This window comes from Coregonus lavaretus (assembly GCF_964263955.1).
Source record: "Coregonus lavaretus genome assembly, contig: SUPER_35_unloc_2, whole genome shotgun sequence".
Lineage (NCBI taxonomy): Eukaryota > Metazoa > Chordata > Actinopteri > Salmoniformes > Salmonidae > Coregonus > Coregonus lavaretus.
In genome coordinates, this window is record NW_028167180.1 from 5,086,364 (window position 1) to 5,230,542 (window position 144,179).

Here is a 144,179-nt window from a genome sequence, read left to right on the forward strand (position 1 = left end):
AGGGACTAACGAAGATCCTCATTAAATGGTTTTGGCTGCACTTCTCTTCTCAACACACTAACATAATAAATGTAATTCTACATTTTCAAAAGGGGGAGAAAACTAATCTAAGATTCGAACCCTTCGTCCCAATCTGCAATAATTTATGGCGCTAGGCAATCTACACAGAGAGCTATTTAACCAGTCAATCAAACACCCGTGATCTAGTTGCTTTGATTATCAGAACGTGCAGTTGGACAAGGACGCTTTCATGAAAAAGTGTTGGATCACGTTCAACTACATCAACAAGTAATAATTGGCTGATACGGAATTGGAACTGGATATACTCAAGGCCAGCTGTACATGTTAGCATAGGGCTAAGTCTGCCAGGTTATCTGATGGGAACAGCTAACATATATACCATTTGATCACGTGCAACTATGTCAATGATTTCAATTAGCTGATTCGCATTTTGAGACAGAAAAAGTTTAAACTTATTCTAATGTTCGCCATTTAGAATTATGATAAAATGTTTTTCATCTGGCACCAAATGACAGATCTGCAGGAAAATTGGAATGTGGGATCTATGGACCAATGTCTCTCAATGCAATATGTTTAAGATACTATGGAGATACTATGGCGATACTATGGACCAATAAACATTCACATGGGCGGGACTTGGCACAAATGCATATAAATCCAACACGGGTATTCGTATTGTAACAAAATGTAATACACATGTTCCAAATGTAACCGGTGTGAAATGGTTAGCTAGTTAGCGGTGCGCGCTAGTATCATTTCAATCGGTGACGTCACTCACTCTGAGACCTTGAAGTAGTTGTTTCCCTTGCTCTGCAAGAGCAGCGGCTTTTGTGGAGCGACGGGTAACGGTGCTTCGAGGGTGACTGTTGTCGATGTGTAGAGGGTCCCTGGTTCGAGCCCAGGTAGGGGCGAGGAGAGGGACGGAAGCAACGCTGTTACACAAACACTGTCAAGACTCAGCATATATGCGAGCACATTCAGATCAGACACAAGGTGGCACTATAACAGGTACATATTTATATCTCTATCTGTTTCATTTGGCACACATGCTCAGGGATGTGATTCTAGTTAACCTGTTGGATAGGAAAACACATTCATGCAAGCTCATTGGCTCATAGCGGCCATATTCTTTGATCTAGAGTCCTGGAAAACATAGACGTGGGTCCATAGATGCTATACCAAATTTGGTGCAAATCGATCGAGCGGTTCTGGAGAAGACATTTAAAGCAGTCAACATCATTTAAAATGGTCCAAAAATAAATGTAACGCATATTGAATGATCTGTTCAATGTTGAGTTCTGATATTTGGCAAGCATGGTAAGGAGTACAGAAGTAGCTCATCCTAGGGCAATGTTTCCAATATGTCCTGATGGTGGCGCTATGGGGCCAAAGCTTGAACCCCGGCATGGCTGCTTGCAGCTAAGTTACCATATTGTTATTGTATTGTTACCCCTGTTATGTATGTGGTGTGTTACCCTGAAACAATAATATAATTACACTAAAGAGTAACTGGGCAAAATAATGTATTCATGGTGAGAAACAGTAACTTGTTACTATACTATTACCATATTATTACCTTATAATTTTGTGTTGTAATGTAAAGTGCTACTGATATAGTTTTATAGCAATAGAGGGAACTGACAAATTCACATTTTCATTTGTGTAGCAGAAGATTTGTTTTTTGGAGCTCAATGGTTTGGCACCTCATATCTGAATTAATGCTTTCTTCCATTCCTGTGAGTCATTATGTCAAGCAGTTGATCTGCTTCTGGTTGCTTTAACTTTACCAGTAGTACAGTGTAAAACACCTTGTTATTGTGGAGAGAAATTCTAATCACAGCATTCTTTTCATTTATATACAGTTGCGGCCAAAAATATTGCCCCCCTTGCACTTTTCTTAAATAATTACCTATTTCTTCTTAAATAAGTTGAAATTGAAAATAACTTTTGGTATCCACACCTTGTTATTAGATTTTCAACATTGAATAACCATTTTTTGTTGTTGTGTGACAATTTTTTAGCTTATTTCTTTCCATATCAAAAGGAATTGCAAGCCGGCCATTTCTACTTTTCCTCCTGTAATATATTTCTGGAGTTTAACTGTAGCTGCACTAACAATAATGTATTTTCTCTTAGTACTTCCTGCTCCAGACCAGCTGACTGTTGACTCAGTGGACACCACATCAGCTACTGTTAGCTGGAGCCAGCCACCAGGATTGGACCAAACCCAACATCAATACCAGATCTCCTACCACTGTCCAGGGACAGAACCCCACAACACTACCACATCTTCACACAGCATCACTCTCTCTGACCTGCAGTGTGGTACTCGGTACTCTGTCACTGTCTGCACTGTGCTGGAAGATGGAAGGCAAAGTCAACTGGTGTCAACAACCCTCACAACAGGTATTGAAGTATTATGTCTGGTGTCAAACTTGGACTAGTTATCAAAAAGACTCATGTAAATTAACAAATCATAATGGATGTGTCAGTGTTACGTTCCCAAAAGACAAACACAATGTCATCGCTCACAGAAAAGGGAACTAACAAATAAAATCGCCTCGCTATTTATGTTTAATAAATGAGTCTGTTAATTTGAATTAACCAAGCTGATGAATCGTTCAGTTTACATCTTGCCTACATCTTGTCTAGGCTACTGTAGACTACCTGAAATGAGATGTAGGCCTACAAGGGGATATAGGCTACCTGCCTTTATCTAAGCAAACCATGACAAAATTAAATTACAATCATAAACCCAGATTTTAGTCTGTGGCCTATGCCTATTGAAATGACAAGTCAATCTCGTAAAATGGGCCATTTATAACGGTTTGTAGTCTTAACATCTGGCACATAATAACAGCACCCAGAAACCAACAAGTGTATCTTGTTCAGAGATTTCAAGATCTTCTGTCCAACTTTCATCACTCAAACTCTCCTGTCGGATTTATCTATAGTTAAACACATGCACAAAGGAGATTTATTTACAATTATGAACCTGGTTCCAGCCCTGAATGCTGATTGGTTGAAAGCTGTGGGATAATTAAGCAATAAGGCCCAAGCAGGTCTGGTATATTGCCAATATACCACGGCTAAGGGCTGTTCTTACACAAGACGCAACGCAGAACCACACAGTTTATAACTGACCATATACTACTGGTATGACAAAATATTACTTTATACTGTTCTAATTATGTTGGACACCAGTTTATAATAGCAATAAGGAACCTTGGGGGTTTGTGGTATATGGCCAATATACCACGGCTAACTGCTGTATCCAGGCACTCTGCGTTGTGTCATGCATAAAAACAGCCCTTAGCCTTGGTATATTGGCCAGATACTATACCCCCTTATGCCTTATTGCTTAATCATAGCAGTCAAACAAGTTAAATCGACATCCGTTGATGGAAAATGATCTGGCGAGTTTAATAAGGGCTAATTATCTTTTCTCTTGCCACATATTCAAATTATTTTATTATGTCATGTCATAGCTTGCAATAATTATTATTTTGAGGAAACCCGAATTGTAGTAATATATTTATTCTTAATTGTCTCTAGCGTTATGAGAAAAGGGTTTATTGTATAAATATGGAAACTCTTCCCTTGCTGTGAAAAAATAAATGGGGCTAGTTTTCAGGCCTTTGTGTGGGTTTTGAGTGGTCATTGGGCTGGAAATTTGAGCTTGACCTGCCAACCCTGTTTGTGCCTGTGATATTGAGTCTGATTAGTAGCAGCATAGTCTTCTCTTCCCTAGCAGTTGAAACTCAAACATTGAAAAACAACCTAGCTTGTGAACAAAATACACAAGGACAAAGTCTAACTTCAGTGGACTTTTGTTTAAAGTTAATTAGACCTGTTTTTATGCCTGGGCACAGAGCTTCTGGAAATGGATCTTTGACTCAGCTCCTCAGCTCTTAAATAATTCCCTATTTCTTCTGAAATAAGTTGAAATTGAAAACAACTGTTGGTATCCACACCTTGTTATTTGGATTTTCAACATTGCAGAACCATTTTTTGTTGTTGTGTGACTATTTTTTTTAGCTTATTTCTTTCCATATCAAAAGGAATTGTAAGCCGGCCATTTCTACTTTTCCTCCTGTAATATATTTCTGGAGTTAAACTAGCAGCTCTTAAAGGGCCAGCTGCTCTTAAAGGGCCAGCAACTCTTAAAGGGACAGTAGCTCTTAAAGGGCCAGCTGCTCTTAAAGGCCATACACAAAAATGTATGCACGCATGACTGTAAGTCACTTTGGATAAAAGCATCTGCTAAATGGCATATTATTATTATTATTATTATTAAAGGGCCAGCATAGCTGTAACACATCCTGACTAACGAGGTGACTCCAATCAGAGCTTCCAACCTAGTCAACCTCGAAATGGATCGAAAAACCGTAACAGAACCGAAACCCGTAAAAGTCAGCATGGGATGTAATGGTACAGTATCTTCCCTGATGAGAAATATATGATGGTAAATTCCCCAGATGTTGTAATGCAATTTGGTGCTGAAATCATTAAACGTTGTTTATAGTACAGTAACTGAATTCATGCTTTCTTCCCTTCCTGTGAGTCATTAAGTCAAGGAGTTGATCTGCCTCTGGTTGCTTTAACTTTATCAGTAGTACAGTGTTAAACACTTGTTATTGTGGAGAGGATTTATAATCACATTATTTTAATTTCTATTTATATATTTTTTGGAGTGGCGGCAACAATTTAGCAGCACAGCACCGTTGCTAAATGAATACAGCAGAAACCCTTTATTTTTGTTATTTTACGAATTCAACTTTTGTTGTGTGACTTCTGTTTTTACCTTATTTCTTCCCAAACCTAAAATAATTGAAGGCCTTTTCTACTTTGACTACTATTTTCCTTTTCTTAGTGCAGTTTATTTCTGGAGTTAAACTGTAACACTGACAATAATGTGTTTTCACTTAGTACTTCCTGCTCCAGACCAGCTGACTGTTGACTCCGTTGACACCACATCAGCTACTGTTAGCTGGAGCCAGCCACCAGGATTGGACCAAACCCAACATCATTACCAGATCTCCTTCTACCGTCCAGGCATAAAAAAACACAACACTACCACATCTTCACACAGCATCACCCTCTCTGACCTGCAAAGTGGCACTCAGTACTCTGTCACTGTCTATACTGTGCTGGTAGATGGAAAGCAAAGTCGACCTGTGTCAACAACCCTCACCACAGGTATTGAAGTATTATGTCTGGTGTCAAACTTTGACTAGTTATCAAAAAGACTAATGTAAATTAACAAATCATAATGGATGTGTCGGTTTTACGTTCCCAAAAGACAAACACAATGTCATTGCTCACAGAAAAGGGAACTAACAAAGATAATCACTTCAACAACCAAACCAAAAACAGAAAGGGTTTCAAAAGGGGTTCTGAAAGGCACCATAGGGGTGCCCACTGAAAGATGGCAAAGCCACTAGTAAGGGATTCTAAAAGACACCCACCATGGATGCCCACTAAGGTTTACCTCCAAAAAGACTAACTAAAAAACAAAACCACACCAACTCAGGACCTGGAGTGAAAAGGATATGGAGCTAAATAAACAGGAGTTTCTGGCTAAATGCCATGGCCACCCTAACATGAGGTGTAGCTCTCCCAACATCTCTCCAATTGATGCACTGGGCCAGCAGCTCTTAAAGGGCCAGCAGGTCTTAAAGTGCCAGCAGCTCTTAAAGGGCCAGCAGTTCTTAAAGGGCCAGCAGATCTTAAAGGGACAGCTGCTCTTAAAGGGCCAGCATAGCTGTAACGCATACTCACTAACGAGGTGACTCCAATCAGAGCGCCCAACCTAGTCAACCTCGAAATGGATAGAGAAACCGTAACAGAACCGAAACCCATAACAGTCAGCATGGGATGTAATGGTACTGTATCTTCCCTGATGAGAACTATATGATGGTAAATTCCCCAGATGATATAATGCAGTTTGGTGCTGAAATCATTAAACGTTGTTTATAGTACAGTAACTGAATTCATGCTTTCTTCCATTCCTGTGAGTCATTAAGTCAAGGAGTTGATCTGCCTCTGCTTGCTTTAACTTTATCAGTACTACAGTGTAAAACACTTGTTATTGTGGATAGGATTTATAATCACATTTTAATTTCTATTTATATATTTTTTGGAGTGGCAGCAACAATTTAGCAGCACAGCGCCATTGCTAAATGAATACAGCAGAAACCCTTTATTTTTGTTACTTTACGAATTCAACTTTTGTTGTGTGACTTCTGTTTTTTAGCTTATATCTTCCCAAACCTAAAATAATTGAAGGCCTTTTCTACTTTTACTACTATTTTACTCTTCTTAGTGCAGTTTATTTCTGGAGTTAAACTGTAACACTGACAATAATGTATTTTCACTTAGTACTTCCTGCTCCAGACCAGCTGACTGTTGACTCAGTGAACACCACATCAGCTGCTGTTAGCTGGAGCCAGCCACCAGGATTTGACCAAACCCAACATCATTACCAGATCTCCTACCACTGTCCAGGGACAGAACCACACATCACTACCACATCTTCACACAGCATCACTCTCTCTGACCTGCAAGGTGGTACTCAGTACTCTGTCACTGTCTGCTCTGTGCTGGAAAATGGAAAGCAAAGTAAACTGGTGTCAACAACCCTCACCACAGGTAAGGAAGTACCCTACTAAAGTATTATGTCTGGTGTCAAAGTTTATTTATTTTTAACTAGTTATCAAAATGACTGAACTAATCATAATGGATTTGTCAGCATGGGATGTAAAGGTACAGTATATTTTCTACTTTGACTAATATTCTACTTTTCCTCCTGTTAAAGATGATAGAAATCCTCATCATTAGAGCGTAATTATTTCTCTAGAGCCTTTACTTTCTCACTCTGAACACGAATGGGATGGGTGCGGCTTCTTGACAATGATCACAATGGCTCCAATGCACAGTGCCCCTAGAGCAATTCAGATTAAGTGTCTTGCTCAAGGGCACAGCAACATATTTTTCAGCTTGTCCGCTCCGGCATTCGAACCTGCAACCTTTCGGTTACAGGCCCAACACTGTAACCTCAAGGCTACCTTCCTCTACCTTACCCCTACCTAGTGTCCTCGACAGTGCAGCATTTCTTCTTATGGCTCTATACTAAAAAAGTTTGGATTTGAAATCATGACTGAGGTTAAAGTGCAGACAGTCAGCTTTAATTTGATGGTATTTTCATCCATATCGGGTGAACCATTTAGAAATAACATAATGTGTAATACAGTAGTTAAAAGTTTAGTATTTTCAGAATATCAGGCGCGGGCTGAAAATCGACATTTTCACATTGCATTTTTTTTAGGGGGCAGGAGAATTAACGAGGATACTTTGAGGTCTTTAATCATAATTTCTACATTGCAAACAGTAACAATTATTTTTCATGCTACGAAAGGTAGCGGATCCGGCCAAATAGGTTCTGTAACGCATCAGTCCAAAATGGAGAGGTGCAGGATCCTGTTCCCGCAGGATCCAGCTCAAATAAAGCACTGATGATACAAGTAAAACACATTAACACATTACCAAAGATCTTACTTTAATAATTTGTGATTCAGTACATTTTCAGTGGTGGAAGAGACCCTCCAGAGTTGCTGCAGTTTGTGTTCTACTGGCTGTGATCATAGGCCTGTGGGATTCCTGTAAGTTTGTTTAATTTTTTTAACTAAAACATTTGTAGTCAATGTTGTGACAGTTACACATTTTGATTGACTTTTCCCTTTTACAGATGCCACTGTAGAGCAAGACCAGCTACAGAATAGTCTAAATACCAGGACCACAGAGAGAGACCAGCTCCAGAATATTCTAAATACCAGGACCACAGAGAGAGACCAGCTACAAAATAGTCTGAACACTAGAACTATGGAGCGTGACCAGCTACAGAAGGAGATAGAAAGGCTGAACTGGAATATCAAAGGTAAGGACAGCCCTGTTTTAAATACAGAGAAATAAACACATACAGTTGAAGTCGGAAGTTTACATACACCTTAGACAAATGCATTTAAACTCAGTTTTTCACGATTCCTGACATTTAATCCTAGTAAAAATTCCCAGTCTTTTTATTTTAAGAAATAATAATAGTAGAGTGATTTATTTAAGCTTTTATTTCTTTCATCACATTCCCAGTGGGTCAGAAGTTTACATACACTCAATTAGTATTTGGTAGTATTGCCTTTAAATTGTATAACTTGGGTCAAATGTTTCGGGTAGCCTTCCACAAGCTTCCCACAATAAATTGGCTGAATTTTTGCCCATTCCTCCTGACAGAGCTGGTGTAACTGAGTCAGGTTTGTAGGCCTCCTTGCTCGCACACGCTTTTTCAGTTCTGCCCAGAGATTTTCTATAGGATTGAGGTCAGGGTTTTGTGTTGTCCTTAAGCCATTTTGCCACAACTTTGGAAGTATGCTTGGGGTTATTGTCCATTTGGAAGACCCATTTGCGACCAAGCTTTAACTTCCTGACTGATGTCTTGAGATGCTGCTATATCCACATAATGTTCCTTCCTCATGATGCCATCTATTTTGTGATGTGCACCAGTCCCTCCTGCAGCAAAGCACCCCCACAGCATGATGCTGCCACTCCTGTGCTTCACGGTTAGGATGGTGTTCTTCGACTTGCAAGCGACCCCCTTTTTCCTGCAAACATAACAATGGTCATTATGGCCAAACAGTTCTATTTTTGTTTCATCAGACCAGAGGACATTTCTCCAAAAAGTACGATCTTTGTCCCCATGTGCAGTTGCAAACCGTTGTCTGGCTTTTTTATGGCGGTTTTCGAGCAGTGGCTTCTTCCTTGTTGAGTGGCCTTTCAGGTTATGTCGATATAGGACTCGTTTTACTGTGGATATAGATACTTTTGTACCTGTTTCCTCCAGCATCTTCACAAGGTCCTTTGCTGTTGTTCTGGGATTGATTTGCACTTTTCGCATCAAAGTACGTTAATCTCTAGGAGACAGAATGCGTCTCCTTCCTGAGCGGTATGACGGCTGCGTGGTCCCATGGTATTTATACTTGCGTACTATTGTTTGTACAGATGAACATGGTACCTTCAGGTGTTTGGAAATTGCTCCCAAGGATGAACCAGACTTGTGGAGGTCTACAAAAAAAATTCTGAGGTCTTGGCTGATTTCTTTTGATTTTCCCATGATGACAAGCAAAGAGGCACTGAGTTTGAAGGTAGGCCTTGAAAAACATCCACAGGTACACCTCCAATTGACTCAAATGATGTCAATTAGCCTATCAGAAGCTTCTAAAGCCATGACATCATTTTCTGGAATTTTCCAAGCTGTTTAAAGGCACAGTCAACTTAGTGCATGTAAACTTCTGACCCACTGGAATTGTGATACTGTGAATTGTAAGTGAAATAATCTGTCTATAAACAATTGTTGAAAAAATTACTTGTATCATGCACAAAGTAGATGTCCTAACCGACTTGCCAAAACTATAGTTAGTTAACAAGAAATTTGTGGAGTGGTTGAAGAACGAGTTTTAATGACTCCAACCTAAGTGTATGTAAACTTCCGACTTCAACTGTACATTGCCTTCGGAAAGTATTCAGACCCCTTTTTCCACATTTTGTTACGTTACAGCCTTATTCTAAAATGGATTAAATAAAGAAAAAATCCTCAGCAATCTACACACAATACCCCTTGACAAAGCGAAAACAGGTTTTTAGAATTTTTTTGCCAATTTATTAAAAATTAAAAAACAGAAATACCATATTTACATAAGAATTCAGCCCCTTTGCTATGAGACTCGAAATGTATCCTTGACATGTTTCCACAACTTGATTGGAGTCCACCTGTGGTAAATTATACTCATTGGACATGATTTGGAAAGGCACACACCTGTCTATATAAGGTCCCACAGTTGACAGTACATGTCAGATCAAAAACCAAGCCATGAGGTCGAAGAAATTGTCTGCAGAGCTCCGAGACAGGATTGTGTCGATGCACAGATCTGGGGAAGGGTATCAAAAAATGTCTGCAGCATTGAAGGTCCCCAAGAACACAGTGGCCTCCATCATTCTTAAATGGAAGATGTTTGGAACCACCAAGACCCTTCCTAGATCTGGCCACCCGGCCAAACTGAGCAATCGGGAGAGAAGGGCCTTGGTCAGGGAAGTGACCAAGAACCTGATGGTCACTCTGACAGAGCTCTATAGGTCCTCTGTGGAGATGGGAGAACCTTCCAGAAGGACAACCATCTCTGAGGCACTCCACCAATCAGGCCTTTATAGTAGACGGAAGCCATTCCTCAGTAAAAGGCACATGAAGACAAGATTACCTGGTCTGATGAAACCAAGATTGATCTCTTTGGCCTGAATGCCAAGTGTCACATCTGGAGGAAACCTGGCACCATCCCTACGGTGAAGCATGGTGGTGGCAGCATCATGCTGTGGGGTTGTTTTTCAGCGGCAGGGACTGGGAGACTAGTCGGGATCAAGGCAAAGATGAACGGAGTAAAGTGCTTATATCCTTGATGAAAACCTGCTCCAGAGTGCTCACAACCTCAGACTGGGGCGAGGTTCACCTTCCAACAGGACGACGACCCAAGGCACACAGCCAAGACAATGCAGGAGTGGCTTCGGGACAAGTCTCTGAATGTCCTTGAGTGGCCCAGCCAGAGCCCGGACTTGAACCCGATCGAACCTCTCTGGAGAGACCTGAAAATAGATGTGCAGCGACGCTCCCCATCCAACTTGACAGAGCTTGAGAGGATCTGCAGAGAAGAATGGGAGAAACTACCCAAATACAGGTGTGCCAAGCTTGTAGCATCATACCAAGAAGACTCGAGGCTGTAATCGCTGCCAAAGGTGCTTCAACAAAATACTGAGTAAAGGGTGTAAATACTTATGTAAATGTGATATTTCTGTTTTTTATTTTAAATAAATTAGCAAAAATGTCTACAATTTTTTTTTTCCTTCCCTTTTGTCATTTATGGGGTATTGTGTGTAGATTGATGAGGAGAAAAAAAACAATTTAACACATTTTAGAATAAGGCTGTAACGTAACAAAATGTGGAGAAAGTGCGAAGGTATATGCACAACTACACAGACACAAGACATACAGTGCTGCTTGAAAGTATGTGAACCCTTTGTGCAATTACAGATTTTTCTGTTTTTACCATGAAATCTTAATTTAATCAGAACCAGTCTTTTTTTATCTGACATAACAGGTTTATATTTCCCAATACCATATGTTGGTGTAGAGGAAATCATGCCTGTAGTAGAAAAACACAATTTAAAAGGAATTAGTGCAGGTGCAAAAATAAGTGAACCCCAAGTTGCATTGATTAAATCAAGTAGGTAAGTAGAATCAGGTGGGTAAATAATTAGCAACCAAATGAACCAATCAAAGGAGAGATCATTAGGAAAGAGTTTGGGCGGGTTTCTGATAAATAGAAACCTGGTCAGTTTGGTGTTACTCATCCAGGTGAATGCAAAGCACTCCATGCCGAGAGGAAAGGAGATCTGAGGACATCAGGACGAGGGTAGTGAGAGCACATGAGTCTGGGGAAGGCTATAAAATCATCTCAAAAAGATTTGAGCTCCATCAGTCCACTGAGGCAAATCATTTACAAATGGAGAGCATTTAACATGACAGCAACTCGGCCTAGGAGTGGATGGACTTATCCCCAAGGTCCACAAGAACAATCATAAATCAGGTAAAAGCCAACCCAAACATCTTAGAGATTTGCATACCTCCCTTGCTGCTTCTCAGATAACTGTGCATGCGTCAACAATAAGATTACTGAATCGAAATGCCATTCATGGGAGGGTTGCTAGGAAGAAGCCTCTGCTGTCAACAAAGAACCAAACTGCCCATCTTTAACTTTGCCATGGACCACTTGGACAAACCTGAAGGTTTCTGGAAGTCCATTCTCTGGACCAACAAGTCCAGAATTGACCTTTTTGGTCACAATCAACACCCCGCGATGTTTGGTGAAAACCCAACACCTCCTACCACTAAAATAACCTTAACCCAACGGTCAAGCATGGTGGTGGGAAAGTCATGATATGGGGCTGCTTTTCCTCCTCTGGACCTGGACAACTCCACATCATTAAGGGAACCATGAATTCTGAGGTATACCAGGATATTCTTGAACAGATGGTCAGGCCATCAGTCAAGGATCTAAAGCTGGGCCGAAAATGGATCTTCCAACAAGACAACGACCCAAAGCATAAAAGCAAATCTACCAAACAATGGCTCAAGAGAAAGAAGATTTGTGTTTTGGATTGGCCAAGTCAAAGTCCTGACCTAAATGACTAAAATGTAAAATGTAAATCCAATCGAGATGCTGAGTAAGGAGGAGTGTGCAAAAATCCCTCAAATGAGATGTCAGAGACTAATTACTGGCTATAGGAGACGTTTAGTCCAAGTTATCGCTGCTAAAGGAGGTGCCACAAGCTATTGACTGAAGGGGTTCACATATTTTTGCACACAACAAATCTGAGTTTCTGTTACAGTGAGGGAAAAAAGTATTTGATCCCCTGCTGATTTTGTGTGTTTGCCCACTGACAAAGACATGATCAGTCTATAATTTTAATGGTAGGTTTAATTTTACAGTGAGAGACAGAATAACAACAACAAAATCCAGAAAAAAGTATGTCAAAAATGTTATTAATTGATTTGCATTTTAATGAGGGAAATAAGTATTTGACCCCTCTGCAAAACATGACTTAGTACTTGGTGGCAAAACCCTTGTTGGCAATCACAGAGGTCAGACGCTTCTTGTAGTTGGCCACCAGGTTTGCACACATCTCAGGAGGGATTTTGTCCCACTCCTCTTTGCAGATCTTCTCCAAGTCATTAAGGTTTCGAGGCTGACGTTTGGCAACTCGAACCTTCAGCTCCCTCCACAGATATTCTATGGGATTAAGATCTGGAGACTGGCTAGGCCACTCCAGGACCTTAATGTGCTTCTTCTTTTGCCACTCCTTTGTTGCCTTGGCCGTGTGTTTTGGGTCATTGTCATGCTGGAATACCCATCCACGACCCATTTTCAATGCCCTGGCTGAGGGAAGGAGGTTCTCACCCAAGATTTGACGGTACATGGCCCAGTCCATCGTCCCTTTGATGCGGTGAAGTTGTCCTGTCCCCTTAGCAGAAAAACACCCCCAAAGCATAATGTTTCCACCTCCATGTTTGACGGTGGAGATGGTGTTCTTGGGGTCATAGGCAGCATTCCTCCTCCTCCAAACACGGCGAGTTGAGTTGATGCCAAAGAGCTCCATTTTGGTCTCATCTGACCACAACACTTTCACCCAGTTCTCCTCTGAATCATTCAGATGTTCATTGGCAAACTTCAGACGGGCCTGTATATGTGCTTTCTTGAGCAGGGGGACCTTGCGGGCGCTGCAGGATTTCAGTCCTTCACGGCGTAGTGTGTTACCAATTGTTTTCTTGGTGACTATGGTCACGCTACAGAAACAGGAGCAGGAGCCTAGATCCTATGAGCTGTTCCGGACTCTCTCAAGCCAAGGCTTGTGCAAAGCTACTCACTTATTGAATGTGTGATTAAATAGTAGTTGCAAAAGTTACATTTAATGTGAAAATGTCACACATACACTGAAGAAAAAAATATATAAACGCAACATGTAAAGTGTTGGTCCCATGTTTCATGAGCTGAAATAAAAGATCCCAGAAATGTTCTGTATGTACAAATTTGTTTACATCACTGTTAGTGAGCATTTCTCTTTTGCCAAGATAATCCATCCACCTGACAGGTGTGGCATATCAAGATGCTGATTAAACAGCATGATAATTACACAGGTGCACCTTGTGTTGGGGACAATAAAAGGCCACTCTATAATGTGCAGTTTTGTCCACTACACATTGCCATAAATGTCACTTTACATTTACGTCATTTAGCAGACGCTCTTATCCAGAGCAACTTACAAATTGGTGCATTCACCTTATAGCCAGTGGGATAACCACTTTACTATATATATATATATTTTTTTTTTTTTTTTTTTATTGGGGGGTGGGGTAAGGGGGGTTAGAAGGATTACTTCATCCTATCCCAGTTATTCCTTAAAGAGGTGGGGTTTCAAGTGTCTCCGGAAGGTGGTGAGTGACTCCGCTGTCCTGGCATCGTGAGGGAGCTTGTTCCACCATTGGGGTGCCTAGAGCAGCGAACAGTTTTGACTGGGCTGAGCGGGAACTGTGCTTCCGCAGAGGTAGGGGGACCAGCAGGCCAGAGGTGGATGAACGCAATGCCCTCGTTTGGATGTAGGGACTGATCAGAGCCTGAAGGTACGGAGGTGCCGTTCCCCTCACAGCTCTGTAGGCAAGCACCATGGTCTTGTAGCAGATGCGAGCTTCAACTGGATCCAGTGGAGTGTGTGGAGGAGCGGGGTGACGTGAGAGAACTTGGGAAGGTTGAACACCAGACGGGCTGCGGCATTCTGGATGAGTTGTAGGGGTTTAATGGCACAGGCAGGGAGCCCAGCCAACAGCGAGTTGCAGTAATCCAGACGGGAGATGACAAGTGCCTTGATAAGGACCTGTGCCGCTTCCTGTGTAAGGCAGGGTCGTACTCTCCGAATGTTGTAGAGCATGAACCTACAGGATCGGGTCACCGCCTTGATTTTAGTGGAGAACGACAGGGTGTTGTCCAGGGTCAATCAATCAATCAATTTTATTTTATATAGCCCTTCTTACATCAGCTAATATCTCGAAGTGCTGTACAGAAACCCAGCCTAAAACCCCAAACAGCTAGTAATGCAGGTGTAGAAGCACGGTGGCTAGGAAAAACTCCCTAGAAAGGCGAAAACCTAGGAAGAAACCTAGAGAGGAACCAGGCTATGAGGGGTGGCCAGTCCTCTTCTGGCTGTGCCGGGTGGAGATTATAACAGAACCATGCCAAGATGTTCAAAAATGTTCATAAGTGACAAGCATGGTCAAATAATAATCAGGAATAAATCTCAGTTGGCTTTTCATAGCCGATCATTAAGAGTTGAAAACAGCAGGTCTGGGACAGGTCACGCCAAGGCTCTTTGCACTCTTTGCACTCTCGCTCTCTTGAAGACGGAAGGGACATAGCCAGTGGTCAAGGATGAGTTGATGAGCAAGGTGAGGTAAGGGAGAAGGTCACCGGAGATGGTCTGGAGAAGAGAGGAGGGGATAGGGTCAAGTGGGCAGGTTGTTGGGCGGCCAGCCTTCACAAGTCGCAAGATTTTATCTGGAGAGAGAGGGGAGAAAGAAGTCAAAGCATAGGGTAGGGCAGTGTGAGCAGGACCAGCAGTGTCATTTGACTTAACAAACGAGGTTCGGATGTCGTCAACCTTCTTTTCAAAATGGTTGACGAAGTCATCCACAGAGAGGGAGGGGGAGGAGGATTCAGCAGGGAGGAGAAGGTGGCAAAGAGCTTTCTAGGGTTAGAGGCAGATGCTTGGAATTTAGAGTGGTAGAAAGTGGTTTTAGCAGCAGAAACAGATGAAGAAAATGTAGAGAGGAGGGGGTGAAAAGATGCCAGGTCCGCAGGGAGTCTAGTTTTCCTCCATTTCCGCTCGGCTGCCCGGAGCCCTGTTCTGTGAGCTCGCAATGAGTCATCAAGCCAAGGAGCACGAGGCGAGGACCGAGCCGGCCGGGAGGATAGGGGACATAGAGAGTCAAAGGATGCAGAAAGGGAGGAGAGGAGGGTTGAGGAGGCAGAATCAGGAGATTGGAGGGAGAAGGATTTAGCAGAGGGAAGAGATGATAGGATGGAAGAGGAGAGAGTAGCGGGAGAAAGAGCGAAGGTTGCGACGGCGCATTACCATCTGAGTAGGGGCAGAGTGAGTAGTGTTGGAGGAGAGCGAGAGAGAAAAGGATACAAAGTAGTGGTCGAAGACATGGAGGGGAGTTGCAGTGAGATTAGTAGAAGAACAGCATCTAGTAAAGATGAGGTCAAGCGTATTGCCTGCCTTGTGAGTAGGGGGGGACGGTGAGAGGGTGAGGTCAAAAGAGTGGAAAGGAGGCAGAGAGAAATGAGTCAAAGGTAGACGTAGGGAGGTTGAAGTCACCCAGAACTGTGAGGGGTGAGCCTTCCTCAGGAAAGGAACTTATCAAGGCGTCAAGCTCATTGATGAACTCTCCAAGGGAACCTGGAGGGTGATAAATGACAAGGATGTTAAGCTTGAATGGGCTAGTGACTGTGACAGCATGGAATTCAAATGAGGAGATAGACAGATGGGTCAGGGGAAAAAGAGAGAATGTCCACTTGGGAGAGATGAGGATTCCTGTGCCACCACCCCGCTGACCAGATGCTCTCGGGGTATGCGAGAACACATGGTCAGACGAGGAGAGAGCAGTAGGAGTAGCAGTGTTTTCAGTGGTAATCCATGTTTCCGTCAGCGCCAAGAAGTCAAGGGACTGGAGGGTTAGCTAGAAAGCTAGAATAGTTAGCATACTAGCTAGCCATTGCTTTCAGACAAAAAAGAAACCCCTCCTCCCACGGCACGAACACACAGAGAGAGCCAAGCTAACGTTAACTAGTCACCCATGTCCTGAATTCCCTTGAACGACTCTGGCTACCAGTATGTAAAAACAAAACACAAATGTAGGTTATAACTTACCCCTAGCAGCTACTGTTAGCTAGCCAAGTGCAAAGCTAGCCACTGAATTGACTCAGCCAGTTCGCGTCTGTTCGCTAGGTCGTTCCAGCTATTGTTTAGTAGCTATCCAGGTAGCAACAAGCTAGCTAAATTTCAAGCACAGTAGCCACTTACTACCTAACGTTAACGCTTCAGAAGAATGAGGTTAGAAAAACAGCTGAATGGTAGGCATTATTGTATGTAATTATTGTAGGCAGCTAGCTGGCGTAATTACAGGTACTCTCAGGCGTGAAACAACTATCCACAGTTGCTAATACTTACCAGTAGCTACCCGCTAGCTAGTCCAGGTAGTGGGTTAGCTAGATTCGTGCTTCACCGGGCTCAGCCGAATACAATACTAACCTACAATAATTACATACAACAACCCACGATAACTACCAACAATACCTAACTACAATCTAAATACATAGTTTAAGCTTTACTCGACAAAGCCCAAACCATGTATATAAGCGATATAAGCCAAGCTTACCTCCCGCCAGAGAGAGACACAACCTCACCCGACGACGACGACTCTTCACATGTTTTGAGGGAGCATGCAGTTGGCATGGTGACTGCAAGAATGTCGACCAGAGCTGTTGCCAGATAATTGAATGTTCATTTATCTACCATAAGCCACCTCCAATGTCGTTTTAGTGAATTTGGCAGTACGTCCAAACGGCCTCACAATCGCAGACCACGTGTAACCATGCCAGGTCAGGACCTCCACATCTGGCTTCTTCACCTGCCACCCAGACAGCTGATGAAACTGTGGGTTTGCACAACCAAATAATTTCTGCGCAAACTGTCAGAAATTGTCTCAGGGAAGCTCATCTGCATGTAGCAAGGATCTGTACACAATTCCTGGAATCTGAAAATGTCCCAGTTCTTCCAAGGCCTGAATACTCACCAGACATGTCACCCATTGAGCATGTTTGTGATGCTCTGGATCGACGTGTGCAACAGCGTGTTCCAGTTCCCGCCAATAACCAGCAACTTTGCACAGCCATTGATGTGGAGTGGGGCAATATTGACTGATTGCCTTATAAACTGTAACTAAGTAGAATCTTTGAAATTGTTGCATGTTGTGTTTATATTTTTGTTCATTGTAAAAGCTATAGGCAAACAAACAATTCACACAAACAATTGCTCTTTGAAATCCCCAGAACATTTGAATTATTACCTAAAGCTGCAAGGTGACATCTCAATCAGCTCATTGGAAGAGTTTATTAGAATATTTTATTTAAATATTTTTACTTTTCTATGTCATGTCCTTTTTTTATTTTTCATACATTATTTTTTGTAACATTCGAGTGTCAAAGATAGTAAAAATGTCAAACTTCTAGGGTCCTGTCCTGAAGGATGGAGAAGGTTTGGCTGCAGATGTTACTATCTCTCTACTGAGAGGAAATCCTGGACTAAGAGTAGACAGGACTGTCTGGAGAGAGGAGCAGACCTGGTGATCATTAACAGTGAAGAGGAACAGGTGAGAGACAGAGACAGAGAGAACTACTGTATTTATTTGTCCATCATGTATTATTAACAATGTGTTTTCTGTGCCACCACAACAGGCATTCATCAATGGGTTTGAATCAGTCAGTTATGTCTGGATTGGTCTGACTGACTCTGTTACTGAGGGGACCTGGAAATGGGTGGACGGCACCCCACTGACCACCCCAAGGTAAGAGACTACTGCTCTATAATAACACTGACCACCCCAAGGTAAGAGACTACTGCTCTAATAACACTGACCACCCCAAGGTAAGAGACTACTGCTCTATAATAACACTGACCACCCCAAGGTAAGAGACTACTGCTCTATAATAACACTGACCACCCCAAGGTAAGAGACTACTGCTCTAATAACACTGACCACCCCAAGGTAAGAGACTACTGCTCTAATAACACTGACCACCCCAAGGTAAGAGACTACTGCTCTATAATAACACTGACCACCCCAAGGTAATAGACTACTGCTGTAATAACACTGACCACAGTGTAAGGAGTAGGACTGCCTCTCTGTGTTGTTCATACTCTAGGTTCTGAGAGAGAGGCCAGTCTAACTCTGTTGTTTCTACTGCAGCTATTGGGGGAGTGGAGAGCCTGATGGTGGTGGAGTGGAGAACTGTGGGGAAATCTCTTACCAGTCATCAGGCCAAGGAGTATGGAGGGATTTTGAGTGTTCATTTTCACAAAAATGGATCTGTGAGAAATATGCTTCTCATAGGTAATTTCTCTGCACTGCTTATTAATCTACTTTATGTTAATGATGGTCTGAAGACTGGTGTGATTTGGTAGAATGGTACTCTGAACTACAGGTAGGAGACAAACACACATTCAGACGCGCGCGCACACACACACACACACACACACACACACACACACACACACACACACACACACACACACACACACACACACACACTGATCTGAACCTGAGTCTCCAACGGGAGAAAACAACCTCTTAGTTAGAGGAAATTCCCTTTTGGGCCGAGACACTGATTTTGAAGTTGCAGGCGGGGCTACCTCATCACGTGACCATGAGCAACCAATCATGACCGACACATGTCCTCTACACAAGCTGACACACAATCATTTATTAATAAGTCAAACAATGAGTTGTATAATAGGGGTATATCATTCAATAGCCGCTGTCAATCAATTACTGTTGTTTTACAGTACTAAATACATTTGAAATGACTGTATATGTTTCAGATATACTGTATGTTTGCTTCTTGTGCTTTTATCATACTGAACATAAACAATGTCTACGTCCTGCTATTTTAATAAATCATTCAACCTAGATTAAAGACACTTCCTGTCTAGTACATTATTGTTCTGTACTCTGTTTTATCTAACATGATATCTAGAAGGACAAGACCCCTCTCTGTTTTATACTTTATCTAATATTAACATAGATTTTAGAAGGACAAGACACCTCTGTTTTATACTTTATTTAATATTCACATGGAATCTTGGAGGACAAGACACTTCTCTGCCACTTATGTATAGAGTGTGAATGTTACTGTTTCCATTTTAACTCATATTTTTAACCTCTTTGCGGTGACAACACCAGAATGAAGGGTTGGATCATAAATAACCATCAGTTATGAAAACAGTGTCTGACCTCCAGATATCAGAGAGACAGAACCTCCTTCCCTCAGCCAGGGCATTGAAAATGGGTCGTGGATGGGTATTCCAGCATGAAAATGACCCAAAACACACGGCCAAGGCAACAAAGGAGTGGCTCAAGAAGAAGCACATTAAGGTCCTGGAGTGGCCTAGCCAGTCTCCAGACCTTAATCCCATAGAAAATCTGTGGAGGGAGCTGAAGTTTCGAGTTGCCAAACGTCAGCCACAACCTTAATGACTTGGAGAAGATCTGCAAAGACGAGTGGGACAAAATCCCTCCTGAGATGTGTGCAAACCTATTTGGCCAACTACAAGAAACGTCTGACCTCTGATTGCCAACAAGGGTTTTGCCACCAAGTACTTAGTCATGTTTTGCAGAGGGGTCAAATACTTATTTCCCTCATTAAAATGCAAATCAATTTATAACATTTTTGACATGTGTTTTTCTGGATTTTTTTGTTGTTATTCTGTCTCTCACTGTTCAAATAAACCTACCATTAAAATTATAGACTGATCATGTCTTTGTCAGTGGGCAAACGTACAAAATCAGCAGGGGATCAAATACTTTTTTCCCTCACTGTAAGTTTTGACGTGAAGTCAGTCAAAACACCTCAAAACAAGACACGGTATGAATGACAAGATGAAACAAGCCACTCCCCACATGGCAGTTTCTTGTAATTCTTACTAGCAATCTGGCCATCCAGAATCCAGAACCACTTTTATATTCCCCAGCAAGAAAACCAAATAACGTAGATCAAATAGAAGGGGAACTAACAAAGAGTCACTGACCACAACCAAAAAGAAACCAGTGCTTTTTAGGAGGGGTTCTGAAAAACACTCATGGAGATGTCCACTGGAAGTTGACTAGCAACAACAACTGGATCCTAGAAGACACCCACCATGAGCGCCCACTAAAATTGCCCAAGAAGAGCCAAACAAAAGAAAATACCCAAACTGAAAGACAGGAAGCAAACCAAAAAGTGGAGCAAAACGAAATCAGGGAAGATCAGACAAAGGCATGTTTTCATAGAAATCAAATAGGGAGCACCAACTAAAGGTGTTGACCCTCCACATCTCTCAACACAACTGGAGCACTGGGCCAACACCTTCGACTAATGAGATGGACAAGCCAGCACAGGTGTAACACATGGTGAGTTCAAATTAAGCAGCGCGTCGAGTAAATATGGTGAAGACGAATGTTCTGAATGGACAATAGTAGTATCGAAAACTGGAACAAAAAGGAAATTGTCTAAAACTGGAGTGGAGGATCCGTGTGTAAATGATAATGAATCGCTTCTTGTTGGGATGTGTTTGTTGAGTAAGGATATAGGAAACACGTTTGAGGTGTCAAAAATGGTGAAGTATGCGCTGGGAAAAGTGGAGTCTGTCAGAGTGACCAGGAGTGGTCTTATTTTGATTAATTGTATTCCTGAAGAGCAGATGAAGATTGTAGTGGGCCTCAAAAGAATCCGGACAACAGAAGTTTTATGTTTTGAACTTCGGAGTAGAGCATCCATCAAAGGAGTCATCTCAGGGGTGATAACAGATGTTCAGGTTGAATACCTGAAGACAATTCCTGGTGTGGTTGGTGCTCGGCGTCTGACCCGCTGGGTGAATGGAGAAAAATAAGAAAGTCTGTCGGTCCTGTTGTTTTTTGATAAAGAGCAAATACCTGCGTATGTGAAGCTTAGTTATGTAAGATACGCCGTAAGAGCTTTCATTCCCAAACCACTGCAGTCTAAGAATTGTAAAGGATTTGGCCATGTTTCAACGGTGTGTGCAGACGAACAGAGTATACTGAAGAAAGGTGTGTAGAAGGACGACGGTGTTGCAATTGTGGTGGGGATCATGATCCTGAGTTCCTGGAGTGACGTGTAAGGGTGAAGGAGATTGAGGTGGCAAAAGTTAGCGGTCAATCGAATCTCCTATGTGGAGGTGATTAAAATAATTGAGAAAACAAGTGATGCTAGTGAAGAGATGGTAGTGGATACACCACAGCATGTAATAAATGTTTGCTGCCAGACAAAACATACCCTGTGTGTTAAAAAGGTGGATTTTGTTGCGTTCCTTGCCACAGTTATAAACTGTACGGCACAAGTCTCAAAGAAGTCGAAGAAACTGGACATTATTGTGGCTGCAGCAGAAAGGTTTTTGGGACTCAAGGATTTTACATCCAAAGACTTACAAGGTTGTACTGGAGCCGGAAGACCCGCGCTCCCATGTTCCCCTTGAGCCTGTGTAGGGATCAGATCTGTTTTATTTATATATTTTTAACAGAAAAGTTGTTTGATTTATTAGATTTATTCATTTTTTGGTCATTTTTTGGTAGTTCAGTTTTTTTCATGGGAATCCTGTTTCCATCCCGCATAGTAGGTGGCGGGATACACATTCAATTGTGTGATCGCCAAGATACCATAGAAGAAGAAGGTGTAAGACATACTGACTAATGAGGTGACACCAATCGGTGCACCACCCGTGCTACATGTTCTAACATCCAACCTCAAAATAGAAATGGAAAAACCAAAGCCTGTAACACGTTACCCCTTAAGACAAGTTTGCTCACAACCAACAGAAAGATTCTTCCATCTCTCACAATATGATTAACTTAATCATCGCCTCCTTCAATATAAACATGGTGTCTACTGGCTGTCAACACTTAAAGACAAGACAAAACAGACACTTTTTTCCCCTTAACTTTTATTTAGTTGCCTAAAACGCAGAAGTTTTGAGAAAGAGAGGTAAAATCACGTACGTTTCTATAACTCTTAACCAAAGCAAAACGAATGCCCAAAACGGCAAAACGTGCAGTCAATAAATTGTGAGCCAGAGCTACACACTGGCTAAACACAAAACACAAAACGTATTGACTGCCCACCCTTGAAAGACAATCAGCAACCAAGTTGTCCTTACTGCAGATATGTCTGATTTCAAGGGGAAAAACTCCCCCTGCTCCTACATCGCTGGAGTCGGTGTACAAAGCAAATGGACGACGGAAATCTGGAGCAGTTAGCACTGGTGAAGAGACCAAAAGGGTCTTAGCATTTCATAACCTGAACGGAAGACAAAGGTAGGAAAACAAACCGTCAGGAGTGACAAAAGCAGACAACTCTTTGGCGCTCTGAGTTAGAGGGACCTGCCAATATCCCTTCAGCAGATCAAACTTTCTAACGTATTTAGCAGCGCCAACACGGTCCACACAATCGTCGACCCTGGGCAAAGGGTACGAGTCAGACTTAGTAACGGCATTGAGTTTCCGAAATTCGGAAATAAACCGCGGAGACACATCCGAATAAATACAGCTGCGGAAAAAATTAAGAGACCACTGCAAAATTATCAGTTTCTCTGGTTTTACTATTTATAGGTATGTGTTTGGGTAAAAATAACATTTTTGTTTTATTCTATAAACTACTGACAACATTTCTCCCAAATTCCAAATAGAAATATTGTCATTTAGAGCATTTATTTGCAGAAAATGACAACTGGTCAAAATAACAAAAAAGATGCAGTGTTGTCAGACCTCTAATAATGCAAAGAAAATAAGTTCATGTTCATTTTTAAACAACACAATAGTAATGTTTTAACTTAGGAAGAGTTCAGAAATCAATATTTGGTAGAATAACCCTGATTTTCAATCACAGCTTTCATGTGTCTTGGCATGCTCTCCACCAGTCATTCACATTGATGTTGGGTGACTTAATGCCACTCCTGGCGCAAAAATTCATGCAGCTCGGCTTTGTTTGATGGCTTGTGACCATCCATCTTCCTCTTGATCACATTCCAGAAGTTTTTAATGGGGTTCAGGTCTGGATATTGGGCTGGCCATGACAGGGTCTTGATCTGGTGGTCCTCCATCCACACCTTGATTGACCTGGCTGTGTGGCATGGCGCATTGTCCTGCTGGAAAAACCAATCCTCAGATTTGGGGAACAATGTCAGAGCAAAAGGAAGCAGGTTTTCTTTCAGAACAACCTTACATTTACATTTACATTTTAGTCATTTAGCAGACGCTCTTAACCAGAGCGACTTACAGGAGCAATTAGGGTTAAGTGCCTTGCTCAAGGGCACATTAACGTCATTTAGCAGACGCTCTTAGCCAGAGCGACTCACAAATTGGTGCGTTCACCCTATAGCCAGTGGGATAACCACTTTACAATTTGGGGGGGGGGGGGGGGGGGGGTTAGAAGGAATACTTTAGCCTATCCCAGGTATTCCTTAAAGAGGTGGGGTTTCAAATGTCTCCGGAAGGTGGTGAGTGACTCCGCTGTCCTGGCGTCGTGAGGGAGCTTGTTCCACCATTGGGGTGCCAGAGCAGCGAACAGTTTTGACTGGGCTGAGGGGGAGCTGTGCTTCCGCAGAGGAAGGGGAGCCAGCAGGCCAGAGGTGGATGAACGCAATGTCCTCGTTTGGGTGTAGGGACTGATCAGAGCCTGAAGGTACAGGGGTGCCGTTCCCCTCACTGCTCCAAAGGCAAGCACCATGGTCTTGTAGCGGATGCGAGCTTCAATTGGAAGCCAGTGGAGTGTGCGGAGGAGGGGGGTGACGTGAGAGAACTTGGGAAGGTTGAACACCAGACGGGCTGCGGCATTCTGGATGAGTTGTAGGGGTTTAATGGCACAGGCAGGGAGCCCAGCCAACAGCGAGTTGCAGTAGTCCAGACGGGAGATGACAAGTGCCTGGACCAGGACCTGCGCCGCTTCCTGTGTAAGGCAGGGTCGCACTCTCCGAATGTTGTAGAGCATGAACCTGCAGGAGCGGGTCACCGCCTTGATGTTGGCGGAGAACGACAGGGTGTTGTCCAGGGTCACGCCTAGGCTCTTCGCACTCTGGGAGGAGGACACAGCGGAGTTGTCTACCGTGATGGCGAGATCATGGAACGGGCAGTCCTTCCCGGGGAGGAAGAGCAGCTCCGTCTTGCCAGGGTTCAGCTTGAGGTGGTGATCCGTCATCCATACTGATATGTCTGCCAGACATGCAGAGATGCGATTCGCCACCTGGTGATCAGAAGGGGGAAAGGAGAAGATTAGTTGTGTATCGTCAGCGTAGCAATGATAGGAAAGGCCATGTGAGGATATGACAGAGCCAAGTGACTTGGTGTATAGGGAGAAAAGGAGAGGGCCCAAAACCGATCCCTGGGGGACACCAGTGGTGAGAGCACGTGGTGCGGAGACAGCTTCCCGCCACGCCACTTGGTAGGAGCGACCGGTCAGGTAGGACGCAATCCAGGAGTGAGCCGCGCCGGAGATGCCCATTTCGGAGAGGGTGGAGAGGAGGATCTGATGGTTCACAGTATCAAAGGCAGCAGACAGATCTAGAAGGACAAGAGCAGAGGAGAGAGAGTTAGCTTTAGCAGTGCGGAGAGTCTCTGTGACACAGAGAAGAGCAGTCTCAGTTGAATGACCAGTCCTGAAACCTGATTGGTTTGGATCAAGAAGGTCATTCTGAGAGAGATAGCAAGAGAGTTGGCTAAAGACGGCACGCTCAATAGTTTTGGAAAGAAAAGAAAGAAGGGATACTGGTCTGTAGTTGTTGACATCAGTGGGGTCGAGTGTACGTGGCTTGTACGTGGCTTGATTCATGCGTCCTTCACAAAGACAAATCTGCCCGATTCCAGCCTTGCTGAGGCACCCCCAGATCATCACCGATCCTCCACCAAATTTCACAGTGGGTGCGAGACACTGTGGCTTGTAGGCCTCTCCAGGTCTCCGTCTAACCATTAGACGACCAGGTGTTGGGCAAAGCTGAAAATTGGACTCATCAGAGAAGATTACCTTACTCCAGTCCTCTACGGTCCAATTCTTATGGTCTTTTGCAAACCTCAGTCTGGCTCTTCTTTGCTTCTCATTGATGAATGGCTTTTTTCTAGCTTTGCACGACTTCAGCCCTGCCCCTAGGAGCCTGTTTCGAACCGTCCTCGCCGTGCACTTCACCCCAGCTGCCGTTTGCCATTCTTTTTGTAGGTCACTTGATGTCATCCTACAGTTGTTGAGTGACATTCGAATGAGTTGGCAGTCATCCCGGTCAGTAGAGAGTCGTTTTCGCCCTCTGCCGGTCTGTAGCTTTGTTGTCCCCAATGTCTGCTGCTTGACCTTGTTCTTATGAACCGCCGTCTTTGACATTTTAAGAATGGAAGCAACCTGACGCTCACTGTATCCCTCTGTCAGTAAAGCCAGAATTGAACCCTTCTTTTCCTCACTCAAAACTTTCCTTTTCAACTCTTTTGGCATGGGCAATAGTTATTTTTTGATTAATATTACTTTTGAGGTACTATCAGCACTGTTTTTGCCATCCAGCTGGTCCTAATGCAAGAGGATAGTGATGACCACAGCAGTGGTTTTTATACTTTTCCTCATTTAAATAAGATTTGGTTCATGTGATCACCTAATCAGTACCTAATTCAGTAGAATGAGGTGTGCCTGTGTTGGAATTCAACAGACACTGGAATAGAATGGCTGTCATACATGCAGAGATGCTGATTTTAAGAAAAATGTGCAGTGGTCTCTTAATTTTTTCACAGCTGTATATAGGGCGAATTCCACAGACTGTTGCCATGTTCTGCAATGCCGTGCTCAAGCATGAACTCTACCTTACTGCGGAGCTTCTCTCTCTTTTCAGGGTTCACTCGATAGGCATGTTGTTTGATTGGGGCAGAGTCCCCAACATCAATGTCATGCTCTAGTACATTTGTCTGAGTTGGCACATCTGATAATAAACCCTGATATTCTAAAAGCAGTGCAACAATATCCCCTTTTTCCTCCGGAGACAAGTGTGTCAAAAAGACATCAAGGTTTTCTAGAATCTCTGAGTTACTCAACCGTCCAATAGGAACAGGGTGTATTGAGTTTTCATCATGCTCTTTAGGAAGACTATAGTCTGACTTCTGTCCCATGGAAGCGTGCACATTGTTTTAGTGAAGTTGTCAGCTAAACCATCCATATAAAAACATTCCTTCAAATATATTTTAGAGAGTACTAATGTTACTGTCACCACTACAACAAAGAAATACTTAAATACATGTCATTTGGGCCTTGAAACATTTCATTGAAATACTGTAGAATTCCATTCATTCCTATGGAGGACTGCTCCTACTGGGGAGTGCCAATATGGCCGACCGGTGGCTTCAAAGCCTCTCATTGGCCAATACATAGCAAAACCAATCCGGGGTTTATATACATCATTGGTTTCTATCTATTCAATCCGCTTTGTCAACTTATAACTGACACCATTTAGAAGTGAAACACTGGTGTTACTATAGCATTGGTACATTACAACAGCTAGTAGTACAGTATACATACATCTTTAATCATATATTGATTTTCTGGTACTTGTCTACAAGGTGGAATAACACGTTTATCACATCAAAATGTTATGTTGTTAAATTGTAAAATGCACACCTTTATGGGAATTGGCCTGTATGGATAGGGCTCAATTGAAATGTTAAATACAGAATAATTATGGAAATGCATAACCATGGTAGCAATCCCAAGGGAACAGTTTATGGGAAATGTATTACACTAAAGGTGAGGACACCACAGTTCACCTGACAAGACTGAATCCAAACATTAATCAGTTGATTTCTTGTGCATTTTACATATTTATTGGACTTCTCGCCGCATTTCTTGATAACGAAATCTGTAAATACTCTGGATGCATTCAATAAACGTTACATAAATTCTTGGAACATTTGGGATAGGTGCAGCATAAGACAAAAATGTACTAGTGTCATGTGCGACGTGAATGCGGTAGGCGAAGTCAAACGCAGGACACCGAGCTACTGGAAACGTACTTTACTAACAAAGTAACCAGAGTTCAAAACAACCTCCAAACAGGGAGGAAAATAACCCGCACAATAAGCAACTGCCGAAATGACGAAAACAATCACACACAATGAAAGACAGAGGGTTATATAGGGAATACAATACAACATAATTGGGAACAGGTGTACACAATTAAGACCAAACAAGACAAACACCGAAACATAGATCGGTAGCAGCTAGTACTCCGGGGACGACGAACGCCGAAGCCTGCCCGAGCAAGGAGGAGGGGCAGCCTCGGCTGAATCCGTGACAACTAGGGTTTGAGTGAAAGGTCTAACTGGTGTCTCCAAGTGGCCACATACCTCTCCAAAGTGTGCACAGATCCTAAGTCATTTCAATGCACTTTTATGACTCAAAGAATAGTATTCAACTATAAAGGTGATTTGTTGAGCTCTCCTAGCTGTGCTGTTGAGGAACTAGAGCAAGCAAATGTGTAATCGTTTTGTTTGGAAACAGCCCTGCATCCCCGCCATCACACAATTACTGTTGTTGTTTACGCAATCCAAAAACGGTCCATTATAAATCGCAATCTGGGTCAGGTTGTCATCATTTGAAAGCTTAATCATTGCCAACATGACTAGATGAATTATAAAATACGATTTGACAGTGTTAAGCTTTCACAAGGCAATTCATGCAAGCAGATGGTAATTTTGGTGCGCATAAAATGGAGTCTTGAGTGCTTTCAGATTCGTCATTTGCTGCAAATTGTCTTCACAATACAACAAACATAGGCTCATTCTGTGATCATAAACATTGACACTATATTACATGAGTTTTATGAATGTGAAGTGCAGATTTGGACTCTTGTATGACATCAACGTGGTATTTATTATCATCCCCAACGTCTCATCTTTCAAAATACATTGAGTCCTCTTAATTTACAGCATTCTCTCACTCAGACAACAAAACATTTTCAAAGTGTCCCAATTAGCGATAAGGAATGGGCTCAACTTCTTGTGGCGCGCAGCGCTCAATTTCAGAACAGCTGTCTGTCAAAACCCATACAGAACTGTGAAGGGGAGACCCTGAGCTCTGATGTCATGTATAGCAGGTTACTGTACAGCCACAGCATTCCAATTTAGGCGTTTATCCGTGTCCAAATCTGCCATGTTCAACCCGTATATGGGATACGTGTGTAAAGGGCTACAGACTGGGATTCAATGCAAGGCGTGTTATAGCGTGGAGCACTATACAGCAGACAATGCGTCTTTTAAAGGCATTTTCCCCTACAGTATGTTTGCAGAAACCGCATTAATGGTAAACGCTGTGCATGTCGCTTCAAACGTAAATTACCGACGATGTTTCGTGCTGTAGCCCATGTCTAATGGAGTTGCATTGGAGCTATGTGAGCTTGTCCATCATTCATCAGGTCCAGGGGACACACGCCTTTGTCTAATAGGCTGTGGTTGCAATATCAAAATTTACCATTATAGTGTGATGTAACAATTTAACCACATACTGATTTCATTTGTACGTTTTTACAGCTATCAATACATTTAAATGACAGCAGTTGAATATGGACCATATGTTCATTCTACATATGAAATCAGAAAGTGTGTGTGTGTGTTTCTGTCTATGTGTCTGTCTGTACTTGCATTGAAACCTGAAAATGTAACACTAATGCCATCCTTTTTTCTGGGCTTGTCAGCATAGGTGTCGACATCAATATCCATTGTCTGCATTGCTCTAGTTGGATTATTTGCTTTCAACCCTGCTGGCATGTTATTTTATCACCCCCTGCTCAGTCCCCCAGAACCACTAACACATTACATAAGAATCAGACAATCCATAAAATGATCATATCATGTGAAATGAAGAAAAAACTAAATCTTATCATGTTGGTTTGTTGTTAACACAAACATAACACAATAGTAGTGATGGAGCATTATTAAGATTGGCCAAACAATAATGAACTAATGTACCGCTGTCTGGTAGGTTCAGATACAACATGTTGCAACAACAGAATGTGTGGGTGGTTGGAAACAGGCAGGAAGTGTAACTAAAGTTAATGTGTTCTGTGTGAATGACAGTGCAGGGAATCTTCTTCGGTGAAATAAACCCAAACCTTGACTCAATGCAAAACAAATGCAGATCTAGAGATCAACCATCTCAGGAATACTTACCTGGGATCAAGTCATCAGTGTCTACATCACCTTATTCATTATGATCAAAAAGGCTAAACAGATCCTAGATCTGCATTCCTGCACTGAGACGTGATAAATATGGGCCCTGACTTGAGTCTGCTAACGCAGCACTTTCTTTAGATTTTACATCCGTCTAAATATTCTACAGAAACAAGAGAGAAAAAGAGAGGAAAGTGAAAGATGAAAAATATGAACGTTTGGTGAGAGAAAAGGAGAAGAGACGGAGCTGTGTCAGGGTAATGAGAAGGAATCCACCTAACACTCCACGATGGTACCATGTGACTTCTTAAAGTCCTATACAGTTTCTTGTAAACCACATGATCTTGGTTAACCTATAGTAGGCCCTACAAGGCTTACAACAGGCTAGCTACCCAGTTATCAACAAGCACTCAGCAGGCAGGTGGCTCTCCAACAGCTAGCTACCCAGTTATCAACAACCACTCAGCAGGCAGGTGGCTCTCCAAGAGCTAGCTACCCAGTTAGCAACAACCACTCAGCAGGCAGGTGGCTCTCCAACAGGCTAGCTACCCAGTTAGCAACAACCACTCAGCAGGCAGGTGGCTCTCCAACAGGCTAGCTACCCAGTTAGCAACAACCACTCAGCAGGCAGGTGGCTCTCCAACAGCTAGCTACCCAGTTATCAACAACCACTCAGCAGGCAGGTGGCTCTCCAAGAGCTAGCTACCCAGTTAGCAACAACCACTCAGCAGGCAGGTGGCTCTCCAAGAGCTAGCTACCCAGTTAGCAACAACCACTCAGCAGGCAGGTGGCTCTCCAAGAGCTAGCTACCCAGTTAGCAACAAGTACTCAGCAGGCAGGTGGCTCTCCAAGATGCTAGCTACCCAGTTATCAACAACCACTCAGCAGGCAGGTGGCTCTCCAAAATGATTTGGGCAGCGAGACAGCAGACTTGCTCACCGGCCTTACTGGCAGGGCGCCCGCTTTTAGATGCAAATCATCCTGCCAGATACAAATCAACCCGCCAGAGATGCAAATCACGTCATATGCAAACTAGCAACTCTAAATTAAGCTAGCAACCCTACAATAGTCTACCAAGTAGCTGTAAATTAAGCTATCGACCCTCCAATAGGCTACCAAGTTAGTGTAAATTAAGCTATCGACCCTACAATAGGCTAACTAGCAAGTCTAAATGAAGACAGCACCCCTACAATAGGCTATAGGCTAGCTAGCAACCCTATGTCAAAGAGAATGCTGTATTTTTACAAGTGATGAAAACTTGGGAATGACAAATGCGTTACAGGATGCTGACGCACTGACTGCAGGATGTCAAATCCATTAAAGTGAAGGGGGAATGTTTAACGTTGCATCCAGAATGATTAGGATGTTACCAGCTATGCCTGTCATGGACATTTCGGTGAATCTGTTGTTGGCTAAAACCATTCTAGCACCCTCCTCCTGAACAGGGTTCAACAACCAGTTACTGAGTTACTGTAGGTCAGGACAGGAAAAGGGTTAGAAAGTTCAGAACCAAGTTTGAACACTGAACATTGTTATATAATGGCAGTTGACAGGGCTTTAAATAAGGTATAGACACATTTTGCCATGCCACATTCAGTCTTCCAAGTTTACCAAGCTTTAGAATTTTGGAGTAGCTGAACATTCAACCATAAATTTAAGTATAAACTATACTCCTGTAGCTTATGTGCTTGAGAGAGGGGAAATGAAACTCTTCTATGCAGCATTCTGTAACTTGAACTTTCAGTTTGACTTGAGCTTGACCACATGTTAACCACACGTTACCTCATATCTGAACCTACCATCCAGTGGTATATTAGTTCATTATTGTTAGGCTAAATAAGGTAAAGGAAATGCTGATGTTGACACGAAAGGTGGGGTCGCTTAGACTATAAAAACTTGTGGACACGTTACTCCAATCTGACATGTCATGCTCATTCATTAGGTTGACATAACAAACCAATATAACTTAGTTGTATGTATCCGTTTTCAACTCTCAAAGATTGTGGTAAGATTTATTTTCTCTATTTCACCAGATATTATTATTTTATGCATTGTCTAATTATTGTGTAATATGTTAGAGTCTCTGGGATACTAAGTAGGTGAACTGTAACTGGGACAAAGTACACATCTACAATGCATTCGGAAAGTATTCAGACCCCTTGACTTTTTCCACATTTTGTTACGTTACAGCTTTAGTCTGAAATGTATGAAATTGTTTTTTCTCCTCATCAATCTACACACAATATCCTATAATGACAAAGCAAAAACAGGTTTAAAAAAAAAACTGAAATATACATTTACATAAGTATTCAGACCCTTTACCCAGTACATTGTTGAAGCACCTTTGGCAGCGATTACAGCCTTGAGTCTTCTTGGGTATAATGCTACAAGCTTGGCACACCTGTATTTGGGGAGTTTCTCCCATTCTTCTCTGCAGATCCTCTCAAGCTCTGTCAGGTTGGATGGGGAGCATCGCTGCACAACCATTTTCAGGTCTCTCCAGAGATGTTCGATTGGGTTCAAGTCTGGGCTCTGGCTGGGCCACTCAAGGACATTCAGAGACTTGTCCCGAAGCCACTCCTAAGTTGTCTTGACTGTGTGCTTAGGGTTGTTGTCCTGTTGGAAGGTTAACCTTGGCCCAAGTCTGAGGTCCTCATTGCTCTGGAGCAGGTTTTCATCAAAAATCTCTCAGTACTTTGCTCTGTTCATCTTTCCCTCAATCCTGACTGGTCTCCCAGTCCCTGCCACTGAAAAACATTACCACAGCATGATGCTGCCACCACCATGCTTCAACGTTGGGATGGTGCCAGATTTCCATCAGACGTGACGCTTGGCATTCAGGCTAAATAGTTCAATCTTGCTTTCATCAGACCAAAGAATCTTGTTTCTCATAGTCTGAGGTGCCTCTTGGCAATCTCCAAAGTGGGCTGTCATGTGCCTTTTACAAAGGAGTGGCTTCCGTCTGTCCACTCTACCATAAAGGCCTGATTGGTGGAGTGCTGCAGAGATGGTTGTCCTTCTGGAAGGTTCTCCCATCTCCACAGAGGAACTCTGGATCTCTGTCAGAGTGACCATCGGGTTGTTGGTCACCTCCCTGACCAAGGCTCTTCTCCCCCGATTGCTCAGTTTGGCCAGGTGGCCAGCCATAGGAAGAGTCTTGCTGGTTCCAAACTTCTTCTATTTAAGAATGATGGAGGCCACTGTGTTCTTGGGGACCTTCAATGCTCCAGACATTTTTTGGTATCCTTCCCCCAGATCTGTGCCTCGACACAATTCTGTCTCTGAGCAATTCCTTCAACCTAATTGCTTGGTTTTTGCTCTGACATGCACTGTCAACTCTGTCCAATCAATTGAATTTACCACAGGTTTATTCCAATCAAGTAGTAGAAACATCTCAAGGATGATCAATGGAAACAGGATGTACCTGAGCTCAATTTCGAGTCTCATAGCAAAGGGTCTGAACACTTATGTTATTAAGGTATTTCTGTTTTTGTTTTTTTATACCTTTGCAAAAATTCTAAAAAACTGTTTTCACGTTGTCATTATGGGGTATTGTGTGTGTAGATTGATGTGGAAAAAAAGTAATTTAATCCATTTTAGAATAAGGCTGCCACGTAAGAAGATGTAGAAAAAGTCAAGGTGTCTGAATACTTTCCGAATGCACTGTATGTCAAATACTGAAGTAAGCTTGATTGAACTTGACCACCGTGCATGTGTCACTAGTTGGGTAAAATTTGCACTTGGGACTATCCTATTTTTTCCTTTGTACCGGGTAAGCGAAGTCAAGCTCACCTCAAGTATTTGAGTTGATGATACATAAGGCACAGATACAAACCTACAAAATGGTCCCATGGCTGAATCTAGATGATGATTCCTGAAGTAACAGAGAAAAATATAGCATTTGATTTCTAGAAATGTAAGAGACAATCTATACAACCACAGGTGGAGAATCCAACAATGCAGACCATGGATATTGATGACGACACGTATCCCATCAAGCCCAGTGTTACATTTTCAGGTATCAATTCAAGTACGAACACACAGCTTTTGTTGCTTACAATCCTGGATGATATAGGTATTTTTAACATTACCAGAGAGAGTTCAAAGACCTTACATGATAATTCCCTGTAATTCAGCTAATTTTCAGTGGTGGAAGAGACCCTCTGGAGTTGCTGCAGTGTGTCTGGGGCTGCTGTGTGTTCTCCTACTGGCTGGAATCATAGGCCTGTCTGTCTACTGTAAGTTTAGAAGGTTTGGACAGAAACATTTGTAAACTTCCATGGTGTGATAGTTACACATATTTGAATAATTGATTAACTTTTCCCTTTTAAAGGTGGAGTTATTGGTCATCACTACTCAACAGAGAGAGGCCAACAGGCCAGTTACAGCCTTCTGACTAAAGAAGGAGATCAGCAACCCACCAGTTATAATAACTTGACTAAAGAGGTAGACCAGCTACAGACCAGTTACAACACCCTGACTAAAGAGAGAGACCAGCTACAGACCAGTTACAACACCCTGACTAAAGAGAGAGACCAGCTACAGAATAGTCTAAATACCAGGACGACAGAGAGAGACCAGCTACAGAATAGGCTAAAGTCCAGGACCACAGAGAGAGACCAGCTACAGAATATTCTAAATACCAGGACCACAGAGAGAGACCAGCTACAAAATAGTCTAAATACCAGGACCATAGAGAGAGACCAGCTACAAAATAGTCTCACCACAAGGACCAAAGACAGGGACCAGCAGAAAGATAGACTTAACGTTATGACTGCTGAAAGGGATCAATTAAATAATAATCTTAATTCAAGGACCAAAGAGAGAGACCAGTTGAAGAATAGTCTAAATACCAGGACCACAGAGAGAGACCAGCTATAGAATAGTCTCACAACCAAAACTAAGGAGAGAGACCAGTTGCAGAATAGTCTAAATACCAGGACCACTGAGAGAGACCAGCTACAGAATAGGCTAAATGCCAGGACCACAGAGAGAGACCAGCTACAAAATAGTCTAAATACCAGGACCAAAGAGAGAGACCAGCTACAAAATAGTCTCACCACAAGGACCAAAGACAGGGACCAGCAGAAAGATAGACTTAACGTTATGACTGCTGAAAGGGATCAATTAAATAATAATCTTAATTCAAGGACCAAAGAGAGAGACCAGTTGAAGAATAGTATAAATACCAGGACCACAGAGAGAGACCAGCTACAGAATAGTCTCACAACCAAAACTAAGGAGAGAGACCAGTTGCAGAATAATCTCACCACAATAACTCTGGAGAGAGACCAGTTACAGAATAGTCTAAATACCAGGACCACACAGAGAGACCAGCTACAGAATAGTCTCACAACCAAAACTAAGGAGAGAGACCAGTTGCAGAATAATCTCACCACAATAACTCTGGAGAGAGACCAGTTACAGAATAGTCTAAATACCAGGACCACACAGAGAGACCAGCTACAGAATAGTCTCACAACCAAAACTAAGGAGAGAGACCAGTTGCAGAATAATCTCACCACAATAACTCTGGAGAGAGACCAGTTACAGAATAGTCTAAATACCAGGACCACTGAGAGAGACCAGTTACAGAATAGTCTAAATAACAGGACCACCGAGAGAGACCAGTTACAGAATAGTCTAAATACCAGGAACACTGATAGAGACCAGTTAAATACCAGGCTTAGGTCCTAAGGTGAGTGCAGTCTTTTATTTTCTTAATTTACAAGTATCATTTTATTTCATACTTAGAAGAGATTTCATATATTTGTAGACTTTGAAATGCCTTCTGTTCTATTTCGTTTATTTCAGAGAAACCCTGTCTGAAGGAATGGTGGAAGTTTGGCACCAGCTGTTATTATGTCTCCTCCACGAGGGACACAGGCGGGGACGGTCAGCGGCAGTGCAGAGCAATGGGTGCTGACTTGGTTGTTATAAACAGCAGAGAAGAACAGGTAATAGAGAATACATTAGTAATGCTATAATACTACTGTTTCTTTATTATTATTATTATAATTATTAATCATTATCTACATCTCTGATTAGTATTCAATATGTGTAAATAATTGTATCACCAATGTTCATGTCACTGTCAATTTATAGAATATACTTCCTGTCAGCAAAGCAAGTTTGCATGAAATTATATCTATACCTATACTATAGTATAGCAGCTGAGGCTGCAACCTGATCTCATAGTTTCACTTCGACATTCGACGTAATCTGGATGAAAGTCTATTTTTGACGCATTCATTCCATGTGGTTACAGGGTTAATTCTGTGAGGTTACAGCGTTCAAACAGAAACAACTCAAAGGGTTATGGTTAGGGGTTAAGGTTAGGGCAATTGGTTGGGGAAGGCTTCAAACAAAAATGATTAAAAACAACGCTCTGTTTCCATCAAGTACTCTCCCTCTTGCCTGAGCATTGTGAACTGCCGTGGCGCAGTCGTCAGTGCAGATTGGTCTGTGTGGTGTGAGCACGCTTCCCCTCCAAGCTTCCTGAGTTTGCACCAGCGCTCGGCAACTTTTTGTATTTTTTTGTGAGCGCTGAGGAAGGCATATATCAAAGTACTTAGGACCTTTTCAAACATCCTAAATCCCCTTGTATTTCTATTGACCAGGCTCAGTACATTATACTACTACTACTACTACTACTACTACTACTACTATTAGACTACTACTACTATTATTATTTATAAAAATGTAAAAGTGTTTCTCTGCTGTGGAGATTAAATAATGGTCATTGTTTTATTTACAAAATGATATTATAGATATTTATCAATGGATTTAAGAAGAATGTCTGGATTGGTGCATATAAAAAAGACGGAATCTGGAAGTGGGTTGGCAACTGTCACGGTCGTCTATGTCGTCCAAGTATGACCAAGGCGCAGCGTGTCCAAGAAACATGACTTTATTAAATAAACGTTATCGAACTACAAACAAAAGACGACTCAATGAAGTCCACGGTACACTGACCAAAAGGAACAAAAACCCACAACTCCCACAGGAAAACATACAAATAAATATGGCTCCCAATCAGAGATAACGAGCCGACAGCTGCCACTTGTTACCTCCGATTGGGAGTCATTGACCAAACCTAGAAATGAACGTGACAGAAATGCAAACATAGAAATACACCCAAAACCCAACAAAACAAAATACACCCTGGCTCAAATACAAAAGTCCCGGAGCCAGAGTGTCACAGTACCCCCCCCTAAAGGTGCGAACTCCGGTCGCACCAGCATACAGTCTAGGGGAGGGTCTGGGTGGGCGTCTGTCCACGGTGGCGGTTCTGGCCCTGGTCGTGGTCCCCACCCCACCTTAGTCACTATCCGCTTCCGTAGCCTCCTCCACATGACCACCCCCCAACTAAACCCCACAGGATTAAGGGGCGGCACCGGACTAAAGGGCAGCACCGGACTAAGAGGCAGCACCGGACTAAAGGGCAGTACCGGACTAAGGGGCAGCACCGGGCTAAGGGACAGCACCGGGCTAAGGGACAGCACCGGACTCAATGGCGGATCCTGGCTGGCTGGCTCTGGCGGATCCTGGCTGGACGGCTCTGGCGGATCCTGGCTGGACGGCTCATGGCTGGCTGAAGGATCTGGCTGCTCATGGCTGGCTGACGGATCTGGCTGCTCATGGCTGGCTGACGGATCTGGCTGCTCATGGCTGGCCGACGGATCTGGCTGCTCATGGCTGGCTGAAGGATCTGGCTGCTCATGGCTGGCTGACGGATCTGGCTGCTCATGGCTGGCTGACGGATCTGGCTGCTCATGGCTGGCGGAAGGCTCTGGCTGATCCTGTCTGGCGGAAGGCTCTGGCTGATCAGGTCTGGCGGAAGGCTCTAGCGGCTCCGGTCTGGCGGACGGCTCTGAAGGCTCATGGCAGACGGGCGGCTTTGCAGGCTCAGTCCAGACGGCCAGTTCAAGCGCCTTAGGGCAGACGGGCAGTTCAGGCCCCGTTGGGCAGACGGCAGACTCTGGCCGTCTGAGGCGCACCGTAGGCCTGGTGCGTGGTGCCGGAACTGGAGGTACCGGGCTGAGGACACGCATCTCAGGGCTAGTGCGGGGAGAAGCAACAGGGCATGCTGGACCCTGGGGACGCACATAAGACCTAGTGCGGAGAGCCGGAACAGGGCATGCTGGACCCTGGGGACGCACATAAGGCCTAGTGCGGAGAGCCGGAACAGGGCATGCTGGACCCTGGGGACGCACATAAGGCCTAGTGCGGAGAGCAGCAACAGGACGCACAGGACTCGGGGAACACACAGGAGGCTTGGTGCGTGGTGTAGGCACTGGTGGTACTGGGCTGGGGCGGAGAGGTGGCGCCGGAAATACCGGACCGTGCAGGCTTACTGGCCCCCTTGAGCACTGAGCCTGCCCAACCTTACCCGGGTTGATGCTCCCCGTCGCCCGACCAGTACGGGGAGGTGGAATAACCCGCACCGGCCTATGTGGGCGAACCGGGAACACCGTGCGTAAGGCTGGTGCCATGTACGCCGGCCCGAGAAGACACACTGGTAGCCGGATGCGTTGGGCCGGCTTCATGACATCTGGCTCAACGCTCACTCTAACCCGGCCGATACGTGGAGCTGGAATGTACCGAACCGGGCTATGCCTGCGTACAGGAGACACCATGCGCTCTACTGCGTAACACGGTGTCTGCCCGTACTCTCGCTCTCCAAGGTAAGTCCAGGGAGTAGGCGCAGGTCTCCTACCTGACTTCGCCACACTCCCTTTAAGCCCCCCCCCAAGAAATTTTTGGGTAGTACCCACGGGCTTCCAGCCTCGACTCCGTGCTGCCTCCTCATACCACCTCCTCTCGGCTTTAGCTGCCTCCAGCTCTTCACGAGGGCGGCGATATTCTCCCGGTTGTGCCCAAGGACCCTTTCCAGCCAGTATCTCCTCCCATGTCCATGAATCCTTTGGAGCTGGGTCCTGTTGCCGCTTGACACGCTGCTTGGTCCTCTTATGGTGGGTTTTTCTGTCACGGTCGTCTATGTCGTCCAAGTATGACCAAGGCGCAGCGTGTCCAAGAAACATGACTTTATTAAATAAACGTTATCGAACTACAAACAAAAGACGACTCAATGAAGTCCACGGTACAGTGACCAAAAGGAACAAAAACCCACAACTCCCACAGGAAAACATACAAATAAATATGGCTCCCAATCAGAGATAACGAGCCGACAGCTGCCACTCGTTACCTCCGATTGGGAGTCATTGACCAAACCTAGAAATGAACGTGACAGAAATGCAAACATAGAAATACACCCAAAACCCAACAAAACAAAATACACCCTGGCTCAAATACAAAAGTCCCGGAGCCAGAGTGTCACAGCAACTCAACATTTAAACCTACGTAAGTGAACAGGTTCTGGAGGACTTTTTTTCTGTTGTAATAAATTACTTTTTACAGTCCGATAATCTTGTCCTCAGCCAGATGTCTCTCTCACTCTCTGTCGAATGGTAGCAATTGAGCCTGGAGACTAGGTTAACCGTCTGATTCTCTATTTTCTATTGGATGATATTAATCTCTGATTCTCTGTGCTGTTTATAGCTATTGGATGGAAGGGGAACCAAGTAACTTGAATGACAAGGTGACTTGTATTGAGATCTCACAGACGGCATCAGACCCATTGAAGAGTTGGAAGGGTGGAATATGTACTTCAAATTACTGGGTATGTGAAAAACCGTTCACACCGTAGTCTAATTATAATAACTAATGTAAGCCCCTATCTTATGGAGTTGCACTGGTTTTCCCTTTGTTAGGCTTAACGTGTTTCTATGTGTATCTACATTGAAAGATGTATTTGATGTCTTTAAAGAGACCAGGGCTATGTGGAGTTTGTCCACCGTTCATCAGGCCCAGTGGAGTGGAACTGTGGTCTAGTAGGCTCTAACTGTGGTCTAGTAGGCTCTAACTGTGGTCTAGTAGGCTCTAACTGTGGTCTAGTAGGCTCTAACTGTGGTTGACATTTTTTTAAACGATATTTACAATTTTTACCATTTAATGTGTGCATATAACAATTGAATAAGATTCTGTTTTCATTTAAGTTTTTACAGTTATCAATCCATTTCAAATGCAGTAGTTTTCTATTTTTGCTTCCATTCTGTTCCATATGTACCATGTGTTCATTCTACTGATTAAATACATCTATATACTGTGATCCAGGTATGTCATTTACTTGTCAGGTATACTGTAATACTAAGTGTTGTAATGTATGAATAGTAACTCCAATGTTTTCCTTCTAAATGGTGTCAGTTATTAGTTGACGTAGCACAGTAAAAACACTTTAGTTAATAGATAGAAAACAGTCGTTATCAGTAAAGTTATAGCAGTACCAGAATTGACCACTAGAAGGGTTGTGTCATCCATGGACATGTGACCAGAGCCCGTATTCACAAAGCATCCCACAGTAAGAGTGCTGATCTAGGATCAGTTTTGTCTTTGACCTCTCTCTGGTAATGTTAGTTTTTTTTTTTTTTTTACTTAGCTTACCCAGTACAAAGGAACCGATGGGATAGTCCCAAAAGAGCAAACTCTGCCCAACTAGCAACACAATACTCCTGTTGGATGAAATATTCACATTTAGAACTTCTGTGCAGTATTCTGGAACTTGAACTTAAAACCTAAACATGTGCATCTTCTAAGGCTCCAACCTTAGCTATACCCACTGGATACCATTATGGACCTACAGCGTTCACACAATAATGGAGTCAGATTGATAAATGTAGGTTATTATTATATTCAACATAATTTCTACACATCTACACCTTAACAGGTGTCTTGAACATACTGAAGTCTGAGATTTCTGAGTTCCCAGGTGTTTTGAATGCAGCATTAGGGGATCTGTTCTCCACCACCCACAACCTATCTGGGTACATCATTAGGGGATCTGTTCTCCACCACCCACAGCCTTCCTGGGTACATCATTAGGGGATCTGTTCAGATATGTTATGATATGATATGAGATCAGATCAGATATGATACTGTATGAGATCAGATCACATATAATTTATTAGATATGATATGGTAATTTATTAGCTCAGATATGATATGGTACTGTAGGAGATCAGATATATGGTAATTTATGAGATCAGATTTGATATGGTAATTTCTGTTTGGTTAAATTTGAAGACATCTTCTGCAACACAAGTTAAATATCCAGTAACAATTTCTATGACGCATACACATATAATGCCCTGTAAAAAATGTATAACGCCTTAATATTCACTATAAGATATTAGAATTGCTCATAAGTAAATGTGTAACATACAACAATAAATTTAAATAAATATGGTAACAGGGATCCCTTTTAACAAACATTAAACTTTTTGCCTCTGTCTCAAAATCCGCATCAGCCAATTAAAATTGTGAATGTATTTGTACACTGTCAAACACTACATACAGTGCCTTCAGAAAGTATTCACACCAATTGATGTTTCCACATTTTGTTGTGTCACAGCCTAAATTTAAAATGGATTAAATTCAGATTTTGGGTCACTGGCCTACACAAAATACCCCATTATGTCAAAGTGGAAATATGTTTTCAGAAATGTAAAAAAATTAATTAAATGAAAAGCTGAAATGTCTTGATTCAATAAGTATTCAACCCCTTTGTTATGTCAAGCCTAAATATGTCCAGGAGTAAAAATGTGCTTAACAAGTCAAATAATAATTTGCATGGACTAACTCTGTGTGCAATAATAGTGTTAATATGACTAATAGTGTTTTGAATGACTACCTCATCTCTGTACCCCACACATACAATTATCTGTAAGGTCCCTCAGTCGAGCAGTGAATTTAAAACACTGATGTGAGCACAAAGACCAGGGAGGTTTTCCAATTCCTCACAAAGCAGGACACCTATTGGTAGATGGGTAAAAATATATATAAGTCAAGGGGTATCAATACTTTCTGGAATTATAGCACTGCAATCACTGACCTGTTTGAATATACAGATTATTGCTGCAAGGACTCATTCACATAAACATAATGAAACAACTATACAGTATGGGAGAGAAAAGTGTATTGCATCTTTGTCAAAGATACAACATGTAAAGAATGACTTCTGATTTATTTTTAAAATCTCAGCATTCTTTTATTATAGAAACATGCAACATATCTCGATTCATCTGCTAAACATTACACAAACAAAGATGTACAGGATTTATCATTAAGTACTTTTAAAAATAACAATTGTTTATAGGAAAATAAATGAACACACACAAAATAAATACAACTCATTGAATGAACATTATTTCTAATTGTGGTGATTCTTCCCAAATAAACTACAATAAGTATGAACACAGAGAGGGAATGGAAAGAAAAAGGACCGAGGGAGAGAGAGAGATGAAAGAGAGAGGGAGAAAAGTGTAGAAAAAAGCGGGTTGAGAGAAAATTAATTCTGTAATTTTAATATCTGTGACCAATCTCTTTATATCATAAACGCATTGAATTTATTGAATATTGGGACTCTGTACCGCTTTGAAATCATATCATAGTAACCAGGAGTGGTATGGTGTTGATATCATAGTAACCCGGAGTGGTATGGTGTTGATATCATAGTAACCAGGAGTGGTATGGTGTTGATATCATAGTAACCAGGAGTGGTATGGTGTTGATATCATAGTAACCAGGAGTGGTATGGTGTTGATATCATAGTAACCAGGAGTGGTATGGTGTTGATATCATAGTAACCAGGAGTGGTATGGTGTTGATATCATAGTAACCAGGAGTGTTATGGTGTTGATATCATAGTAACCAGGAGTGGTATGGTGTTGATATCGTGTGTATCTAAACAGCAAAAGGAGTGTGCATTGTGGCTCGAGAAATAATTGACACATGAAGTGAACAGCATTGATTGTCGGAGAAGGGCACTGGTCAAATGGGCTATTTCTGGCGTCCCGTTGGACATTGATAATCAATATCTTAGGCTAAAAAATCCAGGAGTAGTTAATGCACGTCTCTTGGCCCGTATGAAGAATGGGAAAAATGAGCAAAGTTTATCTGTACGTTTGATGAGTATTTACCAACCTATGTAAAGTTGTGATGTATAAGATACGCCGTAAGAGTGTTCGTGCAAAACCCTACGCAATGCAAGAAGTGTAAAAAATGTGGCCATGTGTCCAGTTTACAGACGGAAGGAATATGTTATTGAAGAGTCTGAATGTAAAATGTTGCAACTGTGGTGGGGATCATTGCCTAAATAAAGGTGAAATAAAAAATAAATAAAAATAAAATAAATAAATAAATATTTCCGAATTCCCTGAGTGCCCTGTTAGGGTGAAAGAGGTTGAGCTATCAAGCAAATCTCCTATGAGGAGGCGGTGAAGAACGTTGAAGGGGAAAGAGTCCTCAGTTCTGAAGATATGGCGGTGGATCCACCACAACCAGTTGCACATGTTATACATCAACCAAGTAATCTGAATACACTTATTGTGAAGAAGGTGTATTTTGTAGTATTTGTAGCCACAGTTATTAATTGTACTGCACAAGTGTCCAAGAAGCTGGACTTCATTATATCTGCAGCCGATACGTTTTTGGGCCTTCAAGACTTAACAGCAGAAGCACTGCAAGGATCCTTATTATCCACATGTACAGTAGGTGGCGGAATGCAGATAAAATTGTTGCGATTATACCAAAGAAGAAGAGGAAAGTCAATTCGACTACTTTTTTTATGTGGCTTCACCCGAAGCTTCTCGACAGCAGGAGAAATGGTAGGTTCATATTTGTATTAAATAAGTCAGGTGTAAGATTCTTTAGGAGTCAATTCTTATTTATCCCAACGATACGTGAACATAATAAGGCCCGGTTTTCAACTTCTCTTTCTAATAAATGGCAGGTAAAAATATCAAATACCCAACTAGGCCAACTACAGCGGAGTGCGCACAAGGAAGTCTACGAAAGGTGTTGTCTTTTTTCACAGCGATCTGACGCTGAGATGTAATCTATTAAGCTGATATATTGATCCTAAAATAATACATGCTTATGTCGAAAGAAACAATAGACAATCCTGCCTATACAGTGTATTTCTTTCAAACGTTGATAGGTGGTCATGTCGATGAGTGCTCTGTAGGCCTAATTGACTTGCGGTACATTTTTACAGTGGTTGTGTCCGAATACCCATACTTATGTTTAATTAGTAGGCATTTTAGGTATGAAAATAATGTAACATTTCGAAAATGGAGTGCTTTTAGTAAGAAGTGGGCAATACAGATTTCAGACATGGCCTATGACTTCCCGTCGCAGCTGCACCCAGTCAAACCGGACAACATGGACGCGTAAAAACGCGACCACTTTCGATTTAAGTTGGGACCATAGAGCTAGATAGAGGACTCACCCTTGTATCTATTCTATTTAGCATCTCTGACAGCATGGGCAGCGCCGATGAGGCTATCTCCATTTTAAAGGACTACATTTTCTTCTTCAGCCAGTGATGTTGGAAGTCCCACCCAGTTGACTACATTAATATGATGTCATCCCTCGATGGCGCTGCCCATTCTAACGTGGCCTTTTGGCCGCTAGAGGCCTCTATCATTCTCTATGGTTGGGGCGTTTGGGGTAGAAGGGATACCATTTGTCAGAAATGACCAGGTTAGACTTTTCGTAGCAGGTTGGTTAGGATAAATTATGCAGAAAGTTGGGATAATTAAGGTTAAGGTTAGGAAACGGGTTAGGGTTAACTTAAATGCAAAAGGAAATCAACTTTTGACGTCAATTAGACATAAACTGTATCCCGTCTAGCATTGACCAGGTTAGGTCGAATTGGTGTCCAGCCTGCATCATTTCTACAATGCGGTGCGTTTTCTGTCTCCAGGAAATATCAATTCTTATTTAGTTTAACATGTGGATTCCAAATGCCTTTAAATATAAGGTCCGGAGTCCTTAAAAACACCAAAATATGGATCTTGAAAGGGAATTGTATGTGTTTTGAACACTTTTCTTCAGTGGATGTTGGTGTTTTATTATTGTATTTAAGATGTTCTGTGTTCATGATATCACTTTCCACCCTGTTAGTTTGTTGTAAATCTCCATTTAAGAAAATAACCCTTTCCTACAATGACACCACATTCAGGAATTGTCATCATTTCTTTGGTGGGAAAACAATGTTCTAAAGCTACATGAAAATTAACCACATTTCAAAATGTTAAAATATGTTTGATAGAGAAGTTAAAATCATGTTCAAGGGTCCAGCATTATTCTAGCTCAAACTTGTTCACTCACAAAACTATGGCTAATTTAGCCAACAAATGTCCACCCAGTTAGTTTCCACCCTGTTAGGATTATGCACCTAACATGTTGGAAAATGCAGCAAAAAAATTAAGTGCCTGAGCTTGACCAATATATTTTTCTGAAAGTCAGACATATCCTTTTTCTAATAGAATACTACACTAAATTATAATTTTTTTCTCCAAAAGTTATGAGGTCCAAAATGCACCACATTGTAGGAATGACCCAGCTAATACTATTTCCTAAAAGATGACTGACATGACAAAAGACAACGAAATAACCTAATTACATATGGACTACTATATTTATATCAAGTGGGCTAAACTTGCATATTTATTTCAACGTTGGCTACCAATATATATATATACCAACAATAAAACATTTTTTGAATGCAATGAAACGTGCAATTGTGCATGTTTTCTTCACCATGGCAAAACATTCAGGAGAACTTCAGTGCCCGTATAAGTCGGAACGCTGTGAAGGAATATTTATGCAAATGTATGCACTCACTAACTAACTGTAAGTCGCTCTGGATAAGAGCGTCTGCTAAATGACTAAAATGTAAATGTAAAATGAATATACAGGTATCTGCCTAAATAAAGGATCTTAATAGGGAGATGGGCCCCCACCAGCTGCCAGAACAGCTTCAATGCACCTTGACATAGATTCTACAACTGTCTGGAACTCTATTGGAGTTCTTCCACAAGAAATTCCATAATTTGGTGTTTTGTTGATTGTAGTCAAACGCTGCCTCAGGCGCGGTTCCAGAGTCTCCTGTAAGTGTTCCATTGGTTTGAGATCTGGCGACAGACAAACACCCTTTAAAGGCCCTATGCTCCGTTGAGACCCCTCTTTCAAAGTCACTGAGATCTCTTCTAGCCATGGTAGCCAAAATAATGGGCACCTGGGCATTTTAATACATGACCCTAAGCATGATGGGATGTTTTAATCACTTAATTAACTCAGGAACCACACCTGTGTGGAAGCACCTGGTTTCTAAATACTTCGTTCCATCATTTACTCAAGTGTTTCCTTTATGTTGGCAGGTACCTGTATGTCAAAAGCAGTTGATGTATCTTGATTTTAAAATATCTGTTGTACATTTACCAAAGTAACAAGTTCTGTGTTTTTAAAGAAATGACTGATTCATATTTTGTTCTCACGCTTTAAGAGTTGTGATGGCGACCAGCACACAATGCTGGCCTCAGATGATGATGGTAGGTATGAAAACACAGAATAAACTGACCCAAGCTATATTATTTAATTTAAATCTCAATTTAAGAGGATATTTAGTAAGATATAAATAGTTGTCCCTTAACTGCTGGGATGAATAATACACATTTGTTTATGCAATTTTACTGCCAATAAAGTTTGTTTCTCTCTCATTATTCCTTCACCAGTGCTGCCCCCTCCTGGTGACATCCTGGTCCTGTTGCTGACATTAGATTCAGTGTCTCTGAGCTGGGGTTCTCCTCAGGGGCTGACAGGACCACAGACATTCAGAGTGACATGGGGGTGTGACGGTGAAACAAGCTCAACAAGAGTGAAAGGTGGGCATCATCTTGAAATAAGCAGTCTCCAACCTGGTGAAAAGTACCAGTTCAACGTGGCTACAGAGGGAGAAGATGGAAGCCAAAGCAGATGTGTCTCAGCATCCCTATCCACAGGTACAGTAGGCTAACTTGTGTTTTTATTCAGACTACATCATTCATTCATTCCTAGAGACATTGCTGGACTCTCTGTCAAAAACAGCTCATCCTCTATTCTAAACAAATATTGTTTTTTGTTGCAGTGGTCCCACCCAGAGACTTAAAGGTAGACAATTTGAACGATACCTCCTTCACTCTCCGCTGGTCCAAGGCTGAAGGGATGGGGAAAGTCCCACAGCACTTCTTCATATCCAACTGCATCCCAGGAAGAGACCCCCTCGCAGCCAATACTGACGACTGCCACAAAACCTTCTCAAACCTGCAACCCGGCACCGAGTACACTGTTAGTGTTGCAACTGTGTTGAACAATGGGGAACAGAGTGAACCTGTCTCTACAACCATCTGCACTAGTAAGAGATCTTCCCCCAATTACAGCTCATTGTCTCTTTACCACTAACTACAACGATGTTGTTACCTTACAAATACACGTTTTGTTGCTTCTGTTCTGTTTCTAGCTTATTTCTCCCCATATTAAAAGCCCTGGCTTTATTCTACTTTTCCACCGGCAAGGCTATAAATATTTTATTAAATGTTTAAGGGATTCCATTATTTTATTTTTTAAAGTGAGGTGAGTGAACATTTTAAGGTAGAACTAGGGCTGTTGCGGTGACCATATTACCGCCCCACCGGCAGTCAGGGGTCATGGCCTCAGTAAAATTCCACAAGGCCCAGATCCCCGTCATTCGCGTGAGGAAGAGACGGAGATATCGTGGACGCAGATCCGGGTGCCTTGTAAGGATCCGACGGCGAACGAGTAAACTGCCTCTCCCATCAATCCTATTAGCCAATGTTCAATCTTTTGAGAATAAAATTGACGATTTAAGATTACGGTTATCCTACCAACGGGACATTAAAAACTGTAATATCTTATGTTTCACGGAGTCGTGGCTGAACGACAACAATGACAACATTCAGCTAGCGGGCTATACGCTACATCGACAGGACAGAACTGCAGACTCTGGTAGGACAAAGGGTGGCGGTCTGTGTATATTTGTAAACAACAGCTGGTGCACAAAATCAAATACTACGGAAGTCTCGAGGTTTTGCTCGCCTGAGGTAGAGTATCTTATGATAAGCTGTAGACCACACTATTTACCAAGAGAGTTTTCATCTATATTTTTCATAGCTGTCTATTTACCACCACAAACCAATGCTGGCATTAAGATTGCACTGAATGAGTTGTACAAGGCCATTAATCAACAGGAAAACGCTCATCCAGATGCAGCGCTCCTAGTAGCCGGGGACTTTAATGCAGGGAAACTTAAATCCGTTCTACCTCATTTCTACCAGCATGTTAAATGTGCAACCAGAGGGGAAAAAACTCTAGACCACCTTTACTCCACACACAAAGACGCATACAAAGCTCTCCCTCGCCCTCCATTTGGCAAATCTGACCATAACTCTATCCTCCTGATTCCTGCTTATAAGCAAAAACTGAAGCAGGAAGCACCAGTGATTCGGCTAATAAAAAAGTGGTCAGATGACGCAGATGCCAAGCTACAGGACTGTTTTGCTAGCACAGACTGGAACATGTTCCGGGATTCTTCAGACAGCATTGAGGAGTACACCACATCAGTCACTGGCTTCATCAATAAGTGCATCGATGATGTCGTCCCCACAGTGACCGTACGTACATACCCCAACCAGAAGCCATGGATTACAGGAAACATCCGCACTGAGCTAAAGGGTAGAGCTGCCGCTTTCAAGGAACGGGACTCTAACCCGGACGCTTATAAGAAATCCCGCTATGACCTCCGACGAACCATCAAACAGGCAAAGAGTCAATACAGGACTAAGATTGAATCATACTACACTGGCTCTGACGCTCGTCGGATGTGGCAGGGCTTGAAAACTATTACAGACTACAAAGGGAAGCACAGCCGCGAGCTGCCCAGTGACACAAGCCTACCAGACGAGCTAAACCACTTCTATGCTCGCTTCGAGGTAAGCAACACTGAAGCATGCACGAGAGCACCAGCTGTTCCGGATGACTATGTGATCACGCTCTCCGTAGCCGATGTGAGTAAGACTTTTAAGCAGGTCAACATTCACAAGGCCGCAGGGCCAGACGGATTACCAGGACGTGTACTCCGAGCATGTGCTGACCAACTGGCAAGTGTCTTCACTGACATTTTCAACATGTCCCTGACTGAGTCTGTAATACCAACATGTTTCAAGCAGACCACCATAGTCCCCGTGCCCAAGAACTCTAAGATAACCTGCCTAAATGACTACCGACCCGTAGCACTGACGTCTGTAGCCATGAAGTGCTTTGAAAGACTGGTCATGGCTCACATCAACAGCATAATCCCAGAAACCCTAGACCCACTCCAATTTGCATACCGCCCCAACAGATCCACAGATGATGCAATCTCTATCGCACTCCACACTGCCCTTTCCCACCTGGACAAGAGGAACACCTACGTGAGAATGCTATTCATTGACTACAGCTCAGCATTCAACACCATAGTGCCCTCTAAGCTCATCACTAAGCTAAGGATCCTGGGACTAAACACCTCCCTCTGCAACTGGATCCTGGACTTCCTGACGGGCCGCCCCCAGGTGGTAAGGGTAGGTAACAACACATCTGCCACACTGATCCTCAACACGGGGGCCCCTCAGGGGTGCGTGCTCAGTCCCCTCCTGTACTCCCTGTTCACCCATGACTGCATGGCCAAGCACGACTCCAACACCATCATTAAGTTTGCCGACGACACAACAGTGGTAGGCCTGATCACCGACAACGATGAGACAGCCTATAGGGAGGAGGTCAGAGATCTGGCCGTGTGGTGCCAGGACAACAACCTCTCCCTCAACGTGACCAAGACAAAGGAGATGATTGTGGACTACAGGAAAAAAAAGAGGACTGAGCACGCCCCCATTCTCATCGACGGGGCTGTAGTGGAACAGGTTGAGAGCTTCAAGTTCCTTGGTGTCCACATCACCAACGAACTATCATGGTCCAAACACACCAAGACAGTCGTGAAGAGGGCACGACAAAGCCTATTCCCCCTCAGGAGACTAAAAAGATTTGGCATGGGTCCTCAGATCCTCAAAAAATTCTACAGCTGCACCATCGAGAGCATCCTGACTGGTTGCATCACCGCCTGGTATGGCAACTGCTTGGCCTCTGACCGCAAGGCACTACAGAGGGTAGTGCGTACGGCCCAGTACATCACTGGGGCAAAGCTCCCTGCCATCCAGGACCTCTATACCAGGCGGTGTCAGAGGAAGGCCCTCAAAATTGTCAAAGACTCCAGCCACCCTAGTCATAGACTGTTCTCTCTGCTACCGCACGGCAAGCGGTACCGGAGTGCCAAGTCTAGGTCCAAAAGACTTCTCAACAGCTTCTACCCCCAAGCCATAAGGCTCCTGAACAGCTAATCATGGCTACCCGGACTATTTGCACTGCCCCCCCACCCCATCCTTTTTACGCTGCTGCTACTCTGTTAAGTATTTATGCATAGTCACTTTAACTCTACCCACATGTACATATTACCTCAACTACCTCAACTAGCCGGTGCCCCCGCACACTGACTATGCAACGGTACCCCCCTGTATATATAGCCTCCCTACTGTCACTTTATTTTACTGTATATATAGCCTCCCTACTGTCACTTTATTTTACTTCTGCTCTTTTTTTCTCAACACTTTTTTGTTGTTGTTTTATTCTTACTTTTTTGTTTAAAATAAATGCACTGTTGGTTAAGGGCTGTAAGTAAGCATTTCACTGTAATGTCTGCACCTGTTGTATTCGGCGCATGTGACCAGTAAAATTTGATTTGATTCGATTTGAGTCACGGTAATCTCCTTTTTATGCACTCTGGACATGCTTTGGCATTACCCAGCTTGCTAACTACCATCAGGTCCTAATGGCCTGGTACTCGGGGCTCTGTTGTCCCTCTAACCATCAGGTCCTAATGGCCTGGTACTCAGGGCGCTGTTGTCCCTCTAACCATCAGGTCCTAATGGCCTGGTACTCAGGGCTCTGTTGTCCCTCTAACCATCAGGTCCTAATGGCCTGGTACTCAGGGCTCTGTTGTCCCTCTAACCATCAGGTCCTAATGGCCTGGTACTCAGGTCTCTGTTGTCCCTCTAACCATCAGGTCCTAATGGCCTAGTACTCAGGGCTCTATTGTCCCTCTAACCATCAGGTCCTAATGGCCTGGTACTCAGGGCTCTGTTGTCCCTCTAACCATCAGGTCCTAATGGCCTGGTACTCAGGTCTCTGTTGTCCCTCTAACCACTCTGACATCAATGCATTCGGAAATCACATCAAACACTTATCATCTAAACAGTATGCACTTTTAAAACTCACCTCACTGTGAAGATCAATTTGATGAAAGAAGTTCAATAACAGGTTGAAACTGAGTGGAAAACATGGTAGTTGTAGATGTTGTTTCAAAGCCTAACATAATGAAATGGACAGTGCTTTCTAAGGTGATGATTCATTCAAAACACCCATGCGCATATTAGAGGTGATGCATATATGAGGCCAAGTCCCCCCCCCCAAAAAAAATAAATAAATAAATAAATAAATACATGGAATTAAAATAATGATTGTGTATTCTTCTTACTATATAATTATATAATATAAAATAATCGCACAGGACTTAAGCTTATCGTGTCTGCTAAATGAACAAGTCTACAGCCTATGGCATGGTGCATAGCCAGATAATATACAGTAGGCCAACTCTTCTGTTCTTCTGAAATACATTTTCTTCATATCATAATGTTTCTTTAGTCCTGCCTAAAATAAATCATTGATTTATTGTGATGGTGTATAATATTTATTATACATTTTTTTTAAATGTAGATGTTCCAAAAAGAAAGCATCAGCGGCTTGTATGTGTTGAGGCCTGGAGATGCTAAACGTGTTTACCATAAAACTTAAATTAATAGCCCAGGCGTTTATTTACATAATGCACACAGCTTTTGCTCATTTGCATAGTTAATGTAAATTTCATTTACATCCAGAATTTTTATAAATGCACTAATGTGTTATAAATTACACGTCACATTTATTTTGTCTTAGTATGCCTCTATTTCAAAGAAGAAGAAAAAACTTCCTTGACAGAATATTCTCGTCTTTGACTCTGCATTTTCGAGAGGTCTTACTTTTGGCACTAGAGGGCGACGGCCCGATTTCTTGGGGTCTGTACTCCCGAAGTTGTTCACTGTTTTTGTGTTTCCAGTTAGCAGTTGTCAGCAGCCAATGGCTATCAGTTTCTTACTGGCGATAGAAATTGATGATTGACATAGTTTTTTCGAGGCATTACTGAATTATTTAATGTAACAAATCAAACATTAAACCTTGTAAACAATTCATGGTAATTCGTGGTAACCTCGTAAACAATTCATAAATTCATAGTCAGTTACCGTGAGACCGGCTGTCTATTGCATGACAATAACCAGCTGACAAAATGTCATGACCTCCACAGCCCTAGGTAGAACATCTTCTTAAAACACTATGGCAATCTTAGTGCAACACCTAGCAGCCTAATCAAGAGAGGTTTCCTTTTGGGGAGGCTGAAAGAGGCATAGTTCAGCCATTATCTGAGAGGAAGTTATGTATCTCTTTATCGAAAGCTTGAGGACTTTTACATTTTTCTGATTGTTATTTTTTAGAAATGTTAAGTGGGACATCTGTTAAACATTTGAGTGTACAAAACATTTTACCCTCAGAACAGCCTCAATCCGTCGGGGCATGGACTCTACAAGGTGTCGAAAGCGTTCCACAGGGATGTTGGCCCATGTTGACTCCAATGCTTCTAGAAGTTGTGTCAAGTTGGCTGGATGTCCTTTGGGTGGTGGACCATTCTTGATACACATAGGAAACTGTTGAGTGTGAAAAAACCAGCACCGTCGCAGTTCTTGACCCAAACTTATGCTCCTGGCACATACCATACTCCGTTCAAAGGCACTTCACTATTTTGTCTTGCCTATTCACCCTCTGAATGGCACACATACACAATCCATGTCTCAATGCTTAAAAATCCTTCTTTAACCTGTCTCCTCCCCTTCATCTAAACTGTTTGAAGTGAATTTATCAAGTGACATCAATAAGGGATCATAACTTTAATCTGGATTCACCTGGTCAGTTTTATGGAAATAGCAGGTGTTCTTCATGTTTTGTACACTCAGTGTATATCTGTAGTTAAACCTTAGCACTGACAATAATGTAATTTATTTATTTTCCCATAGTACTTCCTGCTCCAGACCAGCTGACTGTTGACTCCGTTGACACCACATCAGCTGCTGTTAGCTGGAAGCAGCCACCAGGATTGGACCAAACCCAACATCATTACCAGATCTCCTACCGCTGTCCAGGGACAGAACCACACATCACTACCACATCTTCACACAGTATCACTCTCTCTGACCTGAAACCTGCTACTGAATACTCTGTCACTGTCTGCACTGTGCTGGAAAATGGAAAGAAAAGTCAACTGGTGTTAACAACCCTCACCACAGGTAAGTACCCTACTTACAGTGGGGAAAAAAAGTATTTAGTCAGACACCAATTGTGCAAGTTCTCCGACTTAAAAATATGAGAGAGGCCTGTAATTTCCATCATAGGTACACGTCAACTATGACAGACAAATTGAGAAAAAAAAATCCAGAAAATCACTTTGTAGGATTTTTAATGAATTTATTTGCAAATTATGGTGGAAAATAAGTATTTGGTCACCTACAAACAAGCAAGATTTCTGGCTCTCACAGACCTGTAACTTCTTCTTTAAGAGGCTCCTCTGTCCTCCACTCGTTACCTGTGTTAATGGCATCTGTTTGAACTTGTTATCAGTATAAAATACACCTGTCCACAACCTCAAACAGTCACACTCCAAACTCCACTATGGCCAAGACCAAAGAGCTGTCAAAGGACACCAGAAACAAAATTGTAGACCTGCACCAGGCTGGGAAGACTGAATCTGCAATAGGTAAGCAGCTAGGTTTGAAGAAATCAACTGTGGGAGCAATTATTAGGAAATGGAAGACATACAAGACCACTGATAATCTCCCTCGATCTGGTGCTCCACGCAAGATCTCACCCCGTGGGGTCAAAATTATCACAAGAACGGTGAGCAAAAATCCCAGAACCACACGGGCGGACCTAGTGAATGACCTGCAGAGAGCTGGGACCAAAGTAACAAAGCCTACCATCAGTAACACACTACGCCGCCAGGGACTCAAATCCTGCAGTGCGAGACGTGTCCCCCTGCTTAAACCAGTACATGTCCAGGCCCGTCTGAAGTTTGCTAGAGTGCATTTGGATGATCCAGAAGAGGATTGGGAGAATGTCATATGGTCAGATGAAACCAAAATATAACTTTTTGGTAAAAACTCAACTCGTCGTGTTTGGAGGACAAAGAATGCTGAGTTGCATCCAAAGAACACCATACCTACTGTGAAGCATGGGGGTGGAAACATCATGCTTTGGGGCTGTTTTTCTGCAAAGGGACCAGGACGACTGATCCGTGTAAGGGAAAGAATGAATGGGGCCATGTATCGTGAGATTTTGAGTGAAAACCTCCTTCCATCAGCAAGGGCATTGAAGATGAAACGTGGCTGGGTCTTTCAGCATGACAATGATCCCAAACACACCGCCCGGGCAACGAAGGAGTGGCTTCGTAAGAAGCATTTCAAGGTCCTGGAGTGGCCTAGCCAGTCTCCAGATCTCAACCCCATAGAAAATCTTTGAAGGGAGTTGATAGTCCGTGTTGCCCAGCGACTGCCCCAAAACATCACTGCTCTAGAGGAGATCTGCATGGAGGAATGGGCCAAAATACCAGCAAAAGTGTGTGAAAACCTTGTGAAGACTTACAGAAAACGTTTGACCTGTGTCATTGCCAACAAAGGGTATATAACAAAGTATTGAGAAACTTTTTTGTTATTGACCAAATACTTATTTTCCACCATAATTTGCAAATAAATTCATTAAAAATCCTACAATGTGATTTTGTGGAATTTTTTTTCTCATTTTGTCTGTCATAGTTGACGTGTACCTATGATGAAAATTACAAGCCTCTCTCATCTTTTTAAGTGGGAGAACTTGCACAATTGGTGTCTGACTAAATACTTTTTTTCCCCACTGTAAGTATTAGTTCTGGTTATCAAAATGACTATATGTGAATTCCCCAGATCTCAAAATGCAGTTTGGTGCAGAAATCAATAAACGTTGTTTATAATATCTGACTTTATGCTTTCTTCCATTCCTGTGAGTCATTATGTCAAGGAGTTGATCTGCCTCTCCTTGCTTTAACTTTATCCAAAGTACAGCGTAAAAACTTTGTTATTGTGGATAATATGTATAATCACAGCATTCTTTTCATTTATATTAATGAATGAATATAGCAGAAACTCTTCATTGTTGTTACATTACAAATCAGCTTCTCTTGTGTGACTTCTGCCTTAGCTTATTTATTCCCATATCAAAAGGAATTGCAAATGACCTTTTCTATTTTTCAACTACTATTCTACTTTTTCTCCTGTAGTATATTTATGGAGTTAAACGATAGCACTGACAATAATGTGTTTTCCCTTAGTACTTCCTGCTCCAGACGAGCTGACTGTTGACTCAGTGGACACCACATCAGCTGCTGTTAGCTGGAGCCAGCCACCAGGATTGGACCAAACCCAACATCATTACCAGATCTCCTACTACTATCCAGAGACAAAACCACACATCACTACTACATCTTCACACAGCATCACTCTCTCTGACCTGCAAGGTGGTACTCAGTACTCTGTCACTGTCTGCACTGTGCTGGAAAATGGAAAGCAAAGTCAACTGGTGTTAACAACCCTCACCACAGGTAAGGAAGTAAAATACTTCAACTTTGACACCAGACATAATATTTATCAAACCTTAACTAATTATCAAAATGACTCTACAAACTAATCATAATGGATGTGTCAGCATGGGTTGTAAGGATAGAGTATCTTCCCTGATGAGAAATATATCATGGTGAATTCCCCAGATCTTATAATGCAGCTTGGTGCTGAAAACTATATATTTTTAAAATATAATATCTGAATTCTTGCTTGCTTCCCATTCCTGTGAGTCATTATGTCAAGGAGTTGATCTGCCTCTGCTTGCTTTAACATTATCAGTACTACAGTGTAAAATACTTGTACTTGTGGAGAGGATTTATAAATCACAGCATTCTTTTAATTCTTATTTAAAAAATTGGTGTGGCTGCAACAATTTAGCAGCGGCATTGCTAAATGAATATAGCAGAAACCCCTCATTTTTGTTACTTTACATATCCAACTTCTGTTTAACTTATTTCTTCCCATATCGACAAGCCGGCATTTTCTACATTGATTACTATTCTACTTTTCGTCGTGCAGTTCATTTCTGGAGATAAACTTTAGCCCTCATGATAATGTATTTTCCCTTAGTACTTCCTGCTCCAGACCAGCTGACTGTTGACTCAGTGGACACCACATCAGCTGCTGTTAGCTGGAGCCAGCCACCAGGATTGGACCAAACCCAACATCATTACCAGATCTCCTACCACTGTCCAGGGACAGAACCACACATCACTAACACAACTTCACCCAGCATCACTCTCTCTGACCTGCAATGTCGTACTCAGTACTCTGTTACTGTCTGCTCTGTGTTGGAAAATGGAAAGCAAAGTCGACCTGTGTCAACAACACTCATTACAAGTAAGGAACCCTACTTAAGTATTACGATTGGTGTCAAAGTTTATTAAACTTTAACTAGTTATCAAAATTAATATGAACTAATAATGAATGTGTCAGCATGGGATGTTCATTCTTGCTTCCATTCCTGTGAGTCATTATGTCAAGGAGTTGATCTGCCTCTGCTTGCTTTAACTTTATCAGTAGTACAGTGTTAAACACTTGTTATTGTGGAGAGGATTTATAATCACATTATTTTAATTTCTATTTATATATTTTTTGGGGTGGCGGCAACAATTTAGCAGCACAGCACCGTTGCTAAATGAATACAGCAGAAACCCTTTATTTTTGTTACTTTACGAATTCAACTTTTGTTGTGTGACTTCTGTTTTTAGCTTATTTCATACACCCGTTGCATTCGGAAAGTATTCAGACCCCTTGACTTTTTCCACATTTTGTTACGTTACAGCTTTATTCTAAAATGGATTAAATATATTTCTCATCAATCTACACACAATACCCCATAATGACAAAACGAAAACAGGTTTGTAGAAAGTTTTGCAAATTTATTAAATATAAAAAACAGATACCTTATTTACATAAGTATTCAGAACCTTTGCTATGAGATTCGAAATTGAGCTCAGGTGCGTCCTGTTTCCATTGATCATCCTTGAGATGTTTCTACAACTTGATTGGAGTCCACCTGTGATAAATTCAATTTGTTGGTCATGATTTGGAAAGGCACACACCTGTCTATATAAGGCACCACAGTTGACAGTGCATGTCAGAGCAAAAACCAAGCCATAAGGTCAAAGGAATTTAACTTCTAACGCGAGTGGGACTTTGTGACAATAATCACAATGGCTCCAACGTACAGCGCCCCTGGAGAAATTTGGATGAAGTGCCTTGCTCAAGGGCAAAGCAACAGATTTTTTTCACCTTGTCCGCTCCGGTATTCGAACCCAACACTCTAACCTCGAGCCAACCTGCCGCTACCTTACCTTCCGGTGCCCTCCGTAGTTATTGGGACAATGAAGCATTTTCTTCTTTTGTCTCTACTCCAAAAGTTTGGATTTGAAATCATCACTGAGGTTAAAGTGCAAATCGTCAGCTTAATTTAATTTTTTTTTAAATCCATATTGGGTTAGAAATAATATCATGTGTAATACAGTAGTTAAAAGTTTAGTATTCTCAGAATTTCAGGCGCGGGCTGAAAATCGACATTTTCACATTGCATTTTTTTTAGAGGGCAGGAGAATTAACGAGGATACTTTGAGGTTTTTAATTAGAATTTTTACATTGCAAACATTAACAATTATTTTTCATGCCACGAGAGGTAGCGGATCCGGCCAAATAGGTTCTGTAATGCATCAGTCTAAAACTGAGAGGTGCCGGATCCTGTTCCCACAGGATCCAGCTCAAATAAAGCACTGATGATACAAGTAAAACACATTAACACATTACCAAAGATCTTACTTTAATAATTTGTGATTCAGTACATTTTCAGTGGTGGAAGAGACCCTCCAGAGTTGCTGCAGTGTGTGTTCTACTGGCTGTGATCATAGGCCTGTGGGATTCCTGTAAGTCTTTTATATTTTTTTTTAACTAAAACATTTGTAGTCAATGTTGTGACAGTTACACATTATGATTGACTTTTCCCTTTTACAGATGCAACTGCAGAGCGAGACCAGCTACAGAATAGTCTAAATTTCAGGACGACAGAGAGAGACCAGCTACAGAATAGGCTAAATACCAGCACCACAGAAATAGACAAGTTGAAGAAGAGTCTGAACACTAGAACTATGGAGCGAGACCAGCTACAGAAGGAGATAGAAAGGCTGAACTGGGAGAACAAAGGTAAGAACACCCTAACAAATTAAATTGATGGGATTGCCTTAGATAATTGCCTTAGTGCTCAACACACGCCACAGGACATCAGAGGTCATCAGAACTACCTAGACCCCCATCAGATTTTTTTTTAATGGGTAGATCAGCATTAATATTGCCGATAGATTGTGGCTTCCATCAGTGAAACTGTCTGCATCATTTCCAATCCCCCATACAGTGGGGGAAAAAAGTATTTAGTCAGCCACCAATTGTGCAAGTTCTCCCACTTAAAAAGATGAGAGAGGCCTGTAATTTTCATCATATGTACACGTCAACTATGACAGACAAAATGAGGAAAAAAAAATCAGAAAATCACATTGTAGGATTTTTAATGAATTTATTTGCAAATTATGGTGGAAAATAAGTATTTGGTCAATAACAAATGTTTCTCAATACTTTGTTATATACCCTTTGTTGGCAATGACACAGGTCAAACGTTTTCTGTAAGTCTTCACAAGGTTTTCACACACTGTTGCTGGTATTTTGGCCCATTCCTCCATGCAGATCTCCTCTAGAGCAGTGATGTTTTGGGGCTGTCGCTGGGCAACACTAGGTCCCCCCGTGTGGTTCTGGGATTTTTGCTCACCGTTCTTGTGATCATTTTGACCCCACGGGGTGAGATCTTGCGTGGAGCCCCAGATCGAGGGAGATTATCAGTGGTCTTGTATGTCTTCCATTTCCTAATAATTGCTCCCACAGTTGATTTCTTCAAACCAAGCTGCTTACCTATTGCAGATTCAGTCTTCCCAGCCTGGTGCAGGTCTACAATTTGGTTTCTGGTGTCCTTTGACAGCTCTTTGGTCTTGGCCATAGTGGAGTTTGGAGTGTGACTGTTTGAGGTTGTGGACAGGTGTCTTTTATACTGATAACAAGTTCAAACAGGTGCCATTAATACAGGTAACGAGTGGAGGACAGAGGAGCCTCTTAAAGAAGAAGTTACAGGTCTGTGAGAGCCAGAAATCTTGCTTGTTTGTAGGTGACCAAATACTTATTTTCCACCATAATTTGCAAATAAATTCATTAAAAATCCTACAATGTGATTTTCTGGATTTTTTTTTCTCATTTTGTCTGTCATAGTTGACGTGTACCTATGATGAAAATTACAGGCCTCTCTCATCTTTTTCAGTGGGAGAACTTGCACAATTGGTGGCTGACTAAATACTTTTTTCCCCACTGTATATATTATTTTGTAAATATATACATAACCAGTCAAAAGTTTGGATGCCTACTCATTCCAGGGGTTTTCTTTATTTTTACTATTTTCTACATTGTAGAATAATAGTGAAGACATCTATGAAATAACACATATGGAATCATGTAGTAACCACAAAAGTGTTAAACAAATCAAAATGTATTTTATATTTGAGATTCTTTAAATAGCCACCCTTTGTCTTGATGACAGCTTTGCACACTCTTGGCATTCTCTCAACCAGCTTCATGAGGTAGTCACCTGGAATGCATTTCAATAACAGTTGTGCCTTGTTAAAAGTTAATTTGTGGAATGTCTTTCCTTCTTAATGCGTTTGAGCCTATCACTTGTGTTGTGACAAGATAGTGGGGTATACAGAAGGTAAAAGACTAAGTCCATATTATGGCAAGAACAGCTCAAATAAGCAAAGAGATATGACAGTCCATCAATACATTAAGACATGAAGGTCAGTCAATCTGGAAAATTTCAAGAACTTTGTGCAGTCGCAAAACACATCAAGCGCTATGATGAAACTGGCTCTCATGAGGACCGCAACAGGAAAGGAAGACCCAGAGTTACCTCTGCTGCAGAGGATAAGTTCATTAGAGTTAACTGCACCTCAGATTGCAGCCCAAATAAATGCTTCACAGAGTTCAAGTAACAGACACATCTCAACATCAACTGTTCAGAGGAGACTGCATGAGTCAGGCCTTCATGGTCGAATTGCTACAAAGAAACCACTACTAAAGGACGAAGAGAAGAAGAAGAGACTTGCTTGGGCCAAGAACCACGAGCAATGGACATTAGGTGGAAATCTGACCTTTGGTCTGGAGTTCAACCGCTGTGTCTTTGTGAGATGCAGAGTAGGTGAACGGATGATCTCCGCATGTGTGGTTCCCACCGTGAAGCATGGAGGAGGAGGTGTGATGGTGTGGGGGCGTGCTTTGCTGGTGACACTGTCAGTGATCTATTTAGAATTCAAGGCACACTTAACCAGCATGGCTACCACAGCATTCTAAAGCGATAGGCCGTTTGCACTTAGTGGGACTATCAATGACCCAATACCCACCACCAGGCTGTGTAAGGGCTATTTGACCAAGGAGAGTGATGGTGTGCTGCATCAGATGACCTGGCCTCCACAATCACCCAACCTCAACCCAATTGAGATGGTTTGGGATGAGTCAGACCGCAGAGTGAAGGAAAAGCAGCCAACAAGTGCTCAGCATATATGGGAACACCTTCAAGACTGTTGGAACAGCATTCCTCATGAACCTGGTTGAGAGAATGCCAAGAGTGTGCAAAGCTGTCATCAAGGCAAAGGGTGGCTATTTGAAAAATCTAAAATATTTTTTGATTTGTTTAACACATTTTTTGGTTACTACATGATTCCATACAGTGCCCTCCACTAATATTGGCAGTCTTGGTAAATCTGAGCAAAACTGGCTGTGATTGTTTATGTTTTGTTGTTTATCCTCTTGGTCTTTCATTCAAAAATTCACAAAAATCTAATCTTTTAATTAAAGTAAAATAATTGAAAGAAAAAATAAATTCTTATCATAAAACAAATATTTTTCCATTGTTATTGGCACCCCTTCATTCAAAAACTTTGTGCAACCTCCCTTTGCCAAGATAACAGCTCGAAGTCTTCTCCTATAGTGCGTAATGAGGTTCGAGAACACATGGCAAGGGATCTGAGACCATTCCTCCACACAGAATCTCGCCAAATCCTTCAGATTCCGAGGTCCACGTTAGTGGACTCCTCTTCAGCTCATCCCACAGATTTTCTATGGGGTTTAGGTCAGGGGACTGGGATGGCCATGGAAAAACCTTGATTCTGTGGTCAGTGAACCATTTTTTTGTTGATTGTGAGGTATGCTTTGGATCATTGTCCTGCTGGAAGATCCAACCACATCCCAGTTTAAGCTTCCTAGCAGAGGCAGTCAAGTTTTGATTTAATATCTGCTGGAACTTGATGGAGTCGATGATACCATGTATCCAAACAAGTTGTCCAGGGCCTTTTGAAGAAAAACAGCCCAACAACATCAAAGATCCACCACCATACTTCACAGTGGGGATGAGGTACTTTTCTGCATGGCTATCTTTCTGTCTAAGCCAAACCCACCTCTGGTGTTTGTTTCCAAAAAGCTCTATTTTGATCTCATCTGACCATAGAACCCGGTTCCAGTAACGTTTGGCAAACTGTAGGTGCTTGAGTTTGTTGTTTGATGACAGCAAAGGCTTTATGGCAACCCTCCCAAACAACTTGTGGTTATGTAGATCAAATCAAATCAAATTTTATTTGCCACATGCGCCGAATACAACAGGTGTAACCATTACCGTGAAATGCTTACTTACAGTCCTTAACCATTTTTTAATAAAAAAGTACAATAAAACAACAACAAAAAAGTGTTGAGGAAAAAAAGAGCAGAAGTAAAATAAAATAACAGTAGGGAGGCTATATACAGGGGGGTACCGGTGCAGAGTCAATGTGGCTAGTTGAGGTAGTTGAGGTAATATGTACATGTGGGTAGAGTTAAAGTGACTATGCATAAATAATTAACAGAGTAGCAGCAGCGTAAAAAGATGGGGGGGGGGGGGCCAGTGCAAATAGTCCGGGTAGCCATGATTAGTAGTTCAGGAGTCTTATGGCTTGGGGGTAGAAGCTGTTGAAAAGCCTTTTGGACCTAGACTTGACGCTCCGGTACCGCTTGCCGTGCGGTAGCAGAGAACAGTCTATGATTAGGGTGGCTGGAGTCTTTGACAATTTTGAGGGCCTTCCTCTGACACCGGCTGGTATAGAGGTCCTGGATGGCAGGAAGCTTGGCCCCAGTGATGTACTGGGCCGTACGCACTATCCTCTGTAGTGCCTTGCGGTCAGAGGCCGAGCAGTTGCCATACCAGGCCGTGATGCAACCAGTCAGGATGCTCTCGATGGTGCAGCTGTAGAACTTTTTGAGGATCTGAGGACCCATGCCAAATCTTTTCAGTCTCCTGAGGGGGAATAGGCTTTGTCGTGCCCTCTTCACGACTGTCTTGGTGTGTTTGGACCATGATAGTTTGTTGGTGATGTGGACACCAAGGAACTTGAAGCTCTCAACCTGTTCCACTACAGCCCCGTCGATGAGAATGGGGGTGTGCTCAGTCCTCTTTTTTTTCTCCTGTAGTCCACAATCATCTCCTTTGTCTTGGTCACGTTGAGGGAGAGGTTGTTATCCTGGCACCACACGGCCAGGTCTCTGACCTCCTCCCTATAGGCTGTCTCATCGTTGTCGGTGATCAGGCCTACCACTGTGGTGTCGTCAACAAATTTAATGATGGTGTTGGAGTCGTGCCTGGCCATGCAGTCATGGGTGAACAGGGAGTACAGGAGGGGACTGAGCACGCACCCCTGAGGGGCCCCCGTGTGGAGGATCAGCGTGGCAGATGTGTTGTTACCTACCCTTACCACCTGGGGGCGGCCCGTCAGGAAGTCCAGGATCCAGTTGCAGAGGGAGGTGTTTAGTCCCAGGATCCTTAGCTTAGTGATGAGCTTTGAGGGCACTATGGTGTTGAACGCTGAGCTGTAGTCAATGAATAGCATTCTCACGTAGGTGTTCCTCTTGTCCAGGTGGGAAAGGGCAGTGTGGAGTGCAATAGAGATTGCATCATCTGTGGATCTGTTGGGGCGGTATGCAAATTGGAGTGGGTCTAGGGTTTCTGGGATAATGGTGTTGATGTGAGCCATGACCAGCCTTTCAAAGCACTTCATGGCTACAGACGTCAGTGCTACGGGTCGGTAGTCATTTAGGCAGGGTATCTTAGTGTCCTTGGGCACGGGGACTATGGTGGTCTGCTTGAAGCATGTTGGTATTACAGACTCAGTCAGGGACATGTTGAAAATGTCAGTGAAGACACTTGCCAGTTGGTCAGCACATGCTCGGAGTACACGTCCTGGTAATCCGTCTGGCCCTGCGGCCTTGTGAATGTTGACCTGCTTAAAAGTCTTACTCACATCGGCTACGGAGAGCGTGATCACATAGTCATCCGGAACAGCTGGTGCTCTCATGCATGCTTCAGTGTTGCTTGCCTCAAAGCGAGCATAGAAGTGGTTTAGCTCGTCTGGTAGGCTTGTGTCACTGGGCAGCTCGCGGCTGTGCTTCCCTTTTGGAGTCTGTCATAGTTTTCAAGCCCTGCCACATCCGACGAGCGTCAGAGCCGGTGTAGTACGATTAAATCTTAGTCCTGTATTGACTCTTTGCCTGTTTGATGGTTCGTCGTAGGGCATAGCGGGATTTCTTATAAGCGTCCGGGTTAGAGTCCCGCTCCTTGAAAGCGGCAGCTCTACCCTTTAGCTCAGTGCGGATGTTGCCTGTAATCCATGGCTTCTGGTTCGGGTATGTACGTACAGTCACTGTGGGGACGACGTCATTGATGCACTTATTGATGAAGCCAGTTACTGATGTGGTGTACTCCTCAATGCTATCTGAAGAGTCCCGGAACATGTTCCAGTCTGTGCTAGCAAAACAGTCCTGTAGCTTAGCATCTGCGTCATCTGACCACTTTTTTATAAACCGAGTCACTGGTGCTTCCTGCTTTAGTTTTTGCTTATAAGCAGGAATCAGGAGGATAGAGTTATGGTCAGATTTGCCAAATGAAGGGCGAGGGAGAGCTTTGTATGCGTCTCTGTGTGTGGCGTAAAGGTGGTCTACAGTTTTTTGCCCTCTGGTTGCACATTTAACATGCTGGTAGAAATTAGGTAGAACGGATTTAAGTTTCCCTGCATTAAAGTCCCCGGCCACTAGGAGCGCTGCCTCGGGATGAGCATTTTCCTGTTTACATATGGCCTTATACAGCTCATTGAGTGCAATCTTAATGCCAGCATTGGTTTGTGGTGGTAAATAGACAGCTATGAAAAATATAGATGAAAACTCTCTTGGTAAATAGTGTGGTCTACAGCTTATCATAAGATACTCTACGTCAGGCGAGCAAAACCTCGAGACTTCCTTAGTATTTGATTTTGTGCACCATCTGTTGTTTATAAATACACAGACCGCCACCCCTTGTCTTACCGGAGTCAGCCGTTCTATCCTGCCGATGTTGCGTATATCCCGTCAGCTGTATGTTGTCCATGTAGTCATTCAGCCATGACTCGGTGAATCATAAGATATTACAGTTTTTAATGTCCCGTTGGTAGGATAACCGTAATCGTAGGTCATCTAATTTATTTTCAAATGATTGAACATTGGCTAATAGGATTGATGGAAGAGGCAGTTTACTCGCTCGCCGTCGGATCCTTACAAGGCACCCCGACCTACCTCCACGATATCTCCGTCTCTTTCTCCTGCGAATGACGGGGATTTGGGCCTTGTCGGGTGTCTGTAGGATATCCTTCGCGTCCGACTCGTTGAAGAAAAAATCTTCGTCCAATACGAGGTGAGTAATCGCTGTCCTGATATCCAGAAGCTCTTTTTGGTTATAAGAGACGATGGCAGAAACATTATGTACAGAATAAATTACAAATAACGCGAAAAAACACACATAATAGTACAATTGGTTAGAGGGCTGTAAAACGGCAGCCATCTTCTCCGGCGCCATCTTTCCGCCGTAGATCGTAGTTGGCGTCTGATCGTAGTTTTGGAGACTTTCTGACCCTAAGACACAACTAACGTCTGCAATTCTCCAGCTGTAATCCTTGGAGATCCTCCTCACTGTGCGTGGGGTCAATATAGAGATGCGTCCTCTTCCAGGCCGATTGTTAAGATCTCCAGTTGCTTTAAACTTCTAAATTATTGCCCTGCTGGTGGAAATGGGCATTTTCAACCATTGAGCTATTTTCTTATAGCCATTTTATGATTTGTGCAGCTCAACAACCTTTTGTCGCACATCATTACTGTGTTCTCGGGTCTTTCCCATAGTGATGGATGACTATGGGAACTTGGCCTGTGTGTCACCTCATATTTATACCACAGTGAAACAAGAAGTCATGGCTTACCACTTCCGTGTTCCTAATCACTCAGGTGAACTTAAAAACGTAAAATATGAATGGGAATATACTTAAGTTAGATTTTCCTCATAAGATTTTCTAGGGGTGCCAATAATGTTTCGGAAAAAAATATATTTTTCATTTATTTCACATTTTTTCCAATCATTTTACTTCAATTAAAGGTTCAATTTTGTGAATATTTTGAAAGAAAGACCAAGAGGATAAACTGGAAAGACATTTTTTTTCACAGCCCGTTTTGCTCATATGTAAAAATTAAGAAAAACCCTTGAATGAGTAGGTGTCCAAACTATTGACTGGTACTTTGTGTGTATATGTACAGTTTAAGTCGGAAGTTTACATACACTTAGGTTGGTTCATTAAAACTCGTTTTTCAACCACTCCACACATTTTTTGTTAACAAACTATAGTTTTGGCAAGTCGGTTAGGACATCTACTTTGTGCATGACACAAGTACATTTTCCAACAATTGTTTATAGAAAGATTATTTCACTTATAATGCACTGTATCACAATTCCAGTGGGTCAGAAGTTTACATACACTAAGTTGACTGTGCCTTTAACAGCTTGGAAAATTCCAGAAAATGATGTCATGGCTTTAGAAGCTTCTGATAGGCTAAATTACATCATTTGAGTCAATTGGAGGTGTACCTGTGGATATATTTCAAGGCCTACCTTAAAACTCAGTGCCTCTTTGCTTGACATCATGGGAAAATGAAAATAAATCAGCCAAGACCTCAGAAAGAAAATGGTAGACCTCCACAAGTCTGGTTCATCCTTGGGAGCAATTTCCAAATGCCTGAAGGTACCACGTTCATCTGTACAAACAATAGTACGCAAGTAAAAACACCATGGGACCACGCAGCCGTCATACCGCTCAGGAAGGAGACGCGTTGTCTCCTAGAGATTAACGTACTTTGGTGCGAAAAGTGCAAATCAATCCCAGAACAACAGTAAAGGACCATGTGAAGATGCTGGAGGAAACAGGTACAAAAGTATCTATATCCACAGTAAAACAAGTTCTATATCGACATAACCTGAAAGGCCGCTCAGCAAGGAAGAAGCCACTGCTCCAAAACCGCCATAAAAAAGCCAGACTACGGTTTGCAACTGCAGATGGGGACAAAGATTGTACTTTTTGGAGAAATGTCCTCTGGTCTGATGAAACAAAAATAGAACTGTTTGGCCATAATGACCATCTTTATGTTTGGAGGAAAAAGGGGGTTGCTTGCAAGCCGAAGAACACCATCCAAACCGTGAAGCTCGGGGGTGGCAGCATCATGCTGTGGGTGTGCTTTGCTGCAGGAGGGACTGGTGCACTTCACAAAATAGATGGCATCATGACGAAGGAAAATTATGTGGATATATTGAGGCAACATCTCAAGACATCAGTCAGGAAGTTAAAGCTTGGTCGTGCAAATGGGTCTTCCAAATGGACAATGACCCCAAGCATACTTCCAAAGTTGTGGAAAAATGGCTTAAGGACAGCAAAGTCAAGGTATTGGAGTGGCCATCACAAAGCCCTGACCTCAATCCTATAGAAAATGTGTGGGCAGAACTGAAAAAGTGTGGGCGAGCATGGAGGCCTACAAACCTGATTCAGTTACACCAGCTCTGTCAGGAGGAATGGGCCAAAATTCACCCAACTTATTGTGGGAAGCTTGTGGAAGGCTACCCAAAACGTTTGACCCAAGTTAAACAATTTAAAGGCAATGCTACCAAATACTAATTGAGTGTATGTAAACTTCTGACCCACTGGGAATATGATGAAATAAATAAAAGCTGAAATAAATAATTCTCTCTATTATTATTCTGACATTTCACATTCTTAAAATAAAGTGGTGATCCTAATTGACCTAAGTCAGGGAATTTTTACTAGGATTAAATGTCAGGAATTGTGAAAAACTGAGTTTAAATGTATTTGGCTAAGCTGTATGTAAACTTCCGATTTCAACTGTACAGTGCATTCATAAAGTATTCAGACCCCTTCACTTTTTCCACATTTTGTTACGTTACAGCCTTATTCTACACACAATACCCCATAATGACAAAGCAAAAACGGGGGGGGGGGGGTCTGTGCAAATGTAATGAACAGATTCCTTATTTACATACTGTAAGTATTCAGACCCTTTTCTATGAGACTTGAAGTTGAGCTCAGGTGCATCCTGTCTCCATTGATCATCCTTGATGTTTCTACACCTTGATTGGAGTCCACCTGTGGTAAATTAAATTGATTGGACATGATTTGAAAGGCACACACCTGTCTATATAAGGTCCCACAGTTGACAGTGCATGTCAGAGCAAACACCAAGCCATGAGTTCGAAGGAATTGTACGTAGAGCTCCGAGACAGGATTGTGTCGAGGCACAGATCTGGGGAAGGGTACCAACCAATTTCTGCAACATTTGTATTTATTATGGATCCCCATTAGTTCCTGCCAAGGCAGAAGCTCCTCTTCCTGGGGTCCAGCAAAATTAAGGCAGTTCATACAATTTAAAAAACATTACAATACATTCACAGATTTCACACACTGTGTGCCCACAGGCCCCTACTCCACTACTACCACATACAGTGGGGAGAACAAGTATTTGATACACTGCCGATTTTGCAGGTTTTCCTACTTACAAAGCATGTAGAGGTCTGTAATTTTTATCATAGGTACACTTCAACTGTGAGAGACGGAATCTAAAACAAAAATCCAGAAAATCACATTGTATGATTTTTAAGTAATTAATTTGCATTTTATTGCATGACATAAGTATTTGATCACCTACCAACCAGTAAGAATTCCGGCTCTCACAGACCTGTTAGTTTTTCTTTAAGAAGCCCTCCTGTTCTCCACTCATTACCTGTATTAACTGCACCTGTTTGAACTTGTTACCTGTATAAAAGACACCTGTCCACACACTCAATCAAACAGACTCCAACCTCTCCACAATGGCCAAGACCAGAGAGCTGTGTAAGGACATCAGGGATAAAATTGTAGACCTGCACAAGGCTGGGATGGGCTATAGGACAATAGGCAAGCAGCTTGGTGAGAAGGCAACAACTGTTGGCGCAATTATTAGAAAATGGAAGAAGTTCAAGATGATGGTCAATCACCCTCGGTCTGGGGCTCCATGCAAGATCTCACCTCGTGGGGCATCAATGATCATGAGGAAGGTAAGGGATCAGCCCAGAACTACACGGCAGGACCTGGTCAATGACCTGAAGAGAGCTGGGACCCCAGTCTCAAAGAAAACCATTAGTAACACACTACGCCGTCATGGATTAAAATCCTGCAGCGCACACAAGGTCCCCCTGCTCAAGCCAGCGCATGTCCAGGCCCGTCTGAAGTTTGCCAATGACCATCTGGATGATCCAGAGGAGGAATGGGAGAAGGTCATGTGGTCTGATGAGACAAAAATATAGCTTTTTGGTCTAAACTCCACTCGCCGTGTTTGGAGGAAGAAGGAGGATGAGTACAACCCCAAGAACACCATCCCAACCGTGAAGCATGGAGGTGGAAACATCATTCTTTGGGGATGCTTTTCTGCAATGGGGATATGACAACTGCACCGTATTGAGGGGAGGATGGATGGGGCCATGTATCGCGAGATCTTGGCCAACAACCTCCTTCCCTCAGTAAGAGCATTGAAGATGGGTCGTGGCTGGGTCTTCCAGCATGACAATGACCCAAAACACACAGCCAGGGCAACTAAGGAGTGGCTCCGTAAGAAGCCTCTCAAGGTCCTGGAGTGGCCTAGCCAGTCTCCAGACCTGAACCCAATAGAAAATCTTTGGAGGGAGCTGAAAGTCCGTATTGCCCAGCGACAGCCCCGAAACCTGAAGGATCTTGAGAAGGTCTGTATGGAGGAGTGGGCCAAAATCCCTGCTGCAGTGTGTGCAAACCTGGTCAAGACCTACAGGAAACGTATGATCTCTGTAATTGCAAACAAAGGTTTCTGTACCAAATATTAAGTTCTGCTTTTCTGATGTATCAAATACTTATATCATGCAATAAAATGCAAATTAATTACTTAAATATCATACAATGTGATTTTCATGTGATTCTCTACGTGCTTTGTAAGTAGGAAAACCTGCAAAATCGGCAGTGTATCAAATACTTGTTCTCCCCACTGTATCTACAGTACAAAATTCATCTGTACGTATGTGTATAGTGCGTATGTTATCGTGTGTGTGTATGCATGTGTCTGCGACAATGTTTGTGTTGCTTCACAGTCCCCGCTGTTCCTTAAGGTGTTTTTACTACTTGCATCAGTTACTTGACGTGGAATAGAGTTCCATGTAGTCATGGCTCTATGTAGTACTGTGCGCCTCCCACAGTCTGTTCTGGACTTGGTCTGTGAAGAGACCTCTGGTGGCATGTCTTGTGGGGTATGCATGGGTGACCGAGCTGTGCGCCAGTTGTTCAAACAGACAGCTCGGTGCACCCAACATGTCATACCTCTCATAAATACAAGTAGTGATGAAGTCAATCTCTCCTCCACTTTGAACCAGGAAAGATTTGACATACATATTATTAATATTAGCTCTGTGTACATCCAAGGGCCAGCCGTGCTGCCCTGTTCTGAGCCAATTGCAATTTTCTTAAGTCCTTTTTTTGTTGCACCTGACAACACGACTGAACAGTAGTCTAGGTGTGACAAAAATAGGGCCTGTAGGACCTGCCTTGTTGATAGTGCTGTTAAGATGGTAGAGCAGCGCTTTATTATAGACAGACTTCTCCCCATCCTAGCTACTGTTGTATCAATATGTTTTGACCATGACAGTTTACAATCCAGGGTTACTCCAAGCAGTTTAGTCACCTCAACATGCTCAATTTCCACATTATTTATTACAAGATTTAGTTGAGGATTAGGGTTTAGTGAATGATTTGTCCCAAATACAATGCTTTTAGTTTTAGAAATATTTATGACTAACTTATTCCTTGCCACCCACTCTGAAAATAACTGCAACATTTTGTTAAGTGTTTCAGTCGCTGTAGTAGCTGACATGTATAGTGTTGAGTCATCCGCATACATAGACACTCTGGCTTTACTCAAAGCCAGGGCATGTTATTAGTAAAGATTGAAAAAAGTAATTGGCCTAGACAGCTGCCCTGGGGAATTCCTGATTCTACCTGGATTATGTTGGAGAGGCTTCCATTAAAGAACACCCTCTGTGTTCTGTTCGACAGGTAACTCTGTATCCACAATATAGCAGGTGGAGTAAAGCCATAACCCATACGTTTTTCCAGCAGCAGACTATGATCGATAATGTCAAAAGCCGCACTGAAGTCTTAACAAAACAGGTCCCCAAGAACACAGTCGCCTACATCATTCTTTAAATGGAAGAAGTTTGGAACCACCAAGACTCTTCCTAGAGCTGGTCGCCCGGCCAAACTGAGCAATCTGGGGAGAAGGGCCTTGGTCAGCAAGGGGACCAATAATCTGATGGTCACTCTGACAGAGCTCCAGAGTTCCTCTGTGGAGATGGGAGAACCATTCAGAAGGACAACCATCTCTGCAGCACTCTATGGTAGAGTGGCCAGATGGAAGACATGACAGCCCGCTTGGAGTTTGTCAAAAGGCACTTAAAGGACTCTCAGACCAGGTTGGGAGGAAACCAGGCACCATCCCTATGGTGAAGCATGGTGGTGGCAGCATCATGCTGTGGGGATGTTTTTCAGCGGCAGGGACTGGGAGACTAGTCAGGATTGAGAGAAAGATGAACAGAGCAAAGTACAGAGAGATCCTTGATGAAAACCTGCTCCAGAGCGCTCAGGACCTCAGACTGAGACGAAGGTTCACCTTCCAACAGGACAACGACCCTAAGCACACAGCCAAGACAACGCAGGAGTGGCTTTGGGACAAGTCTCTGAATGTCCTTGAGTGGCCCAGCCAGAGCCCGTACTTGAACCCAATCGAGCATCTCTGGAGAGACCTGAAAATAGCTGTGCAGCGACGCTCCCCATCCAACCTGACAGAGCTTGAGAGGATCTCCAGAGAAACTCCAAATACAGGTGTGCCAAGCTTGTAGCGTCATACCCAAGAAGTCTTGAGGCTATAATCGCTGCCAAAGGTGCTTCAACAAAATACTGAGTAAAGGGTCTGAATACTTATGTAAATGTAATATTTCACATTTGCAAACATTTCTAAAAACCTGTTTTGGTTTTGTCATTATGGGGTATTGTGTGTAGATTGATGAGGGGAAAAAAACTATTTAAACCATTTTAGAATAAGGCTGTAATGTAACAAAATGTGGAAAAAGTAAAGCGGTCTGAATACTTTCCGAATGCACTTTATATAACATTCTATTGGTTGCAAGAATTCTGTGTCGTTTAAATTGAAAAACTTTTTTTGAATCCAGCTTCGTTTTGTGTATCAGTTCGTAAACAATGTGCCGTGGAATCGGTACATCGAAAATCTCTTCCCAACTATTTGGCACAGCTGTCAATTTTTTGGTCCTTAAATGAAACTTGTATACTTTTTTTTATTTATCACAATTCTGGTCTTTAGTGCAGGGCCGACAGACAAGTCCCTTACTTTCTCCACCTTCCACTTGCCTAATTGCGGTAATGCTGCAATTAGTTGGTTTTAATTTTGAGTAGAGCATATATTTTCATACTTTTTTGTTAGCTGCATGTGTGACAACTCCACCAGTCCTATTTATATCGTTTACAAAGATTAATGTTTAACCATTTATGCCCTCTGAATTCATATTCATTATGTAAATAGGCCCGTGTCAAAGATAGTAAATGCCAAACTTCTAGGGTCCTGTCCTGAAGGATGGAGAAGGTTTGGCTGCAGATGTTACTATCTCTCTACTGAGAGGAAATCCTGGGAGGAGAGTAGACAGGACTGTCTGGAGAGAGGAGCAGACCTGGTGATCATTAACAGTGAAGAGGAACAGGTGAGATACAGAGAGGACCACTGTATTTGTCCATCATGTATTATTAACAATGCTTTTTCTGTGCCACCACAACAGGCATTCATCAATGGGTTTGAATCAGTCAGTTATGTCTGGATTGGTCTGACTGACTCTGTTACTGAGGGGACCTGGAAATGGGTGGACGGCACACCACTGACCACCCCAAGGTAAGAGACTACTGCTCTAATAACACTGACCACCCCAAGGTAAGAGACTACTGCTCTATAATAACACTGACCACCCCAAGGTAAGAGACTACTGCTCTATAATAACACTGACCACCCCAAGGTAAGAGACTACTGCTCTAATAACACTGACCACCCCAAGGTAAGAGACTACTGCTCTATAATAACACTGGTCACCCCAAGGTAAGAGACTACTGCTCTAATAACACTGACCACCCCAAGGTAAGAGACTACTGCTCTATAATAACACTGACCACCCCAAGGTAAGAGACTACGGCTCTATAATAACACTGACCACCCCAAGGTAAGAGACTACTGCTATAATAACACTGACCACCCCAAGGTAAGAGACTACTGCTCTAATAACACTGACCACCCCAAGGTAAGAGACTACTGCTCTATAATAACACTGACCACCCCAAGGTAAGAGACTACTGCTCTATAATAACACTGACCACCCCAAGGTAAGAGACTACTGCTCTAATAACACTGACCACCCCAAGGTAAGAGACTACTGCTCTAATAACACTGACCACCCCAAGGTAAGAGACTACTGCTCTATAATAACACTGACCACCCCAAGGTAAGAGACTACTGCTCTATAATAACACTGACCACCCCAAGGTAAGAGACTACTGCTCTATAATAACACTGACCACCCCAAGGTAAGAGACTACTGCTCTATAATAACACTGACCACCCCAAGGTAATATACTACTGCTCTAATAACACTGACCACCCCAAGGTAAGAGACTACTGCTCTATAATAACACTGACCACCCCAAGGTAAGAGACTACTGCTCTATAATAACACTGACCACCCCAAGGTAAGAGACTACTGCTCTATAATAACACTGACCACCCCAAGGTAAGAGACTACTGCTCTATAATAACACTGACCACCCCAAGGTAATATACTACTGCTCTAATAACACTGACCACCCCAAGGTAAGAGACTACTGCTCTAATAACACTGACCACAGTGTAAGGAGTAGGACTGACTCTCTGTGTTGTTCATATTCTAGGTTCTGAAAGAGAGACCAGTCTAACTCTGTTGTTTCTACTGCAGGTATTGGAGGAGTGGAGAGCCTGGTGGTGGTACATACCAGAACTGTGGGGAAATCTATTACATGTCATTAGGCCGAAGAGTATGGAGGGATTTGGGATGTTCCTTTTCACAAGAATGGATCTGTGAGAAATAGGCTTCTCCCAGGTCATTTCTCTGCGCTGCTGTTTAAGGAACTCTCTACTGTATGTTAATGATGGTCTGAAGACTGACTGATGTTGATTTGATAGAATGGTCCTCTGAACTAAACGTAGGAGAGGAACGAATACGAACACATGCACACATTCAGACACACACACACACACACAAGAAGACACAGATCTGAACCCGAGTCTCCCATGGGAGAAACCAACGTCTTAATTAGACGAGGTAATTCCCTCTTGGGCCGAGAGCTGACACTGATTTTGAAGTCGCAGGTTAGGCTACCTCATCACGTGACCATGAGCAACCATGACTGACTGTCTGCTGCACAAGCAGACACACAATCGTTTATTCATACTGTATGTCGAAAACAATGAGGTGTATAATAGGGGTGTAACATCTGGAATCTAGAAGGACAAGACACCTCTCTGCCACTTTAGCACAGAGAGTGAATGTTACTGTTTACATTTTAACTCATCTTGTTGGGGTCAATTCCATTTCAGAAAGGAAACACCACGTGTACGTTTAACCATTTATTAGAAAAGATTACAGTGCATAGTCTTGGTGTTTGGCAGTGAGCTACCCTGAAGGAGGTTTTAATTTTGAGTAGAGCATATACAGTGGGGAGAACAAGTATTTGATGCACTGCCGATTTTGCAGGTTTTCCTACTTACAAAGCATGTAGAGGTCTGTAATATTTATCATAGGTACACTTCAACTGTGAGCGACGGAATCTAAAACAAAAATCCAGAAAATCACATTGTAATATTTTTAAGTAATTAATTTGCATTTTATTGCATGACATAAGTATTTGATACATCAGAAAAGCAGAACTTAATATTTGGTACAGAAACCTTTGTTTGCAATTACAGAGATCATACGTTTCCTGTAGGTCTTGACCAGGTTTGCACACACTGCAGCAGGGATTTTGGCCCACTCCTCCATACAGACCTTCTCCAGATCCTTCAGGTTTCGGGGCTGTCGCTGGGCAATACGGACTTTCAGCTCCCTCCAAAGATGTTCTATTGGGTTCAGGTCTGGAGACTGGCTAGGCCACTCCAGGACCTTGAGATGCTTCTTACGGAGCCACTCCTTAGTTGCCCTGGCTGTGTGTTTCGGGTCGTTGTCATGCTGGAAGACCCAGCCACGACCCATCTTCAATGCTCTTACTGAGGGAAGGAGGTTGTTGGCCAAGATCTCGCGATACATGGCCCCATCCATCCTCCCCTCAGTACGGTGCAGTCGTCCTGTCCCCTTTGCAGAAAAGCATCCCCAAAGAATGATGTTTCCACCTCCATGCTTCACGGTTGGGATGGTGTTCTTGGGGTTGTACTCATCCTTCTTCTTCCTCCAAACACGGCGAGTGGAGTTTAGACCTAAAAGCTCTATTTTTGTCTCATCAGACCACATGACCTTCTCCCATTCCTCCTCTGGATCATCCAGATGGTCATTGGCAAACTTCAGATGGGCCTGGACATGCGCTGGCTTGAGCAGGGGGACCTTGCGTGCGCTGCAGGATTTTAATCCATGAAGGCGTAGTGTGTTACTAATGGTTTTCTTTGAGACTGTGGTCCCAGCTCTCTTCAGGTCATTGACCAGGTCCTGCCGTGTAGTTCTGGGCTGATCCCTCACCTTCCTCATGATCATTGATGCCCCACGAGGTGAGATCTTGCATGGAGCCCCAGACCGAGGGTGATTGACCGTCATCTTGAACTTCTTCCATTTTCTAATAATTGCGCCAACAGTTGTTGCCTTCTCACCAAGCTGCTTGCCTATTGTCCTGTAGCCCATCCCAGCCTTGTGCAGGTCTACAATTTTATCCCTGATGTCCTTACACAGCTCTCTGGTCTTGGCCATTGTGGAGAGGTTGGAGTCTGTTTGATTGAGTGTGTGGACAGGTGTCTTTTATACAGGTAACAAGTTCAAACAGGTGCAGTTAATACAGGTAATGAGTGGAGAACAGGAGGGCTTCTTAAAGAAAAACTAACAGTTCTGTGAGAGCCGGAATTCTTACTGGTTGGTAGGTGATCAAATACTTATGTCATGCAATAAAATGCAAATTAATTACTTAAAAATCATACAATGTGATTTTCTGGATTTTTGTTTTAGATTCAGTCTCTCACAGCTGAAGTGTACCTATGATAAAAATTACAGACCTCTACATGCTTTGTAAGTAGGAAAACCTGCAAAATCGGCAGTGTATCAAATACTTGTTCTCCCCACTGTATTTCCATACTTTTTTGTTAGCTGCATGTGTGACAACTCCACCAGTCCTATTTATATCGTTTACAAAGATTTTACCGCTTTTAATTTTTTCTCCTAAAATATTGTTTTTTAAATCAATTAGAATATTTGAGTTTAACCATACTATTTGAATTCAACTGAAATTGCAACCAACTTTCTATGGCTTGTGTTAACAATAGCGATTATTTTGGTGATCATTTCATATTCAAATAACCGAAAGTGAGAGGTTGTAATCTGAATGAAGGGGGGGAAAAGGCCTTTCTTGAACATGGGGTGAGACATTCTTACTAATCTGCTAGAGAAGCAGTTCTGATATAAGTATTTTGGTGCCCTGGCTACCACACTTCGTACAGTGTGAAGCAAACCATGCGCAGATACTGTGTGACTGCGAAGTGTTGCATCTCGCTCATCTCAATATCTCCGGTGCTGCTCGTGGCAACGTCATTTTACTGAGTCTACCTGGATGTGTTATATGTTCTCCGCCAGATCAGATGCAGTAGGGATGACCAGGGATTTTCTCTTTTAAGGGTGTGAATTAGATCATTTTCCTGTCCTGCTAAGCATTCAAAATTCACACAGTGTATGCATATAATATATAGAATATACTGGATAAATGTAGTGGGTATATATTGGATTAGAATAATTTAGAATATATATAGGTTCAGATTTTGGTCTTCAAAACTATAGAACCAAGGACTATTTATTCTATTCAACACACAACACTACCCTTATACACTTTGGCTCTTGACTGATCTGCCAATCAGTGCAGATTCAGGGGAGGAGACATGGAGAGAAGGGATTTTTAAGCAATTGGTCTGTTTACATTTCCACAGATGACATACCAACACCATCTAGTGGTCAATTCTGTTTTTTTATTACCAGGGGCTGAACATATCGAGCGTCTCAGAGCAAGAGTGCTAACTTATGATCCGTTTAGCCTTTTAGATCACATTGAATAAGATTACGTGGACAGGGAGGACCTGATCCTAGATCAGCACTTTACTCTGAGACTCTTGATACACACATTGTGTGCCTTTATTTATCTCCAGCTGATTAAAATGGAATACAACAGATTCCAAGGGAACAATTAGTGTACATTTTATTTATTGATGTACCATATTTCTCATGAAGCCAAATAATGTTTTGTTATTTGATTGATTTTTGTATTCATAATTTGCATTATTTCACAATGAACTGTGTTCACTGCAGAAAAAAACAACATTCATAAGTGATCATAAACAATATCAACTTTCTTTGTCCAACTGAAAGTCCCTCCAGGCTCTACGGAGTTCAATCTCACATTATTATCATAATCACCATACTTGTCATTAACTAGAAAAAGGTAATCATCAACAACAACAATGCAATTATCATCATCAACAACAAGAAGAAAATCATCATCAACAACAAGAAGAAAATCATCATCAACAACAAGAAGAAAATCATCATCATCATCAACAAGAAGAAAATCCTCATATCATCAGAAATAAAATCATCATCCAGGCATATCGCTCAAGATTGACTTTGAAATTGAGGACGTTGGGGGAAATACCTTCAAAACCGGCCACGTCATTGAACAAATCACTATTAAGGTGTGATCCAATAAAAACATGTTTTAAATCTACTTAGTAATAATTTTTGATGACGTAAATTATTGAAAGTATAATCAATGTGTAATACCTCTATATGAAACAAGAAATGCATTTTTTCACAATAAAACTTGCATTAGGATGAAAACGCAAAGCGTAATATAAAAACAAAAGCCAAGCCAACAGTTTCCCACTGAACCATGCAGTCCCTTCTAATCATGAATATTTAATCAAGGCATATCAAGCCATAGGTTAGATGGTAAGATGAAACTAAATGAACAATGTCAGACTAGCTCCTTATTTACCTGTGTATTGTGTTTATTTATGGACATTATCAAGTAAAACACTGAATCTGTTGGTTAACCTGTTGGTGTTCACCTTTACTTTTCTTATTTGTAGGATTTCTGAATTTGCTTACATCTGATTAGAAAACGTTATTCCTTTTACATCAAATTCAAAGTGCTAGCTATTTCCTTATGGAACATCAGGTCTGTAAATTGCTAAGAGGTCGTATTGTTTATGAATGTATTTTATATGACTTTCTGTGATCCAGTTGTGTATTTCCAGTTCTGCACATTATTTCAAAAACCCTTGTATGGGCGACTGGCTAATTATATTTTGATTCTGTGATATATCCATGTCATGAGAGTTATTTGTAGTTGTCAAGTCTTTGAATGTCCAATTATATGTTAACATGTTGGTCAACAAGTCATAATATACAGTTGTACTCCACTTTCTTTCATGTTGAAAGACTCTTTCAAGCTCTTCATTGCATCATCAGGTGTTAATGCCTTCCAGTCCTCTGGGAGATCAGCAGGAAGTTTTGAGTCTTCTCTGTCTGTAGCGATTCTCTCATTGAGTCTGGCCATCACATACTTCCAGTAGTCTGAAGCCTTGATGCTGGAATCTCCAGTTATGATCCTGTCGTATCTGATGAATGGTGGCAATTATTGCCGTCAACAAAGAGTCCGTTATGTTGTATCGTGTTAGAGGCTTTTATTAAGACCACGAGATTACAGCATAAATGACAGGTGATATGACACCCGGAGAACGGCTCTCCCGATTGCCATGGCCGTTCTGACGTCTTCCTCGCCTAACCCCCTTATTTATAAACAATGAAACTGACCTCTTCTGACCAATCCCCAGTCTCCAAGACACTTCCGGTCTGCTGGATGTGGCGTTACACCCAAAACATTCCCTCTTGCTACTAACACAACCAACATTCCATTTCTTCATGAAAAACATTTAACAAAGGCATAATCTTCAGATACGATATTCCCCCCTTCGAGACGAAATAAACGTCTCGGAAACAAACAGAATAGGATTATGACTATTAACAATTTATCTTATTGAGTATCTTTAACATTAAACCAAACACATTCTCCTCTAGAGTGTAAATACCTTTCTATGAAATACCTGTTTATGAAGTGTGAATACATTACTATGACATATGAAGTGTGAATACATTACTATCTTTATGAAGTGTGAATACATTACTATGAAATATGAAGAAATCTCTATGGAGTGTAAGAGCGAAAAACTGTCCGGCAGCCATCTTTTCAGATATCCATCCATCAATCAAGACAGTAAAATTCTCTCACGGTCCCTCTGCCCCAGGCAACCACCGTCGGTACTCCAGATAACCTCATAACTCATGTAAATGCATTTGAAAGTATGATGCAATTAAATACACATGTAAGCCCCTGCAAACAAAATCCTATCCATAAACATCCATTGTACGGCTGGTCAACCCATCGAATCGTACAATGAATCTCTCCCTTCCTAGCCCTTCTGTCCCTAAGCATTCACGAAATAAACAAAAACATCTAGGATCCTCCCATGTATTCAATAACATCAAACATCATTCTACAAAATTAATCCCTGAGGCTATTACACAATTATGTATTACACATGTCTATATTTCATTGCAAACACTGGAATGTAGTCCACTACACTTCATCTCCCTGTAGTCTTCTCTTCCAATGGACTTGTTGATGATGGAATCAGCCACACCCTCCTTGTTTCATCTCCTCCAGTCATATTGTCCCTTCATATTGTCTTTGTTTGAGTATTTCAATCTCCACATGTTCCCCCAAATGCGTCTGGAATGAAAAGAAAAGAAACGACCAAACAGTATCTTTTGCAAAACAAACACTTTCAAATTAAACCTCAATTTCACCTAAGAATTTAAAAAAATGATATATAAATGATGTATGAATCACATAAACCTATTCCCCCCTTTGATTCATAAATCATATAAAAATCACCCCAATATTGGAAAAAAAAATCGAAAAATAATCAACTCATAAAAAAAAAAGGATATTTATCCATCAGTAATCCATCCATCTTCCTCCAGATCAGGAACAGTCAACACCGACATCTGAGTGTTGTCTCCAGGCATCATTCTCCAACCTATCTCAATATCATAGCTTTCTCAAAGATCAGTAACCAATTACAAACATCACACAGTGTTATCAAAGCTGAAACTAAAATCTGACCCATCACTGCCCCTACTGGCCTAATTGATCTTGCAACCAAATCCTCTCAGATCTCCCAAACCTTCAATGATAGGCTTGAAGCCTATGACATGTCGCCATGTCACCCTTTTAACCCTAGATTTAGCTGTGTCCGGTGCTATCCCTCTTATAATGATAAAACCTCATATGGAAGCTTCAACGTTGACATGTAACCAAATCCTGTCCATCCATAATGTAAGAATATACTTTATCACCCCAAACCCTCTAAATATCTCTAAAATTTTCCATAGCCACATTGTCAGGCACAAGCTAATCTTTGAACCATCAAAGTCCTGCTTTCCTACTACCTGATACATAAAAATTACATTATATTTGTCATCTCTAACCTTATGTTCATGCTTATCCAAAGTTATCATATAACATCACACTCTGATCTTCCCATAAACATACCCCTTACCTCATATGTTTTATTAGAACAAAACAACTTTTAGCCCTCAATGTTTCACCTGAAATGCTCCAGGGCTTGCTGTTACCTGATTTTACTTTCCATCTAACAAATGCACACAAGTTAATTCACTTACCCCAATTCCACCTACCCCTAGGCTTAAACCACTGTTCTGACAACGACATTATTTTATCTGTCAATGACTGTTGCTGATACCACAGTTATGACAAAGCATAAGACTGACCCATACCTGATAGAGGCCGCGCGACCGTCTAACATGTCTGGTGCTGGAATCCTCAACAGACATGGACCCTCAAGATTCCTCACTGATCTTACAGAATGAGTTAATCTATCTCTAATTTCCACAACAGAAGAACGAGCGGTACTGATCAGATACCTTGTCTGTCATTAAAATCAAAGACCCCATCCTGTCCTTTCATGATGAATCTATATTCTCTCTACTACTCTCTGTTCTCCTATTTTAACCCCATTCGTACTATCATTGACAGCACTCTCCATCCCTAACATAAACCCCTGAGTCCTTCTTGCTAACCCCCTTTAATTTCAGAACAGTTGTTGTCGATGCCATACTCCCTACATCGTATCATTAATCCCTTCCAAAGTTACCATTAAAGTAGTTGATTTAGTTGCTGTATCAACCCTAATTACTTCTAGTGCAAAGGTTCCCATTATCCTCGGTGTATTATCTACTGTTGGAGTGACTACTGTCCATTCAGTTCTACTCCTCCTGAACTCCCTCAATGACTGTGGAGGCTACAACAGACCTCAACTCTTCCATTATAAGCGTTACTTTATGAATTACATAGCCCTTTAACCAATAATTCTGAACCGGAACAAATTCTAATGCTTGCACTAGATAAGTACACATATTCTCCCTGACCTTTCTCTGTAACATTACGCAACATAAGTAAACAGTCACTCCTAACCCTCTTCTAAACTATACCTCCTTTTACTCCTGGTCCTGATAACAATACTTATTCTCCATATTTATCTCTCCATATGGGAGAAACGTCCCCATCCTAAACCCTAATAAGTATTTTTCCCTAACATTGGTGCTGTATTGGTTCCCTTATAATCAAATGCGATATTTTTATGACTTTAATAACTATCAATGTTGAAAGAGTTAAATTGCTTCTCCCTGTTGTTCTACTAGACTCACGTGTTGATGTCCTTAGTTACTCCTAATTTGCCCCCAGTTTTCCCCTAAGACTTTGAACTCTTTACTTGTACTTCCATCTATCACCACTAGTGTCACTTTTTCCCCAAATCTCAGTCCTATCTCTAAATCCCTGACTTTCAAACCTTTGATTATAACAAATACACCTATAATTACCTTGATCTTCCTGCTGGAAACTGTAACTATAGATACTCAATCACCCTCAAGCTTCTCTTATCAATGTCTCGGCTCCTAACAGATCTAAACTCCTACCATATCTTCCCACTAAACTTTAAAATGTCCTTCACTACTGTTCTCTCTCTCTCTCTCTCACTACTAACTTTGAAACTTAGCTTACTGTCTTAGAGTCCCTTCAACCTAGCCTACCCCTAACTTATTTTAATCTAATCTTTTCTCTCATAACATTTAAAAACCTTTTCCCCTGATTTTCACAAAATCCCTTACCACCAAATGTTTAGACTATGTGATTGGGAAAGTTCCCCACCTGCTTCTGACTCATTACACACAGACTTGGCAAACGTCTAAACACCTTTTAGCCTAGCCTGAAATCTCTTAGTGTAAGAATGTAACCCAGAATAAACAGTCACCCCTTTTAACTTTTCAGACAGATTGTCTGACAGTCGTCTAGTGTACATCTTATTGTACAATTCAATTCTCTTCCCCACACTGCAATAACAGTATCTTCTAATATTAGTACCTTAAGAGTAATTAACCGTTTTACTACCTCAAATCCCTATCCTAATTAGTTATCAATTAGTGAGATGTTTAACCTCTTTAGGCTGAACACAGATAAGTTTTTACACTATTCACCATTATTTCTCATAGTCCTCTGGTCGGTTGTTTCAACTGTTAGCTATTTTCTCTTCTTCTCTAATCGATGCTCTCAGCAATGCACCCCCCTTCCGGATCTCCTAGGTACTAACAGGTGATCTTCACTTGCTCCTTTGTCTTCCTCTGTTGTTTTCTCCCGACTCATTTTCATCACAGGTAAAGTACCAATCTGTCCACAATTATAACAGTCTCCAATTCTTGGGATCCTCTCAGCAGTTTCTCCTCTTCTGTATCTTCAGCGTCTCGAGCTGTTCCTCTAGCTCTCTTACCTCTCCCAAAGTCGTCACTTCCTCCAGGCCTGATACGCCTCGGTCTATATCTCCTATTTCTTCTTTGCCAGTCATTGTAGGATAAAATCCTCGAACATAAAGCACCTTTAATCTCCAAATCTTCATCGCTTTCTTCATCAGAACTCGAATCTCTTGTCTCCTTCGTTTCTCTCTTGCCAACTTCCTTCTGATCACAGAGTCATATCCACCCATGCATAACCTCTTCATCATCACTCATCTTCATCATCCTCGTCTTCTTTAAGTTCCATCCTCCTTACCTCCCTCTTCTCTTCCAGACATCACATTTCCTTCCTTCTGGAGTTTTGATTCATCTTCATCGTCGTTTCTGCTTGTATTCGTCTTCATCTCTGATGCCATAATCACCCTGCTGGATGATCACTGAAAGCTTCCTTCTCATAAGGTGGGTGTCTTTCTTCTGAATCCGTATGTGAGAAAGGTGTACTAACATCTGCCATTAGTCTCTCCTAACACTACCTTAGTTAAATAATTACTATTTTAGTCAATTTTCCCCTATATCAACCCTTTTAAATTCCTTTATTGTGAACTATGTTATTTTAGACTGTATAGCCTAAGGCTTCCCCCCCTCTAATTATTAATATAACCCTAAAAAACTCCAAATAAATCCTGAATAATTAAACCCAATTTTTATTCCTATATCCTATGTCACCAACTTATCCATTAGTGGTGGCTATATTACCACAACCCATCAAATGCAAGTAAATGAAGTTAGTCAACTTCAAAGCAATCCCCCAAAAACAAAGCCTCTAACCCTTCAATACTACAACTCCCATCAAACCCCAGTGATACACAGAGCATCCAAAATGCAATTTTTTAATGAAATAGTATTTGCCAAGCCTATGTAAAATTGTCATAACATCACATATCTTGTTAGGATGATTTTGTGTACTAGCCTGATCTGATCCTCTCGTCTGCCTCGTCACACCTTGTCACGTGACGCACACGTCAGCCCCTTCTCTCTCTCTCCTCTCGTTCCATGTTCCTCTCATATTTCAAAAAAACATAGAAACACACAAGATTTCAGCAGTTAATGCAATCACTGAGTATTTCCAACCATTCAATATTCGTTCGTTCTACATTATTCACTCTAAGACTAAACTCAGAACTAAATAGATCGCTCAAAAACATTTTTTATTTTAATCCGTTATTTAATTATTTAATTCAATTTATTATACTTCGCCAACATATATTTAATGTATAAATTCAATAGGTCACAAAACAAGTTTCATCTTTAACCAACCACCGTTTAAACTAGAATATTCCTGTTAAAATTTCTCCTCTGTCGGTCTATTTCACCCCTGCAGGGTAACGCCAAATGGGACCTATGACCTGTACCCACCATTTTGTTTTGTAGGCTTAGCCCAACCTCATGTCGTAGTTTTTAGCCCCGTAAAATCAACACGTGTCCTAATCTCGTGTCATAAACTCCCCCTTTCTGTAGTGTAGTGTCGCAAAATTAAACGCATGCGCACAGCCATTCAAAAATACCTTTTCCCCGTGGAAGAATGATTCTCTACTCTCTCTCCCCAAACAGAAAGAATAACAGCCCAGCTGTAACTTCCGTTTCCCCCTTATAGTCAAACAACATTTAACAGCGCTCACAAAACATATAACCTGACTTAAACACAGAGACAAATTTAAGAGACTTTAATCCATCGCAATGGAATCTCTAAGGATACGTTAGCATGCAGCACACAACACAATTAGCATTAGCATTTACCTCAGCCACTATGTAGAATGTAGCATGATTCACACTCTAGCATTAAAAACTTAGCCTTAGCAACGATGTACCACGTGGCCTGAAACAATCAAGCATTAGCCTTAGCCTCTAGCTAACTGCGGCCTACTACACAATCACACATCCTGCATTTCCTTAAAATATAAATTTCTCACTGCCTATAGTTACCAATGAAATATAACCTTATCATTGCCCATAGTTACCAATGAAATATAACCTTATCATTGCCCATAGTTACCAATGAAATATAACCTTATCATTGCCCATAGTTACCAATGAAATATAACCTTATCATTGCCCATAGTTACCAATGAAATATAAATGTCTCCTACCGTTTTCCTAAATTTGTCATTGCCACCCGTTACCAATGAAATATAAATTTATGCTCTAAATCCTCATTGCCACCCGTTACCAATGAAATATAAATTTATGCTCTAAATCCTCATTGCCACCCGTTACCAATGAAATATAACTTTATCAGACTCCAGTCGACGGCAATAACACCACCGAGGCCAGGTCATAATGGAACATCTCTCCAGTGTACACAAGTCATATCCAATCTAACAAACTCCGAAGCAGTAAGAACACACTCACCCTTTTTTGCCATGCTTCAGAGAGAGTTAGCCCGGCGATTGACTGAAACAAGGAAGAGACGCAAACCCAGCCCCACGTTGGGCGCCATTATGTCGTATCTGATGAATGGTGGCAATTATTGCCGTCAACAAAGAGTCCGTTATGTTGTATCGTGTTAGAGGCTTTTATTAAGACCACGAGATTACAGCATAAATGACAGGTGATATGACACCCGGAGAACGGCTCTCCCGATTGCCATGGCCGTTCTGACGTCTTCCTCGCCTAACCCCCTTATTTATAAACAATGAAACTGACCTCTTCTGACCAATCCCCAGTCTCCAAGACACTTCCGGTCTGCTGGATGTGGCGTTACACCCAAAACATTCCCTCTTGCTACTAACACAACCAACATTCCATTTCTTCATGAAAAACATTTAACAAAGGCATAATCTTCAGATACGATAATCCAGTCAGGGTAATATTTCTGGTAGTCCTTGTAGGGATGACCTTTCTCTCCCGTTAGAGTGTTGATGAATGTTAAATTACTGGTCACATCAGAGGAACATATGTTAATTACTAACTTATTTGTAGGTGTGAACTTTACACCATTTAGACCTTGTGGATGATGAATAGATGTAAAGTGTTTGGCATGATCCTTCCCCCCTGCTTCACAGGGTACACCGCAGAAAGGACATTGCTTGCCACAGCCAAACAGACTGGTGAACATCTTGTCCTGAGGCTTGTATGGCAGAGATTTTAGTCTCTCTTTGATATCTCTTCCCTTGTCGTACGTAGCTGCCAGTGACTGCTCCATTTCTCTCACAAACTCGATAAGGTAGTCAGAAAACTGTTTTGTGTCTGCAGTGTTCAGAATCAAGATGGAATCTAGAGCATCCTTGAGGACCAGCTTCTCTTCAAGGGCGCTGCAGATGTTCTTAATGAATGTCTTGACATCATTTAAATTGTTTATGCCAGTTGTTTCTCTGATTGCGCCAGTGATCTTCTTGACTATCTCTGCAAGATGTTTCTTCTCCAATTTCTCCAGACAGCTGTCCTTTGACAATTGTTGGACAATCTGATCAAACAGCCAGTCCTTCACAAACTTTTCATAATGCTTTATGTACCCTTTATATTTCTCATATTCTCCATCTGTCAGGAGTTGTTTCAAAATGGAGAACTGGAAGGCCGTCCGTGTGCTGTACTCCTCTGATCCTTTACCTGTCTTCATTTCATCAACCACATCAGGACCAATCATTTTGGTCACATAGTCCTGTACAGCTGGCTGTAAGAGCTTTGAGAACTCCTCAGCTTTCTTTAGGCACTGGTCTCGGTTATGAAATAAGTCTATGAACTCAGTAAGGTACTTGCTCTTAGACTGTTCCAGACAATTCCTTGGGTCATTAAGTTCAATGAAATCATAATGCATCTTCTGAAACTCTCTGGCTGCTCTGCCACAGATGTGTAGCTTCGGAGAAACCTCACATTCCTCACTGACTTTAACATTCTTGTGTTGTTGCAATGTTTCATCAATGTTGTTCAGCAGCTCTTTGATGTAAGTGTCATCGTAATCTGTTTTGTTTTCCACCTGTGTTATCAAGTCCTGACAGCGTGTTATGATGTCATCACACAACTCTTGTAGTTTCTTTCTGTAATGGTCACTATTCCTGTGCATAAATAAGCCCCCAATTTTCTTCCCTAAACCCCCAGATTCCACAGCAAATTCCTTTTTACCACAATCCACCAGATTGTTTCGAACCACCATGCTATTGACATGCCCACCCCTTGTTGATAGATTTCCTCTTAACATAAGGAAGGCATCTTGAGCCACATCTCGTTGTGGGAGTCCTTTGAGGTGTATCTCAGAAAGAGTTTTCTTCCACATGATTTCAAACTCTTTACTGAGGGCCTCATCTGATAGACCATATTTTTCCTGTCTACAATTCTGAAGCAATTCTAGTACCTTTTTCTCCATTGTACTTGCCTGAGAGCGCTTGATGTTGTTCAGTTCTGTCATTCCCTCTTTGATTTCAACAGCTCCTTGCAGTTTGTTCTTCACTGTGTTTTCTGTCTCTCGTCTCAGTGTTTTAGCACTACACACAAAGTCCTCCTTGTATTTTTCCACCAGATTGACATGGCCATCTTCTTTTTCAACGTGTTTTACTAGATTGTCTTGGATTTCCTTTTCTCCCTCTGAAAGCTTCTTAGATGCTTCTCTCATCAAGTCTTTTAGCACATCTTTTATGGACCTCTGGGGATATTGATCTGTCATGACAATATTGGACATTTTAGTTTCAGCACTCACCATCCAGGAATACATCTCCTTCTGGAAGGCCCATTCCCAACCATTGTATTCAGAGCATAATCTGGAGTATGCATCTGCAACCAAGCTGCTTCTGAAACTGAAGATTAATTTCTCAAATTTCACTGCCTCCCACAAGCTTTGTGTCCACTTCAGGAAATGTGTTAAATCATCATTTCTATGACAGGTTCTGAAATCTTTCATCAAGGTCTTCTTGAAGTCGTACACCGCCTCACTGTAGCCTGCATTGACTGGAGCCATAGGGGGAGTCCCATGCAAGAGTTCTGGAATGTACCAGCTGCTTGTGTCTGGATCATAGTCTATCACTTCAGTGAACTTGGTGATATTCTCCTTATTCTCCATTCTGGCTGCTGCCAGGGTCATTTCATTCAACTGTTCCAACAACTTATTCCTGTCCCTCATGTTGTTGTAATGATTCTGGTGCACAAAATGACATATCGGCTTCTTCCAATTAATGTCTATTTTGTGATGTCATTAGAACTTTAATAAAAACATTAAAACGAAAATATTGTAAGTTGAAGAGCTTTCATACTGTACATTTGCAAGTTTGCATCTGTTACGTTGTGTAGGAAATATCCAGGAGGAAGAGAACAGTTTTATAAAGATAGGAAGATGATTTTGGTTCTCTAACGAAATCATGGTGTTCAGAATACTTTGCTCCAGTAACTAGCCACGCCCACGGGAGCTCAGAAAGAGTGTCAGCATGATGTACAGTGGGGAAAAAAAATATTTAGTCAGCCACCAAATGTGCAAGTTCTCCCACTTAAAAAAATGAGAGAGGCCTGTAATTTTCATCATAGGTAAACGTCAACTATGACACACAAAATGAGAAAAAAAATCCAGAAAATCACATTGTAGGATTTTTAATGAATTTATTTGCAAATTATGGTGGAAAATAAGTATTTGGTCAATAACAAAAGTTTCTCAATACTTTGTTATATACCCTTTGTTGGCAATGACACAGGTCAAACGTTTTCTGTAAGTCTTCACAAGGTTTTCACACACTGTTGCTGGTATTTTGGCCCATTCCTCCATGCAGATCTCCTCTAGAGCAGTGATGTTTTGGGGCTGTCGCTGGGCAACACGAACTTTCAACTCCCTCCAAAGATTTTCTATGGGGTTGAGATCTGGAGACTGGCTAGGCCACTCCAGGACCTTGAAATGCTTCTTACGAAGCCACTCCTTCGTTGCCCGGGCGGTGTGTTTGGGATCATTGTCATGCTGAAAGACCCAGCCACATTTCATCTTCAATGCCCTTGCTGATGGAAGGAGGTTTTCACTCAAAATCTCACGATACATGGCCCCATTCATTCTTTCCTTTACACGGATCAGTCGTCCTGGTCCCTTTGCAGAAAAACAGCCCCAAAGCATGATGTTTCCACCCCCATGCTTCACAGTAGGTATGGTGTTCTTTGGATGCAACTCAGCATTCTTTGTCCTCCAAACACGACGAGTTGAGTTTTTACCAAAAAGTTATATTTTGGTTTCATCTGACCATATGACATTCTCCCAATCCTCTTCTGGATCATCCAAATGCACTCTAGCAAACTTCAGACGGGCCTGGACATGTACTGGCTTAAGCAGGGGGACACGTCTGGCACTGCAGGATTTGAGTCCCTGGCGGCGTAGTGTGTTACTGATGGTAGGCTTTGTTACTTTGGTCCCAGCTCTCTGCAGGTCATTCACTAGGTCCCCCCATGTGGTTCTGGGATTTTTGCTCACCGTTCTTGTGATCATTTTGACCCCACGGGGTGAGAACTTGCGTGGAGCCCCAGATCGAGGGAGATTATCAGTGGTCTTGTATGTCTTCCATTTCCTAATAATTGCTCCCACAGTTGATTTCTTCAAACCAAGCTGCTTACCTATTGCAGATTCAGTCTTCCCAGCCTGGTGCAGGTCTACAATTTTGTTTCTGGTGTCCTTTGACAGCTATTTGGTCTTGGCCATAGTGGAGTTTGGAGTGTGACTGTTTGAGGTTGTGGACAGGTGTCTTTTATCCTGATAACAAGTTCAAACAGGTGCCATTAATACAGGTAACGAGTGGAGGACAGAGGAGCCTCTTAAAGAAGAAGTTACAGGTCTGTGAGAGCCAGAAATCTTGCTTGTTTGTAGGTGACCAAATACTTATTTTCCACCATAATTTGCAAATAAATTCATTAAAAATCCTACAATGTGATTTTCAGGAAAAAAAATTCTCAATTTGTCTGTCATAGTTGACGTGTACCTATGATGAAAATTACAGGCCTCTCTCATCTTTTTAAGTGGGAGAACTTGCACAATTGGTGGCTGACTAAATACTTTTTTTCCCCACTGTAAATGCCCTCTTTACCAGAGATATGTTAAGAATCAACAGGTAGACTAGACGGACCTCAAGCTGCAGCTAGGTCTATATTGGTCCCGACGTGAAAACCAACACTCGGTTGAAGAAGACAAAGGAGCTTCTAACAGTCAATGCTACGGTTGAGAAAATGTTCTAAGTACTGTATCTAAGAAAGTGAATTTGAGTAGGACCATCCGGCTACTCTCTTCAAGCCATCATCAACAACACTGTTCTCATCACCCCATCAACACGGATCATCGACACGGCTGATTAGCCGTCCTCAGAAGATCACTCTTCCAGAACAGGGAGAGTGAACATCACCCTGTTAGTCCACAGACTACAGAACCAGACAACTATCATTCAGAACACGACGAGAAGACCCCATCGAGCCCTTTCCACAGAGGCCTGGGTCCAACAGAGATACACAACCTCCAACACGTAAATACATGCATTACTTCTTACCAAACGGGCGGCAGTTCGGGGCAAGGTATTAAGATTACTGTGAGCGTAGTTCCATGTGTACGGTATTAAGATTACTGTGAGCGTAGTTCCATGTGTACCCAAGTGTTCTCTCTCTCCCTCTCTCTTTAACTCGCCATATTTTGTAACCCGTGTCAAATTGTGTTAGTCCGCTAGGGACCTGTTTTCATTGTATTCAGTTTCTAATCCCTAACCTATACCGTGTACGTGCTTGTATCTTGTGTTATCATTTTAATTAGTTAGTTTAATTAATAAATCATTATATCAATTTGTGTGGTACGGAATGATCAGTAAGACCTGGGTTTGTGTGGATTTAAGGAGTCCACGACTATCAGAATGAGACTTATGAGGTAAATGATTAATAAGTGACTGTTAAATGATATAAGAGATATCTAGATATCTTTAGAGTTAATTCGGGAAACGGAAACTCGTTAAACAACTTTTCCCGTGGTGCCCCAAATTCCTAATGAGTTAATTGTTACATGATTAATTTAATCGGGTAACAATTAAACATAGTTAGTTGATTGGATAAAATAACAGTCATCACATTAATGAAAGTCACGTCACGACAGTTCTGTCTTCAGGATGTTCTGGGCTGATGGTTGTTGAAGAGGGGAGGGGCAGTTGAGTGAGCTGGGGCCTTTTACGGCCCTGCCTCTGGTAGCCTGTCAGCTTGTGACATGATGAGAGAGGGAGAGAGGGCCTACCTGGAAGATATATTGTGATATTTTGTGCTACAAACATACTTCTATTTCAAGAGGTTTTTGACCATTCATGGACCTAATCTCAAACACTCATGAAACAATTATTGTTTACACTAAAGAATGTGAATTTGGTCAAATGCTTTTTGACAAGTTATATGCATGAAAATGAAGATGTTTAAAAATGTGACATTTTGGAGAGATTTTTGGACACTATAGGGGCCGCCTAGGCCTTGTTATGGATACATGTCTGTAAAGATACATTGTTATAAGATATCTGCTCCATGTTTTGGGGCACATGTTGACAAGATGTTGAGGAATATTGACCCATCTTACGGAGTACAATGACCCTTTCAAAGAGGAGGGTGTGAGGCCCCTGTAGTTGTAAAACAGTTGTTTCAAAGACACTCCACACACGCACACTCACACATCCCAAGGCCCCAATGGCTCTTGTGTAGAGAGCGCGAGAAACAGCTTGGGAAGGCAGAGAGAGACAGAGATTTCATTAAAGGTAAATTACATTTTCTTTAAAACCTTTTTGTTTTCTTCTAAATCTTTAGTACAGAAATGTTACAATCATTAAAAGTTTACTATGCAATATTAAACTATAACACTAATGTTTTTTTACTAAACCTTTATATAGATCATACATATTATTATTGCACAATACTGAACTTTACTACACAATATATGTTTATATGTATAATTATTTTTTGTTCTAAAGACAGTTGTTTTAAACATATTTTTTCTTAGAAAATAATGCATTGAGCAGGGGCCTTGTCTGCTTGTAACCCCCACAGCTTGTCACCTGACACCACCCATGCAACCAGCCCCCACACACACACATCCAAGGGGAAGACAGAGGGAGAGAGAGATTTGTTTAATTGAAGGTAAATACAATTTTCTTTCAAACCTTTTTTATTTTCTTCTTAAACTTTAGTACAGACATTTAAACAAATTACAAATATTAAAGTTTACTATGCAATATTAAACAAACTATGACACCAATGTTTATTACTAAACCTTTATATAGATCATACATGTTATTATTACACATTACTACGCAATACATATTTTCTTTTGTTGGAAAAAACTGTTTTTAATTCCTTTCTTACTATAATCTCACTGAGCAGTACTTCAATACTATAACATACTATATACATCAAGCATACCTGAAGAGTATAAATGAAGTTACATTCCTGATGGTCACTGAGCAGTACTTCAAAACATACTGTATACATTAAGCATACCTGAAGGGTATTAAGGAAGTTACATTACTGATGGTCACTGATCATGAATTACACTTTATCCAAACTAATGTGTTAAAAGCAATGAAGTCATTGAACAAATCACTATTTGAAGGTGTGATCAATTAAAAACATTATATTTTAAGTCTACTTTGTAATTATTCTTATTTAAGTAAATTATTTAAAAACCAATAAATGTGTAATACCTGTATATGAAACAACAAATGCATATTCTCCAAATAAAACATGGCATTAAGATGAAAATGTAAAATAAGATAAACTAAATCCAAGCCAACCGTTTACTGCTACATGATGCAGTCTCTTCATAAGATGTGATTAAGGCATATCAAGCCATAGGTTAGATGGCAAATTAGATACATCTTATTATTATAATTGAAAAGAAATACTCAATGTCAGACTAACTCATTAGTTACCTGTATATTGTGTTTATTTATGGACATTATCAAGTAAAACACTCTGAATCTGTTGGTTAACCTGCTTGTATTCATGTTCACTTTTCTTGCATTTTGTATGATTTCTGAATTAGCAAAAAACTATTTGCTTACATCAACATCATGATTACATTTGTTTATTACTTGATAATAATAATGTATTAATTTCCCATAAACTCAAAGTGTTAGCCGTTTCATTACGGAACATCAGATCAGTAAATTGCCAGTATTTCACATAATTTATCAATGTATCTGAAAATATGACTTGCCGTACTACAGTTGTTCTTTTCAGAATTGCATTGGGTATTGACAGATCTGTACATTATTTCACATATTTTGATTGTGTGATATATCCATGTCATGAGAGTTAATTCTGGTTGTCAAGTCTGACATCTTTGAATGGTTGTCATGTCGACAACTAAAGACTTCTTATAGCTAGTTTAATACTAGTCTTTCATGTTGAATGAGCCCTTCAAGCTCTTCATTGCATCATCAGGTGTTAATGCCTTCCAGTCCTCTGGGATATCAGCAGGGAGTGCATCTGTGTCTGTAGCAATTCTCTCATTGAATGTGGCCATCACATACTTCCAGTAGTCTGACGCCTCAACGCTGGAATCTCCAGTTATGATCCAGTGAGGGTAATATGTCTGGTAGTCCTTGTAGGGATAAGATTCTTTTGCTGTTGAGGATATGTAAAATGAACCGCCACTTATCACAAGAGATGAACATATGTCAATAACTAGCACCTTTGTCACTCTACTGCTCAAACCAGTGACTCCGTGTGGACGGTGAATGGAGGTAAAGTGTTTGGTATGCTCCTTCCCCCCTGCTTCACAGGGTGCATGGCAGAAGGGACATACCTCCCCACAGCCAAACACACTGGTGAACATCTCCTCCTGAGGCTTGAATGGCAGAGATCTGAGTCTCTTTTTAATGTCTCCTCTCTTATCGTACTCAGTTGCCAGTGACTGCTCCATTTTTCCCACAAACGCTGTGAGGTAGTCAGCAAACTGTGCTGTGTTAGTAAAGTAGTTCAGAGTCATGATGGAATCCAGAGCATCCTTGGGGAAGACAAGCTTCTCACCAAGTGCACAGCAGATGTTCTGAATGAACGTCTTGATATATTTTACAGTGCTAGTTGTGTTTCTGATGTTTGAAATTGTATCAGTGATTATCTTGACTATCTCTAAAAGATGTTTATTCTCCAATTTCTCCAGACAGCTGTCCTTTGAGAGTTGTTGGACAATCTGGTCAAACAGCCAGTCCATCACAAACCTTTCATAATGCTTGATGTATTCTCTGTATTTCTCATATTTCCCAACCATTAGGAGCTGTTCTAAAATGGTGAACTGGAAACGCATCCGTGTGCTGTAAGTCTCTGACCCTTTACCTGTCTTGATTTCATCAACTACATCAGGACCAATCATTTTGGTCACATAGTCCTGTACAGCTGGCTGCAAACAGAGCTTTGTGAACTCCTCAGCTTTCTTTAGGCACTTGTCTCGGTCATGAAACAAGTCTCTGAACTCAGTAAGGTACTTGTTCTTAGAATTTTCCAGACATTTCCTTGGGTCATTGACTTCAATGAAATCATCATGCATCTTCTGAAACTCTCTGGCTGCTCTGCCACAGATGTGTTGTTTGAGAGAAACCTCACATTCCTCACTGGCTTTAACTTGTGTGTGTTGCAATGTTTTGTCAATTATTCTAAGCAGTTCTTTGATGTGAGTGTCATGGTAATCTGTTTTGCTTTTCACCCTCTGGGTTATAAACTCCTGACACTGTTTTATGATGTCATCACAGAGGTCTTGTAGTTTATTCCTGCGATGGTCGGGTTCCCAGTGCTTTAGATAGTATTTAGTCTGCCGCCACCAACTCTCTGATTCCAAAACAAAGGCTCTTCTCCCACAATCCACCAGACTGTTTTCAACCAACATCTTGTTGGCATGACTCCCCCTCATTAATAGATTATTACGTAACATGAGGAAGGCATCTTGAGCCACATCTCTTCTTGGGAGTCCTTTGAAGTGAATCTCAGACAGAGTGTTCCTCCACATGTTTTCGAACTCTTCACTGAGGGCCTCATCTGTTAGACCAGATTTGTTCTGTCTACAGTTCTGCAGCAGAGTCAGAACCTTCTTTTCCATTGTACTTGTCTGAGAGCTCTTGATGTTGTTCAGTTCTGTCATTCCCTCTTTGATTTCAACAATTCCTTGCAGTTTGTTCTTCACTGTGTTTTCTGTCTCTCGTCTCAATGTTTTAGCACTAGACACAAAGTCCTCCTTGTATTTTACTAGATTGTCTTGGATTTCCTTTTCTCCCTCTGCAAGCTTCTCAGATGCTTCTCTCATCAAGTCTTTTTGCACATCTTTTATGGACCTCTGGGGATTTTGATCTGTCATGCCAATATTGGATATTTTAGTTTCAGCACCCACCATCCATGTATACATCTCCCTCTGGAAGGCCCATTCCCAACCATTGTACTCCGAGCATAATCTGGAGTATGCATGTGCAACCAAGCTGTTTCTGAAACTAAAGATAAATTTCTCAAATTTCACTGCCTCCCACAAGCTTTGTGTCCACTTCAAGAAATGTGTCAAGTCATCATTTCTCTGGCATTTTCTGAAATCTTCCATCAAGGTGTTCTTGAAGCAGTACACCGCCTCACTGTAGCCTGCATTGACTGGAGCCATAGGGGGAGTCCCATGCCAGAGTCCTGGGATGTAGCAGCTACTTGTGTCTGGATCATAGTCCATCACGTCAGTGAACTTGGTGATATTCTCCTTCTTCTCCATTCTGGCTGCTGCCAGGGTCATTTCATTCAACTGTTCCAACAACTTCTTCCTGTCCCTCATGTTGTTGTCATGAGCAGACATGTCTGATACATTCTGGTGCACAAAATGACATACTGGCTTCTTCCCCACTTCCTTCATCCTAATAAAAGCATGAACAACAATCTGTAGAATGTCTTTCATCTCTGTGGAGTTCTCCATGGCGATGTTGATAATCGTAACATCACTGAGTCCTATCACCAGTGTGGCCAGTTCATTGTCATGTTCATGGCAATCATCTAGTTGAGCCAGCTCTGGTGATTTCAACCCCTCTGTGTCAATGATCATGATGAAGTCATATTTCAGCTCCTCCTTGAGTTCTTTGTTGACTTTAATCAGTAGCATGAAAGCCCCTCTGGTGCATCTTCCACTGCTGACAGCAAACTGGACCCCAAACATGGTGTTGAGGAGAGTGGACTTCCCAGTGCTTTGGACCCCTAAAACTGAGACAACCAGGATCTTGCTGTTAGAGTCCACAATAGTATGAAGCTGAGTCAGTACAGCTGATATCCATTTTAGAGGGATATTTGATGCATCTCCATCCACAAGCTCAATGGGGAAACCATCCAACAGCATCTGAGCACACAATCCAGGGAGATGCTCCATCTGTCTCCTTTGAGGGCTGTCTTCAGGGAGGGAGCAGGAGGCTTCAAACAGCTGGCCCAACTCACGAAGGAAGTGTTCAAGTCCCAGGGAACAGTCAGATATTTGCCTATCCAAATCTGCAATGTCTTTTTTATCTGCAGATTCTTTTCCCTGAAGCATTTTATACTTTTCTCGTAAACCAGACAGATTCTGCCGTGACAGATTGTCCAAATATATCCGCATCCATTTGAGGAAATAGAGTCGCTCCACTTCTGAACTTGACATGCCGATTATGAAATGTGTCATTGCATCTGTCATATGAAAGCTTTGTTGCTGCTCTCTCAGTTCTATTTCCCTTTTCTTCAGAGAGTTCTTGTAGTGTTCAATTTCTTGTTTGCCTGCATTTCTCAGTCTACATCTCTCCTTCTCCAACTGGGAAAGCTCTTTCCAGGCTTGCCCTTGTAAGGGTAGTTGCTTGTCTTTGAATTGTACTGTGTCTTTTATGTTGCTGGTGATTTGATCTGCCATCTTCCTGGCACTCTGACACTCTTTACGGTCTTCATCAACCAGAATCCCACTCTGACGAGCAATACCAGAAATTTTTTCAATTGTCAATTTGTTTTGCCGTTTTTCAATGATGTCACCCACAGATGACTGCAGGGTTTTGACAAATGCTGCTTCATTCCGCCCCTTCTTTTCTATTACATGTGTTACTTTGTCTCCTGTGAATGTGTTTCTCTGAGAGTTAACAACCAGAAATAACTCTGTGTTTATGTCTTTCAGAACCTCAGAACCTGCCTCTAATTCATCACTAAACATGTAAATTGCTGCTGATGTTTGACACAGAAAGGAAAACTGTGTCTTAAAGGACCTGATGTCTCCTCTGAGATTAGCAAAAGCCACAGGCTTAGTGAACATGTCTATGTTTCTTTTCCCACATGGGAGGTACCAGCTGATTTCAACTAGGCCATTTGAAATCTTACGAAGCACATCACCACAGTCCATATCACGATGGACAAATGTGTCAGGATTACTTAGCAGTTTGTTCAACATATCAGACTTGGACAAGCTGCTCTCTCCAAGCCTAACAAAGGACACCATTGGGATATCAGAGAGTACAATTCTCTCCTCTATGAAGGACTTTGTGTCTACTTGTGAAGAGGGTCTAAACTTCTTCACTATGTCCCTCAGGGCCCACAGCATCAAAGTGCTTTGTTTTGTGTCACAGTTTGGCAGCAGGAGAGGAACAGCAAACTGACACATGGACATTTTCTGGACCATCTCCTGCTGCAGGAAACCATCTGAACACAGAAACAGGGCAGTTATCAGGTCCAGTGGATTAACTACATTGCTGGTATCAGAGTCAGTGTCCTGGTTGCCTGCTCCATAATATGGAACTTCCTGGTCAGTGGGCATACATTTTACACTCCTAGCGTTCACATTTGACATCATTAATTTCTTAAGGAAGGCCCCTGGAAGTGACTGCATAGTGGTAAGTGGTTCATCGGATGTAGTATTATCATTTATCTCAAGGACAGTACTTAACGTCAGCTTGTTTTCATAATGATCTTCTAGTCCAGTCTTTGACAACAGCTCCATGAGACAGGGTTCTGTAAATAGAAAGGAAGATCAGGAAATAGGAAATATCCAGGGAATTCACCATCATATATTTCTCATCAGGGAAGATACTGGACCTTTACATCCCATGCTGACACATGCTTTATGATTAGTTCATAGAGTCATTTTGATAACTACCCACTGGGCCACCACATCATTTCAACGTGGATAATTGGGTAGTATTTGGTTGAGACGTTGATCAATGAGATTACAACCTATATTCACCCACTCAAAAAGTCAGCCAAAATGTAGTTTAATTCCCAATGTTTTATCACTATGCTTTCAACCATCTAAAAGCACAACCAAATTCCATTTGAACAACTGGCTTAATCCCATCCTTTAACTTTTGTTTTTGGTTGAGTTAAAGACGTCAAGTTAATAGGCCATTTATTGTATTTCAAAAGGAATATTGAATTGGGTTTGGTTGTCAACGCAATCAAATAGCAACATTTCAAGGTGATTTACCTTCTTCCTGGATAGTTCCATTTGTGCCACTGTCTGGCTTTAATTCCAGTTTGTCTACAAATTAATCATTGATATGTTGGATTCACATCTCCATCTCAACCAAAAATCTAAGTTAAAGAACATGACTAAATCAAACGTTACATGCACTTTAAAAAGAGTTTGATGTGATTTAGTCCAATTTTTTTTACTTTTATGTTTTGGTCAGTGACAAATATCATAGCTACGAAGGTTAAAACCCTTGGAGACAAAAGGGTAGATCAATTCTCCAGTAGGAGGTGCTGCCCAGCCGATTGTTTATTTATTCTGATAGTGGATATTACATTGAAGATCCAACATTGTTTTAAAAGGTACAAATTCAACATATTTTACAAAAGGTTTTTCTATGTTGAAATTTGGTTACCATGATGACAATCCTGTGGTATAATTTTTCTCCTGAAAACAACATTGTTGATTACGTTTTTCAAATCCAATGTATTTTCCATGTAGATTCCATGTCACAATACATTGACAAATTATGTTTAAATATAGTTGATTTAACCAGTTTTTTGCCCAGACAATACTTAAGTAGTGTACTTCCTTACTTGTGGTGAGGGTTGTTGACACCAGCTGACTTTGCTTTCCATTCTTCAGCACAGTGCAGACAGTGACAGAGTATTGAGTACCACTCTGCAGGTCAGAGAGAGTGATGATGTGTGAAGATGTGGTAGTGATGTGTGGTTCTGTCCCTGGACAGTGGTAGGAGATCTGGTAATGATGTTGGGTTTGGTCCAATCCTGGAGGCTGGCTCCAGCTAACAGCAGCTGATGTGTTCTTCACTGAGTCAACAGTCAGCTGGTCTGGAGCAGGAAGTACTAAGGGAAAACACATTTTTGTTAGTGCTACAGTTTAAGTACAGAAATAAACTACAGGATGAAAAGTAGAATAGTAGTTGAAAAGTAGAAAAGGTTAGCTTGCAATTCCTTTTGATATGGGAAGAAATAAGCATAATGTAGTGTAACAAAAATTAACGGTTTCTGCTATATTCATTTAGTAATAGTGTTTGCACCACTGCTAAATTGTTGCCACCACAACAAAAATAAACAACTATAAAACTGGTTTGGATCCTGGATGCTGATTGGTTGATAGCAGAGAGTAAAGCCACATTCATGTGCTAGTCAGAACTAGGAAACTTGGACATTTCCAACTTGCTAATTCGTTGCAGAAAGATGAATCAACCAATAGGAAGCTCTACGTTCATTTTAACTCTGAGGTTCCTAGTTCCGACTAGCATGTGAATGCGGCATTATTCCCCACAATCCCATGGTACTGTGCTATGATTTGGTTTGTAACAGTTGGGGTTTGTCTAAACCTTTTTGTCTGCCTTTACGACCTGTGCAACAGTATCTACGTTTCCATTAACTTGTCCAGTGATTTTTTGACGACATTTAGAAAGTTTGCATAGAAAATAGTTGTGACAAGTGGCTGCTAGGGTGCGTTTCCATTGAACGACCCTGTCTTGATAAAACCAGCTTTACGTAATGACGTCACATATAAAACAAAATATTGTAGTAAAAAACAAATAATGCCGTGTTTCCATGCTATCATAGTTATTGGAAATTCCTAGTTTCGACTGGGAAGTTTTACTTGAATGACCCTCTATGTTGGAATTACAAGTTGGGAAACTGCCCGAGTTGCTGAGTTGTGACGTTTCACCACTGACCTTTTAACTTTTCAACCAAAAGATGACAACAAAGAAAACATTTGACAACTACAACCTTGTCAATATGTATAATGTAGCTAGTTTGACCATATTGTCAATGTTAGGCATATAGCTAACTTTATTATTAGCAATGTTAGCTAGCTTATCAAGCTAGGTCAAATGTTATTGGTTGAAGAATTGTATGCCCTTTCGACATATCTGTTTCATGTCTCAGGTAGCCCGCTAAAGCCAGCATGGATAGAATGCAAGAATTTACTAATATTTTCTAATAATTATCACAGTCTATACCATGGTGAAACCATAGAATAGCAATAGAAATAGTAGTAATTTAATAGGATTTCTATCAGTGAAAATTGCAGTCCTGTAGCGTAGATCTGAAATAATTGGATGTTGAAACTTGCAACCAGCCAACCAGAAAAGCAAAGCGAAGCAATTCAGGCATTCTTGAAAGTTAAGACAATCCTTGTCCTGCAAAGAAACATTTTTATAGAAAAATGGATTTAGCAGTAAGCATTTAGAATTAAATGTAGACGGTGCTTTATAATTATGCGATGACATCATGTGCCCCGCGTACCTTCAAATTTATTCTGCAATCATAATTTTTTCCCAAAAACACAGTTTCAATTAGAATGTTTTGCAATAAAGAAAGTTAGACAAAATAAAAATCCACCCGTCGAACGGATACAGAAGTTGTCTATACTGGCCCCCCACGGGGGGCCAGTATAAAAAAAATATATGTATTCACTAACTGTAAGTCGCTCTGGATAAGAGCGTCTGCTAAATGACTAAAATGTAAATGTAAATGTCTATCTTTAGAACATGTTTCCTATAGCTGTTTCCATTACACATGTCGCAATGTTTTCATTTGCGACATTGCTTTTGTAGAATAAACACAGAACAACGCATTGTCTCAAGTCAGATAGCGAGTTGATTCTACCTGCACTGATCGATTGAGGGACGAGTGTCCCGTAGGAGTGACGCCATCTGACATAAGACAATGGGGTCAATGCAAACTTGCCTACTGTTGCAATTATTTTGTGATCTCCACCGTGCCATAGCAGGCTAGCCTAGAGAATGAACATGAAACTAATAATTCACCTTGGAAACCTGTAAACACTCAGAATTCTATTAATTCATAGACCAGCGCAGTGCGGCTACTACAAACACAAACAAAACATGGAGGAGTTCATAATTCATTTTAACATTTGGGGAGACATGGATTTAAAAGTATGGTGGGAACAGGATATGGGAGGGGGAGGAAATCCCAAAATAACCAACTGGCACCCACAGGTGGAGATAAAGGGTTATGTAACCACGGCTACAGTGGCTTGCGAAAGTATTCACCCGCCTTGTCATCTTTCATATTTTGTTGCCTTACAACCTGGAATTAAAATTGTTTTTTTGGGGGGGTTTGTATCATTTGATTTACACAACATGCCTATCACTTTGAAGATGCAATATATTTTTTCTTGTGAAACAAAAAAGTAGAAAACTTGAGCGTGCATAACTATTCACATTGACAAATTATGTTTAAATACAGTTGATTAAACCAGTTTTTTGCCCAGACAATACTTAAGTAGTGTACTTCCTTACCTGTGGTGAGGGTTGTTGACACCAGCTGACTTTGCTTTCCATTTTCCAGCACAGTGCAGACAGTGACAGAGTACTGAGTACCACCTTGCAGGTCAGAGAGAGTGATGCTGTGTGAAGATGTGGTAGTGATGTGTGGTTCTGTCCCTGGACAGTGGTAGGAGATCTGGTAATGATGTTGGGTTTGGTCCAATCCTGGTGGCTGGCTCCAGCTAACAGCAGCTGATGTGGTGTCCACTGAGTCAACATAAATCTGGTCTGGAGCAGGCAGTACTAAGGGAAAATACATTAATGTCAGGGTTACAGTTTATCTCCAGAAATATGCTACAGGAGGAAAAAGTTTAATAGTAGTCGAAAAGTAAAAAAGGCCGGCTTGAAATTCCTTTTGATACGGGTAAGAAATAGGCTAAAAACATAAGTCACACAACAAAAGTTGGATTTGTAATGTAACAAAAATGAAGAGTTTCCTCTGCGATGCGGGGGCTAAGTTTTTTGGGCATTCTTGCATTGGAATTATATTGAATTCTGCTTAAATAATCACGCTATACCACAATAAACATAAAGTTAAAATGTCGAGACTCTGAGATCAATGCATGCTTTTGAAATCTTTAGCCTATCTCTGCTGTTCTATATCAGCACCAATGGACAGTGCCCTACAGCAATGCTGTTTTGGTAAAGAATACAGGCTGCCAGATAGATAGGGTAATTCACCTGTTACAAACAGCCTATGTGAATGCACCGTACACACAGCTGTCTTACCAAAATAATGCTAACTAAATGCTGAAAGTAGTATCCTAGTTATTCATGCAGGCAAAGAAAAATACTGAAAAGTTTGGCTTAGAATACCAACACAACTGCAAATGTGAACGAATGAATGGGAACAGAACAAAACAGGGGTAACAAGTAGTAGGCCAAGTAACATTAATATCAGATCGATAAAGGCATGACACAATCTATATTCAGGCTAGTTACATTAACAGTAAACAAACGCAGTAAACAACAGGTGAATGGAGATCCAAAGAGCCAAAACATAGCCTACAGCCCATTACAGTGAGATGCAGCCAAGCACAGCTGTTTAGCCAAATAAATACGCCTAAAGGCCCACTTCAACATGGACAATCATGCCGCTCATGAGTTCAGCAACACCTTGTGAAATGACACAATACACAGCTGTCTTACCAAAATAATGCTAAAACTTCACATTATATTTCATGAATTTGCTAGATGTACAGGATGTAACGAATTAGCAAAACGTACAATATATTTAATGAAAACATGTTGATAATCTTTTTTTTAAATATTGGCACCGTTTTATAAAAGCAAAAAGACCCTCGAAACCGGAAATTATCATGAATGACACCCTCCTAAGAACAGCACTTAGTCAAGAGTTATTCACACTATAGTCCCCAGGTTATCATGCCTTATTACTTAAACATAAATGAAAAGAATGGTGTGATTAGAAATCCTCTACACAATAAGTGTTTTACACTGTACTACTGATAAAGTTAAGCAAGCAGAGGCAGATCAACTCCTTGACAAAATGACTAACAGGAATGGAGGAAAGCATGAATTCAAATATGATTTAAAAAAATACATTCGATTGATCTCAGCACCTAAGAGCACGATGAGATCTGGGGAATTCACCATCATATATATCTCCTCAGGGAAGATACTGTACCTTTACATTGCATGCTGACAAATCCATTATGATTATTTAATGAATATTACAGTGATTTTGACAACTAGTCAGTTTGACAACAGACATACTTTTTTATTTGAGGCTAACGCAGTCAATTGCAAAACATTCTGACAGAACAGTGCCTTGAAACAGTATTAATCCCCCTTGGCGTTTTTCCTATTTTGTTGCATTACAACCTGTAATTTAAATTGATTTTTATTTGGATTTAATGTAATGGACATACACAAAATAGTCAAAATTGGTGAAGTGAAATGAAGAAAATAACTTGTTTCAAAAAAATCTAAGAAATAAATTACGGAAAATTGGTCCATGCATATGTATTCACCCCTTTGCTATGAAGCCCCTAAATAAAGATCTGGTACAACCAATTACCTTCAGAAGTCACATAATTAGTTAAATAAAGTCCTCCTGTGTGCAATCTAAGTGTCACATGATCTCAGTATATATACACACCTGTTCTGAAAGGCCCCAGAGTCTGCAACACCACTAAGCAAGGGGCACAACCAAGTAAGCGGCACCATGAAGACCAAGGAGCTCTCCAAACAGGTCAGGGACAAAGTTGTGGAGAAGTACAGATCAGGGTTGGGTTATAAAAAAATATCCGAAACTTTGAACATCCCACGGAGCACCATTAAATCCATTATTAAAAATGGAAAGAATATGGCATTACAACAAACCTGCCAAGAGAGGGCCGCCCACCAAAACTCACGGACCAGGCAAGGAGGGCATTCATCAGAGAGGCAACAGAGACCAAAGATAACCCTGAAGGAGCTGCGATGCTCCACAGCGGAGATTGGAGTATCTGTCCATAGGACCACTTTAAGCTGTACACTCCACAGAGCTGGGACACCTCACACACACCTCTCATCACCCCGAGCTGATGATGATGTGCTCCACACACCTCTCATCACCCCGAGAACACAATCCCCACAGTGAAGCATGGTGGTGGCAGCATCATGCTGTGGGGATGTTTTTCATTGGCAGGGACTGGGAAACTGGTCAGAATTGAAGGAATGATGGATGGCGCTAAATAGAGGGAAATTCTTGAGAGAAACCTGTTTCGGTCTTCCATAGATTTGAGACTGGGACAGAGGTTCACCTTCCAGCGGGACAATGACCCTAAGCATACTGCTAAAGCAACACTCGAGTGGTTTAAGTGGAAACATTTAAATGTCTTGGAATGGCCTAGTCAAAGCACAGACCTCAATCCAATTGAGAATCTGTGGTATGACTTAAAGATTGCTGTACACCAGTGGAACGCATCCAACTTGAAGGAGCTGGAGCAGTTTTGCCTTGAAGAATGGGCAAAAATCCCAGTGGCTAGATGTGCCGAGCTTATAGAGACATACCCCAAGAGACTTGCAGCTGTAATTGCTGCAAAAGGTGGCTCTACAAAGTATTGACTTTGGGGGGGGGGGGGGGGGGTGAATAGTTATGCACGCTCAAGTTCTGTTATTTTGTCTTATTTCTTGTTTGTTTCACAATAAAACATATTTTGCATCTTCAAAGTGGTTGGCATGTTGTTTAAATCAAATGATACAAACCCCACAAAAATTTAATTCCAGGTTGTAAGGCAACAAAATAGGAAAAATGCCAAGGGGGGTGAATACTTTCGCAAGCCACTGTAATACTTTAGTAGGGTACTTACCTGTGGTGAGGGTTGTTGACACCAGCTGACTTTCCTTTCCATTTTCCAACACAGTGCAGACATTGACTGAGTATTTAGTAGCAGGTTGCAGGTCAGAGAGAGTGATGCTGTGTGAAGATGTGGTAGTGATTTGTGATTCTGTCCCTGGACAGTGGTAGGAGATCTGGTAATGATGTTGGGTTTGGTCCAATCCTGGTGGCTGGCTCCAGCTAACAGTAGCTGATGTGGTGTCCACTGAGTCAACATTAATCTGGTCTGGAGCAGGAAGTACTAAGGGAAAATACATTATTGTCAGTGCTATAGTTTAACTCCAGAAATATATTACAGGAGAAAATGTAGAATAAGGCCAGGGATAAACATGTCTTTGCAATCACTTATAATGTGGGAAGAAATAAGCTAAAAACAGAAGTCACAATAGAAGTTGATTTGTAATATAGCAAAATGTCTGTTCTGGTAGAGATGATGAACTGTAATAAGGTGAGGAGATCTCTTACTAGTGCAGATAGTTGTAGAGACAGGTTCACTCTCTTCCCCATTGCTCAGTACAGTTGAGACGCTGACGGTGTGCTCAGTACCAGGTTGCAGGTTTGAGAATGTTTTGTGGCAGTCTTTAGTATTCTCTGCATAGAGGTCTGTTCCTGGGCTGCAGTAGGATATGAAGAAGCGCTGTGGGACTTTTTCCATTCCTTCAGCCTTGGACCATTGGAGAGTGAAGGAGGTCTCTTCCAAATGGTCTACCTTTAAGTCTCTGGGTGGAACCACTGGAACAAAAATCAAGATTTGTTGTAAGAAGATCTTCATCTTGTCAGATGAGTCCATAACAATATCGCTCTTAAAACACAACAAAGTATGTCAGTAAAACATGACTAAAACCAAACTATTTACCTGTGGTTACAGATGCTGAGACACATCTGCTTTGTTTTCCATCTTCTCCCTCTGTGACCACACTGAACTGGTACTTTTCACCAGGTTGGAGACTGCTTATTTTAAGATGATACCCGCCTTTCACTTTTGATGAACCCGTTTCTCCCAGGTCACAGCCCCAGGTCACTCTGAACTTGTGTGGTGCCTTCAGCCCCTCAGGAGAACCCCAGCTCAGAGACACGGAGTCTGATCTCACTGACAGGACCTGGATCTTCCCAGGAGGGGGCAGCACTGGAGAGAAAAAAACAGACTTAATTGGAACCACAAATGCATACTAATTTACTTATGTCAGAATAGGAGTAACAAATTATATCTTAAATACTTTTTTACAAACGTTATGTACATCATTGTTCACAAGTTATGAGCTATCACTAAAGATCTCAAAGAACAACTTTTGGGTTAATTCATTATTGATTGTACATGCACTTACCGTCGACTGACTCTGGCCTTTGGCGTTGCTCTCCATCAAAAGTCTTCAGCAGTGGAAACAGAGTAAGAAACAATCTTTTCATTGAAAAAACTAAATGTTTATGTTGCAAAACAAGCAATGACAAAGCTTGTAGTGACAAAGCTCCTACTAAACTGCTGAAGGAGCTGCTTCCTGTGCTTGGCCCTCCTATGTTGAACATAATAAACAGCTCTCTATCCACTGGATGTGTACCAAACTCACTAAAAGTGGCAGTGATAAAGCCTCTCTTGAAAAAGCCAAACCTTGACCCGGAAAATATAAAAAACTATCGGCCTATATCGAATCTTCCATTCCTCTCAAAAATTTTTTTTTTGAAAAAGCTGTTGCGCAGCAACTCACTGCCTTTCTGAAGACAAACAATGTATACGAAATGCTTCAGTCTGGTTTTAGACCCCATCATAGCACTGAGACTGCACTTGTGAAGGTGGTAAATTACCTTTTAATGGCGTCAGACCGAGGCTCTGCATCTGTCCTCGTGCTACTAGACCTTAGTGCTGCCTTTGACACCATCGATCACCACATTCTTTTGGAGAGACTGGAAACCCAAATTGGTCTACACGGACAAGTTCTGGCCTGGTTTAGATCTTACCTGTCAGAAAGATATCAGTTTGTCTCTGTGAATGGTCTGTCCTCCGACAAATCAACTGTACATTTCGGTGTTCCTCAAGGTTCCGTTTTAGGACCACTATTGTTTTCACTATATATTTTACCTCTTGGGGATGTTATTCGAAAACATAATGTTAACTTTCACTGCTATGCGGATGACACACAGCTGTACATTTCAATGAAACATGGTGAAGCCCCAAAATTGCCCTCGCTAGAAGCCTGTGTTTCAGACATAAGGAAGTGGATGGCTGAAAACTTTCTACTTTTAAACTCGGACAAAACAGAGATGCTTGTTCTAGGTCCCAAGAAACAAAGAGATCTTCTGTTAAATCTGACAATTCATCTTGATGGTTGTAAAGTCGTCTCAAATAAAACTGTGAAGGACCTCGGCGTTACTCTTGACCCTGATCTCTCTTTTGACGAACATATCAAGACTGTTTCAAGGACAGCTTTTTTCCATCTACGTAACATTGCAGAAATCAGAAATTTTCTGTCCAAAAATGATGCAGAAAAATTAATCCATGCATTTGTTACTTCTAGGTTAGACTACTGCAATGCTCTACTTTCCGGCTACCCGGATAAAGCACTAAATAAACTTCAGTTAGTGCTAAATACGGCTGCTAGAATCCTGACTAGAACCAAGAAATTTGATCATATTACTCCAGTGCTAGCTTCCCTACACTGGCTTCCTGTTAAGGCAAGGGCTGATTTCAAGGTTTTACTGTTAACCTATAAAGCGTTACATGGGCTTGCTCCTACCTATCTTTCTGAGTTGGTCCTGCCGTACATACCAATACGTACGCTACGGTCACAAGACGCAGGTCTCCTAATTGTCCCTAGAATTTCTAAGCAAACAGCGGGAGGCAGGGCTTTCTCCTATAGATCTCCATTTTTATGGAACAGTCTGCCTACCCATGTGAGAGACGCAGACTCGGTCTCAACCTTTAAGTCTTTACTGAAGACTTATCTCTTCAGTAGGTCATATGATTGAGTGTAGTCTGGCCCAGGAGTGTGAAGGTGAACAGAAAGGCTCTGGAGCAACGAACAGCCCTTGCTGTCTCTGCCAGGCCGGTTCCCCTCTCTCCACTGGGGTTCTCTGCCTCTAACCCTGTTACAGGGGCTGAGTCACTGGCTTGCTGGTGCTCTTTCATGCCGTCCCTAGGAGGGGTGCGTCACTTGAGTGGGTTGAGTTACTGACGTGATCTTCCTGTCTGGGTTGGCGCCCCCCCCTGGTTTGTGCTGTGGTGGAGACCTCTGTGGGCTATACTCGGCCTTGTCTCAGGATTGTAAGTTGGTGGTTAAGGATATCCCTCTAGTGGTGCGGGGGCTGTGCTTTCGCAGAGTGGGTGGGGTTATATCCTTCCTGTTTGGCCCTGTCCGGGGGTTTCTTCGGATGGGGCCACAGTGTCTCCGGACCGCTCCTGTCTCAGCCTCCAGTATTTATGCTGCAGTAGTTTATGTGTCGGGGGGCTGGGGTTAGTTGGTTATACCTGGAGTACTTCTCCTGTCTTATCCAGTGTCCTGTGTGAATTTAAGTATGCTCTCTCTAATTCTCTCGTTCTCTCTTTCTCTCTGAGAACCTGAGCCCTAGGACCATACGTCAGGACTACCGGGCATGCTGACACCTTGCTGTCCCCAGTCCGCCTGGCCTTGCTGCTATTCCAGTTTCAACTGTTCTGCCTGCGGTTACGAAACCCCTACCTGTCCCAGACCTGCTGTTTTCAACTCTTAATGATCGGCTATGAAAAGCCAACTGAGAGACCTGAGCCCTAGGACCATACGTCGGGACTACCGGCCGTGGTGACTCCTTGCTGTCCCCAGTCCGCCTGGCCTTGCTGCTATTCCAGTTTCAACTGTTCTGCCTGCGGTTATGGAACCCCTACCTGTCCCAGACCTGCTGTTTTCAACTCTTAATGATCGGCTATGAAAAGCCAACTGAGATTTATTCCTGATTATTATTTGACCATGCTTGTCACTTATGAACATTGAACATCTTGGCATGGTTCTGTTATAATCTCCACCCGGCACAGCCAGAAGAGGACTGGCCACCCCTCATAGCCTGGTTCCTCTCTAGGTTTCTTCCTAGGTTTTGGCCTTTCTAGGGAGTTTTTCCTAGCCACCGTGCTTCTACACCTGCATTACTAGCTGTTTGGGGTTTTAGGCTGGGTTTCTGTACAGCACTTCGAGATATTAGCTGATGTACGAAGGGCTATATAAAATAAAATTGATTGATTGATTGATTGATAGCATGAACTTGAATTAACAGTATTAGCAAATCTACATTGCCAATAGTACAGTTGAAGTCGGAAGTTTACATACACCTTCGCCAAATACATTTAAACTCAGTTTTTCACAATTCCTGACATTTAATCCAAGTAAGAATTCCCTATTTTAGGTCAGTTAGGATCACCACTTTATTTCAAGAATGTGAAATGTCAGAATAATAGTAGAGAGAATTATTTATTTCAGCTTTTATTTATTTCATCACATTCCCAGTGGGTCAGAAGTTTACATACACTCAATTAGTATTTGGTAGCATTGCCTTTAAATTGTTTAACTTAGGTCAAACATTTCGGGTGGCCTTCCACAAGCTTTCCACAATAAGTTGGGTGAATTTTGGCCCATTCCTCCTGACAGAGCTGGTGTAACTGAGTCAGGTTTGTAGGCCTCCTTGCTCGCACACGCTTTTTCAGTTCTGCCCACAAATGTTCTATAGGATTGAGGTCAGGGCTTTGTGATGGCCACTCCAATACCTTGACTTTGTTGTCCTTAAGCCATTTTGCCACAACTTTGGAAGTATGCTTGGGGTCATTGTCCATTTGGAAGACCCATTTGCGACCAAGCTTTAACTTTTTTTTTTTTTTTTTTTTTTTTCTTGGTGGGGAATGGATCAGCTTAATATTGCAGATAGATTGTATCTTCTATCAATGTAATTGTCTGCATCACTTCCAATCCCCCATGTTTTATTTTATTTTTTATATATATATTCCCCTTTATTACTTTTCAACCCCACCATCCTTTCCCTACTTGGAGTAAATTAGTGAACAACAACGCCCAGGCCTCTACTTCCGGTCTATACTTACTATCTACACCTTATGGACAGAGTTAATTCTACAATAATTCTATATATATATATATTTATAGATTTTTTTGCTCCTGAACTTCTTCTACTCTCAACCTCTCCGATCATTTTCATGATGTCCATCCGGTTTGCTTCTAAATGCCATATCTTTCTAACTGTGCTCTTTCCCAAAAGCTCCCAACATACAACCTATATACTTATTATGGACACAGTATGCTTACATTATTAGCTATCTTTGTTATTATTTGTTGTTATTTGTTATTAGTCCCATCCTTCAACTCTATTCAATACCTCCCATCTATCTCTTAACACCATCCATATAGGATTTCTATTTGCCATATATATTTCAACCGTACTGTGATGTTTTACAAAAGTTCTGAACCTTTCTATTCTCATTGCTTCTACAGATTGTGAATTAAAAATAAACATTTTTGCTAAAAGTATTATTATATTATTGATTGATTGACTATGACTTTTCAGATCACCCAGTAATGCTATCTGCAAGGTTAGTTCCAGGTAAATATTGCAATCCTTTAGCCATTCCTGGACCTGTGTCCAAAAACAAGCTACAAATGGACAGAACCAAAACAAATGATCTAATGATTCTATCTCTTCACAGCAAAATCTGCAGAGCTGGGAAGATTGTATCCCCCATATAAATAACATTCTATTGGTAGCAAGAATTTTATATAATAATTTAAATTGAAAGATTCTAATTTTTGAATCCGGTGTCGTTTTGCGTGTCAGTTCATAAACACTATGCCATGGGATCGGTACGTCAAAGATCTCTTCCCAACAATTTTGCAATCTATATGGGACGGCTGTCAATCCTTTGGTCCTTAAGTGAAACTGATATACTTTTTTATTTATCACAGTTTTCCTTAACCAATTATGTTCTTTAATGCAAGGCCGACAGACAAGTTCCTTACTTTCTCCCCCTTCAACTTTCCTCTTCCACTTTTGCGGTAAGGCTGCAATTATTTGGTTGTAATTTTGGGTAGAGCAGACATCTGTAAGTCGCTCTGGATAAGAGCGTCTGCTAAATAAAAAAATTATTATTATTAATTATTATAATTATTATTTCCATATGTTTTTGTTAGCTGCATGTGCGACATAACTCCACCAGTCCTACCGATGATATCATTTACGAAGATTATACCTTTTTTAAACATTCTGTCAAAAAATAAAGGTTTTTTGTCAATTAGTATATTTGAATTTAACCACAATATTTGTTGCATTATTTGTTCTGTCGTTTCTGGATGATTAAATTGAAATTGCAACCAACTTTCTATGGCTTGTTTTAGAAATAGTGACATTTGGGAGATTATTTCCTTTTCAAATAACTGAAAGTGAGAGGTTGTAATCTGAATAAAGGGAAAAGGGCCTTTCTTGAACAGTGGGTGAGACAATCTTACTAATTTGCTTGAGAACCAGTTCGGATTTAAGTATAACTTTTGGATGACTGAAGATTTTAGTGATAGGTCTAATGCTTTAATATTTAATAATTTCTGTCCTCCGAATTCATATTCATTATATAAATATGCTCTTTTAATTTTGTCTGGCTTGCCGTTCCAAATAAAATTGAATATTTTTTTCTCATATAATTTAAAAAACTGTTTGCTAGGCGTAGGCAAGACCATAAGCAAATAGGTAAACTGGGATAATACTAAAGAGTTAATCAGGGTGATTTTTCCACAAATTGACAGGTATTTTCCTTTCCATGGTAGTAAGATCTTATCTATTTTTGCTAACTTTCTATTAAAATTTATTGAAGTGAGATCATTTATTTCCTTTGGGATATGTATTCCGAGTATATCCACATCACCATCAGACCATTTTATTGGTAAACTACATGGTAATGTAAAAATTGTATTTTTTAGTGATCCAATACGTAATATAGTACATTTGTCATAATATGGTTTTAATCCAGAGAGGTTAGAAAATGTATCTAGATCCTCTATGAGGCTGTGGAGGGATTCTAGTTGTGGATCTAAAAGAAAACATGAATCATCTGCGTACAATGACACCTTTGTTTTTAAGCCCTGTATTTCTAATCCTCTGATATTATTATTGGATCTGATTTTAATAGCTAACATCTCGATGGCCACAATAAATAGATATGCCGATAGTGGACAACCTTGTTTCACTCCTCTTGACAGTTTAAAACTTTCTGAGAAATAGCCATTATTTACTATTTTACACCTAGGGTTACTATACATGATTTTGACCCATTTTATAAGAGATTCTCCAAAATTGAAATGCTCCAGGCATTTATATATAAATTCCAGTCGAACTTTATCAAATGCCTTTTCGAAGTCTGCTATGAATAGCAGGCCTGGTTTCCCATATTTTCCATAGTGTTCTATTGTTTCCAATACTTGCCTTATATTATCTCCAATGTATCTTCCATGTAAAAAACCTGTCTGATTAGAATGAATAATATCTGACAATACCTTTTTAATTCTATGCGCTATACATTTTGCTAGGATTTTTGCATCACAACGCTGAAGTGTAAGGGGCCTCCAATTTTGTAAATGGACTGGATCTTTATATTTTCCACTTGTATCCTGTTTCAGTAATAATGAGATCAGACCTTCTTCTTGAGTGTCAGATAATCTACCATTTACATAGGAGTGGTTAAAACATGCTAATAACGGTCCTCTTAGTATATCAAAAAAGGTTTGGTATACCTCGATTGGTATGCCATCCAACCCTGGAGTTTTCCCGGACTTAAAGTCTTTAATTGCATCCAGAAGTTCCTCCTCTGTAATTTCACCTTCACATGAGTCTTTCTGTGTGGCTGTTAATTTGACATTATCAATAGAAAAAAAAATCTCTACAATTAGCTTCAGTTAGAGGAGATGGAGGCGACTGAAAAGAAAACATATGCTTAAAATACTTTGTTTCTTCCTTCAAAATATCATTAGGTGAATTATGGGTGACTCCGTCAATTGTAACCAGTTTCATTAAGTTCTTTTTGGTAGCATTCCTATGTTGAAGATTAAAAAATAATTTTGTGCATTTTTCCCCATATTCCATCCAGTTTGCTTTATTTTTATAATATATTACACTTGATCTTTCTTGAATAAGTTTTTCCATTTCTTTTTGTTTTTCCTCTAATTTATTCTGAGCCTCTATGTTACAGTTTTTATTGCCATCTATCTGTTCTGTTAGACTTTCTATTTCCTTTCTTAGTATAAACTCTTTTGACCTAAATTGCTTTTGTTTTCGAGATGAGTACTGAATTGCATGGCCTCTAAAGGCACATTTAAAGGTGTCCCATACAATAAGGGGATTCGCTGTACCAATGTTATGTTGGAAAAAGTCAGTTATAAATTCCTTTGTTCTAATTATAAATAAATTATCATCCAATAGGCTTTGATTAAATTTCCAATATCCTCGCCCACGTGGAAATTCAGTCAGAGTAATGTATATGCCTATTATATGATGGTCCGACTGCATTCTATCCCCTATCAACACTTTTTTTTTACTTTTGGTGCCAACGAGAATGAGATAAGAAAGAAGTCAAGATGACTAGCTTGATTCAGTCTCCGCCATGTATATCTCACTAGATCAGCATATTTAAGCCTCCATATATCTACTAGTTCTAATGTATCCATGACATTCACAATTTCCTTAAGAGCATGTGGGTGATTGTTTGTGGTGTGATTTCCTTTTCGGTCCATTGAGCTATTTAAAACAGTATTATAATCCCCCACCATAATAATATTGTCTTGAGTTGCTTGCAGGCTTGATAATTTATTATATATATTGTCAAAGAATTGTGGATCATCATTATTTGGTCCGTAAACGTTAATGAGCCATATCTGTTTATGGTCCAATACCATATTTAAAATTATCCATCTACCTTGCGTATCTATTTGGACAATTTGCACATTCGGATCGAAATTACTATTAATTAATATCATCACCCCTTTTGAATTTCTTTGCCCATGGGAGAAGTATATTTCCCCCCCCATTCTTTTTTCCACGCTACTTCATCTCGAATTGTTGAATGAGTTTCCTGTATACAATAGATATTATATTCCTTCTCTTTGAGCCATGTAAATATTGTTCTTCTTTTGTTATTATCAGCTAAGCCATTACAATTATAACTGGCTATACTTATTTCACCATAATGAGATACAAGTTTCAAGTCTATTTATCATTATATATGTTTGTAAATTTACCAATAAAAAATAGCGTAATGATTGAGTGTCCATATAGCTGTACCGTGATATTTGCATTGCTACGGAGTAACCCTTCAATTGTTCTCCACTAATTCCCCCGCTAAAGCCCCTCCCCATCCCAAGTTGAGCCGTCATCCCAGTGATCAGCATCCCACCCACGTCCCTCCGTATCCCTAAGGCCCCGAGGCCAGGACCCATCCATCGAAAACAGCACACAGTGCCACCCACAAAACAGAAGCAGGTTAACCGCCAAAAGCATTTCCAATGCTTTCACCTCTATATATATATATATATATATATCTATATAACTATTTTATTTTATTTTATTATGCATATCCTATTTTCCATCATTATCAATTAATATGTGTAATAATGTCGGCAGTTCACGCATAGGATTCTAACATATAACCCGGATTGCCATTGTATTACATTTAATTCATTGACAAGCAATTATTATCCTAGCAAATAATTCCTGCGGTCCATCCCATAAACCCCCCCCCCCCCCCCCAACATCCCCACCCCCCCACAACAGATGCCAGACAAGCACACACGCACATACTCACATACTCCAACACACTCAACCCCCCTCCTCCACAATCCACCGATACTCAACGGCTGTTATATCCCAGAGCCCAACTCGAGAAATAACTTGATCTACGAGTGCACATACAGTTAAAGCTGATTGAGAAAGCATGCAGATTGAGCAGAAATTGATAACAATGTGAGATTTGATTAATCTACTTAATCTATGTCAAGTCCTAGGTGATGGAGATCAGATCCACCCTCTTCACCTGAGACACAAACACTCTGATCCCCTGTTGTAACCATTTTCCCAAGCATCTCCATGCGGTCAGACCTTTGATTATTTTGTGCCACCTGGGCCACAATGATAAACCCCCTCTCTGATTGTCCGAGTGTGACCCCCTCCCCATGGGTTACTGCAGCCAGTGTTGCCAGCACTGCCACTACCTGGGTGGGCGTACCCCACCGGAATCCCCACTGGCTAGGTAAAAGGTCGTCAAGGTTCTCATTAGCAGCTTTGAGAATTTCCTTGTATATTATGCTCTCCCATCAGGGGGCTCTGGCTTTGTAGGACCAACCCTGCCAGGCAGGCTCAGAATCTTGAGGGGGCGGTGCTGCTCAAGTAGGTCTCTGACCGCATTTATTTCTCTGTTTAGGCTGCATATTCACAGCAGGTCCATAAAATAGATGGGAACTTCTCTTTGGTGTATGGGTCGCTCAGGTGGGTGTCCAGGTTATAGGGTTAGGGATCTTTCCATCATGATAGGACAATGAATAATTAGATTAGATGGATACTATATTTAAAAATGTATACCCCTCATCTACACAAAATTGAAAGCTCTCTCTCTCACTACCCCTGTTCATAGACCCCCGGTCGGCTCTGGGATATGCAACCATTTCCCCTCTCACTCACTTAACGCCGCACATTTTCAAACACAAAAATGCACACCACATGGTTGACTGCGGAAGAAATGGGCCGAGCGTGCAAACGCACCCGCATCCACATCTGCCGCAAGGGGGAAAGGACGCCAGAGAGAACACAGGACCAACCACAACAACCATCCGCCAAAACAACAACCTCCCGCCAAAAAAGCCATGTTCTAATTATTTGTATTTAAAGATGTATTATTCTGCTTGTTATATCGTTTTATCCATTTATAAAATACTATACTTACTATAAATGTTATTTAATATTACAATCCCTATCATTGCTAGTATCAGGTGCTCCAATATTTGACTCCTCTATTACAACTTTTAGAATAGCCATGGAGTAGTCTTTGTGTCTCTGAACATTTGGTTGTCAATATATAATTTATCCACCACTAGTGCAACACGTTTCCTTTTTAATCTGTTTTCCTTGAAGATTGGATACAGAACTTTGCGCCTTTCTACAATCTCCTTCGGGAACTGATCATTCATGCCTATTTTCGTGCCAGCAAGTATTTTTCCTAGGCTTTTAACCATAGCTTTATCCTTAAAAAAAGCAAATTTGGCAACGATTGGGCGCTCATATTTCTGTCCTCTTTTTCCGAAACGATGTACAGGTTCGAGTTGGATTTTATCGACAGCCTCGAGTGGGATTTGTAGCGCTGTATGCAGGAAGTCCTTCATAATATTCTCTGTTATTTCTCCCTCCTTTTCCTGAATACCCGTAAGTACTAGATTTTCCCTCATCGATCTAGTTTGGATGTCTAGTAAGGCTTCTCTCAGAAGATTGTTCTCCTTTTTTAATTCCCTAACGTCCGTTTCCATTTTAGAGACTGTCACTTTTATTATTATTTATTTGGTTTCTTTCTCCATTACCAAAGCTTTTTCGTCACTCATTTGAAGACTCGCTTTCAACTCTTTTACGTCTTTACTGACCAATTCTAATATGCCCAATTTGTCATTTATCGACTTCAACAGGTCGCTTTCCACACTTACCATACCCAGTGGTGAAAAGCATATATCATCTGTATCAGTCGATGAGTCGCGTTTCCTTTTGGGGATCGGCTCTCCACGCTTGTCTTCAGTCATGTTTGGGTGTTGCTTGTTGTAGTAATATTTGTCGGTATATTTCTCTAGCCTTATGATCTTATTTCTGTTATTATCCAGATTGAATTATATTAACTGCGAATATATGAAATGCTAATATTTAGTCTAACTTACTGATTTTGAATATTATGTTTTTATCTTGAGGTGTTTTGTACCGATTAATATTCAATACGCCATCTTGTCTACGCGTGCCCCCTGATCACCCTGTTACATTAGAACTTTCCTTCTATGCAGGACATTTCCAAGCTTTAACTTGCTGAATGATGTCTTAAAAGTGTTGCTTCAATATATCCACATAATTGTCCTTCCTCATGATGCCATCTATTTTGTGAAGTGCACCAGTCCCTCCTGCAGCAAAGCACCCCCACAGCATGATGCTGCCACCCCTGTGCTTCACGGTTGGGATAGTGTTCTTCGGCTTGCAAGCACCCCCTTTTTCCTCCAAACATAACGATGGCCATTATGGCCAAACAGTTCTATTTTTGTTTCATCAGACCAGAGGACATTTCTCCAAAAAGTATGATCTTTGTCCCCATGTGCAGTTGCAAACCGTAGTCTGGCTTTTTAATGGCGGTTTTAGAGCAGTGGCTTCTTCCTTGCTGAGCGGCCTTTCAGGTTATGTCAATATAGGACTCGTTTTACTGTGGATATAGATACTTTTGTACCTGTTTCCTCCAGCATCTTCACAAGGGCCTTTGCTGTTGTTCTGGGATTGATTTGCACTTTTCGCACCAAAGTACGTTTATCTCTAGGAGACAGAACGTGTCTCCTTCCTGAGCGGTATGACGGCTGCGTGGTCCCATGATGTTTTTACTTGCATATTATTGTTTGTACAGATGAACGTGTTACGTTCAGGCGTTTGGAAATTGCTCCCAAGAATGATCCAGACTTGTGGAGATCTACAATTTTTTTTCTGAGGTCTTGGCTGATTTCTTTTGATTTTCCCATGATGTCAAGCAAAGAGGCACTGAGTTTGAAGGTAGGCCTTGAAATACATCCACAGGTACACCTCCAATTGAATCAAATGATGTCAATTAGCCTATCAGAAGCTTCTAAAGCCATGACATCATTTTCTGGAAATTTCCAAGCTGTTTAAAGGCACAGTCAACTTAGTGTATGTACACTTCTGACCCACTGGAATTGTGATACAGTGAATTATAAGTGAAATAATCTGTCTGTAAACAATTGTTGGAAAAATTACTTGTGTCATGCACAAAGTAGATGTCCTTACCGACTTGCCAAAACTATAGTTTGTTAACAAGAAATGTGTGGAGTGATTGAAAAAACGAGTTTTAATGACTCCAACCTAAGTGTATGTAAACTTCCGACTTCAACTGTATGTGGACACCTGCTCGTCGAACATCTCATTCCAAAATCATGCGCATTAATAAATGTGAACGGGGGCATTGTCAAGCTGAAACAGGAAATGGCCTTCCCCAAACTGTTGCCACAAAGTTGGATGCACAGAATCGTCTAGAATGTCATTGTATGCTGTAGCGTTAAGATTTCCCTTCACTGGAACTAAGGGGCCTAGCCCGAACCATGAAAAACAGCCCCAGACCATTATTCCTCCTCCACAAAACTTTACAGTTGGCACTATGCATTCAGGCAGGTAGTGTTCTCCTGGCATCCTCCAAACCCAGATTAATCTGTTGGACTGCAAGATGGTGAAGCGTGATTCATCACTCCAGAGAACGTGTTTCCACTGTTCCAGAGTCCAATGGCGGTGAGCTTTACACCACTCCAGCCAACGCTTGTAATTGCGCATGGTGATCTTAGGCTTGTGTGCGGCTGCTCTGCCATGGAAACCCATTTCATGAAGCTCCCGACGAACAGTTATTGTGCTGACGTTGCTTCCAGAGTCAGTTTGGAACTCGGTAGTGAGTGTTGCAACTGAGGACAGACGATTTTTACGCTCTACGCGCTTCAGCACTCAGTGGTCCTGTTCTGTAAGCTTGTGTGGCCTACCGCTTCGCGGTTGAGCCATTGTTGCTCCTAGACGTTTCCACTTCACAATAACAGCACTTACAGTTGACCGGGGCAGCTCTAGCAGGGCAGAAATTTGACAAACTGACTTGTTGGAAAGGTGGCATCCTATGACGGTGCCACGTTGAAAGTCACTGAGCTCTTCAGTAAGGCCATTCTACTGCCAATGTTTGTCTATGGAGATTGCATGGCTGTGTGCTCAATTTTATACACCTGTCAGCAACGGGTGTGGCTGAAATAGCCTAATACACTAATTTGAAGGGGTGTCCATACTTCTGACCATGTTTATTCAGTGTATATTCAGGTACAATGAGGGGGGGAATCAATTACCTGTCTTCCTGTTTGTTTTATCTCTTCAATGATCGTGTCATGACCTTTGTGCTTTGTCACTGAACACTCCAAGCAGATCAGCATCTGGTCTGTCCTGCAGAACACCTCCAGAGCTCTGTGGTGCTCCTGACAGAGTCTCTCCTGCAGGTCTCCAGTCACCTCCACCAGGGTGTGTCTCTGTAGTTTAGGTACTGTGTAGTGCTTCCTAACGTGGGTCTCACAGTAGGACTGAGTGCAGGTCAGACAGAACTTCACAGCTTTGACCTCAGAACAGATATCACAGTGTACCTCTCCTGGCCTGGTTGGGAATTGGAAAATAACATTTATCAAATACATTGATCAAAAGAACCTGACCCATTCAGTTTAACACATAATGGCCTGATAATATAACTCATGTTAACCTACTCATCATTATGTGCATTTCTGTCTCACCTTAAGTCACAAATAATTAAGAAAATGTTATTATTATGACATAGGCTCAAAGGACTATGTAAAATATTACCCTTTCAAATTATAAGGGAGTTCCATGGATTGGTCACTCTTCATTGATAAATAACCAGATGAAACAGACTCTGCTATCTCTGGTTGGGACCTGCAAGCAGCACAAAAGAGTCATGCAACATAATACAACATTGAATATTGAGTCAGAATTCATAATTTTAGTTTAAATCATTTCTACAGACGTAAAATTCTTCTGATCCTTTATCAAATATATTGATGAACAGAATATTTTCTGTGAAGTTTATTCTACACTGCAACATTAACATGAAAAAGTAAAAACCATGTTATTTACATTTAACATTTAAGTCACTTAGCAGACGCTCTTATCCAGAGCGACTTACAGTTAGCACATACATTATTTTTATCGAACCCACAACCCTGGCGTTGCAAACGCCATGCTCTACCAACTAAGCTACATCCCCTGCCGGCCATTCCCTCCCCTACCCTGGACAACGCTGGGCCAATTGTGCGCCGCCCCATGGGTCTCCCGGTCGCGGCCGGCTACGACAGAGCCTGGATTCGAACCAGGATCTCTAGTGGCACAGCTAGCACTGCGATGCAGTGCCTTAGACCACTGCGCCACTCAGGAGACTGTTATAACTGAAGAATTACACTTATAGGTGGTTATAGGTGGTTATTACTAAATTATACAACGGGTGGGTCTAATCCTGAATGCTGATTGGTAAAAACTGCATTCCAACTGGTGTCTATTCCACAAGTTGCCACCGGCTAAATCTTTGACATTAAAATGCCTATTTACTCTGTTCCATCTGACTGCGCAATCCACTGTCTCATCAGCCCAGCCAGGCAATGTATAAACTTGATCTCCACTATAAAAAGCATCTAGACATTATCTCACATTTCTTTTAGACTAACATTTCGTTTTCAACAGTGGAGATTTGTATAAACCTTGCTGTCTGTCTCTCCGACATTTGCAACATTGTTTCAATATTCAAATTCAATCTCCTGCTGTCCCATAGTAATGAACGTGTCGGGAGTCGGGACGAGACATTCGAAATCATGAATCAGCTGGCATCATTTTTATGGATATATACAAAGAAATGTCAATTGAAAAAAGGTAAAACGAAACAAAGTGCAGTTAGTTTGCAGTCTTTCCAGCTTCAGTTTGAAGTGATTGTGTTACTGTAGCTGTGTTGTTGGCTAGCTCCTCTGTCCAACAGTGTCCTGACGAGAGAGCACATTCTCTATGCCAGGCGAAATCGCACCTCATCAGCTCATTGTTATGGATTTATCCGAATAAATGTCACTAGAAAACAGCTTAAACAAATGCAAATGCAGCTACTGTTGTTATTTTGGCTGCACTGTTTGACGTGACTGTAAATTAGCCGTACTTGGCTAGCTAGCAAGCAAAGGATAAAAGCGTTGCCAGACAGTATGGCAATGGAACATTTAGAACGAACGACTGGGTCGCGTCCATAGATACAGAACAAAAAGACTGAACGACTGGGTCGTGTCTCTGGCAACCGAACCGATAGAACGAACGACCAGCCGGGTTGGGTAGCAATCCTAGATTTGTGTCGGGACTATATCTTGTGTCAGGATGAAATAGTATGAATAAATTCATCAAAATAACGTTTTTAATGAAAATATGTAAATCATTATTTGAATATGTTGGTAACCCATTGTATAAAAGTGATAATACCCTCAATGTTCGTGCCTAACAACATCCATGCCAATATATCCTCCAAACACCGGCTTCTCGGGCATTATCACTTAATTATAGAGATGGGTTACCAACATATTCAAATAATGATTTACATATTTTCATTAAAAACTTCAGTCCCACAGCGCTTCCTCATATCCTACCGTAGCCTCGGGCATTATCACTTCATTATAGAGATGGTTCTACATTTCCTGGTAACATGTAGAAACTCACCCTTTTCTTTGTGAAGAGGCCCCCTCTTTGACATGAAGAGAGTGAACCATTGATGTACCAATCTTCATTGATAAATAACCAGAGGAAACAGACTCAGCTATCTCTGGATGGACACTGCAAATAATACAAGAAAGACATGCACCTTTAGTAAATACTAAAATCACATGCAGCATTATAGACGTGAACTACCTTTGGACTTGGTTTGTCGTCAGTCATTTACGCTTACCAAATCTTTCATATTTTATGTTAAATGTACTATGCAGTAACTCAGTATCCTTCTAAAAATGCATTACTTTTAAATAGGATACAGATCTAAAAGTCTTCAACGAGCAGTTGTGCGCACACAAACACACACACACACACCTCTTCATATCAGGGTCCATGGTCTCATCAAGATCCTTGTTTGATGACCCATCCTTCTGTCTTTCTTTAGGGATGGCTCCACCCTCAGCCCCCTGATGATAACTCATTATAACTCTCAGAGAGGAGGCCTCACAATCCTGAAGAGGACTGGTCTGGTCCCATATCAATCTGATGATAACTCATTATAACTCTCAGAGAGGAGGCCTCACAATCTTGAAGAGGACTGGTCTGGTCCCATATCAATCTGTAAATAAAAAAGAGTGAATACCATTATATTAAAACGTTTAAACAAAAAAGCAGAGTAGGCCTAGTGTTGGCCTGCTGTTTTGGGAATTTAAATTGACATTATAATGTCATTCTGTAATGCATTTTGTGCCTCATTTTACATTTACATTTTAGTCATTTAGCAGACGCTCTTATCCAGAGCGACTTACAGGAGCAATTAGGGTTAAGTGCCTTGCTCAAGGGCACATTAACGTCATTTAGCAGACGCTCTTAGACAGAGCGACTCACAAATTGGTGCGTTCACCCTATAGCCAGTGGGATAACCACTTTACAATTTGGGGGGGGGGGGGGGGGGGTTAGAAGGATTACTTTATCCTATCCCAGGTATTCCTTAAAGAGGTGGGGTTTCAAATGTCTCCGGAAGGTGGTGAGTGACTCCGCTGTCCTGGCGTCGTGAGGGAGCTTGTTCCACCATTGGGGTGCCAGAGCAGCGAACAGTTTTGACTGGGCTGAGCGGGAGCTATGCTTCCGCAGAGGAAGGGGAGCCAGCAGGCCAGAGGTGGATGAACGCAATGCCCTCGTTTGGGTGTAGGGACTGATCAGAGCCTGAAGGTACAGAGGTGCCGTTCCCCTCACTGCTCCATAGGCAAGCACCATGGTCTTGTAGCGGATGCGAGCTTCAACTGGAAGCCAGTGGAGTGTGCGGAGGAGGGGGGTGACGTGAGAGAACTTGGGAAGGTTGAACACCAGACGGGCTGCGGCATTCTGGATGAGTTGTAGGGGTTTAATGGCACAGGCAGGGAGGCCAGCCAACAGTGAGTTGCAGTAGTCCAGACGGGAGATGACAAGTGCCTGGATTAGGACCTGTGCCGCTTCCTGTGTAAGGCAGGGTCGTACTCTCCGAATGTTGTAGAGCATGAACCTGCAGGAGCGGGTCACCGCCTTGATGTTGGCGGAGAACGACAGGGTGTTGTCCAGGGTCACGCCTAGGCTCTTCGCACTCTGGGAGGAGGACACAGCGGAGTTGTCAACCGTGATGGCGAGATCATGGAACGGGCAGTCCTTCCCCGGGAGGAAGAGCAGCTCCGTCTTGCCAGGGTTCAGCTTGAGGTGGTGATCCGTCATCCATACTGATATGTCTGCCAGACATGCAGAGATGCGATTCGCCACCTGGTTATCAGAAGGGGGAAAGGAGAAGATTAGTTGTGTATCGTCAGCGTAGCAATGATAGGAAAGGCCATGTGAGGATATGACAGAGCCAAGTGACTTGGTGTATAGGGAGAAAAGGAGAGGGCCTAGAACTGAGCCCTGGGGGACACCAGTGGTGAGAGCACGTGGTGCGGAGACAGCTTCTCGCCACGCCACTTGGTAGGAGCGACCGGTCAGGTAGGACGCAATCCAGGAGTGAGCCGCGCCGGAGATGCCCAGCTCGGAGAGGGTGGAGAGGAGGATCTGATGGTTCACAGTATCAAAGGCAGCAGACAGGTCTAGAAGGACAAGAGCAGAGGAGAGAGAGTTAGCTTTAGCAGTGTGGAGAGTCTCCGTGACACAGAGAAGAGCAGTCTCAGTTGAATGACCAGTCCTGAAACCTGATTGGTTTGGATCAAGAAGGTCATTCTGAGAGAGATAGCAAGAGAGTTGGCTAAAGACGGCACGCTCAATAGTTTTGGAAAGAAAAGAAAGAAGGGATACTGGTCTGTAGTTGTTGACATCAGTGGGGTCGAGTGTTGGTTTTTTGAGAAGGGGAGCAACTCTCGCTCTCTTGAAGACGGAAGGGACATGGCCAGCGGTCAAGGATGAGTTGATCAGCGAGGTGAGGTAGGGGAGAAGGTCACCGGAGATGGTCTGAAGAAGGGAGGAGGGGATGGGGTCAAGCGGGCAGGTTGTTGGGCGGCCTGCAGTCACAAGTCGCAGGATTTTATCTGGAGAGAGAGGGGAGAAAGAAGTCAAAGCATAGGGTAGGGCAGTGTGAGCAGGACCAGCAGTGTCATTAGACTTAACAAACGAGGATCGGATGTCGTCAACCTTCTTTTCAAAGTGGTTGACGAAGTCATCCACAGAGAGAGAGGAGGGGGGGGGGGGGGGGGATTCAGGAGGGAGGAAAATGTGGCAAAGAGCTTCCTAGGGTTAGAATTTAGAGTGGTAGAAGGTGGCCTTAGCAGCAGAAACAGATGAAGAAAATGTAGAGAGGAGGGAGTGAAAAGATGCCAGGTCGGCAGGGAGTTTAGTTTTCTTCCATTTCCGCTCCGCTGCCCGGAGCTCTGTTCTGTGAGCTCGCAATGAGTCATCAAGCCACGGAGCTGGAGGGGAGGACCGAGCCGGCCGGGAGGATAGGGGACACAGAGAGTCAAAGGATGCAGAAAGGGAGGAGAGGAGGGTTGAGGAGGCAGAATCAGGAGATTGGAGGGAGAAGGATTGAGCAGAGGGAAGAGATGATAGGATGGAAGAGGAGAGAGTAGTGGGAGAGAGAGAGCGAAGGTTGCGGCGGCGCATTACCATCTGTGTAGGGGCAGAGTGAGTAGTGTGGGAGGAGAGCGAGAGAGAAAAGGAAAACAAAGTAGTGGTCGGAGACATGGAGGGGAGTTGCAGTGAGAATAGTAGAGGAGCAGCATCTAGTGAAGATGAGGTCAAGCGTATTGCCTGCCTTGTGAGTAGGGGGGGACGGTGAGAGGGTGAGGTCAAAAGAGGAGAGGAGTGGAAAGAAGGAGGCAGAGAGAAATGAGTCAAATGTGGACATAGGGAGGTTGAAATCCCCCAAAACTGTGAGGGGTGAGCCATCCTCAGGGAAGGAACTTATCAAGGCGTCAAGCTCATTGATGAACTCTCCAAGGGAACCTGGAGGGCGATAGATGACAAGGATATTAAGCTTAAATGGGCTAGTGACTGTGACAGCATGGAATTCAAATGAGGAGATAGACAGATGGGTTAGGGGAAAAATTGAGAATGTCCACTTGGGAGAGATGAGGATTCCTGTACCACCACCCCTCTGACCAGATGCTCTCGGGGTATGCGAGAACACATGGTCAGACGAGGAGAGAGCAGTAGGAGTAGCAATGTTTTCAGTGGTGATCCATGTTTCCGTCAGCGCCAGGAAGTCGAGGGACTGGAGGTTGGCATAGGCTGGGATGAAGTCAGCTTTGTTGGCAGCAGAACGGCAGTTCCAGAGGCTGCCTGCGACCTGGAACTCCACGTGGGTGGTGCGTGCAGGGACCACCAGGTTAGAGAGGCAGCTGCCACGCGGTGTGGTGCGTTTGTGTAGCCTGTGCAGAGAGGAGAGAACAGGGATAGGCAGAGGCATAGTTGACAGGCTGTAGCAAATGGCTACAAAAATGCAGAGGAGATCGGAATGAAATGAGCTAAGCATCTGGGAGAGGAGAGAGCAGGGCCTCCCTCACCAAAAACTTCTACCTCAGAAACTAAAATTGTTTCACTGAACCACCCGAACAAAAACTCTCCCAACTTCCACCTTTAGAAATCAGAATTGTTGTGAACCACAGCGGTTCAATGTTTAAAGGAATAGACTCAACCCACTTTATTCAGCTAGCTAACTATGACACCATAGCTAACTAGCAAGCTAGCATCCAATAACAATAACACACCGTTTAGCACCAACACTTGGTCACAACAAACCACCAATAGTGTGATAACACACTAAACAGATCATTCGTGTCTGTGTCAAGTTCCTTTCATGACGCAGCAATGATTAGACGTTGGCTAGCTAGGACAAGTATATTGTATTTAGCTACTACCGTACAGTTAGCTGGTCGTGTTGGGTAGCTAGCAATGGCCACTGTGTTGACTTTGTTTGAAGAACGGCTAGCTAGCTAGCTTCGTGCTACACCCGGCACACAATGGCTATTGTGTTGACTCTGACTCTGTTCGAAAGAACGGCTAGGTAGCTCGCTTCGTGCTACAGCCGGCACGGCCGAAGACACTGCCAAGATACACCAATAGTGTGATAACACACTAAACAGATCATTCGTGTCTGTGTCAAGTTCCTTTCATGACGCAGCAATGATTAAACGTTGGCTAGCTAGGACAAGTATATTGTAGTTAGCTACTACAGTACAGTTAGCTGGTCGTGTTGGGTAGCTAGCAATGGCCACTGTGTTGACTTTGTTTGAAGAACGGCTAGCTAGCTAGCTTCGTGCTACACCCGGCACACAATGGCTACTGTGTTGACTCTGACTCTGTTCGAAAAACAGCTAGTTAGCACGCTTCGTGCTACAGCCGGCACGGCCGAAGACACTGCCAAGACACAGTAACTACCCACAACAACCCACGATGCCTAGCTATGACGCCGTAGCTAACTAGCAAGCTAGCATCCATTAACACACAATTTAGCACCAATACTTGGTTACAACAAACTGCCAAGAGTGTGTTAGCACACTAAACAGATAATTCATGTTGAAAATACAACAGCCTAAACACATAGTGATAAATGCATTGGTAAAAATCACAATACACTGTAAACTCTTCTTGTTGTATCATCGTATCCTCCTGAGACCCAGCAATTCATTTTTGTCCTTTCTAATGAACTTTCATTTTTTGGTCGATATCTCTAAGACCATACATTGCATGCCACTGTGTATTTGTATTTGTATTTATTACGGATCCCCATTAGCGGCTGCCAAGGCAGCAGCTACTCTTCCTGGGGTCCACTCACAATTTACATACAATAAAACAATACATAACACAACACATTATTACACACTACTCTACCATAACATATTTACAATACAAAATCAATAATACAGCAAAATAACAACATTAAAATGTGTGTGTGTAGAGGGTGTGTGTTAGCATGTGTTTACGAATGCTGTGTGTGTGCCTGTGTGTGTGTGTGTGTGTGTGTCTCTTCACAGTCTGCGCTGTTCCATAAAGTGTAGGTCTATCTGTTTTTTTTTTATCTGATTTTACTGCTTGACTGAGTTACATGATGTGGAATTGAGTTCCATGTGGTCATGGCTCTATGTAGTACTGTGTGTTTCCCGTAGCCTATTCTGGACTTGGGGACTGTGAAGAGACCTCTGGTGGCATGTCTCGCGGGGTATGCATGGGTGTCCGAGCTGTGTGCCAGCATTCCAAACAGACAGCTCGGTACATTCAGCTTGTCTACACCTCTTAAAAAAACAAGCAGTGATGAAGTCAATCGCTCTTCCACTCTAAGTGGAATGACTAAAATGACTAAATGACTAAAATGTCTAAGCCAGGAGAGAATAACATGTCATTAATGTTAGCTCTCTGTGTACTTTTAAGGGCCAGCCGTTCTGCCCTGTTCTGAGCCAACTGCAATTTTCCCAAGTCCCTTCTTGTGGCACCTGACCACACCACTGAACAGTAGTCTAGGTGTGACAAAACTAGGGCATGTAGGACCTGCCTTGTTGATAAGTGTTGTTAAGAAGGCAGAGCAGCGCCTAATTATGGACATACTTCTCCCCATCTTAGCTACTGTTGTATCAATATGCTTTGACCATGACAGTTTACAATCCAGGGTTACTCCAAGCAGTTTAGTCACCCCAACTTGCTCAGTTTCCACATTATTCATTGTGTTAGGTCCTGTTGTACTTTTGAGAGACATTCTGGGCTCAGTGACCAATGTGGGGGTGTCACCGGGATACTTTGTTCTTTCTGGTTCTTTCAAATGGCTATCATCACAATTATCATCACACTTAGGTCATTTTATGGTAAGTGTGCGTAATTGTGTCATTATAATTTTTCTAATTGTTTCTAATAGGTAAATATCTCAGGAATTGTTTGACGAGTTTTCAGAAAAGTGCAACCATTTTTTCACATTAAATAACAGCTAAATAGTCAGGATGTGCTCACTATGTTGTTTAGTGTCCCCATTTACTGTAATGTTTCATATTTACTACCAACCGAGTCCTAATGGCCACTACAGTGCACATACAATGAAAAAAAAATACAAATATTTGTTCACATTTTGCTCTTTATAGGGTAACATGGGGTAAGAGGGATTATTAGAATGTAGGTCGGGTGTCTGATTTCGAAAGCATTGTGGAGATACATAGATAGCCTACATGGTTGTTCACTAGCCATGTAGCTCAACTAATGCATGAGTAAAATATGGAATGGAATGGTGACTGCATCAGTTAACAGTATAATGAAAACATGGACTGGACTACAGTAATGTTCACTAGTAGACTACACTACAGTAGTTATCAGTATAATGAAACCATGGACTGGACTAACAGTAATGTTCACTAGTAAACTACACTACAGTAGTTATCAGTATAATGAAACCATGGACTGGACTTAGGTAATGTTCACTAGTAGACTACACTGCAGTAGTTAACAGTATAATGAAACCATGGACTGGACTACAGTAATGTTCACTAGTAGACTACACTGCAGTAGTTAACAGTATAATGAAAACATGGACTGGACTACAGTAATGTTCACTAGTAGACTACACTACAGTAGTTATCAGTATAATGAAAACATGGACTGGACTGCAGTAATGTTCACTAGTAGACTACACTACAGTAGTTATCAGTATAATGAAACCATGGACTGGACTAACAGTAATGTTCACTAGTAGACTACACTACAGTAGTTATCAGTATAATGAAAACATGGACTGGACTAACAGTAATGTTCACTAGTATACTACACTACAGTAGTTATCAGTATAATGAAACCATGGACTGGATTACAGTAATGTTCACTAGTAGACTACACTACAGTAGTTATCGGTATAATGAAACCATGGACTGGACTTACAGTAATGTTCACTAGTAGACTACACTACAGTAGTTATCAGTATAATGAAAACATGGACTGGACTAAAGTAATGTTCACTAGTAGACTAGACTACAGTAGTTAACAGTATAATGAAAACATGGACTGGACTACAGTAATATTCACTAGTAGACTACACTAGAGTAGTTATCAGAATAATGAAAACATGGACTGGACTAACAGTAATGTTCACTAGTAGACTACACTACAGTAGTTAACAGTATAATGAAAACATGGACTGGACTACAGTAATATTCACTAGTAGACTACACTACAGTAGTTATCAGTATAATGAAAACATGGACTGGACTAACAGTAATGTTCACTAGTAGACTACACTACAGTAGTTATCAGTATAATGAAAACATGGACTGGACTGCAGTAATGTTCACTAGTAGACTACACTACAGTAGTTATCAGTATAATGAAACCATGGACTGGACTAACAGTAATGTTCACTAGTAGACTACACTACAGTAGTTATCAGTATAATGAAAACATGGACTGGACTAACAGTAATGTTCACTAGTATACTACACTACAGTAGTTATCAGTATAATGAAACCATGGACTGGATTACAGTAATGTTCACTAGTAGACTACACTACAGTAGTTATCGGTATAATGAAACCATGGACTGGACTTACAGTAATGTTCACTAGTAGACTACACTACAGTAGTTATCAGTATAATGAAAACATGGACTGGACTAAAGTAATGTTCACTAGTAGACTAGACTACAGTAGTTAACAGTATAATGAAAACATGGACTGGACTACAGTAATATTCACTAGTAGACTACACTAGAGTAGTTATCAGAATAATGAAAACATGGACTGGACTAACAGTAATGTTCACTAGTAGACTACACTACAGTAGTTAACAGTATAATGAAAACATGGACTGGACTACAGTAATATTCACTAGTAGACTACACTACAGTAGTTATCAGTATAATAAAAACATGGACTGGACTTACAGTAATGTTCACTAGTAGACTACACTACAGTAGTTAACAGTATAATGAAAACATGGACTGGACTAAAGGTAATGTTCACTAGTAGAATGCACTACAGTAGTTATCAGTATAATGAAAACATGGACTGGACAACAGTAATGTTCACTAGTAGACTACACTACAGTAGTTATCAGTATAATGAAACCATGGACTGGACAACAGTAATGTTCACTAGTAGACTACACTACAGTAGTTATCAGTATAATGAAAACTTGGACTGGTCTACAGTAATGTTCACTGGTAGACTACACTACAGTAGTTATCAGAATAATGAAAACATGGACTGGACAACAGTAATGTTCACTAGTAGACTACACTACAGTAGTTATCAGTATAATGAAAACATGGACTGGACTACCAGTAATGTCACTAGTAGACTAGTAGTTATCAGTATAATGAAATCATGGACTGGACTAGAGTAATGTTCACTAGTAGACTAGTAGTTATCAGTATAATGAAACCATGGACTGGACTAGAGTAATGTTCACTAGTAGACTACACTACAGTAGTTACAGTGAGGGAAAAAAGTATTTGATCCCCTGCTGATTTTGTACGTTTGCCCACTGACAAATAAATTATCAGTCTATAATTTTAATGGTAGGTTTATTTGAACAGTGATAGACAGAATAACAACAACAAAAATCCAGAAGAACGCATGTCAAAAATGTTATAAATTGATTTGCATTTTAATGAGGGAAATAAGTATTTGACCCCCTATCAATCAGAAAGATTTCTGGCTCCCAGGTGTCTTGTATACAGGTAATGAGCTGAGATTAGGAGCACACTCTTAAAGGGAGTGCTCCTAATCTCAGCTTGTTACCTGTATAAAAGACACCTGTCCACAGAAGCAATCAATCAATCAGATTCCAAATTCTCCACCATGGCCAAGACCAAAGAGCTCTCCAAGGATGTCAGGGACAAGATTGTAGACCTACACAAGGCTGGAATGGGCTACAAGACCATGGTCAAGCAGCTTGGTGAGAAGGTGACAACAGTTGGTGCGATTATTCGCAAATGGAAGAAGCACAAAATATCTGTCAATCTCCCTCGGCCTGGGGCTCCATGCAAGATCTCACCTCGTGGAGTTGCAATGATCATGAGAACGGTGAGGAATCAGCCCAGAACTACACGGGAGGATCTTGTCAATGATCTGAAGGCACCTGGGACCATAGTCACCAAGAAAACAATGGGTAACACACTACGCCGTGAAGGACTGAAATCCTGCTGCGCCCACAAGGTCCCCCTGCTCAAGAAAGCACATATACAGGCCCGTCTGAAGTTTGCCAATTAACATCTGAATGATTCAGAGGAGAACTGGGTGAAAGTGTTGTGGTCAGATGAGACCAAAATCGAGCTCTTTGGCATCAACTCAACTCACCGTGTTTGGAGGAGGAGGAATGCTGCCTATGACCCGAAGAACACCATCCCCACCGTCAAACATGGAGGTGGAAACATTATGCTTTGGGGGTGTTTTTCTGCTAAGGGGACAGGACAACTTCACCGCATCAAAGGGACGATGGACGGGGCCATGTACCGTCAAATCTTGGGTGAGAACCTCCTTCCCTCAGCCAGGGCATTGAAAATGGATATTCCAGCATGACAATGACCCAAAACACACGGCCAAGGCAACAAAGGAGTGGCTCAAGAAGAAGCACATTAAGGTCCTGGAGTGGCCTAGCCAGTCTCCAGACCTTAATCCCATAGAAAATCTGTGGAGGGAGCGGAAGGTTTGAGTTGCCAAACGTCAGGCTCGAAACCTTAATGACTTGGAGAAGATCTGCAAAGAGGAGTGGGACAAAATCCCTCCTGAGGTGTGTGCAAACCTGGTGGCCAACTACAAGAAATGTCTGACCTCTGTGATTGCCAACAAGGGATTTGCCACCAAGTACTAAGTCATGTTTTGCAGAGGGGTCAAATACTTATTTCCCTCATTAAAATGCAAATCAATTTATAACATTTTTGACATGCGCTTTTCTGGATTTTTTTGTTGTTATTCTGTCTCTCACTGTTCAAATAAACCTACCATTAAAATTATAGACTGATCATGTCTTTGTCAGTGGGCAAATGTACATAATCAGCAGGGGATCAAATACTTTTTTCCCTCACTGTATCAGTATAATGAAAACATAGACTGGACTAAAGTAATGTTCACTAGTAGACTACACTACAGTAGTTATCAGTATAATGAAACCATGGACTGGACTAAAGTAATGTTCACTAGTAGACTACACTACAGTAGTTATCAGTATAATGAAAACATGGACTGGACTACAGTAATGTTCACTAGTAGACTACAATACAATAGTTATCAGTATAATGAAAACATGGACTGGACTACAGTAATGTTCACTAGTAGACTACACTACAGTAGTTATCAGTATAATGAAAACATGGACTGGACTACAGTAATGTTCACTAGTAGACTACACTACAGTAGTTATCAGTATAATGAAAACATGGACTGGACTACAGTAATGTTCACTAGTAGACTACACTACAGTAGTTATCAGTATAATGAAAACATGGACTGGACTACAGTAATGTTCACTAGTAGACTACACTACAGTAGTTATCAGTATAATGAAAACATGGACTGGACTACAGTAATGTTCACTAGTAGGCTACACTACAGTAGTTATCAGTATAATGAAACCATGGACTGGACTAACAGTAATGTTCACTAGTAAACTACACTACAGTAGTTATCAGTATAATGAAACCATGGACTGGACTTAGGTAATGTTCACTAGTAGACTACACTGCAGTAGTTAACAGTATAATGAAACCATGGACTGGACTACAGTAATGTTCACTAGTAGACTACACTGCAGTAGTTAACAGTATAATGAAAACATGGACTGGACTACAGTAATGTTCACTAGTAGACTACACTGCAGTAGTTAACAGTATAATGAAACCATGGACTGGACTAACAGTAATGTTCACTAGTAGACTACACTACAGTAGTTATCAGTATAATGAAAACATGGACTGGACTACAGTAATGTTCACTAGTAGACTACACTACAGTAGTTATCAGTATAATGAAACCATGGACTGGACTAACAGTAATGTTCACTAGTAGACTACACTACAGTAGTTATCAGTATAATGAAAACATGGACTGGACTAACAGTAATGTTCACTAGTATACTACACTACAGTAGTTATCAGTATAATGAAACCATGGACTGGATTACAGTAATGTTCACTAGTAGACTACACTACAGTAGTTATCAGTATAATGAAAACATGGACTGGACTAAAGTAATGTTCACTAGTAGACTAGACTACAGTAGTTAACAGTATAATGAAAACATGGACTGGACTACAGTAATATTCACTAGTAGACTACACTAGAGTAGTTATCAGAATAATGAAAACATGGACTGGACTAACAGTAATGTTCACTAGTAGACTACACTACAGTAGTTAACAGTATAATGAAAACATGGACTGGACTACAGTAATATTCACTAGTAGACTACACTACAGTAGTTATCAGTATAATAAAAACATGGACTGGACTTACAGTAATGTTCACTAGTAGACTACACTACAGTAGTTAACAGTATAATGAAAACATGGACTGGACTAAAGGTAATGTTCACTAGTAGAATGCACTACAGTAGTTATCAGTATAATGAAAACATGGACTGGACAACAGTAATGTTCACTAGTAGACTACACTACAGTAGTTATCAGTATAATGAAACCATGGACTGGACAACAGTAATGTTCACTAGTAGACTACACTACAGTAGTTATCAGTATAATGAAAACATGGACTGGTCTACAGTAATGTTCACTGGTAGACTACACTACAGTAGTTATCAGAATAATGAAAACATGGACTGGACAACAGTAATGTTCACTAGTAGACTACACTACAGTAGTTATCAGTATAATGAAAACATGGACTGGACTACCAGTAATGTCACTAGTAGACTAGTAGTTATCAGTATAATGAAATCATGGACTGGACTAGAGTAATGTTCACTAGTAGACTAGTAGTTATCAGTATAATGAAACCATGGACTGGACTAGAGTAATGTTCACTAGTAGACTACACTACAGTAGTTACAGTGAGGGAAAAAAGTATTTGATCCCCTGCTGATTTTGTACGTTTGCCCACTGACAAATAAATTATCAGTCTATAATTTTAATGGTAGGTTTATTTGAACAGTGATAGACAGAATAACAACAACAAAAATCCAGAAGAACGAATGTCAAAAATGTTATAAATTGATTTGCATTTTAATGAGGGAAATAAGTATTTGACCCCCTATCAATCAGAAAGATTTCTGGCTCCCAGGTGTCTTGTATACAGGTAATGAGCTGAGATTAGGAGCACACTCTTAAAGGGAGTGCTCCTAATCTCAGCTTGTTACCTGTATAAAAGACACCTGTCCACAGAAGCAATCAATCAATCAGATTCCAAATTCTCCACCATGGCCAAGACCAAAGAGCTCTCCAAGGATGTCAGGGACAAGATTGTAGACCTACACAAGGCTGGAATGGGCTACAAGACCATGGCCAAGCAGCTTGGTGAGAAGGTGACAACAGTTGGTGCGATTATTCGCAAATGGAAGAAGCACAAAATATCTGTCAATCTCCCTCGGCCTGGGGCTCCATGCAAGATCTCACCTCGTGGAGTTGCAATGATCATGAGAACGGTGAGGAATCAGCCCAGAACTACACGGGAGGATCTTGTCAATGATCTGAAGGCACCTGGGACCATAGTCACCAAGAAAACAATGGGTAACACACTACGCCGTGAAGGACTGAAATCCTGCTGCGCCCACAAGGTCCCCCTGCTCAAGAAAGCACATATACAGGCCCGTCTGAAGTTTGCCAATTAACATCTGAATGATTCAGAGGAGAACTGGGTGAAAGTGTTGTGGTCAGATGAGACCAAAATCGAGCTCTTTGGCATCAACTCAACTCACCGTGTTTGGAGGAGGAGGAATGCTGCCTATGACCCGAAGAACACCATCCCCACCGTCAAACATGGAGGTGGAAACATTATGCTTTGGGGGTGTTTTTCTGCTAAGGGGACAGGACAACTTCACCGCATCAAAGGGACGATGGACGGGGCCATGTACCGTCAAATCTTGGGTGAGAACCTCCTTCCCTCAGCCAGGGCATTGAAAATGGATATTCCAGCATGACAATGACCCAAAACACACGGCCAAGGCAACAAAGGAGTGGCTCAAGAAGAAGCACATTAAGGTCCTGGAGTGGCCTAGCCAGTCTCCAGACCTTAATCCCATAGAAAATCTGTGGAGGGAGCGGAAGGTTTGAGTTGCCAAACGTCAGGCTCGAAACCTTAATGACTTGGAGAAGATCTGCAAAGAGGAGTGGGACAAAATCCCTCCTGAGGTGTGTGCAAACCTGGTGGCCAACTACAAGAAATGTCTGACCTCTGTGATTGCCAACAAGGGATTTGCCACCAAGTACTAAGTCATGTTTTGCAGAGGGGTCAAATACTTATTTCCCTCATTAAAATGCAAATCAATTTATAACATTTTTGACATGCGTTTTTCTGGATTTTTTTGTTGTTATTCTGTCTCTCACTGTTCAAATAAACCTACCATTAAAATTATAGACTGATCATGTCTTTGTCAGTGGGCAAACGTACATAATCAGCAGGGGATCAAATACTTTTTTCCCTCACTGTATCAGTATAATGAAAACATGGACTGGACTACAGTAATGTTCACTAGTAGTTATCAGTATAATGAAACCATGGACTGGACTAAAGTAATGTTCACTATTAGACTACACTACAGTAGTTATCAGTATAATGAAACCATGGACTGGACTAAAGTAATGTTCACTAGTAGACTACACTACAGTAGTTATCAGTATAATTAAACCATGGACTGGACTACAGTAATGTTCACTAGTAGACTACACTACAGTAGTTATCAGTATAATGAAACCATGGACTGGACTAAAGTAATGTTCACTAGTAGACTACACTACAGTAGTTATCAGTATAATGAAAACATGGACTGGACTACAGTAATGTTCACTAGTAGACTACACTACAGTAGTTATCAGTATAATGAAAACATGGACTGGACTACATTAATGTTCACTAGTAGGCTACACTACAGTAGTTATCAGTATAATGAAACCATGGACTGGACTACAGTAATGTTCACTAGTAGACTACACTACAGTAGTTATCAGTATAATGAAAACATGGACTGGACTACATTAATGTTCACTAGTAGGCTACACTACAGTAGTTATCAGTATAATGAAACCATGGACTGGACTAAAGTAATGTTCACTATTAGACTACACTACAGTAGTTATCAGTATAATGAAACCATGGACTGGACTAAAGTAATGTTCACTAGTAGACTACACTACAGTAGTTATCAGTATAATGAAACCATGGACTGGACTAAAGTAATGTTCACTAGTAGACTACACTACAGTAGTTATCAGTATAATGAAACCATGGACTGGACTAAAGTAATGTTCACTAGTAGACTACACTACAGTAGTTAACAGTATAATGAAAACATGGACTGGACTACAGTAATGTTCACTAGTAGACTACACTACAGTAGTTATCAGTATAATGAAAACATGGACTGGACTATATTAATGTTCACTAGTAGGCTACACTACAGTAGTTATCAGTATAATGAAACCATGGACTGGACTACAGTAATGTTCACTAGTAGACTACACTACAGTAGTTATCAGTATAATGAAAACATGGACTGGACTACATTAATGTTCACTAGTAGGCTACACTACAGTAGTTATCAGTATAATGAAACCATGGACTGGACTACAGTAATGTTCACTAGTAGACTACACTACAGTAGTTATCAGTATAATGAAACCATGGACTGGACTTCAGTAATGTTCACTAGTAGACTACACTACAGTAGTTATCAGTATAATGAAAACATGGACTGGACTAAAGTAATGTTCACTAGTAGACTACACTACAGTAGTTATCAGTATAATTAAACCATGGACTGGACTACAGTAATGTTCACTAGTAGACTACACTACAGTAGTTATCAGTATAATGAAACCATGGACTGGACTGCAGTAATGTTCACTAGTAGACTACACTACAGTAGTTATCAGTATAATGAAAACATGGACTGGACTACAGTAATGTTCACTAGTAGACTACACTACAGTAGTTAACAGTATAATGAAACCATGGACTGGACTGCAGTAATGTTCACTAGTAGACTACACTACAGTAGTTATCAGTATATTGAAAACATGGACTGGACTACAGTAATGTTCACTAGTAGACTACACTACAGTAGTTATCAGTATAATGAAACCATGGACTGGACTACAGTAATGTTCACTAGTAGACTACACTACAGTAGTTATCAGTATAATGAAAACATGGACTGGACTACAGTAATGTTCACTAGTAGACTACACTTCAGTAGTTATCAGTATAATGAAACCATGGACTGGACTACAGTAATGTTCACTAGTAGGCTACACTACAGTAGTTATCAGTATAATGAAACCATGGACTGGACTACAGTAATGTTCACTAGTAGACTACACTACAGTAGTTATCAGTATAATGAAACCATGGACTGGACTACAGTAATGTTCACTAGTAGGCTACACTACAGTAGTTATCAGTATAATGAAACCATGGACTGGACTACAGTAATGTTCACTAGTAGGCTACACTACAGTAGTTATCAGTATAATGAAACCATGGACTGGACTACAGTAATGTTCACTAGTAGGCTACACTACACACATAAATAAGAGTGTCTTAACAAATCGTGGTACCTGTCCAGCACTGCCTCAATACTCTCATAATATAATGCTGATGGCTGCTGTATTAGGCTAGTGTGATAAATCAGTTGATTTAGGATAGACTACTTGTAAAGGTGCACCATCATCATGTGATTTAGTTGATCCTTTTCTTGTCAGTCATTTCTAATGAAATTCTAGTCACCAATCTTAGAGTTGAGTTTGTTTCACAGTCTATAGACTATAGTATACAGCACTCCACCATTTTGAGACCATATTTATCTGACGGAGAACAGAGATTCATTAACCTCACAAGTAGCTAGTAACACCTGACCCAATTAATCGAGAGAAAGATGCCGTTCCAGGTTGTATTTTTCTGCAGTTGCACTACGAACATTAGATCTCACAACCAATGTTCCCTCTAATTATTTCGGCACTGAGCAATTTTCAGGTCTACTGAGCGCAAACTTGAACGTTGTGAAAATTCTGTGCAACTTCCGGTGTGCGTTTACTGTGAACACTGAGGCTGTACCCGCTTTAAGTTACAGTTTTAACAGTGGCCAAGTAGGCTACTGTGGCTATTTGATCATCATGTAGGCCTACCAGAGTGGCCTACCATCAAAAACAATGGAGAAAATGCATCCCATAACATTTTAACATGGATATAGCTGTTCTATCATTCAGCCTACATTCAATGAGACTTTTGCACACAAAAAAATACATAATGGGCTTGACATTAACCTGTTTATCCACTTGTCATTTGGACAAGGAGGTGACTGAAAATGTTGTTGTTGTTTGATGCAAGAAACCAATTTACAAAATAAAAAGCGTTATTATTCTCATACCATTATTACAGAAAATCTGACAAATTATGCTACACTCTGCCTAGGGGTTGGGTTAAATGCGGAAGACACATTTCAGTTGAATGCATTCAATGTACAACTGACTAGGTATCCCTCTTTCCCTTTCCCATTGGCTACTTCTCAAAATACAACACTGCCCCTTTAAGACAAAAAAGAATCTCTTTACCTGACTTGCTTTTCAAAGCTTTCTAGACATTTACACATTTTGTGCTCCTGTAGGAAGCAATCACTCCCATATTGCTGACTACAAATTATCTATAACTTGGCTAATATCTAACTAACTAGCAAAGGATATGAACAAAATGTGCACAAGTGGCTACATGCAGCTCTGGCTTTGATCTCAAAACAAGCGCCTCTACTCACAACCACTCATGCTGTAAACAGTCCAGTTCAAAGTAAACAGTCCAGTTCAAAGTAAATGGCACAGATCCATATATGGCAATGGTTTATTTGCATATATGCCTACTGCAGCTCTGATTGGTTATGCTGCACCAGTCTGTGTAGCGTACGCGCTGTCATGCGTGTCAATGCAATAGAATCCCACTCAGATGCGTTCTGCCTACAACAACATCTCTTTTATTTAATTTTTTTATTTAACTAGGCAAGTCAGTTATGAAGAAATTATTATTTACAATGACGCCTACCAAAAGACAAAAGGCCTCCTTTGGGGATGGGGGCTGGGATTTTAAAAAATATATATAGGACAAAACACACATCATGACAAGAGACACACCACAACACCTAAGACAACAACACAGCATGGCAGCAACACATGACAACAACATGGTACAAACATTATTGGACACAGACAACAGAAAGAAGGTAGAGACAACAATACATCATGCAAAGCATCCACAACTGTCAGTAAGACTGTCCATGATTGAGTCTTTGAATGAAAATATGGAGATAAAACTGTCCAGTTTGAGTATTTTTTGCAGCTCGTTCCAGTCGCTAGCTGCAGCGAACTGAAAAGAGAAGCGACCCGGGGATGTGTGTGCTTTGGGGACCTTTAACAGAATGTGACTGGCAGAACAGGTGTTGTATGTGGAGGATGAGGGCTACAGTAGGTATCTCAGATAGGGGGGAGTGAGGCCTAAGAGGGTTTAATAAATAAGCATCAACCAGTGGGTCTTGCGACTGGTACACAGAGACGACCAGTTTACAGAGGAGTATAGAGTGCAGTGATGTGTCCTATAAGGAGCATTGGTGGTATAGTTCATTATATGTCTTGCATAGTTAGTTTTATTGTATTGAAAGTGGCTAATATTGCGTTGATTCGATCACAATTGGCACAGTAAAGGGAAACGTTGATAGTGTTAACTAACAGGGAAAACTCTAGAAAGTTGAGTGTAGTTCAATCTCGTGCTTCTCTCGGTGAACTGATACGTATTTCTTCGGCGCTGCAGTCTCCGGGCTACTGCGCGCCCGAGTGAACATTGGTCACAACGCATGGATAAGAGTTTACCATCTCATGAGACACGTTCATGTGACATACCAATCTTCTAAGACTAGCAGCGCAACTGCAAAAAATATGACCTGGAACGCCGCCAGCTAGTTTACTTATACTGCGTCTCAAACGGGGTAAAATAGCAGTTGCCAATCCTAAATACTTATTTAATCGTATACATGTTAACACGTCTCATGTATGGTAAGTACAAATAACAGGCTTAGGTTTGATGTTGTGTAAAATCATTTTCGTATACTTCCTTGTGTGCAATCCGCACCGCCATTATGCAAAATACTGTATGTTCCAAGGGCCATTTGATTGTTACGTGTTCAAGTCCTACCTGAGGAATTGCAACGACGTTATGAGTTCTACAGTTTCGCCTAGTTTGGATAACAATTATCCGATCTGCCAATCATAAAAATATCGTCACTTGACACTTTTATAAAACATGTTGACTTACCACTTTCCTGCTGCATTTCGAGTAGCCTAGCATGACGCATCGATATTGATACAGCAATAATAAAATGGTGGAAACGAAATTTTTACTTTCAATTTCGTCTGTGACTGCGTCAGTCAGGAAACAGGTTCAGGCTGGCCAGCATCAATTATATTCATGATGTTAGACCTTATTATACAAAACAATTCAGAACAAACGACTTCCAGTTAAAATACAAAACAACCATAGATCAGACTATATCATAGCCTACACATTCGTATGTGCTTTCTGTCATCCCTGTGACAGTTGTAATCACTCATTTGTTCCTCCAGGTGGCAGCAGAGGACTTTGTTGCGCTGATGGGTCCGAAGCAATGATCTATATAAACCCTGGATTGCAAATGCCATGTATTTGCCAATTTGATGGGTTGAAGCCACCGAACGGCCATATTGACAGGTCCTCCAGAGGAATGAGTGGATTCTACATTATTGCAATTAAATGTTTCAAGGACAAAATGTAATGCATTTTAGTATTTTTGTTGTAGTGGGGATAGTAACATTAGTCTTTTCTATAAAATTATACTTTAAGGAAAATGTTTTTATATTTATGCTTATTTTTATCTCACATATTTAAACGTGTATGAAATAGAACAAACGTGGCAAAAACAAATGTAGACATTAATAAATGCATTTCTCTAGCTTCCAAAATATTTTTTACAATGGCGGGGGAGTGCCAAGATGGAGTCATCCCCTTTTTTAGTCATCTAGTGTATATATAAACCATTGGTCCTAAAATGTTGGCAGTGAAAGCAGACATGATAGGAGTGAAGAAGTGAAGGGATGCTTTCAAGGAGGTACAGAGACCCAATCAATATTCATTATATTCAATGTGTTTATGATAAGAGGGAATGAATTCAAATTAACTTTGTGTCAATAAATGTAAAAGTCTAAACGATAAATGTTGAACTGTATCATTAGATTTTTTGCAGATGAAACATGGGATATGTTACATGCATTTTTCTACAATAAAATAATGCTGAGATTTTTTTATGAAATCAGAGGTAAACTCTTAACATTTTGAATCCTTGACAAAGACAAGCAATACACCTCTTTCAGTATGTTTATATGAATGAGAGTCCTTGTAAAACAAATCAGTATATTCAAACAGGTAAATGATTGCAGTGCTATAATCCCAAAAACAAAAGTGCCTTGCAAAAGTATTCATCCCCCTTGGCCAAAAGTATAACTATAATACACAGTTATCCTGATAATTACTATAATAAACAGTTATCCAGATAATTACTATAATAAACAGTTATCATGATAATTACTATAATAAACAGTTATCCTGATAATTACTATAATAAACAGTTACCCTAATAATTACTATAATAAACAGTTATCATGATAATTACTATAATAAACAGTTATCCTGATAATTACTATAATAAACAGTTATCCTGATAATTACTATAATAAACAGTTATCATGATAATTACTATAATAAACAGTTATCCTGATAATTACTATAATAAACAGTTATCATGATAATTACTATAATAAACAGTTATCCTGATAACTACATCAGATGTCAACATTAGAAGTGCAATGTGCTCCAATGGACGGACACACACACACCACACACAGACACACCTCATATAAGGGTCCCTGGTCTCATCAAGATCCTTGTTTGGTGACCCATCCTTCTGTCTTTCTTTAGGGATGGCTCCACCCTCAGCCCCCTGATGATAACTCATTATAACTCTCAGAGAGGAGGCCTCACAATCCTGAAGAGGACTGGTCTGGTCCCATATCAATCTGTAAATAAGAAGAGTAAATACCATTATATTAAAACGTTTAAACACAAAAGCAGAGTAGGCCTATTGTTGGCCTGCTGTGCTGGGGATTTAAATTGACATTATAATGGCATCCTGTAAAGCATTTGGTAAAGAATGCAACTCTGAAAAGCAGTAAAGGCTGAATGTTTTTTTTGTTTTAATTATTATTATTATAAAAAAATAAATAAAAAGCAATGTAGCATAATTACATAGTGATTATGTAATTATGTTATTTAGTTGTCTTTTTCGTGTCAGTCCTCTTTTAGGAAATTGTATTATCCCTAGGTGGGACACCAATCCGCCCCAACCTGGTCATGGCTAGACGGTATACAGTTTATATCAAATTTTATTTTTGCATTTTAGTTAACCTTAACCCTTTACTTAACTTGAACCTAATTTCCCCAACCTACTACGTTAATTATACTAACCTGCGGAGTATTTCTCCTAACCTGCTAGGAAAAGTATCCTGGTCAATTCTGACATAAACTGTATCCCGGCTAGTCCCAACCTGCCCCATCCATAGAGAATGATAGAGGCCTCTAGTGGCCAAAAGGCTGTTATAGCATGAGCTGCGGTTCCACCATTTTAACGTTGTCAAGTGGGTGGGGCTTCCACCTTCATTGGCTTATTCTTTCTGGTGACCCTGTTGTGTCCAGTCGGGTCATCGGGAGGGATCAGCCAGTGTACTACTTTTAAAAGGAGATAGCATCAATAGAGCTGCCTCTGCTGTATATCTCTATGGCCCAACACAAAACCAAAGTGGCTAAGTTTTTATGAATCCATTTTGTTAAGGTTGGCTGGGAGTCATAGGTCGTATCCGGAATCTGTATTGCTTACTACTTACTAAAACGACATAATGTGTATTACTAATCGTACTATATACTATTTAGAAACGTACAGTTTACTAAAAATGTATGCAAAAATGTATGCAGTAAGCAACAAATATCAACATACTAGACTCACGGTTCATTTGGGTACAGTGCGTACTTCCTCAACAGTGTGCAGCGAATTATAGCCGAAGTTAGTATAACATCCTGGCATTTAAAGCTTAGTCCATTTTCCAAATTTCACATATAAAACTTGATATTTTCGCATACCTAAAATGCATACTATTTAGAATGCAAGGATGGATATTCGGACACAACAACTGTAAAAATGTAACGGGAATCAATTAGGCCTATGACCGCCTATCAAAGTTTGGAAGAAATACACTGTATGTATACAATACACACAATTATTTATTTCCTCATAAGCATCTCTTATTTTAGGATAAATATATGAATATATCTGCTAAATATCTTAAATCTCAGCGTCAGGTAGCTGTGTAAAAGAGGAGACGTTTCGTGGTCTTCCTTGTGCGCACTCAGCCATTATGGTAGTGGGCCTAGCGGGGTACTAGATTTCTGTACTTGTCATTTATTAGAAAGAAGTTGAAAAATCGGCTCTTTATTATAAGCAAGTTTCGTTGAGTTGAATAAGAATCGACTCCCAAAGAATCTAACACCTGACTTTCATAATACAAATATTAACTTACCATTCCTCCTGCTGTCTTGATTTGATAATGTGGGAATGTGTCTTCTGCTCGTAGTTATTAAATGCAGTGAAAATAAAAACAAAACATTATACAGGATTCGTATCAACTTTTTGGCGTTCTTGTGATAGTTGTAATCACTAATTTGTTCCTCTAGGTGGCGACAGAGGACTTTGTAGAGCTGATGGGTCCTGAGACGTTATAGCAGAGACAGCAGAAATCAAAGGAGTGAAGGGACGCTTTCAGATGTACAGAGACCATAGCCACGGGAAGTCGTTTGGGGGTGGAGGGGCTGCGATTTTTAGTTTGAACAGACAGCTCGGTGCATTCAACATGTTAATACTTCTTACAAAAAGTCAATCTCTCCTCCACTTTGAGCCAGGAGAGATTGACATGCAAATGATCAATTATCTCAGTGTACATTTAAAGGCCAGCTGTGCTGCCCCGTTCTGAACCAATTTTAATTGTACATGGCTAAATAACAGTTGACAAGTTACATTTTAAGCCCATCATCTCAAAATATATATATTTTAAAGCCCTCTGCTTTACACCTCTGAAGCCCTCCCGTGTCATGGTATATTTTCATAGAACTGTACAGTGCAGAGGAGGCTGGTGGGATGAGCTATAGGAGGATGGTCTCATTGCAATGGCTGGAATGGAATTCATGGAATGGAGTCAAACATGTGGTTT

The 144,179-nt window shown here is 41.4% G+C and overlaps 4 protein-coding genes across 4 annotated transcripts; 2 read left to right on the forward strand and 2 right to left on the reverse strand.

Moving 5' to 3' along the window:
- Nucleotides 1–5,624: 5,624 nt before the first annotated feature.
- On the forward strand, nucleotides 5,625–74,256 carry LOC311110235 (uncharacterized protein; the record flags this gene model as incomplete). The annotated part of the gene is made up of 9 exons (XM_084188772.1): nucleotides 5,625–5,787; nucleotides 6,403–6,672; nucleotides 55,176–55,445; nucleotides 56,035–56,304; nucleotides 57,777–57,860; nucleotides 57,949–58,137; nucleotides 72,090–72,229; nucleotides 72,305–72,414; nucleotides 73,502–74,256. The coding sequence occupies 9 exons, from the start codon at nucleotides 5,625–5,627 to the stop codon at nucleotides 73,632–73,634; spliced, it is 1,629 nt and encodes a 542-aa protein (XP_084044898.1). The 3' UTR covers nucleotides 73,635–74,256.
- Nucleotides 43,356–55,141, forward strand: LOC311110190 (receptor-type tyrosine-protein phosphatase H-like; the record flags this gene model as incomplete). Its single annotated transcript, XM_084188741.1, has 6 exons — nucleotides 43,356–43,407; nucleotides 46,092–46,137; nucleotides 46,321–46,587; nucleotides 46,713–46,979; nucleotides 52,834–53,103; nucleotides 55,125–55,141. Exons 1-6 carry the CDS (start codon nucleotides 43,405–43,407, stop codon nucleotides 55,139–55,141), a joined length of 870 nt encoding a protein of 289 aa, XP_084044867.1. The 5' UTR covers nucleotides 43,356–43,404.
- Nucleotides 74,257–75,821: 1,565 nt separating the features above from the next.
- On the reverse strand, nucleotides 75,822–92,972 carry LOC311110236 (interferon-induced very large GTPase 1-like; the record flags this gene model as incomplete). The annotated part of the gene is made up of 3 exons (XM_084188773.1): nucleotides 75,822–78,386; nucleotides 85,503–87,820; nucleotides 92,954–92,972. The coding sequence occupies 3 exons, from the start codon at nucleotides 92,970–92,972 to the stop codon at nucleotides 78,174–78,176; spliced, it is 2,550 nt and encodes an 849-aa protein (XP_084044899.1). The 3' UTR covers nucleotides 75,822–78,173.
- LOC311110109 (interferon-induced very large GTPase 1-like) lies at nucleotides 91,785–119,000 on the reverse strand. The gene is made up of 7 exons (XM_084188680.1): nucleotides 118,840–119,000; nucleotides 106,051–106,093; nucleotides 105,582–105,851; nucleotides 105,191–105,457; nucleotides 104,697–104,966; nucleotides 98,642–98,911; nucleotides 91,785–97,588 (listed from the first exon to the last, which is right to left on the reverse strand). Exons 1-7 carry the CDS (start codon nucleotides 118,921–118,923, stop codon nucleotides 93,009–93,011), a joined length of 5,784 nt encoding a protein of 1,927 aa, XP_084044806.1. The 5' UTR covers nucleotides 118,924–119,000; the 3' UTR covers nucleotides 91,785–93,008.
- Nucleotides 119,001–144,179: the final 25,179 nt, after the last annotated feature.

Excerpts from the sequence above, each read along its gene's own strand:
- LOC311110109 (XM_084188680.1), bottom strand. The coding sequence starts at position 118,923 with ATGCTGATCTGCTTGGAGTGTTCAGTGACAAAGCACAAAGGTCATGAC. Across the intron at positions 105,852-106,050 it reads AAGGCCAGAGTCAGTCGACG|TGCTGCCCCCTCCTGGGAAG; the intron begins GTAAGTGCATGT and ends TTTTCTCTCCAG. Across the intron at positions 105,458-105,581 it reads CTCAGCATCTGTAACCACAG|TGGTTCCACCCAGAGACTTA; the intron begins GTAAATAGTTTG and ends TTTTTGTTCCAG.